The 144,179-nt window shown below is 41.8% G+C and overlaps 1 protein-coding gene across 5 annotated transcripts; it reads left to right on the top strand.

The window, feature by feature from the left end:
- Nucleotides 1–30,710: 30,710 nt before the first annotated feature.
- Nucleotides 30,711–141,315, top strand: LOC142381881 (spermatid perinuclear RNA-binding protein-like). Of its 5 annotated transcripts, none has more exons than XM_075467177.1 (18): nt 30,711–30,937; nt 77,888–78,002; nt 81,998–82,227; nt 84,455–84,620; nt 96,937–97,081; nt 105,665–105,780; nt 109,258–109,353; nt 109,440–109,551; nt 113,869–113,966; nt 117,112–117,202; nt 117,403–117,471; nt 125,555–125,763; nt 127,887–128,033; nt 129,635–129,769; nt 131,482–131,622; nt 131,840–131,963; nt 133,352–133,402; nt 138,334–141,315. In XM_075467177.1, the coding sequence occupies exons 2-18, from the start codon at nt 78,000–78,002 to the stop codon at nt 138,420–138,422; spliced, it is 2,022 nt and encodes a 673-aa protein (XP_075323292.1). In that variant the 5' UTR covers nt 30,711–30,937; nt 77,888–77,999; the 3' UTR covers nt 138,423–141,315. The 5 variants fall into 5 exon arrangements, with proteins under 5 accessions (XP_075323292.1, XP_075323289.1, XP_075323293.1 ...); XM_075467174.1 differs by having other exon boundaries at nt 129,632–129,769; XM_075467178.1 differs by lacking the exon at nt 138,334–141,315 and adding an exon at nt 133,494–134,423.
- Nucleotides 141,316–144,179: the final 2,864 nt, after the last annotated feature.

The following is a 144,179-nucleotide window of genomic DNA, read 5'->3' as shown; positions in this document are numbered from 1 at the left end:
CCAGTCAAACTTCAGACGACTGCAGCGGGGGAGGTGGCACGAAAAGCACATTAAGCACTAAGTGCTCCCGTCGACAAAGAAAAGAACAAGGAATAAAATAACGTGATGGACAGCAAGGTGGCCGGGGGCACAGTGGACCTCGGAAACTGATTTGTGAACTTATATTAGCTGCAGCCTTAAATATACACATGAACACGGTGTTTTAGAGGCACAAAGTCATTAAAAATCAGGTTTACTTCCCACCATCGTTCATGTAAATGGAAGCTATAAGCATCGATTAAACACACAGCATCTAACAGAGCTTTATTCATGGAGTTCAGTCCTTATTAAAAGTGCAACATTCCCAAAAATCAAAGTCTTACCAAGTATGTTTGTCTAATTTCTAGTCAAAATATCTCATTACACTTAATATAAGACACAACTGCCTAACAAGTTCTATTTCAGCCAGATATAGGGACTTGTTTGAAGACAATACATCTGGAATATCTTGTTAAATGAAAAAGTCTTGAAAACAAATTGTTTTGAGTCACATATCATATGAAACAAGCATTTGAAGAGGTTTTTAAGCTAATTTCAAGATCACTTTTATCTCAAAAGTCCTAAATATCACATCTTACTTCAAGAAATCTTGACAAGCCGATTTTCACTAGTTCCATTGGCAGATTTTTTTGCTTATTTCAAGCAAAAACGTCTCGTATTTGTTGTTTTTCTTACTTATTTTTGGAGGGGCATTTTTTCCAGTGTGTGGCTCCATTTTGGAGAGAGATTCTTGGGGTCCTGGGTTCCTGTTTTTAAAAGGAAAATGTTTTTAAACTTCAATGTTATGTACCTATGTGATCTGGATGGACTTGAATCCACGAAGCGGGACAAATACCTTTTGAGAGTGTTGTTAGTGGGATGTAAAAAAGCTCCGACCAGAAAGTGGCTTAAGAAAGAAAAACTAACAATAAATGAGTGGATTGATGTCATGTATAACATATAATGTATGTCATGGAGAGAATTACATTGAAATTAAGAAACCAAACTGATATTTTTGAAGAGAACTGGTCAAAATGGCTCAGCTACGTGTCAACTGTAAGACCTGATTTCATATAGATCCATATAGATCTGGCTCAAAACCTCTATTAAGATTTTATCTAAATTTTTTTTCCCTATTTTCGAGCAGCATCCTTATATTTCTATGTATGATGTGCTTATGTTGATTCAGCCGTTTTACTTAGTGCACAATCCTCCCTTCGTCATGTTATGTTATGTTTTTGTGCCCAACTGGCACATATGTGTATGTTACCAAGTAAAAATGAATAAAAAGTACATAAAAAAAATAAAAAAAGTGCAACATCTTCTCCCATTAAGGTAGAAATATCAAATCAAATCAAATTTATTTGTATAGCACATTTCATGTACAAACAATTCAAAGCGCTTCACATAAAATAAAAGCATTGCAGCAGGGAGTGTAAAAAGCATTAAAAATACATAAAATAATATAAAGGGAAACAAATAAAATAATTTAAATGAATTTAAAAACAAGCAACAGCCAAGATAAGTTAAAATAGTGAAACTTTCATTCATAAATGGAGTAAACAATCATTCAGTTACGTGACGTATTGATAGTTCATCTTAATGATCAGAAACTGAATAAATCCAGCTGTAACCGCAATGAATCCCATTTCTGTGAGCTGCTCAGAGGATTCACCGCCAAACCGAAAACGCTCCCACAACCAGGATGAATCTGAAACTTCCTTTGATCCATTCTGAAGCCATTTTATATCCAGGATATATACCCTGAAATACAACTGCTGGAGCAACCGATCCACGAGTCAAACACCGAGCTGCAGTCAGGATGCATTTTATAATCCGGTTTTACCATTTTCGGTTCGGAAGTAACTCGAATTACTCTAAAATGACACCGAAGTGCTCACAGATATTTAGATGCAACACTTTTATCTTCAGCTGCACACAGAAAAATGTTTGAAAACGACTCTGAATGCTTTCTTTCTCCTCAGGTGAAGGACTCCCGTTTGGGGGGTTTGTGTTGGACCAGATTAGCATATTCAAAGATCTCCATTCACGCATTAAAGAACCAGGTGAGGAGTCAGACCCGTGACCGCGGGCTTAAATTTCAAGCATGAGAAACAGAGGAACAGATAGATTTTGAGGGGGTTAATAACTGCTGGAGAGTTGCACGTAAAGTTTCTTTGAAGGAAAGTCATTGAGGCATGTATTTCTCAGTAAAAGACTTTACATCAGTGAAATTCTGCAGTTTTCTTGGGCTCACTGTTGGAATAACCTTTATTCCTTTAGCTGTTAATCTCAGATAAGGAGTTCACACATTAAAAAAAAAACATCTGAAAGAGAAGAAAGCAGGAAAAATGTTATTTTATGCGCTGAAAAGCTCTTTTTTGAGCTGCAGTTTATCATCCTGCTCCACCAGCTGAGCACATAACCACCGACTATACTCTGTTTTATCAAAGATTAGTGGAAGTGAACCAACCTAAACCGTCTCTAAAACTAAAACTTGGTTTAGGTATTCACTAGGGCTGGGCAACGATTAAAATGTTTAATCTAATTAATCTCATGATTTCCCTGATTAATCGCGATTAATCGCATTTGTACACAAAGTCCAAAAATGAATCCAAAAGTAGTGTATAGCTTTTATCATTTAGTTTTATTTTAAATGTGCTGCCATATGAATGAAAGTGCCATAACATTTGTTGTGCAAACACACTTTTAACATCAGCATCTTTCTGTAGTTTTTATGTAGAAGCCTCGCTCCACTGTCTGTTTCCTTGAATGACTTGCTGCTATCAGTTGTGTGTTTTGCCTTTAAGTGATATTAGCTGAGTAAAAGTTCCGTACCCTTCTCCATGTTTGGTGGATCCGCCGATTACTTTCTTTTCCGGTTCCACAGCAGACAGCAACAGACTTTTACAAAATAAAAGCCTGTGAGTAACAGACTTTAACAAAATAAAAGCCTGTGAGCGACAGACTTTTACAAAATAAAAGCCTGTGAGTAACAGACTTTAACAAAATAAAAGCCTGTGAGCGACAGACTTTTACAAAATAAAAGCCTGTGAGCAACAGACTTTAACAAAATAAAAGCCTGTGAGCAACAGACCGTTACAATAATAAAATAAATAATAAGACCTGCGTTAATGCGCGATTAAAATATTTACTTAAATAATTAATAAGTTAATGCGATAATAACCAGTTAACTCGCCCAGCCCTAGTATTCAATGCTCACATAAAGTATAACCTCATTTTACCATTTACCAAACATTTGTAGAAAGAACCCCAAATAAACATTGATTCCGATTATTTTGCTCCAAGAAAATGTAAAAAAAATTGTTTTCCTCAGTGCGGAAGTTAAAGGGTTAACAGATCTTAAGGGATTCCATAAGAACAAGGTAAGAAGAAAGCCTTAAGTACTGGCAGTGAAGTCTTCAGGGACATCTGACCCCATCATTTACAGAAAAACAGACAGATTGAATCTCCAAGGTGAGTTCTATCAGATGCTGAACACTGTTCAAACCAAATGTTCATCGGGATCTCACCAGCTGCTCATTTGAACTGGTTCGTTCACTTCGGACTGTTACTCACATTCCTTTCTGCTTTGCTTATGCTCTTTACGGCTCAAAGGAAGCCTTTCAGTGTCTTTTTTTTTGTGTCTTTAAATTGATTTCTGCAGCTTGTGTGTGGATTTTTCTCCTTTCTGTCGGCCCCGTTGCATACGTTCCCCCGAAGCTTTAACGAACAGCTGAGGCCTCGCTGTGAATAATGACACAGAAATGTCAGCGTAGGGCCACTGGCCTCCTTTTTGTTGTCGCACGCACTGAAATATTGATGATTCTCCCCTTTTTTGCTGTTTGGCTCTCAAATAGTTGCCTTTGACTGATGAAGGCTGGATCGTTTTCCCTGCCAGGCAACCAGGACTGTTTACCATTAACAAACCCCGCAGTTCAGGATGTGTTTTACAGGAAAGGATGGGCAACCACCCTGCAAAGTGAACACTTTGTCTTTTCTTCCATCTTTCCACAATCTGTGCTCCGTTTGCTGCTTTGTTTTCACCTCCCAGCGGCCGCTGCTGATCTCATCCCCTCTCCCTCATCGCTTTGTTTGCTGAAACAATCTCTATGGCTGTGATTTATTACCGCTCCGTGGTAATTCCCAGGTGATGCTACCTGTCTTAACAACCGCCCAAAATAGAAGACTCATCAGATGGAAGTGGACTACAGAGGATAGGTGAATTTTCCACGTCTGCAGTATGTTCCACCGCCGGGCAAAAATTGCTGAGATGATCTTATGATTTTCTTTATGAAAGTAAATGAGGGTTTACGTCTCTTCACGAGGACATGATTCCTGTTTTACCAAAAGATTAGGCCTGGGCAACGATTAAAATGTTTAATCTAATTAATCACATGATTTCCCTGATTAATCACGATTAATCGCATTTGGACGCAAAATCCAAAAATGAATCCAAAAGTAGTGTATAGCTTTTAGCATTTAGCTTTATTTTAAATGTGCTGCCATATGAATGAAAGTGCCATAACATTTGTTGTGCAAACACACTTTTGACATGGGCATTTTTATGTAGTTTTTATGTAGAAACGTACCAATGTAGCATTAGCATGCATTAGCGATTAGCATGCGTCCAACGCTTACCTATTTGCAGCCGCGAGTGGTCATCAGAGCGTCTGCATGTGAAGGGTAAAACTTATCTGCGCCATCCGGCCCTCCTCCTTTGTCCCTAATATGATTTCGTAGCTTCTTAAACAAAAGATTTGAGAATATCATCTGCTCTGATGAGTCGTATTTTCCATCTGCTGCTTGTAGGAGAGGGTTCTTTATAGGACACCATTTTGAGTCATACTGACATACATGACCGTTTCAGCTGAAGGATTCGTTGATTAATGTACATGGTTAGGTTTAGCTGTTCATAATGACAGGGTGAAGGATATAAAAGCTGTTCATGGTTACAAACTACACAGTTTAATACTAGGGCTGGGCAACGATTAAAATGTTTAATCTAATTAATCGCATAATTTCCCTGATTAATCACGATTAATCACATTTGTACACAAAATCCAAAAATGAATCCAAAAGTAGTGTATAGCTTTTAGCATTTAGTTTTATTTTAAATGTGCTGCCATATGAATGAAAGTGCCATAACATTTGTTGTGCAAACACACTTTTAACATCAGCATCTTTCTGTAGTTTTTATGTAGAAGCCTCGCTCCACTGTCTGTTTCCTTGAATGACTTGCTGCTATCAGTTGTGTGTTTTGCCTTTAAGTGATATTTTAGACTGGAACTACTACGCTGAGAAGACAATTCAACTTGGCTGTAAATGCAGGAGTTTTTTTAAAATTTATTTTGAAATACGTGCTTTTATGTTGAAACAAGTAAAACAGGAAGTAGCGCCGGTTAGCTCCGTGAGCTTCACACAGAGACCGAGGAGCACCTGTAGCGGTGATGTTACCTGCTAGTTTATCTTTATTTTATTACTCCATGCTTCGTGGTGTTTGCTGTAACTGTGTGAATGTGATGCATTCAACAGACTTTTACAATAATAAAACCTGCATTAATGCGCGAAAAAATATTTATCGGCGAAAAATCATCACTTTAACGAGTTAACGCGCCCGGCCTTACAAAAAATGCATCTCCATCCATGTATTTTTATATGATTAGAGCAGAATGGTTGAGGTACGGTTGAGAAAAAGGATGGAAAAGATGGACCCTGGACAGGTCACACAGAGACAAACAAATTAATTAATGTAGACTCCATTAATTAATTAAAGGCATGGTTGGTAATCCCATTCAGATACACATTTTGTAATATTGGGTGAAACGGTCCGTCTATCCTGAGAGTAATCTATACAGGATGTATTTAGAAAAAGGGTCGAAAATAATTTCTATTTCCTATATTTGCTCTCCCTTCGTATCACTGCCTGCTGTGTAGACCGTGCAGACCGAAGTGCAGACCGAGCAGCAAACACCGTAACAGGCGTGGCTGTCGGCAGGCGGCAGCAGGCAGTGATATGAAGGGAGAGAAAATAGGGCCAAGCGATTGTGAGGTCTGACTTTTTCCTGGATGAACGATTCTGTGATGCAAATGTATTACTCTGTTGAACGCATATTGTTTTGAGAAGTAAAACGCTTTATTTTTTAAACCCCAGCCAACTAGCCGGGACTACTTTCATCAACACCAAAACGAGGCTGGAACTCGGCTCACAGGACGCAGCAGGGGGTAAGAAAATGTTCATAAATGATGTTGCTAATATGGGATGTCATACAGCTTCATGTCAAAAGAGGCGAACTATCCCTTTAAGCCTAAACATTAGCGGCTGGGAGCAAATTAGGAAAGCAAGTCAAGTTTTGGAAAAACAGAGGAAGCAGAAAAGTGAAAGACTGTGCAGGACGGAAATCTCTCACTCGAAATGATGACATCATCATGTCGTTGTGATGTCACAACAGGAGCGGAAACATCACCACCTCAAACATAACTTCACAAGGTGAAGAACTGACGAGCTAAACAAATGTGGCCTTTCTTCATGTTTCATGTGCGTAGTTTACTATTTGTCACGAGATGACGTCGCTACGACTCTTCTGACCTTCCATCGATCATTGGTGAAAACACATCATGCGTGTTGGCCCATCAGACAAGTCTGCTCGGTTACCAGGGCGACAGGTCTCACCTCGGGATGGTGTTTCATTCAGAGAAGAGCAAACACGTCATGCCCCCGGTCAGAGGACTCAGGCTGGCATGATCCCATCTCAAGATGCTCTCTGGTCTCTGTTCAAGGTTTAAACAAACATCGTTTCCATGAGCACTGGAAAAAATGCCCCTCCAAAAATAAGTAAAAAAACAGAAAATACAAGACATTTTTGCTTGAAATAAGCAAAAAAATCTGCCAATGGAACTAGTGAAAATCGACTTGTCAAGATTTCTTGAAATAAAATGTGATATTTAGGACTTTTGAGATAAAAGTGATCTTGAAATTAGCTTAAAAACCTCTTCAAATGAAAAAAAAGCTTGTTTCATATGATATGTGACTCAAAACAAGATGTTTTCAAGACTTTTTCACTTAACAAGATATTCCAGATGTATTGTATTAAAACAAGTCCCTATATCTGGCTGAAATGGTACTTGTTAGGCAATTGTGTCTTGTTGCCGTGCTGATTGCACTGCAACCTGAAATATTGCACAACATTGTCTTTTTTTTATTTTTCCTTATGTTATAGTTAGTATAGGTCTCAGATTAGCATAGGCTATTATGTGTATTATGTGTACAGCTCTTGTAAATAGCGTTAAAATGTATATTGCATATTGTAGTATCCACATTGCCTATCTATTTCTACTGTCTTGTAAATATTTTTGATAGAGTAGTCATTGGTAAAACCCCAAAAAACTAACAAGATTACTAATCTTTAATTATCTTATCTTATCTTATTTTATTTATCTTTACTAATTTTCAGCCTCTTTTCACCTTCATGATGTTCTGGCTGATGAAACAATAACAGGAAGCCCTCAAAGGCTGATCTCCCCGCAGGCAGAGCTGCAGTCTCTTCTGCTGTCCGTCACTTGGCCGACATCTCAGTGAACATGTCAATCCCGTCTCAGTTTCACAGCAGATGGATGAGTGGCAGCGCCGTGCACATATCGGCTCAGATGGACCGAAGCCAGCGGCAGAGAGACTGGAGGCGAGGGCTGTGCTGCTGTTCTCTGATCCTCCAGAGCGTTCTGGAAAGCTTTTAAATATAAATATGTGAATTATTGATGATGCTTTAATGATGTATGAGAGCACAAAATGCATTGAAAATGCATCGATGAGATGAACAGGTAGTTTTTTTCTACAGCTGATGCACCAAAGAGCTGCAGTCTGTGTGTGTGTGAGTTATTGAGCTTTGTGTTTTTATACGTGTTCCTGCGCACGTCTGAGGCTGTTTGCTCTTGTTTCAGTGGGCAGCTTTCAGCAGAAGCTGCTCAGTTCGACACACAGATTGATGTAAAACAGACTCAAAAGGGTTTCATGGGAAATATTCTGCTGTTTGTTAGATTACCACCAGAATGTGAGTGAACAATGATCAAACCTCAAAAGGCTGTTTTGCTGTTTTGTCTCATTTTGCTCTTATACAGTTTACTTTACACCATATTTTATCGCATAGATGTCAAACTCAGACCCCAAATTTGGCCCACGAGACAATACCAAATGTCTACTGGAGCAGACAGCGCGTTCAACGCTAACACTACAATTCCCAGAATGCTGTGCGGGTGTGTTGGCGTGTCAATCAGGACCCACAAGCGCCCCCCCCTCTGCTGACCTATTAGCGACCTCGTGCTACCAGCCGCATCGGGACACCCCTCCCAAAGATGGCCAACAGGTGGAAAACAGGATATCTGCTCACAAATAATAATGATTATTATTAGGGCTGGGCGAATTAACTTGTTATTATCGCGTTAACTCGTTGATTATTTAACGTCAATAAATATTTTATTGTGCATTAATGCATTTTTTGGGGCTTTTGTCCCTTTGATGGATAGGAAAGTTCAGAGAGACAGGAAGCAGGGGGCAGAGAGAGGGGGAACGACATGCAGCACAGGGCTGTCCTATGCGGGACTCGAACCGGGGCCAGCTGCAGCAAGGACTATAGCCTCTGTACATGGGGCGCCTGCTCAACCCACTACGCCACGGACCACCCCTGTTTTATTACTTATTTTATTATTGTAAAAGTCTGTTGCTCACAGGCTTTTATTTTGTAAAAGTCTGTTGCTGTCTGCTGCGGAACCGGAAAAGAAACTAATTGGCGGGTCCACCAAACATGGAGAAGGGTACGGAACTTTTACTCGGCCATTTTCATTTTAAAGTTCTTCCAGACGGCGGAGTCGACAGAACCAAAGTCATCTGTAAACTCTGCCAAGTTGAATTGTCTTCTCAGCGTAGTAGTTCCAGTCTAAAATATCACTTAAAGGCAAAACACACAACTGATAGCAGCAAGTCATTCAAGGAAACAGACAGTGGAGCGAGGCTTCTACATAAAAACTACAGAAAGATGCTGATGTTAAAAGTGTGTTTGCACAACAAATGTTATGGCACTTTCATTCATATGGCAGCACATTTAAAATAAAACTAAATGCTAAAGGGTATACACTACTTTTGAATTCATTTTTGGATTTTGCGTACAAATGCGATTAATCGTGATTAATCAGGGAAATCGTGTGATTATTTAGATTGAAAATGTTAATTTTCAGCACTAGTTATAAGATTTGCAAATCTGTTTTGGGGTTGACGTTAACGCATCCTGTCAGTTAGCAGGACTGTTGTCTTGCTTCAGATCCATCATGGTCCACACCAGCATAGAAGGACAAAGCAGTGTATCTGTTTCATTATACTCCTCCATGTGCACGTCCTGTGAGTGCATTCCTCTGCCTGTGCGAGTGCTCGAGTGTGTCGCAGCAAAGGGAGCCTGCAGTGTCTTCTGACCTTGGATACCCGTCAAATTGCTAGAAACAAGCATCAGCTCATCAAATATTTACAGCTCGATCTAATTCAGGACTTGATGTCGTCTTTCTTCCTGTGGCCCCAGGCTGCTGGCTGCCGGGGGAAGAGCAGGAAACGCATCTGATCTCAAGTCAAAGAGTCTCTGCAAACATAGAAAAAAAGCGCAGTTTGCAACCTGTCTCTTTATGTGAGGCGACAGAAACTTTGCAGGATTAATGTTTCATGAGTAGGATAAATGCTCGCTGATAACAAAGCTTTGAGGAAGATTACTCTAAGAAAACATGTTTCCTAGGGCCAAATATCAAAGAAAAATGATGAGAAGTCCTGTGTAAGGTGTGAATATTCATGTTATATTTGTTCATTCATTCGATCAGTTTACTATGTCAAAGGCTTCTTTATCCTCTTATGAATATAAACTCGTTTCCAAAGAAGAGAAAAACCACCTCGAGTGAATGTCAGCCCTTTGAGAGGAAATATCATGAAAACATGGCTGTTCAGGGAACTTTACAGCGTCTGATCCTTCCTGCTGCTTTAAAGCTGCGAGTTCACGCTCCGTCTCCGGATGATTAAGTGTAAAAAACAACATGTGGCTCCATGAAGCGTGTTATCCTTCAGCTGACAGAAACCACAATCCCCACGCTCCACGTCATGACATTGAATGTGCCCCCGATGCCGCTCCCGTTTGGATTTAAAGCCGTTTCTCATCAGAGTTTGGGAGACGGGAAGATGGAGATGAAAGCAGCTTCACATGCTGGCAGCCTCCACAGACAGAAATAGTGTGAAGGTGACATCAACGTGCGCAAAGTCTCATACCCCAAAATAAACGAGGGGAAAATGTGTGAGATTCATCGCTGACGAGTCGAGATTCCTGTGAACTGAAGGCTCGTTTACAGAAAAGGAAACAGAAGTTTTTAGCATGTCTTTTCTGATGATCATCATTTGGTCACAAGAATGTATTAACTGTATTAACAACAGATTTCGGTGCAATCTGTTGGTTTCCTTAGCTGGGAAATTGTTTTTGAATCGGCTCTATATGAATGAATTGGATTATTTTATAAATAATTATGATTACAAAGAATTGAATTCCAATTGGCTTGAATTGGACTTTATTATTTAAGTGCCTTGAGATGACATTTGTTGTATTTGGCGCTATATAAAAAAAATGAATTGAATTGAATTGAATTGAACTCATAGATTGTCAGCATGTTACTCAGAATGTTTTTTTTTTTAAAAACATTTAGACTCATAAATTACTGTTGTATTCCTCTCATTCACGTCTTATGATCCAGGTGTGTGTGGGTTTCAGAGGTGGGTAGTAACGAGTTACATTTACTTGAGTAAGTTTTTGAACAAATTATACTTCTAGGAGTAGTTTTAAATACTTTTTACTTTTACTTGAGTAGATGTGTGCAGCAGAAGCTGTCCTCTTACTCCGCTACATTAGGCTACAATGAGCTGGTTACTTTTCTTCTTACCTCTTTGGTATTCTACGCCTCATTATTTTTATCCCCCCGCGTACGCCTCATTTTAATGTTTTATTCTGACAGAGAGAGAGACTTCCGCCAAAGGCTCTACCACCTGACTGTGTTCCACCAATCAGACGCAGCCGTGCAGTCTGGTCACGTGACCATACTCAATCTCAGCGGCGGGACGGGTTAGCTTTAGCATTAGCAGTCGTAGCAAACAAACAAGGAAAACAGATGAAAAATGTCAGAACCAACGGTGGGAAATGAAGACGCAGACGAGGCCTCATACTGAAAGCATGTTTACCTTACAAAGAGTGAGAAACAGCAGCTACATTATGTGTCTTCTGTGGCAACCAAAACAAACGCACATTTCAGCAGAAACTCAACATCTAACTTGAGGAAACATGTAGCGCTAAGTTTCCTAAACTCGTTTTTTTCCCCCATGGATAGATGAATGTTTGTTTTTTAGGTTACATATGGGTTACATATGTTTTAAACATTTCCTAAGTCTCTTTTATTTTTTATTGAAGTTCTTGAATTTACCTGGATTATATTATTTTGTAATTAATTAATTCATACATTTTAATTTATTTTATCAACTGGATGAACTCTAATTTGCCTAAAGATGATTATTTAGTATTTTTGTCTGTCTGATTGAATGCTTGTGTTAACAAATAAATCAGACGTTACTCAACAGTTACTCAGTACTTGAGTAGTTTTTTCACCGAACACTTTTTTACTCTTACTCAAGTAATTATTTGGATGACTACTTTTTACTTTTACTTGAGTCATATTATTCTGAAGTAACAGTACTTCTTATATTGCTGTGTCCCGAATGTTTCTGGGACACCAGCTACAGCTAGCTGTGTGCTATAACACGTGCATGCGCTCAGTCGGCATAAATGTGGACTTTCACACAAACTCTGCAGATCCAACAGCTTCTCACAGAGTTGTGTAGAAGTGATGTTATGACCCAGGGTGAGAACATGCTGCATGTGATGTTTCCCCTCACTGTCCGAGGCTGTTGCTGCCATGTTGTGGTGTCTTCGGGTGCTTTTCTGGATTAGTCTCTCAGGTTGGCTGCTAATTAACACTTTAAATTGGCTCCTGTCAATGCTATGCTGAGACTGCTCATGTGGGAACGGTTATATGCGGATCCAAGGGACGCACAGAGCCGAAGTGGGAAAAAATAAAAGGATTTATTTAGTCTAAAAATATAACAGAAAGAGACTCTACGAAAAGGGTAGAGCTCAGGCTGAGTTTTGCCGCAGAGGCGTGGGAAGAGCGGAGCCCAGGCAGTATTCACGAGGCAGCATGCTGAGGAAGAAGAGAATGCTATTTAATATTCACCAAATGGTGCTCGAGAATAAACGCGTTAAGGCCTCGGTATGTTTCTCCGTCGCTATCCGTCAATCCGACTCCGTGGTCACGCAGAGGCTATTAAACCTTTCGAAGTTCTCCCTCGGGATTTCGGATACGCAAGGCAGTTCACCTCCCGATCAGTAGGCGTCGCTACGTTAAGCGACCCAATCTCGCGACGTCTATGGTGAAAGTCGTTGATTGATTGTTCACCTTCCGGCTCCGTTCCGCTCCTCACAGTGAACGATGGAGACCGAGAGAGAAAGACTGTTGTTGGAGTTGGAGCTTGTTGATTTTGAAATGCAAATAATTTTTTACCAAATGTTGACCGGCACACAGTAAACTCTTTCAAAAATGGCGGTGTTATCGCTGCCCATCTTTGGCCGCAGGCTGAAAACCATCTCTTCAGGAAACACCACCCTGATCCGCCCTCTTAGGACATCACCTGTTTCGTCCCAGCTCCTTACGCACTTATTTGTTTCCTAAATTGTCTTCCCATTTGTCTAGATACCTGACTTATCGCACTTACTCTAGCACTACTTATGCTCTTAGCTGTTTGGTTTTGGAAGGAAATGCACTTATGATTTCTTGTGACCTGAAGTTCTTTTGCCTACCGATGTGGAACACACTTATTGTAAGTCGCTTTGGATAAAAGCGTCTGCAGAATGACCGTAATGTAATGTAATGTAATGTAATGTAATGTTCTGAGAGGAAGGAGCTAAACCTGGAAAGTGATTCCAAGTGATGTTGTTAGCCGACCAATCACAACTTGCGGTCTCCGCGATAGTTAGGAATTTTGGCCGACGCACTCAAGCGACGGAGAGCGTCTCCGGGAGGGTTTCCGTCGCTCTCTGTAGACGACCATAAATCAGGCTTTACTCAGCGAACTTCTACCATAGGTAGGTGAATAATCCAGCATCGGCGCGCGGACCAGAAACTCCTTAAAGCTTCTAGCATGGTTGCCGCGGCGAGTGTGAGTGGTGTTGATGATGTCACGATTTCGTGCCAGCTATATATGGTGGCGCGAGTCGATGCGCCAGTAGTTGCAATTTTCTCCGTCACAGAGGTGGCGCTGCTACGTGAAGGTTACCTCTACTCTACAACCACGAAAGTGGAGAAGAAAACAATGAAGAGCAGGAACACTGTCATCAATGATGCTGCTGCAGTATCTGGGAGATGAAATGTTTCGTGTGTTTCTGTGTTTCACGAAGTTCGTGAGCCAAGACAATTCAGTCAATAGAGGTGAAGGTCTGAAGCCCCCGGCATCACCACTTTGAGTCTCTGCCCTCTTCTTTGCCTTCACGTATCTGTCCCGTAGCTTCTTCCACACATTCTTACAGAACTCTCCCTCTTTCCCCAAAGTTCTGCCCATCTCTGTGCACCAGTTTTGGGAGTTTACGTGCTCCCTGTGCTGTTTCACTGCAGTGTCGTACAGCTGCTGTACAAACGCACCTCCTGACTGAGCCGGTCTCACATCGGTCCATCCGGTTTGTTGTTCTCGTGCACCAGTCGTTCTCAAGTTACAAAAATCGACTGGTGCACGGCAACGCGCTGCGACGTCTTTTAAAGGCAAGCGCCAGGCCTGAAACGCCATTTTGACATCACGGGTTGGCTGCGTCTCCGCTGATGGACCGGCATCCTGTCGTCCAATCACAGCTGGACGTGTTTACTTCTGCCTTAGAGCATGACTGCTGTAAAATAATTGATGAATCCTGTTTAATTTCCCTTCGTCATATCATTATGTTGCATGCAATCTCAACAGGAAGGAGTTTGGAACTTCCTTGAGTTTCCTAGTTTGTAGCTTGGTAAAGTCTCCCTAAAAGGCAGATTACACACCAATACCACTTTTTTTTCAAACCGATACGATACCGATACTCGGATCTGAGTACTTGCTGATACCGAGTACCGATGGACACTGGACAGTACCAATGAATTGGAAGACAGGTTTCAGTCTCACTAGCCTAACCACACTGTTCCTGATTAGTTCGACATCTCCCCGAGCCGCCAATCTAAAAAAAACACAACAAAAGGGACAAGCTGCCCTCTGATCGCGGTCTTCATGCAATAAATTAGTATTTGAACCATTTTGCTCCAATTCATGCAATAACTTTAACGAGTACGGGTATATTAGAATAGAATCGTCCCGATACACTGGAAAAAATGCCCCTCCAAAAATAAGTAAGAAAAATAACGAATACGAGACGTTTCTGCTTGAAATAAGCAAAAAAATCTGCCAATGGAACTAGTGAAAATCGGCTTGTCAAGATTTCTTGAAATAAGATGTGATATTTAGGACTTTTGAGATAAAAGTGATCTTGAAATTAGCTTAAAAACCTCTTCAAATGTCAAAAAAAGCGTGTTTCATATGAAATCCGACTCAAAACAATTTGTTTTCAAGGCTTTTTCATTTAACAAGATATTCCAGATGTATTGTCTTCAAAGTCCCTATATCTGGCTGAAATAGTACTTGTTAGGCAGTTGTGTCTTATATTAAGTGTAATGAGATATTTTGACTAGAAATGAGACAAATATACTTGGTAAGACTTTGATTTTTTTCCAGTGTACCCGATACCCGATACCAGTATCGGAATCGGTGCATCTCTAGTTTGCAGTCTTTTCCTCAAAGTCAGAAACTATTACACTCAGCATTATCACCTGCGTGTTCTTTTAAGTTGAGGACAAACCCTGTTTTTATCTGGGTGTTCGGGCTTTTTTTATGCAGCCACTCTCAGCGCTTTAGGTTCAGAACTTTCCAAAATTCTGTCCTTATTCGTCTATCCTGATTAAAACGTTTAATGAGGATTATGCTGAATTTGGGGTCTTGATGCAAACAGAAGCTCGATTCATTTGAATCAACCCAAAAAGTTAAGCTTGCAGCTGGGATTGGCTCCAACGCCCCCACGACCCTGAATTGGTTAGAAACTGGCATAGAAACTGGACGGAGGGACGAGAAAGCACAGAAAAATTCAGTCAGCAGCATTTAATACTGAACTGATCAACCTAGAGACACTTCATCTTCATGGGGAAGATAACAGCCTTTTATCTGTGAATCACTGATGGTTTCATTGAACCTTTTCTAACAATTCTTCACTAAATCTGATGGAACACAACAAAGCAGCAGCCAGCAGCAGGACGTCGTGGCGTTGTGGTCGATTGGTTTTGCTGTGTTCTTTGTTGACTTTTAATCTTTCTTCATTCTGCTGCACAGCTTTCATCAAGATCTTTGTAATCATCTTACGTTCATATTTCCAGTTAGTTTTGCTTCCTTTTGTACTTTGTAAGAGTTTCCCCTCGTGATTCTGTTTGGTTCCACTTCCTCTCCTTGTTAGCCTTTTCCATTGATCTTTTCCTTGACAATAAAAATTCTACAAAAAGTGCTTCAGATACAGAGGTTTTCACACAAAGAATGGGCCATAAACACATCATATCAGAGATAATTCAGAATATGACTGACTGACTAAAAAAGCTTAAAAAAAAAAAAGTGTACAAGCATCACAGCTAGCACGACTGGATGAAAATAATCGCTGAACAAACTTCTGCACTGGTGGATCTTTGCTTGCAGCTCCTCCAATAAGCCTCCTCAATCCTTTCACTTCTCGGTGTGTTTTAGGACTTGAGACATTCTTCAAAATATTCAGCTGCGAACGATTTCTGGGTCAAAAGCAGGAAGACGGAGGAAATAAGACACGAGGAGGCTGAAATTAGGGAATTGTCATGATCATGGGGTTTTGCGCCATGTTTTTAGTTCTTAGTTTTGTGTTTTATCATGTTTTAGTTTCTCATGCCTTGGTGTTTAGTCTTTAGTTTTCTAGCTCATGTTTAGTTTTAGTTTTGCCATTTGCTTTTCCCTCACTCCCCATGTTCAGCTCATTAGTTTCACTCACGTCACCTGCACTCGTTCTCATCAGCTGCACTCATTCACTCATCAATCCCCACAGTACACCACGCCAAGCTAAGTTAAGTTAAGTTAAGTTAAGTTAAGCTAAATTAAGATAAGCCAAGTTTTTCCCAGTCATGTTCTTTGTTTTTGTCTCAGTCATGTTTTGTTTTCATAGTTCTAGTCTTGTCATCCGGCTCAGCCGCGTTTTGCTTTAACTTTGTTTCTGATTAATAAATCAAGTCTTGTTTTTTTAAGTCTGCATTCGTGTCTTTGCGCCTCGCAACCGACGCATCAGAACAGAAATGAGATGTAAATGCTGCGTCGTGTCACCGGAGGTTGGCGGTAAAAGCTGCATGAGTTGTGGTTGCAATTCAGTGCAAGAAGTAGTTGTTCCAAACACTTTAATCTCTGGGAATATCTGGGATATTATGTCACATCTTAGAAGACTGTAAACAGCTGCAGTTCAAGTTCAATCTAATAAAAAATAAAGTTTTTTCTTATTCTTACTTTTCTTATTTTTTCTTTATCTTCTAAATGTGGGTCAAAAGTTACAACGAAAACCTGGTTTGTTCCCACACATGGACCCAGAGTGGAGGATACCTGTTAATATGTAAAAGTTCTCGATCTATTTAAACATAAAAGGTGTTTCATTATTATCAGACTGCTTTCAAACTTTTTAGCAAATAAATAAATAAATAAATCCAAATCCTTGGGAGAAGTCTGAAAGAAGTAAATTAAAATGACAAATTGACTGAAATGAACGCATGAAGCTGTGAGCCAGAGTTGCTTTCGCACTGACTTCCCAGCCGTCACCTGAAGACTACGTCCACTTAGCAACGCGGAATTTTAAAATACACCGCCAACTGATTATGCAACAGCAAAAAGATTAGACCAATGAGGTGATTACAGAAAAGGTAAAAATAGAAGCGAAAACTTGACTTTTATTTGAAAATAAAACAAGAATAACCTAAACTCCAAACCAAGACCATACGGCGAGTATAAGCTCATCTGGGATTTCGATTATAAACGTCTCAAAGCAAGTCGTCCACCAATAACAGAGATTTGCTCCAAAACAAACCAAAGTAGTCTACTTTTTTAGTGCTCCGTTTGTGCTGGTTTCGTCTCTGAGTTACGTTTTACTTTCAGGTGATCACATGACTTCACTATATTGATCAGGGGGCGATGAATTTCATCTGCTGCAGGTTGTAGTCATTCTGTTTTGTTCCAGTAAGTTCTTTTCGCCAATTCAGTCAGTGGGAAGTTGTCGGATATGTTGCTAACGCAAGAAAGAACACAAGGTAAGTTGGTTGGACTACTTTGGTCTGTTTTCTTTAATATTAGGGCTGGGCGAGTTAACTCGTTATTATCGCGTTAACTTATCGCGCATTAACAAGAAATCTTGACAAGCCAATTTTCACTAGTTCCATTGGCAGATTTATTTGCTTATTTCAAGCAAAAACGTCTTGTATTTGTTGTTTTTTTACTTATCTCTGGAGGGGCATTTTTTCCAGTGTATTATTTATTTTATTATTTAAAAAGTCTGTTGCTCACAGGCTTTTATTTTGTAAAAGTCTGTTGCTGTCTGCTGCGGAACCGGAAAGAAAGTAATCGGCGGATCCACCAAACATGGAGAAGGGTACGGAACTTTTACTCGGCCATTTTCATTTTAAAGTTCTTCCAGACGGCGGAGTCGACAGAACCAAAGTCATCTGTAAACACTGCCAAGTTGAATTGTCTTCTCAGCGTAGTAGTTCCAGTCTAAAATATCACTTAAAGGCAAAACACACAACTGATAGCAGCAAGTCATTCAAGGAAACAGACAGTGGAGCGAGGCTTCTACATAAAAACTACAGAAAGATGCTGATGTTAAAAGTGTGTTTGCACAACAAATGTTATGGCACTTTCATTCATATGGCAGCACATTTAAAATAAAGCTAAATGCTAAAAGCTATACACTACTTTTGGATTCATTTTTGGATTTTGCGTACAAATGCGATTAATCGTGATTAATCAGGGAAATCATGTGATTAATTAGATTAAACATTTTAATCGTTGCCCAGCCCTAATTAAAATCTCAGAAACCAAACGAGCACTAACAACGGAGCACTAACCGATCAATCTGTTTGCTTGAATTTTTCACGTGGGTGGGGTGTCAGCTTCACTCATTTCACTCATTTTTATGCCATTCTGAAGCTCTCATAATGCTTGAAACTGTTTAAACATAAAGATAATCTCCTGTTTTTTGTCTCTTTTGTATCATTTCAGACTGACAAGTGGAAAAAAGCTGAACATTAATTATCTTCTTTAAATCAGCACATGATTGTTCTATATAATTTTACAGCAGACATGTTGCTTATAATAATAGACACCGGAACACAGATGGGGGCCCTCCTGACCAGCATGTGTCCACATCTCTTCAACACATTCAGGCGAACGCTGATTTATTGCACGGCTGTTTCTCTTCTTTTTTTTTCCTGCCCTGATCCCTTGATTGTAATTCAGCGGTGGAGGTGACGAGCAGATGGAGGCGATGGGCAGATCTGCAGCGAGGAGAAGCAGAGGAGGAGGTGATTAACGGCCAAGGTGAAGGTGACTCCTACAGAAAAAAAGGGAGTGTGTGCATTTGTGCGTCAGTAAAGGGAACGTGTGAAAGAGAAAGGCGGAGGAGGGAGGGGAGGTGTCTGTGTGTGCAGGACGAGGATGCAAAGGGTGCAGAAGGGTTCAGAGATCAGAAAAAAAGCAAAATTATTCACTCAAAACGTATTAGTTCTGTCTTCATTCGATCCCCTGGTCTGAACTGAATGTAGAGTTAAACATTTCTGGAGCAATTTACCCAAAAATCTTAATTTTAGTTAAATAAACTGTTGACAAATTAGCTCAATTAAATTAAATTAAATAAGGAAATAAAAAAATAAAATAAAAACTGGCAGTGCATGGAATCAATATTTTCAATTAAATTTGACTTAACAGGCGTTCATTCGTGTTTCATTCATTTTAGTACTGCAACACATTCCAAACGGACGGTGACTCTTTTCCCATTTTGTAATGTTTCCTTCTCCCAAAACTTAAAGGGATAGTTCACCTCTTTTGACATGAAGCTGTATGACATCCCATATTAGTAATATCATTTATGAACATCTTCTTACCCCCTGCTGCGTCCTGTGAGCAGAGTTCCAGCCTCGTTTTGGTGTTGATGAAGGTAGTCCGGCTAGTTGGCTGGGGTTTAAAAAATAAAGCGTTTTGCTTCTCAAAACAATATGCGTTCAAAAGAGTAATACATTTGCATCACAAAATGGTTCTCCAGGAAAAAGTCAGACCTCACAATCGCTTGGCCCTATTTTCTCTCCCTTCATATCACTGCCTGCTGTGTAGACCATGCAGACCGAAGAGCAGACCGAGCAGTAAACACCGTAACAGGCGCGGCTGTCGGCAGGCGGCAGCATTAAAGAGTTTAGAGCTTTAGCGAAATCAGCTTCAGGCCGGCTGATTTCGGCTCGGGCAGGAGCGAAATGCATTGTGGGTAAACGCTCTGCATACTATCTGATCGATGAATATGCCGTATGCAGAATGGAAGTATGTAGTATGTAGTATGTAGTATGTAGTATGCAGTTTGTAGTATGCGGTTTCGAACACAACCATAGTTGTCCTTGCCTTGCTTGTTCGAATACTACGCCACAATTCTTTGCCTCCTTGCGAGTGATTCTTTGTTTGTAAATTACATAAACTAGTCTCAGGATTTCATAGCCATTTTTGATAGCCTCCTTTAGGAGTGATTTTTTTTGTTATAGGTAACGTTTCAAAGATTTTGTAGAGCCTCCAGTTTTTAGGAGTGCATTTAGTTTTGTTTTGTTTCTAGTACAAAGTTGTTTTTCCTCCTTAGGAAGGGATTTTTGGTTTTATAGTTAATTTCCCTCCTCTTAGCAGAGTGAGTTTCTGTTGTTTTTTCCTCTTTTATATATGTATATATATAGAATAACATTTTCATAGCTTCTTATTTTATCACTTCGTATTGGAGGTTGGATATATATAAATAAAATCTGCCTAATTGGATACTCTGCATCTGAGTCCTCTTTCAAGTCCAGGTCTGACGGTCCTGTAAGGTGTGATATTTTGATATACTTTTTAAGAGATACCTGTGTTTTGTGTTCCACCAGTTAAGTTCTGAAGGGGTCCACTGGGGGGAAATATTATAAGTTGAAGCTGATTAAAAAACTTATGTCCTCCAGGGGACAATAAAGTTTATCGTATCGTATCGTACAAAGACAACAGTATTCATAGCTGCCTGACATAAAAAAATATGAACAACATTTTCTTTGATTAATTCAAGTGTGCCTTTTGATTTTGTACTAAAATGAAGCATTAATGAATAAAGCTAAGCACAAACAGATTTTTCCCACAGTTCAGTGCTTCTTATCCTGAAAGAGGTGTGAATCCATCAGTTGGGCTTCTCCTGTAGCTCATGAGACCAACTCATTTGGCGTCCACAGGAATAATCGTCGGTCAGAGGTGGGAAACAGTGATTAACAAGCCATGCAAATGAGTAAACAAGCTGTTTCCACATGCAAATAAAGATAAATCATTGTTTTTCTGGACTGTAGAGTGGTAACACAGGGCAGCGATGAAGAAATTACATTTTGCATCCCTACTCTGATCGTCAAAAGAAGTTCATTTGCATTTGAATCAGGACTATAAATCCATTAACTTTGCCTTTTGTTTGTATTCCATTTGGAAAATCAGTTCTTCTCCTTCAAAGCGTGCGTTACATGCTGTAAAGACCCGTGACTGTACTCACTAATGACACCTGCTGATTCACTCCATTAGCCACAAATTGCTTTGAGTTGTACAAAAAACAGCTAAAGTGGCAAGAAAAGGTCAGAGAACCACCTGGAATCATCTGGTGTTCTGCATCAACTGGTTCTAAATGTGACGTGAGCTTCATCAAAGTCTGAAGTGACGATACTACCGACAAGTTGGATTTTGAAAGCCAAAAACTCCCAAAAGAATCCTTTGTTAGCCCGATTTTTTCATTGGAAGCCCAAGAACAAGCTTGAGAAATCTTAAGTTAAACAAAGTATTTATTAGTGGTCACCAGAGGTTGGTAGAGCAACTAGAATACCAAAGAGGTAAGAAGAAAAGTAACCAACTCATTGTAGCCTAATGTAGCGGAGTAAGAGGACAGTTTCTGCTGCACAAATCTACTCAAGTAAAAGTAAAAAGTATAGAGATTTAAAACTACTGCTAGAAGTATAATTTTTTCAAAAACTTACTCAAGTGAATGTAACTCGTTACTACCCACCTCTGCTGGTAAGGTATAGCAGCGCTGGACTCCCTCTCAGGGCCTCCATCAGACGAGCCCTGATATCCAGAAACATTTCATATTCATGTTCACCTTTATCTCACAGAGGTTGGACTTACACTCGACCAAGTATAATTGGACAGTTATTAGTGACATAACCAGTTATTTACTCCCTCTACGTCATCTTAAAGTCTTGGACATACATTGCATTTGTATGAGCAGAGTGGAAAAGGTACAAACTAGGAACACAGATTATTTGCGTAAAATACAGAATATGAATACATCATGTCTCAGAGCAAAGCCAATTATAACACCTTTTTAATGCAAGAGCAGCATGCGACACAAGATAGGGAGCTAAAAATGGCAAAGATTGGAGGGGGAGAAGCTAAAAAAGTGACAACAGAAGGGACGTTGCAGATCTCAGCAGAGCTCCAAAGGGTGAGGGGGCAACAAAAAGGGCTTCATCTCCAGAATGCTGTGGGGGATGGGCCGCCCCGACCCTGGTCTCAGGACTGCACTTTAACGGGCAGGGTACAAGGGTATAAAAGGTCTTATATAAAAAAATTAGGGCTGGGACTTTAGCGCGTTAATTTCGATTAATTAACTACACACATATTAGCGCATTAAAAAAAATAACGCATTTTAATCGCACACTATAATTTTTATTTATTTTTTTTTTAAATACAGACGGATGGAAGCGTCGACAAGAGCGTGGTTGTGTGCTTATTATGCAACAAGGAATTCGCGTATCACCGCAGCGTATTAAGCCTCAAATATCACCTCAACGCTAAACATGTAGCAGCTAGCGTGGAAGCTAACGGGGGCCCAACGCAGCTTAACATCCAAGATTCTATATACTGTGTTTTCATGCATGCTACATTCATATTTCAAATAGGGATATGTTCTGTGTTTGTTGAAATATTGTTGAAAATGTTAATTTTCTAAAGGATAAAGTATATGCGATTAAAATGCGATTAATTTCGATTAATTAATTTCAAAGCCTGTAGTTAACGCGATTAAAAATTTTAATTGAGTCACAGCCCTAAAAAAAATATAAGTTTTTTCTGTTGAACGCATATTGTTTTGAGAAGAAAAACTCTTTATTTTTTAAACCCCAGCCAACTAGCCGGACTACCTTCATCAACACCAAAACGAGGCTGGAACTCTGCTCACAGGACGCAGCAGGGGGTAAGAAGATGTTCATAAATGATATTGCTGATATGGGATGTCATACAGCTTCATGTCAAAAGAGGCGAACTATCCCTTTAAAGCCAACCTGGGACGGTTACAGTCAGGGTTAAATCAAACTCCAACCACGTTATCCGGGTGTGTTCATCCAGTTTTTAGACCTGAGCTGTTGCACCATTTAGACTTTTCATCCTCATTTTTAAGGCGCTTTTTATGAATTCCACCTTTACAGCTCAATCAGAACACCTTATTTCCCGGCCGTGTTTTCATCATTGCAGGTAGCTACTGATTATTTCGTTGATTTGTTTATTTGGAGGAATATTCGTGGGATAACGCAGCTTTTTTAAGATGGATACATGCAGTATTTTGGCACCCTTACGTCGAACCTTAATAAACTGACTCCACTGTCGGCAGCATTTAAGAAACGAGTTGACTTTCATGCACAGATTAGTTAAATCCTGCTGAACCTTTGAGGTGGGGAACCTTTAAGAGTTTAGAGAAACTTGTTAAAGGTCTGTGATTTGCATTTAACATTAAGAAAGAAGACAAAACCCTAATGCCGCACGTGATTAATAACCACCACAAAATACCCCGTGAATATCTGATCAATGAGGCAACGCTGTATAATTTGAGGCCTGGACTGGAGCTCAAAACTGATTAAATTCTTCAATTAAAGCACCGTGGACCTGAACATGTGAGAACTCCCACCAGAGCTGCCAGCCAGAGTGTGTTTCACTCCAGCTCCAGAATGAACCATCACCCAGTGTTTCTCTGATGTTTTCACTCGTTGATGAAGAGATAAGCTCCACAGACTGTTTGTGTCAAACAAGAGAGACGCCTGTGGGCCGAGTGAAAGTCATCACAAACATTTCCACATCATACACCTCCAGGTTTACACTCAGTGGGGTTACATGGCACTAAATGGATCGGATTATTGGCTAAATTACAATCAGACTGAGTTATTAAGTGCATGTAGACACCTTAATCTGACTAAGAATTGGATCGGATCGGATTCAGACCCCGAGATAACTGGGTTGAAAGTCACTCTAAACCTGCTTGTAGACGCTGAAGCACGTGGTGAATCAGACTTTGCGTTCTGCGCATGCTCCAGATGTTTTCCCGGGGTCGTGACCCGGAAGTCAAAGGAGACGATATTCCTGTTGTTGTCGCCGTCAGAAAGAAACAAACAACGCGATGGAGAACGCTCCGTTGGGCATCGAGTTTGTGCAACAAGCAGCTCATCACAGACCAAATGTAGAGGGACGTAGCTTCATCTGGCTCTGCGTTCTCCATCTTTCTCCAATGCCTGAGTTTGTTGTTGTTGTTGTTGGTGAAGAGGTCAACAGGAAGTGGCTCTATTAGCAACAGCTGGAATGGGTACAGCGCCACCTATCATAGCATAACCCAACTGTTATGCTCCAAAAAACAAAAGACTTGACATGGCATGAAAAAAAAGCACTTATCTTGTGGCGTGGCGTGGTGAAAAACAGAAAAAGGATGAGTGCATCTGGGGAAAATGAATGCAGGTGACGTGAATGAAGCTAATGAACTGAACATGGGAAGTGAGGGAAAGACAATGGCAGAACTAAAACAAAACATGAACTCAAAAACCAAGACATGACACAACCTAAAACATGATAAAACATAAAACTAAAAACACGTGGACGTGACTTGATGGAATTAATCTCACCATGTAGATCCACTGAGTGTTTAAATGGGGACGCCACTGCACCAGGGCCAACGCACCAGGGCCACCCCACCAGGGCCACCCCACCAGGGCCACCCCACCAGGGCCACCGCACCAGGGCCAACGCTAGGGATGGGAATTGATAAGATTTTTACGATTTCAATTCCATTTTCGATTCTGCTTAGCGATTCAGCTCTTTGTCGGTTCCCATTTGGGAACAAACCGGTCGATTAGCATCAACTTTGTTTAGTTTAGAAGTAACACGAGTCATGACCTCACAAACCCAACAACGGTGAGGTCCACATTGGTCTATCATGGCCTGGGTCATTTAACTCTTCCCTGCTCTGGTGAAAGGAGAAGCTGGAGGTAGACGGGAACTGGGGGTAGTACCACCAGCCTCTGGCTCTGAGCCAGTCAGGCTCTGTCTCTCATGATGTCATCTAAATGTAATGCCTGAGAAGGCATTCATTTAACCTTAACCGTTACTAACAGCAGGTTTTACAATGAGGCAAATGGCGCTAACATGATAGGCAGTGTGTGTTAGTTAGTTACCTGCAGTGTTAGCCGAGGACATGCTAACGTTGCTAACGTTGCTGGGTTCAGATTCACCAACGTTAGTCCGGAGCAGATCGAAAACGCAACATTCATTCATAGTTATTGCATGTTGGTAGTATTTCCTCCCTTTGGTGAAATATTCACTTTGCAAGTTGCCCTGTTGTCGTTTTTTTTAGGGATGTGTAACCAAACTTTCGAGCGTTTGTACTTGGGCGCCATGTTTACTGTTGACTGCTGGCTGCGCTGGACTCGCCACGCAACGTTGCGTGGTGACGTCATTCGCGCTCACTGGAATCGATAAGGGAATCGTTTGCAAAATCGCCAAACGATTCCAAGGAATTGAAACACTGGGAACCGGTTCTCGATTCCCATCCCTAGCCAACGTACTAGGGCCACACCACCAGGGCCACAGGGCCACACCACCAGGGCCACAGGGCCACACCACCAGGTCCACAGGGCCACACCAACAGGTCCACAGGGCCACACCACCAGGGCCACAGGGCCACACCACCAGGGCCACACCACCAGGGCCACAAGGCCACCCCACCAGGGCCACAGGGCCACCCCACCAGGGGCCAGTATTAAACTCCCATAAAGCTCCCAGAATGTGATGAGTGTGAAACCCACTCAGACTCGTGTGTTGGTATGAAAACAGGCTGCAGAGTCCACCTGCTGCTAAGTGACGCAGACAGCGCTCACACACACACACACACACACACACACACACACACACGCACGCTCACATGCACACTCCCACTGTAACTCTGCTGATGCAGCAGGACAGCAGCCAGTGTGTCTCTCCATCCAAACACAGTTACTTGAGCAGCAGCGGAGTGGTGCAACATGACAGATCAGCTCCGTCCTGCTCTCCACTTTCAGGGCTGAGGCGGTGCGCGGCGTTATAGATAGATGTGGGGGGCCTGACGTCTGTGGCGTTAAGCACATGCCAGATGGAGGGTGTCAGCTTTATGTGTGTGTTTGTGTTTGTGTTTGTGTGAAAGAGAAGAAGCGGGAGATGAGTTTTAACGAGAGAGAGGACAGTAAAAGGAGAACAGTGTGTCAGAGAGTGAGAGATGATGACGATAACAGCCACACGTCATCTTCATCTTCATCTTCATCAGCGCATCTCAGTCAGAAACTGCGTGTGATTATTCACCAGGATGTTTCAAGAGCAAGAAAAGCCAAGTGAAAATGGAAATTGCTGCAATTATTGTAATTTACAGTAACGACTGGTGGGGAAGTAAATTGAATAAAGTGCTGTTAGGCTCGTTTTGCTGGAGCGAGTTGAATGTGGAGCTCCTCTGGTGGCATTAATCTGCCGGCAGTGGTGACTCACCGGCCGGATCACTGAGAGTGTTACCTGAATTGTTTTGCCTTCTGCTCTGGAGGATCTTCTGTGCTTTTACACCTGAGAGGAGCTTTAAAAACAGAGATGTCTCACTCTGCTGCTGATTCGTGGAACCAAAAGATTTAAGATTATTCTTTTTAAAAAAATAAGTGAAATAAGACACTCAGACTATAAGAAAAATAAAAGAACAGCCGTTAAACTAATCATTTGTGATTCTTTTACATCTTTTAGAACTTTACGGTTCTTTTGTGCATCTTTTTCAATCCTTTTTTGTGGGGCTGGGCGACACGGGGGAACAACACGCAGCACAGGGCTGTCCTATGCGGGGCCAGCTGCAGCGAGGACTATAGCCTCTTGGACATGGGGCATGTGAATAGTTAAGAATAATTAAAGGTAGGGTAGGAGATCCTGGATTGTGAGTCTAGCAAAGCTGCATTTTGAAAATACACAGGTAAAAAGTCCCAACCCCTTTCTTCACTTTCCCCCCGAAGGCACGCCTCTAGAGTACATGAACGCGCACGAGCACAAAGGTGCACGAGCGCTGTTCTGACAGCAAGCATCGATCGTTGCCGTATTTAGTATTTAGTTTATGCTAACTATACGTTTAATAATGCTTGGTGCTAGCCAAGCTGGCTCTAGTTTAGCTTCCTGCCAAGCTTCTGGACGTATAATTCGTTCACGGAGCAGGGTACGCACACAGGGGGAAGGAGGGGGAAGGAGGAGCAGATTGCAGTTTGATAGAGGGCATCAGAATCCAATCATTGTTAACGGTCCGTTCACTATGATTGGATAGTGTTTTTCCTGGACTGTACGTTCTAGAGGCCACTAAAACTTTTCATATTTGTGTCAAAACTTTTAATTAATTGGTTGCAATGGGGGTGTGAAGAGTATTTCAAGCAATATGTAAAAAAATGTTCCAGAAAAAGATCCCCTACCCCACCTTTAAGTTATTCATCGTTCTATTGGAGTGATTTCCTCCTAAGATGGAGGATCCATCTGTTGTTTACAGATAAATGTTTATTTCCGTTTCCTGTTGAGACTTTGCAAAATTTTGCTGGAAAAAAATGTAAATAAAGTTGGTAAAAAGAAAGCTCGTCTGAGAGGGTTCAGGCTGTGTTGGAGAACAAAGGAGCTCAGAGCAGATGTTCACTTTAAAGTTGCTTAAAACTGAACAAACTCTGTTTATTTCCTTGTCTTACTCACTGTACAGTAAAGATTTTACCCTAAAAACACACACAATATTGTAAAACAGAATCAATTACAGGTGCTGAGTTAAAAAACTTTGGGATCCTATTTTTTTTAGTATTATTATTGTTTTAAATTATATAGCGGTTGTATGTCTTTTAGTTTATTCTTGTATTTTATTCTTTTAATTTGTTGTTTTTATTTTTCTGTACAGCACTTTGGTCACCTGAGCTTGTTGTAAAGTGCTTCATAAATAAAATAAAATTGGATTGTATTGGATTCGTGGTGTTGCAGAAGGTCATTGATGCCAACACAAACTGCATTGTGCAGAAAAACTCGACTGACCCAACATACTGTGTGCAAATTAACATTTACTTTCTTTTTCTATGAGTTTCACAAAGCACTTCCACTCTGAAAGAACCGTAACACCCCAGATCTGTAACACCGAGACAAAAAAACGAACGCTTTACTTCAGCTTCTGAATCCGGACTCAGTCACTTGGAAGAAAATGAGTTTTTGATGAATACTGTAAAGTTAACTTTTACATGCTGACATTTTGAAAAATGTCCTTCTCTGAACCTAATCATAAGCTGGAGGTACGAAAGCACAATTTCCAACGCTGTGAGAATCCCTACATCAGAGGTTTTAATCTGCAGAGGGGAATCACTGCAGAGCTTTTAGAAAAAAAACACCTCAAGGCTGCAGGAAGGAAAATATTTTTCCAATTGTTCACGATGTTGTGGTACAAACCATTCTCTGAACATCTTAGTGACACAATGACTCACAGAGTGATTGTGGGCTACCCTTAAATCCCCCTTTAAACGCTTTAAGGGCTGAAAAATGTCACTTTATAACCAGCAGAACAGATCGTTGGACCAGCTGTTCTGCAGAAAATGGTATTGATTGTATCCAGCTCGTTGTAATGGCGCTGTTGTTTTCCAAATACGAGAACAAATGCATATTTAAACAGCTGAACCGTGCACACAGTGTACACAGTTGTGGATGGTCATCAATCCTGGGACCAGTAGCGACAGTTTAACTGGCATTCCTCGTGTAGTTGGGTTAACGTTATAATTTCTGGCCCTATTTTTAGCCCAATGTCAGAGAGTTCACTGAGAGACCAACTGCAGGAAACTCATGTGTCCCTGAGCCATCGTGTGTTGTGCTGTGGGCTGCACGTAAAGACAATCATACAGAAAAGTCTGCATATCCACCAGATCATGTGTTTAAAGGCAGAAAAATCACTGCTTCCTCCCTTCTAAATGGAGCATTTTTTTAATGAAATGTATGAAAAAAGAGATTTCATTAAGCCCGAATGGGAATTACTAAAGTTTCACATCAGTTTCCAATTATTTTTTTGGTTTGTTTTATAGGCCAAGTTATTCTTTAAAGAAAAAAATATCTCCCACAGGATACTTTGTCTGCCAAGTTTTTTTTTTAGACAAGCTAACATCATTCACAGATCGAAGGATGGCTGGAGCTCTCATCGTGATGTTGGCATGAAATGTCATAAATAAGGTGAAGAAATGGGTCTTAAAGCAGTCACAAATGGAGCTGGTTGTCGTCTAAGTGAATACCAAACTATTGCTGCTGGTATAACAAGCTAAACTGTGCAAACTTTTTTGTTTTGGAAACCGAAGGACAGCTTGAAGACTGGAAAAATGGATTCGATCATGTTTGGTCTTGTGAAAATCAAGCTGTCTTGCAAGATAAACTAAATCCCACAAACTGAAACACGAAGTTGATCCGATGGAGACAAAGGACAAAACTCTCAGAATAATTGTGCACATACTTCACTATTTTCCAGGGCTGGGCGATTAATGCAGTTTTTCTTTTTTTGGGGGGGGGGGCTTTTGTGCCTTTAATGGATAGGAAAGTTCAGAGAGACAGGAAGCAGGTGGCAGAGAGAGGGGGAACGACACGCAGCACAGGGCCGTCCGATGCGGGACTCTAACCGGGGCCAGCTGCAGCGAGGACTATAGCCTCTGTACATGGGACGCGTGCTGTACCCACTACGCCACGGACCACCCCTGTTTTATTATTTATTTTATTTTGTAAAAGTCTGTTGCTCACAGGCTTTTATTTTGTAAAAGTCTATCGCTCACAGGCTTTTATTTTGTAAAAGTCTGCTGCTGTCTGCTGTGGAACCGGTAAAGAAAGTAATCGGCGGATCCACCAAACATGGAGAAGGGTACGGAACTTTTACTCGGCCATTTTCATTTTAAAGTTCTTCCAGACGGCGGAGTCGACAGAACCAAAGTCATCTGTAAACACTGCCAAGTTGAATTGTCTTCTCAGCGTAGTAGTTCCAGTCTAAAATATCACTTAAAGGCAAAACACACAACTGATAGCAGCAAGTCATTCAAGGAAACAGACAGTGGAGCGAGGCTTCTACATAAAAACTACAGAAAGATGCTGATGTTAAAAGTGTGTTTGCACAACAAATGTTATGGCACTTTCATTCATATGGCAGCACATTTAAAATAAAACTAAATGCTGAAAGCTATACACTACTTTTGGATGCATTTTTGGATTTTGTGTACAAACGCGATTAATCATGGAAATCATGCCATTAATTAGATTAAACATTTTAATCGTTGCCCAGCCCTAATTTTTTGTGCTTTTATTGTGTCACTTTGAGTCTTTTAACTGAGTTACAACTCTAAAAACAAATATTAAGTCGCTACAGATGATCCGACCCGGGTGGATATTCAGTAACTCGCTGATGCTAAAAATGTTCATTTTAACACAAGTTGAAACTTTAGAGGGGCATTTTTGCATTCTTGACTCTGGAAGTGGTCAGTTTAGTTGAGTTACACTACTTTTGAATTCATTTTTGGATTTTGCTTACAAATGCAATTAATCGTGATTAATCAGGGAAATCATTTGATTAATTAGATTAAAATGTTTGATCGTTGCCCAGCCCTCGTATTTTCTGACATTTTGAACACCGAGCATCAATAATTAAAGAACTGTACTGATCCATTTGTTGGCAGAAGGCTGGTAAAATAAAATAAAAACATTCCCATGTAGAGAGAAAGAAAATTTGTGGAGCTAAGCTGCAACTTTTGGAAAACTTCCTTTTTTTTGCCGTTGGGGGAATAGTCTCAACTATCTGTGCTCGAATTTTACAGACGAGTGGAGACGCCTGTCATTCGACGATCTTTGTTTTTGCAGTAGCCGCCAGTGTACGCATGCGCGGCCGCATCCTCCGCTACCCCCCGCGCTGAGCGCTGACTGCAGGCTGGCCGGAGACAGTCGCTGCTTGCGCCGCCGCTGTTACCGCCTCCGCCGCCGGCTTCCACTCCACGTTGCGAGCTGTTTTGTCCGGATACAAACCGACACCAGAGAGGGACTTATAACCACTGTGACAGGACGCGGCAAAAACAAAGTGTTTTTTTCCGCAGACTTCGGGCGCCCTGACCGGCTGAAGCTTTCTCCTCCTCCCCGGTTCTCCTCCAGCGGGCACTCGTGGAGGTAAGTGTCCGTTATTTGGTGACAGTTTGCGGGATGAGCCTGCAGCCGCTGTCCGGCACAGCTCGGTTAACTTCAGCCTGCCTTTCTTCAGCTCATCTTGAGGACCGTGTCCTGTGTTAAATGTGCACTTCTTCTGAAAGTCTTTACTCGTTGGTCAGAGCTGTTCATCCAGGTAACTGTGTAAAAAAATGAAGTTTTTATTGTGCTGATTTCCGGCTGCACCTGTCCGCAGTAATTCAGGAGGACCCCCCCCACACCCCCACACCCCCACCCTGCTCCACCCTGCTCCACCTGCTCCCTGATTGATCATCCCCCATCACCTTGTAGGTTTCCTAATCGATACTTAACAGACTCAGCCTTCCAGCCTTTAAGTTAATTGCACTGACTTCAGGTGTTACAGGGGATTTAAAATATTTTGGGGAAGTTAGTTAGTAAATGTACCTTTAATACTTCTTTAGTGACTCTTCAGATTTAAACTGAACCTGCTTTCTAATGGAAATCGTGTCATTTATACTCATCTGTGTGTACTCTAAACCAGCAGTTTGATGCAGTCCTCATTTCTTTGTTTTGTTTCCGAATTATTCAGGTTTTTCTGAAGGTCAATCAAAGTTTTTCTTTTGTTGTTTTCAGAGGAATGTGTCTGTTATCTGCGAATCATTCAGGCAGAAAAAAAGGCTCCTAACTCAAGGGATGAACCAGTGCTGTGTGGACACGCGGGCTGGGCAATGATTAAAATGTTTAATCTAATTAATCACATGATTTCCATGATTAATCCCGATTAATCGCATTTGTACGCAAAATCCAAAAATGAATCCAAAAGTAGTGTATAGCTTTTAGCATGTAGCTTTATTTTAAATGTGCTGCCATATGAATGAAAGTGCCATAACATTTGTTGTGCAAACACACTTTTAACATCAGCATCTTTCTGTAGTTTTTATGTAGAAGCCTCGCTCCACTGTCTGTTTCCTTGAATGACTTGCTGCTATCAGTTGTGTGTTTTGCCTTTAAGTGATATTTTAGACTGGAACTACTACGCTGAGAAGACAATTCAACTTGGCAGTGTTTACAGATGACTTTGGTTCTGTCGACTCCGCCGTCTGGAAGAACTTTAAAATGAAAATGGCCGAGTAAAAGTTCTGTACCCTTCTCCATGTTTGGTGGATCCGCCCATTACTTTCTTTTCCGGTTCCGCAGCAGACAGCAACAGACTTTTACAAAATAAAAGCCTGTGAGCAACAGACTTTTACAATAATAAAATAAATTAAAAACCTGCGTTAATGCACGATAAAATATTTATCGGCGTTAAATAATTAATGCGTTAACGCGATAATAATGTGTTAACTCGCCCAGCGCTAGTCGACACATAACAGACAACTTAGCAAAGAAGCAGTTTCAAATAGTATCTGTCACAGAGACACATCATTTGTTCCCATTTCTTTAGCTGCATGTGTGAAAAACAGCAAAGATAACACAGTGTGACAGACAGAAAACAGGATTTCTGCAGCAACAAGGTGATTCCCAAAGAGCTGTTAGCTGAAAACTTGGCATATCTCAGCATGGTGTGCAGTGTGTCCTTAAAACATTTGAGGAAACTGGACAAGTGGAGGACAGAAGAAGAAGTGTCAGGCCTAAAGAACTATCTACAGCAGATGAACAGGATCTGAAAGTGATGTCCTTAAGAAAGAGGAAAACATCCAGCAAAGACCTGACACAGGAGCTGAGAGATGCATCTGGAGCTTCAGCTGATCCATCTGCTGTTGGCCCAAGCCTCATCAGAAATGGGCTCCATGGAAGGGTGGCTGTCAGGAAGCCGTTCTTAAGGAAGGGAAACAGGGAGAAAAGGCTGAGCTGTGCCAAAGGACACAAGAAGTGGGCTGAAAATCATAATAATTAAGAATAATTAAGTTATTCATCGTTCTACTACAGTCATCTCCTCCTAAGATGGAGGATCCATCTGTTGTTTACAGATAAATGTTTATTTCCGTTTCCTGTTGAGACTTTGCAAAGTTTTGCTGGAAAATAATGTAAATAAAGTTTGTAAAAAGCAGCAAATTCTCACTACAGACGACACGGAACCAAAGCTGAAAACCTATCAAATCGGCAGCTTGTTTCATCGGATTTAAACGTGACACATCAGTCACATGACCACGGTTTGTTCTTCCATATTTAAAGGACTTATAGCCTTTATGTGTACAGAAGTGGAGATATATTTGATTGATTTGTTTTGATGCTGTCGGGACATTTCACGTCTGATTAAAATCGGCTCTTCCCCAAAAAAAGGTGCAGGTTTGAGGCTCCTTACGGGCGAATTAAAAGAGATAAAGGATGGCGGCGTCGCCTTAAACCATCCTGTAACGAGCAAAAACAGAACTAGGACTTCAGCCTCCTAATTTGGTTAAAGGAGCGCCGCAGTGAGATGTCCTAAAAGCCCGTCGTGTCCTCCCTGGGAATACTTTTGACGTGTTTCTGACAGTCGGATCTGCGCAGCTGCTGGCGGCTGAAATAATACTCGGGGACCAGATGAAGTCGGAACGACAGCGAGGGTAAACAAGCTGAAACAAGCCTTCGAGTCCTCGCATCTCTTCACTCTCAATAAAAAATTGTCCTTCGTTTTCCAGCCTTTTGTTGCTGTAAGAAGTCGTCTGTCTTCTTTCTTCTGGGAGGTTTATTTTCCATTAGAAAACAGAGGTTTTTACACTGGTTTCAGGTCGTTTTTTTGCCATTATCCAAGAAGACTTTATGGCAAACGTTTTCCTTCCATAACTGATCAGAATAAGAATAATCACTTGTTTAATTTCTTTGAATTTATCTCTCATGGAGGAGCAAGTTAACTCGTTTAATTTGTGTTATCTTCCCTTTAAAATGCTGCTTCTCTGTGAAGATCAATACTGTTTATTTCAGCCCATTTCAATCTCTCAAACCAGTTAATAGAAAAGCGCCTGATGGATATTTTGAATTAAAATTTGCTCCATATTTGCTCTACTGTTGAATTTAAACGGCTACCTTCAGCAGGCGTCTTTAATTTGACTGAATAAATGAATTAAAAGCATCTTTTTGCTGCTAAATGCTCGGGTTTGAGCCTCTGAGTGAGTTTGAGCTGCAGGAGGCGACTCGGAGGCCTCAGATTTTCATCGATCATGTGACATCGCTGCTGTTTACACGGCCGTGCTATGGAAGTTTTTCTGTGCCATCAGAGTTTGAATACGAATTTCTAATATTGAATTTTTACAGCATCAAAATCAGACTTTGAATTTGAAAAACCATCAGTGTAAAAAAAAAAAAAAATCAATTTCTCCAAAAAAAAAATTCGGTGGAAAAAGAACCAGACTCAACATCTGTGTAAACAGGGAGAAGCAATCGATCCCTGTCTCAATTCATCCAACGGCAGCCAATCACGTTACCCTCCATTGGACAGATCAGCTCAATAGATATTAGTAATATCTATTACTCAATTTTACTAACACAAATGGCAAATAAAGTAAACTCACTCACCGAAGCACCGTCACCTGTTGGTGGGCATGGCTGATCTGTCCAATGGAGCGTAACTTGATTGGCTGCCGTTGGATGAATTGAGACAGGGATCGATTGCTTCTCCGTTTACCAGGATGTTGAGTCTGGTTCTTTTTCCACTGAATTTTTTTAAGTTGAATTTTTTTTTTTTTTAGATGTTGAATTTTTTTAAGTTGAAGTTTTTTTTCTTTTAGATATTGAATTTTTTTCCGTTGAAGTTTAAGTTTTTTTTTTAGATATTGAATTTTTTTAAGTTGAAGTTTTTTCCATTGAATTTTTTTTTTAAGATGTTGAATTTTTTTAAGTTATTTTTTTTTAGATGTTGAATTTTTATTTTTAGATGTTGAATTTTTTAAGTTGAATTTTTTTTTTAGATGTTGAATTTTTATTTTTAGATGTTGAATTTTTTAAGTTGAATTTTTTTTTTAGATGTTGAACTTCTTTCCACAGAATTTTTTATACTGATTTTTGTTTTTAGAAATTGACTTTTTTTTTTTTTTTTTTTTACACTTTTCAAATTCAAAGTCTGATTTTGATACTGTAACAATTAAATATTAGAAATTCGCATTCAAACTGATGGCACAGAAAAACTTCCATAGCGTGCCTGCTAAATGAGGATCAAATGAAAGTGAATCTGAGGGCGGTTCAGGCCGCAGAGGCTCTCCTGTTGGTGTGAAGCAGGGGGATCATCTTCAGGGGGTATTTCTGCTCGGGAACAACAGGAAGCTCTCTACCTGCTCTACCTCCCTGTATTTGCATTTCACAGATTTGCCCGAGCCTGATAAACAGCCGTCACACGCGTCACGGGTTCAGGTTTCAGCCTGGCCCAGAGCAGGTGCCTCCTGCCAGCCTCTGGAATGTAAATAGAAACTGTTACCCGAGCCTCGGGCGAGGCCGCGGCTCTAAGTGTTGACGAGGATGCAGCATCAGTCTTGTAAAAGAGGATCAAGTGCGTACGTGGCATTTTGATTTCAATTAGTTGTCCTGCGTGTGTGAAAGGAATACATTAACGCTTTCTCTGCAGTTGGACGCCAGCGTCTGCTCGGCTCCAATCCTCTCACTTCCTTTCCCTCGTTATTAAAAGGTTTGTTAACCCTAATTCCTGATGGGGGACATTTTTGTCCACTTGGGGTGTACTTTCTCCTCTAATTTCACACTGGAAATAGTGAGAGTCATCATATTTGGTCCAGTTGTGCATTTTTTACTATTTTTTTCGAATTTCAAACACACAATCATATAGCCTACAATGCAATTTTTCATTGTGTAGAAAAAAAACTCCTTAATTTCTGAAAAGGGACATATATGTCCCCTTTTAAAACGAGCTAAAAGCATCATTGATGAGACATATGATCCGAACTGAAGTGGAAGAAAAGATTTAAAAAAAAAAAAGTGGAAAAAAATATTAACATATGGATCATTTTAAAAGGGGACAAAAATCTCCCTTTTCAGAAATTAAGAATTTTTTTTTTTAAATCAGACATAGCAACAAAAAGAAAAATCCCTAAAAATCAATGTTGTTGCTGATCATTGACATATCCCAGACCATAATTATCTCTACTCAATAATTCCACTTTGCATTCCATATTTTGAAAATACCGGCACCTAAAGGTTTAAAATTTGGGCTAAAAAGTTCAAATTGGCATCTAAAGGGTTAATTTTTTTTTAAATAATTGAAAACTTGATAGTTATGATCAGAACTGAAGTGGAATAAAAGATTTGTGGAAAACAATATTAACATATGATGTTTTTAGGTCGTTTTAAAAGGGGACAAAAATGTCCCTTTTCAGAAATTAAGGATTTTTTTTTTTAAATCAGACAGCAAAAAAATTAAAAATCCCTAAAAATCAATGTTGTTGCTGATCATTGACATACTCCACCATAATTATCCCCGCTCAACAATTCCACTTTGCATTCTATATATTGAAAATATAGCAATTTTTGTGTGTTTTTTTTTTTTTTTTTTACAGAAATTGGCGTTTACATCATATAAACCAGTATTTAAAGGGTTAAATTTTTGAAAATAATTGAAAACTTGGTAGTTATGATCAGAACTGAAGTGGAATAAAAGATCTATGAAAAAAAAAAAAGTAGAAAAAAATATTAACATATGATGGTTTTAGGTAGTTTTAAAAGGGGACAAAAATGTCCCTTTTCAGAAATTAAGCTGTGTTTTAAATCAGGTATGAGGGTTAATCTCACTTAATCCTCGGCTGAATAAATTTTTTTCAAATTTTTGAACCTGACATGATCTGCCATACTTTTTATTTGTGTTTTTTTTATGTTCAATTTGACCCTAAGAAGCAATAATCAGAGTATCTGCTCTGCCGGAAACATCGCGAAAAAAAATTGTGGCCATTTTAGTGTATGTACCCTTCATTTTTTGACAGAAAATGTTGGAAAATTACAATTTTCCACAAATCCTCAGTGGGTTGTGGGTAAGCTGTCAATAAATGCATTCCAGATGCACAGAACACATGTGGAGACAACATCCAATTAAATTATAACTCTTAAAATACATTTCTACATGATTTTGGCTCAATTTAATGCAAAGAAATCAGGTGTTTTTTCCACTTTTTTTCCAATATTTTCATCTTTACTTCATTGGCAATCAATTATTCCCCCAAATTATGACATCAGTCAATATGCCATTCTGTTCACCAAACAGTATACCCATTCCATATAAAAGAGTGGAAAAATCCGACCAAAATCATTGGATCTGTGATGATTTCACTGCTGGGCCTAGTTCAATAGGCTCAGAACCTCAATAGCATTTTAGCCTATTCTCAAAATTCCCGATGACATACTGGATATTTTAGCATGGTTGTTAATGTCCATATTATTAAACATCATGGCCTTGGCAAATGAAATTCATTTTAATATAAACCTATTCTCCCAATGGAAATGTGTAAATATAAGATGCTCCGAAGCTTTGAGCATTTCAATGATTGATCGATCGTCTCAAGCTAATGGCTGCCAGATGTTTTCCAGGCATTTGAAGTGGAAAATCAACGCGTAAATGACATGTTTTATCATTTCATTCTGATGATGTGAATCAGACGTGTGGAGCTGCTGAGAGTTTCAGTGCAGAGGTGCTCTCAGCTTTTCTGTTGGAACCCAGAGTTCAGGGATTTAAGGTGACCTGAGAACTGCAAACAGGCGGATTTGCTCACCAACACCCTTCAGTCTTAATAATCTGCTGTTTTAGGAGTCAGCTGCTCTGCGATGCTGCTCTGATATCTGTTCTGAGCTGCTTTTCACCTTCTGTTTCTCAGCATGAAAGGCTTTGAAAAGGCTTTTAAGAGCTCATGTGTTCTCCATGGTAACCGGAGATGCTTTGTTGTTAAAGGCACTCATTCAGGGAACATATGAGCTGCAGACGGGACAACCCATCACCGTTTTTTAAAGGTTTTTCTGTGCTGATGAGGGAATGGAACTGACATTAAAGGGATAGTTCGCCTCTTTTGACATGAAGCTGTATGACATCCCATATCAGCAACATCATATATGAACATCTTCTTACCCCCTGCTGCGTCCTGTGAGCAGAGTTCCAGCCTCGTTTTGGCGTTGATGAAGGTAGTCCCGGCTAGTTGTCTGGGGTTTAAAAATAAAGCGTTTTGCTTCTCAAAACAATTTGCGTTCAACAGAGTAATACATTTGCATCACAAAATCGTTCATCCAGGAAAAAGTCAGACCTCACAATCGCTTAAATTTGTTAAGTGTTAAATTTGCAGGATTACCCACAATCCCATGCTAAATGCAAAGCCTTGAACGCCATCTTCACAGAGGCGCACCTTGTCAACAGGCAAGGCAGGCAACTGCTTGGAGCCCCGAGCCACTAGGGGGCCCCCGAAAGCTGAGGTGCATTCAATCAAAGATTGAAGTCTAGTTACTTTATAAACTGTCTAAAACAGTGGCGAACGTTCGTGGTGAACATGTTTTCTTTGAACAGTTAAATTTAAATGATTTAGTCAAAGATTGTCTAGTTAACATGCCATTCTATAATTCCATAATTGCATTGTTGACTTCGTCAAACTCGCGTCAAGTTCCACTGTAGGCTGATGTTCGCGGAAAACTAGCCCCTCAGAGTGTTTGCGATTGTTGGCAACGTTCGCCGGAAATTCAAGGCTAGTGGGAAAATAAAAACTGCTGTTCATGAAATCAATATCATGAACAGCTTTACTTGTCACAAAGAATCTTTAAATGAACACAATTATTATTGGATGGCCAGCTACACCCGGTAGATATATAGCAACAGGCGAATATCAAGTGCCAACGTGGACAACGTAGTCTTTTTTTAGTTATTCTTTACATGTATATTTTAAAAATAACAATGTTTTTCATGTTTGGAATAAAAAGAGGTTTTATTTCATACATTTTTTGTTGGAGTCAGATGATTTGGTGACGAACACTGGTCGGTAGGGCCCCCTAGGATTTTTTTACTTGGGGCCCCCACAGACTCTAGAATCGCCACTGCATCTTCAGATAGAGCTTCAGCAGCTGTAAATACTACGATTGATAATTCTGCTTTTGTTTTAGTTTCTGGAACCGAGGACATGTTTAATCTCAGAGTTTCTTCAGACAGACGGGCCTCTGCCAGCTTCCTACACGGCAAAGCTTACTGAGGAGCTCACTGTCTGCTTCTGTTTGAGGCCAAAGCATAAACTAATGATGGGAAAAATGGTCCCAGAATCGTACAGAAATCCGAAGGCGTGGTGTCAGAGGTTTACTAACTCTACATGTGGGCTCCTCGCAGGTTGATAAGTCTTCAGAGATCTGTTTTAATTCTGAACGGATGTGAATATCGGCGGACTTTCTGCAGTTACCTGATGAGAACCTGCCGCTCATCAGTGACTGAACGGATCAGATGGTATAAAGCTGTGAAACCGGTGTGGAGTTTCCTGTTTCTGCTCACATTTCCGCTCATCATTCGCCCTTATTCCACCAACCCGAACACCTCGGCTGGCTGTGCACGATATGTACCTCAGAGAAGGAATCCGATCTGAGCCCGCCGCCCGCCTCTCTGACTTTCGTCTTTATTTTAACGAGAATCCCCGACGGCGTCTCCTCTCCTGATCTCTGAGAACAGAAACCCTGCAGCTCTCCAGATGTTTGAATTTTAGCAGCTGCTGTTAACCAAATCCAAGAGCCATCAGCTTCCATTTTACGTTTTAATCTTTACTTATTCGTATCAAATGATTTTGGACAGTTAAAAATCTTCTGTAATGTTTATGAAAACAACGCTTTAGCCGGTTTATAAAACCCAATAAAACTGTCTTTCACATATCTTCACAACATAAGTATTATAAAGCCCAGATTTGACTTTTATTGGACAGCGTTTTTGCCCTTTAATCCGTCTCTTTAGCTGCTGCTGCTCAGTCTTTCCTCCCCAGCCTGCATCTTCGTGTTCTTTATCGCTGCTCAGCTGCAGCGTTCAGCATCGCTGCCCCAGCTGCTGGAAACGAGCTCATCGAGTGATCAGTAATCAGAAAGTTGGGACAAAACGAGCTGAAAGACGCGCTGCTGCTTGTGAAGCCGAGAGTCAATTTTACTCCAAAGTTTGGGTGACTTCTTTCAACCGTCTGGGTCCCTGGAGAGCGTCTGATTTGTGTGTTTATGAGCCGCTGCAGCACTATGAGAGCTTTGATCCGACATTACTGCGACGGTTTAAACCTGCGTCTGTCCTGTGTTTCTATTGTGTTTAGTTACGTTTCCCCTGTTTTGTTGTGTTTTTATTGTGTTTTGTTGTGTTTTCATTGTGTTTTGTTGTGTTTTCATTGTGTTTTGTTGCGTTTCCCCTGTTTTGTTGTGTTTTCATTGTGTTTAGTTGCGTTTCCCCTGTTTTGTTGTGTTTTCATTGTGTTTAGTTGCGTTTCCCCTGTTTTGTTGTGTTTTCATTGTGTTTAGTTGCGTTTCCCCTGTTTTGTTGTGTTTTCATTGTGTTTAGTTGCGTTTCCCCTGTTTAGTTGCGTTTCCCCTGTTTTGTTGTGTTTTCATTGTGTTTTGTTGTGTTTTTATTGTGTTTTGTTGTGTTTTCATTGTGTTTTGTTGTGTTTTCATTGTGTTTAGTTGCGTTTCCCCTGTTTTGTTGTGTTTTCATTGTGTTTAGTTGCGTTTCCCCTGTTTTGTTGTGTTTTCATTGTGTTTTGTTGCGTTTCCCCTGTTTTGTTGTGTTTTCATTGTGTTCAGTTGCGTTTCCCCTGTTTTGTTGTGTTTTCATTGTGTTTTGTTGCGTTTCCCCTGTTTTGTTGTGTTTTCATTGTGTTTAGTTGCGTTTCCCCTGTTTAGTTGTGTTTTCATTGTGTTTTGTTGTGTTTTCATTGTGTTTAGTTGCATTTCCCCTGTTTTGTTGTGTTTTCATTGTGTTTAGTTGCGTTTCCCCTGTTTAGTTGTGTTTTCATTGTGTTTTGTTGTGTTTTCATTGTGTTCAGTTGCGTTTCCCCTGTTTTGTTGTGTTTTCATTGTGTTTTGTTGCGTTTCCCCTGTTTTGTTGTGTTTTCATTGTGTTTAGTTGCGTTTCCCCTGTTTTGTTGTGTTTTCATTGTGTTTTGTTGCGTTTCCCCTGTTTTGTTGTGTTTTCATTGTGTTTAGTTGCGTTTCCCCTGTTTAGTTGTGTTTTCATTGTGTTTTGTTGTGTTTTCATTGTGTTCAGTTGCGTTTCCCCTGTTTTGTTGTGTTTTCATTGTGTTTTGTTGCGTTTCCCCTGTTTTGTTGTGTTTTCATTGTGTTTAGTTGCGTTTCCCCTGTTTTGTTGTGTTTTCATTGTGTTTTGTTGCGTTTCCCCTGTTTTGTTGTGTTTTCATTGTGTTTAGTTGCGTTTCCCCTGTTTAGTTGCGTTTCCCCTGTTTTGTTGTGTTTTCATTGTGTTTAGTTGCATTTCCCCTGTTTTGTTGTGTTTTCATTGTGTTTTGTTGCGTTTCCCCTGTTTTGTTGTGTTTTCATTGTGTTTTGTTGCGTTTCCCCTGTTTTGTTGTGTTTTCATTGTGTTTTGTTGCGTTTCCCCTGTTTTGTTGTGTTTTCATTGTGTTTTGTTGCGTTTCCCCTGTTTTGTTGTGTTTTCATTGTGTTTTGTTGCGTTTCCCCTGTTTTGTTGTGTTTTCATTGTGTTTAGTTGCGTTTCCCCTGTTTTGTTGTGTTTTCATTGTGTTTAGTTGCGTTTCCCCTGTTTTGCTGTGTTTTCATTGTGTTTAGTTGCATTTCCCCTGTGTTTTGTTGTGTTTTCATTGTGTTTTGTTGCGTTTCCCCTGTTTTGTTGTGTTTTCATTGTGTTCAGTTGCGTTTCCCCTGTTTTGTTGTGTTTTCATTGTGTTTTGTTGCGTTTCCCATGTTTTGTTGTGTTTTCATTGTGTTCAGTTGCGTTTCCCCTGTTTTGTTGTGTTTTCATTGTGTTCAGTTGCGTTTCCCCTGTGTTTTGTTGTGTTTTCATTGTGTTTTGTTGAGTTTCCCCAGTGTTTTGTTGTGTTGTCATTGTATTTTGTTGCGTTTCTATTGTGTTTTGTTGCGTTTTCATTGTGTTTTGTTGCGTTTCCCTGTTTTGTTGTGTTTTCATTGTGTTTTGTTGCGTTTCTATTGTGTTTTGTTGCGTTTCCATTGTGTTTTGTTGCATTTCCCCTGTGTTTTGTTGTGTTTTCATTGTGTTTAGTTGCGTTTCCCCAGTGTTTTGTTGCTTTTTCATTGTGTTTTGTTGTGTTTTCATTGTGTTTAGTTGCATTTCCCCTGTTTTGTTGCGTTATCATTGTGTTCAGTTGCGTTTCCCCTGTTTTGTTGTGTTTTCATTGTGTTTTGTTGTGTTTTCATTGTGTTTAGTTACGTTTCCCCTGTATTTTGTTGCGTTTTCATTGTGTTTTGTTGCGTTTCCCCTGTTTTGTTGTGTTTTCATTGTGTTTAGTTGCGTTTCCCCTGTGTTTTGTTGTGTTTTGTTGTTTCCCCTGTGTTTTGTTGTTGTCATTGTATTTTGTTGCGTTTCCCCAGTTTTTTGTTGTTTTCATTGTGTTTTGTTGCATTTCCCCTGTGTTTTGTTGCGTTTTCATTGTGTTTTGTTGCATTTCCCCAGTGTTTTGTTGCGTTTTCATTGTGTTTTGTTGCGTTTCCCCAGTGTTTTGTTGCGTTTTCATTGTGTTTTGTTGTGTTTTCATTGTGTTTTGTTGCATTTCCCCTATGTTTTGTTGCGTTTCCCGTGTTTTGTTGTGTTTTCATTGTATTTTGTTGCGTTTCTATTGTGTTTTGTTGCGTTTCCATTGTGTTTTGTTGCATTTCCCCTGTGTTTTGTTGCGTTTTCATTGTGTTTTGTTGCGTTTCCCCAGTGTTTTGTTGCGTTTTCATTGTGTTTCCCGTTTTGAGAGAGAACTACAGCTGTGCTGGTTATTGCAACACTGGAGAAGTTTGTGAACCTTATAACCATGTGCTTCTGTACTCTGAGCCCAGTTGCTCAGAGCTTCGGTCTCCAGCCCTGCGCCACACTGTTGGGCTTTAGGGGCTCTTGACATTTTTGTGGGCTGTTCAACATAATGAATTAATGCGCAGGGCTCACACGGATTTGCTGTTAAGGCTGCGGTGTTTTATCTGAAGGGCTGATGTCGTAGTGTTAGAAATAAGAGGTTATAGAAGAAAAACGAGATTTATTACAGATGGAGGAAGTGGTTAGTAATTATATTATATTTAATTCGTATAGCAGCAGTGATAATACAGCCACTATATTAATATCAGTTATATTAACATTAGTATTACGACTACAATAATAATATTTAACAGGTGCTGCATCTCAGGGGGAAAAGGAATAAATGAATGAATAAAAGCAGTAATTTTCAGGGGTGTTTGGTGCACATATCTAAGGCAAGGCCAGTTTATTTGTACAGCACAATTCAACAACAAGGTGATTCAAAGTGCTTTACAGATACATTAAAACAGTAGAAATAAAAAGCATGATTTAAAGTTTAAACAAAAGAAAGAAATAAGGAAAATGGATAAAATCAGGAGTTAAAATGTGATTAAGTTTTGAAATACTATAAATACTTTAAAATATTTTACTAATACTTTGTACATATATGTTTATTATTTTACATTTTATTACTTTATTTTATTATTATTATATTTTTTGTCTTTATTGCACCAAACAGACCAGGCCAAATTCCTCGTGATGTAAAAATTACTTGGCAATAAAATCTTTTCTGATTCTGATTCTGAAACTCAAGCTTCAGATTCAACTTCAAAATTCAACAACAAGGTGATTTACAGATACTTTAAAACAGTAAAAAATAAAAAGCATGATTTAAATTTTAAACAAAAAAGAAAGAAATAAGAACAATAGATAAAATCAGGAGTTAAAATGTGATTAAGTTCTGAAACTCAAGCTTCAGATTTGGAGCTTTATTCAAACGCAGCTGAAAATAGGTGTGTCTTCAGCCTGGACTTAAACACACTGAGTGTTTCAGCTGATCTGAGGCTTTCTGGGAGTTTGTTCCAGACATGTGGAGCATAGAAGCTGAATGCAGCTCCTCCATGTCTGGTTCTGACTCTGGGAACTGATAGAAGACCGGATCCAGATGACCTGAGGGGTCTGGAAGGTTCATTCTGGGTCATTCAGAGCTTTATAGAGCAGCATCAGAGCTTTAAAGTCTGTCCTCTGATGGACAGGCAGCCGGTGTAAAGACCTCAGAGCTGGACTGATGTGGTCCACTTCTTTGGTTCTGACTAAGCTGCAGTTTTCTAACTGATCCGTAAAGATGCTGTTACAGTAACCAAACCGACTGAAGATGGATGCTTGGAGTAGTTTTTCCAGGTCCTGCTGACACATCAGATCTTTTAACCCAGATATATTCCTAATATTCCACATATCTAAGCTGAATCCCATTTTAGACCCATTCCCGATGGAGTGACTTCTATGCAGCCTCCCGTTGTCTGTCAGCTCCTCTCAGTCTTTAGTCTTAAGTTCAAATCCAGACTGAAAACATCTATCTTTTCCCTGGCCTTCCACTAGCTGAAATGGAGTTTACCTTGGATCGCTACTTCTATTGTCACTGTTATTGTTATTTTATTGGTAATTTTATCTAAAAATGTAATTTTATCTGTGATGAAGTTATTCTTATTGCTATTTTATCGATAACTCTCTTAATATGTGATGCAGTGTCTATTGTGAAGCACTTTGGTCAGCTGAGGTTGTTTTAGTGTGTGATATAAATACATTTTGAATTGAATTCTCTTGTTTTTGGGGAGAATTTGCATTTCTTGTTGTAGAGAAAATATTCTTTTGACCGATTTGAGTCCAGAAATCGGCCATTCCTGATGTTACTTTAAGTTGAAATGTCACGAATAATTGTAATAACCTTATGTTGGCGCTACCAGGTTTGTAATTTAAACTGTCAGCAGTCGAGTTTTAAAATGTTAGCTATAAGAAAGTCATTCTTTCATTCAGGGTCTGCACCTTGAGTGAACTTTTCCCAATAATTTCTTACCTGCCGTCAGAATCTGCTTCACATTTAATGTCCTTCTGACACATTTCCTGTGAAAAAGGAGGATTTTAATGCTTTATTGAGGCCATAATTAAAGCACACCTTGTTAAAGTTATTCCCTGACGCTGCAGTCACGCTTCTCTTTAACACTTCAAAGGTTTTCTTTATAGATCTTAATATATGGAATATAATTTTCCACTGCCTTGGTCACACGGTGATATTTTGAAAGCTCTGTTTTTTTTTTGATGGTGCGACTGGTTGAGTTTGAAGCAGCGACGGATGAGCCAGTCGGCGGTGGAAGCGTCTAAGCTCCCTCTGACCCATTTCATCTGAGAATGGAGACGCGTTCGTCCTCACGTCTGGATCTCACGTTATCTACTGTGTTTCTAACTTGCTGTGCAGCAACTCTAACAACCAGGCATGACCTTTTATATAAATGATCCATTTTAATAAGCTTCCCAATCAGTTGTTTCTTCCACCAAACCAGGAATGAAGCAGCCAAACACCTGCTGAGTGTCTGCAGGCTGCAGACAACTTGCTGTAATCTCAGCCTCCGTCGTATATTCTGCTTTCTCTTTCCTTTTTGTGCTTTTGACTTTGAGGTATCTTTACGCGCCGCTCGGCTCGTGCGTGTTTGTGGCTTTCTTTTTTTTTTGTAAACATACATTTATTGGTTTTTAGTGTTAATATAACAACATCCAACAATTTAAACATTCAAAACATATGGCAGTAAAGAAAATAATATTTAAATGATTAAAAAAGATACAATTAACTGCAGTAATTAGAAAATGACTGTGCAATGAATATGAAAAAATGAAAATAATAAAAATAAATAAATAAAAAAAATAATTAATAAAATAATAAATAATAATGATAATATATTTTTTAAAAGCATTCAAAATGTAGATTACAGATTGCACTTCCAACAACAAATTAAATAATTTTCATTATCTCATTCTCCCTCCCTCAACAGTTCCAGAAATATCCTCCAAATATAAAAGTCAGAAGCCCTCTTTCTAACAATATAGGTCAGTTTCTCAAGAGCCAAACTTGTGGGGTAGAAGAGGGGCAACCAACATTCTTCCAGCATAATGCAATAAACAAAGGTCGACCACTTTTCTTTCCTTACAAGATAAAGGACAGTCATCTGGATAAATGCCTAAAATTAGGGCATAAAGGTAGATCTGAGAGACATACTCCAAAATGTTTGAGGCTTTCTGAAAGCCTGACGGAGAGCTTCGCCGACGCTCTCACGGGGACGGAAACCTTCCCGCTGGCCAGCATGAAAGGACAGTCCTCACTTCTTAAATTCATAAAGGACACAGGCTGAGCATGAGAAATACATTTCAGGGTCATATACTGATGTGTGGAGTGTAAACCTTTAATTCGTTTTCATGCTTCAGCATCACGGCACCTGCTTCCAGCACAGCAAGAAGACCTGCAGGAACTTTCCTTTTGCATTCGATTACTCATCTTTATGCTGGAAATGTCCCAGTTTCCCTTTATGTTGAACAGACAGTTTCAAAGTCAAAGTCAAATTTATTTGTATAGCACATTTCATGTACAAAACAGTTCAAAGTGCTTCACATAAAATAAAAGCATTGCAGCGGGGAGTGGAAGAAGCAGTTCAAAGATATCGTGCAGATTTCATGCATAGACACATGAGAACAGAAATGTCTTTAACCTGGATTTAAAAATGTCTACATTTGGTGAAAGTTTAATCTCCACTGGCAGTTTGTTCCACTTGTTTGCAGCATAACAGCTAAATGCTGCTTCTCCATGTTTAGTCTGGACTCTGGACTGGACCAGCTGACCTGAGTCCTTGGATCTAAGAGCTCTGCTGGCTTTATATTCTCTGAACAGATCACAGATGTAAACCATCAGCAGGCTTTTAAAATCTATTCTGTGACTGACTGGAAGCCAGAGTAAAGATTTTAAAAGAGCTTCAGTTTCTCACTATGAGGGTTTTTTCTGCTGTTTAACAAGTTATCGACATGTGAAAAACCTCCACGGTTTGGATGGAAATCTCTGTAACTAACACATGATAAAATACGATTTATAAGGTTCATTTAATTTACGTCTGACGGCGTTCAGTCCAGCCACGACTTTAGAGATGGGAGTTTGAACAGCTTTATTCGTAGATTTAAATCGGCTCGGTGTTGGTTCGGGACAACAGGTTGCAAATAAAAGATGGTTGCAGCTCCCACTGATTGTGATCAATAACACAGAGACATCCTCTGGTTTTCAGAGTCACTGTTTTGTTCGAGGTTTGAGCATGAACTCTGCTCGCTACAAACGCAGCATCTACGAACGTGTGAATTCAAAGCAAACGCATCGAGGACTGTTTGGATGGAGTTGTTTGAGTAACTGGAGGAAGAGTTTCAGCCCCAGTCGAATCATCAACGATGCAATGCAGCTTTTTATTGTTCACTGTGGGATAAATCAGTCCAACCAACTGATCTGGTGTAACGTGACACAAAGATGATGCAGGGGGGATACTGAACAAGCATGGGACACACGTTGGGGCTGCAGCGATACACTAAACTCACGATACGATGCATGATATTCAGCCTTCGATTCGATACACTCAAGTAGTTTTGGTGCCTAATCCTGAACAAGGCATCTTTGCATTAAGAAATAATCATAATTGTGTTTCCTAAACAAAGAATAAGTGAATAAAACATTTGCTAAGTAATCTTGGTTCCTGCTTCCTGTAACTGACTCTCCCCTGAAGCATCTAACATTCCCGCTGCCAGTTTGTTTGTTTTCTGAGGCCAAAAGATAGCTAAAATGTGTTGGATGGCCGGGTATTGACACCTTGGGAAGGAAAAGGGAATCAGTCAGTTTTAACATTTTATACCTGCGTTTATGTTTGATGGAGGTCAGGCCTGATGTTTGGAAATTTGCTAAAAATCAGTCATGAGATCAGACACGTCATTAGTTGGCTGAATTAATAGGTGCATTCCCCCCTGTAGGAACCTTCTGCAGTTCCTAGAACCTTTTCAGGAGCGGGGACGTTTTTTCCCTCATTCGCACATACAGGAACTCGGGACCACGGCCCTCAGTTCCTGGAACCATTTCAGCTCCTTCTCCTCAGCTGGGTCTGTTCTGGTTTCCATAGGAACACATCTGACGGAGGTGTTTGGTGGTTGGTAGCTCCGCCCCTTGTCATGTTGTCAGGCTGAAATGTTTCCTCACACAACACGGACACAGCCGGCGCGTGTTTAATTCAACTTGGCAGAGTTTACAGATGACTTTGGTTCTGTCGACTCCGCCGTCTGGAAGAACTTTAAAATGAAAATGGCCGAGTAAAAGTTCCGTACCCTTCTCCATGTTTGGTGGATCCGCCGATTACTTTCTTTTCCGGTTCCGCAGCAGACAGCAACAGACTTTTACAAAATAAAAGCCTGTGAGCAACAGACTTTTACAAAATAAAATAAATAATAAAACAGGGGTGGTCCGTGGCGTAGTGGGTTGAGCAGGCGCCCCATGTACAGAGGCTATAGTCCTCGCTGCAGCTGGCAGCGGTTCGAGTCCCGCATCGGACGGCCCTGTGCTGCATGTCGTTCCCCCTCTCTCTGCCCCCTGCTTCCTGTCTCTCTGAACTTTCCTATTATACAATAATAAAAGCCTGTGAGCAACAGACTTTTACAAAATAAAATAAATAATAAAACCTGTGCTAACGCGCGATAAAATATTTATCAGTGTAAAATAATTAGCGAGTTAACTTGCCCAGCCCTAATTAGATTATATTAATGTTCTGTGTTTTCACTAATTGTAACGTCTGACTTTTCAATAAAGTTCTCTTTAAAAAAAAAAAGTATACTCTGGGCTGAAAAATCGATACTTTATTGGGAAACAAAATATCGATTATATATTGATCAAATTGCTTTGAAGCAGCCACATGACCTCTAATGGTTTTGATTGCAGGTCTTAACGAACCTGAGTGCTATCACACATCTCCTGCCGCCACACTGAGGATTTATCTGGCTTTTATTTAATCTTGTCACAGCACCAGAACGCCGAATCAAACCTTAAATTCCAGGTGACGTCCGGAGAAAGTAAAGACTCTTGATGTACAGCGTGTCAACACTTAGGTCAGCCGGGCTACGAGCCAGGGGCCCGGAGGTAAAGCAGCGGGTCATTTTATTGGTTCTCCGCTGTAAAATGCTACGTGAGCTGTCAGTGTGGTGATGTGGAGCGCAGGCTGAGTGCTGTGCATCCACACCCGCCGTAATGAAAGCCATTAGAGGGCCGCGCTGCCGCTCCTGCAGCCTCGTCTGAGCTCAGTGGAGTTCAGCGTTGCATCATGACCCACAAAATCCGCCAGAGCCGGAGCTTTTATCTCCTCAGCTAACGACACAAAAGCTCAAGTTCCTTTGTTGTGTCTTTCATGGTGTTGTTACGGATTTGACACTGAAGGGGTCTTTTGCTCGGGGCTCGAGCTGTGGGGGCTGAAAGCAGCTTCAGAGAGCGCATGTGAAAGCTGTGCTTTGATGCAATTTCTCTAAGAAATCTCAGACCACACTGAGCACCTGACGTGACTTCTGAATCAGTCCCATTCAGAAGAGTTGGGGAAGTTTTCTGGAACTCAATAAAAACTCATTTTGTTTAAGCTTCACTGACTTTATGTTAATAATAGGGCTGGGCAACAATTAAAATCTTTAATCTAATTAATCACATGATTTCCCTGATTAATCGCATTTGTACGAAAATCCAAAAATGAATCCAAAAGTAGCGTATAGCTTTTAGCATTTAGCTTTATTTTAAATGTGCTGCCATATGAATGAAAGTGCCATAACATTTGTTGTGCAAACACACTTTTAACATCAGCATCTTTCTGTAGTTTTTATGTAGAAGCCTCGCTCCACTGTCTGTTTCCTTGAATGACTTGCTGCTATCAGTTGTGTGTTTTGCCTTTAAGTGATATTTTAGACTGGAACTACTACGCTGAGAAGACAATTCAACTTGGCTGTAAATGCTGGAGATCTTTTTAATTTTTAATTTGAAATACGTGCTTTTATGTTGAAACAAGTAAAACAGGAAGTAGCGCCGGTTAGCTCCGTGAGCTTCACACAGAGACCAAGGAGCACCTGTAGCGTGATGTTACCTGCTAGTTTATCTTTATTTTATTACTCCATGCTTCGTGGTGTTTGCTGTAACTGTGTGAATGTGATGCATTCAACAGACTTTTACAATAATAAAACCTGCGTTAATGCGCGATAAAATATTGATCGGCGTTAAATAATTAACGAGTTAACTCGCCCAGCCCGAGTTAATAAGTAAACCAATCAGGAATTTAATGCCGTAACGCACTCAGTAGAAGTTGTTCTGGAGTCTTTGTTTCCTTTAATGACACTTTTTAACGGTTTGGGAACTGAGGACGCTGATTGTTGCAGTTTTTGCCAAAAAAAAGTTTCCTTTTGTACTTTGTTTGATAAAGATTCGGGAAATATTAACAAATGAACAAAGCAGTAAACTTTAAAACCCTGAAACCTGGTGTGGGTGTTATTCTGGCATAATTCTTGGAGCTGGGGAAATTCAGCCAGTGAGGAACTAATGGAGATAAAGTTGTCCAGAATAACAGACTTATGTGAGAGAGACTTCCCTTTTGATAAAGCTAATTTACACAAACAGCCAAATGAAGGGACGTTTCCATAAAGGAGATTATTTACCCTGTGTGTGCCAACAGTCTGAACGGGGAGATAAGCTGGTGGTGATGGGCTGGGGGGGCGGAGCCTGAAGATGAAGAGGGGGGCTTCCGGGGTCCTAAACGGTCACATGGACCCAGTTAGATTGCAAACTGGAACGCTTGTGATGCAAACTCAGCCCAGATATCGACGTGCTGTAATGTTAATGAAATGGAATCGATGGAAGAAACGCCTCTCTGATCTAATGAGACATTTGTCCTTACAAATCTATATAAATCTATCGATTTAGATTGTATTTCAGCAGCGAGAAGAATTCCCAGTTAATTGTTTCGTGTAAAATTATGCTTTTTATGCTTTTTTCCCCCTGTTCATCATCTGTTAAAGGCTGAAACGTCCAGAAATAACCATTTTTCCCTCTATTGTCTGAGCTTAGAGGTTTCAGGGAGAAAACTCTCGAGGCTTAATGGCTGCCGTGTGTCCTTCACCTTGGTTTTACTTGAATTTTCAATCTTCCACAGCACAAATGCTTTAAAAATTCATTTTGAAATCGCATTAAATTTCTTAAATGACCAAATAAAAAAAGGAGCGTTGACCCCATTGGAGATATGAAAAGGTTAGTCGCAAAAAAGTTATGTTAAGAAAAGGGAATGTTACAGAAAAAGTGAGGTGAAAGCGCAGCGTGGGCTCCTGGCTCCTTCCTTTTAGTCTGAAAGTGGATTCCAGAGTGCAGTTCACAGCTTTATTTGATACTTCTGATGTAGCAGGAGGTCTGTGAGGCGAGGAGTCTGTCAGTGAGACAGCTTCTCCCGGGCTGTGCGTTGTATAAGGTGAATGGATGTAGGGACTTGGGCTGAATCCATGAAGGCTGCCTGGACTGGAGCCCAACACTACGCTGCTGCATGTTAAAATTAGCTGCTTTACACTGGGACTTTACGCAGGGGTCACATAAGGTGGAGGCATCCATCCAGGATGTCCTCATGTTAAAATTAAGCAGCCACTAATGGAGCTGAGATTTTTTTTGGACTTGCAGCTGAATCATTTCGCTGTGTCGCTGATGAAAGTTGACGTGGTTGCTGTACGTCATCTATAAACCAGAGGTGGGTAGTAACGAGTTACATTTATTTGAGTAAGTTTTTGAAAACATTATACTTCTAGGAGTAGTTTTAAATCTCTATACTTTTTACTTTTACTTGAGTAGATGTGTGCAGCAGAAACTGTCCTCTTACTCCGCTACATTAGGCTACAATGAGCTGGTTACTTTTCTTCTTACCTCTTTGGTATTCTACGCCTCATTATTTTTATTCCCCCGCGTACGCCTCATTTTAATGTTTTATTCTGACAGAGAGAGAGACTTCCGCCAAAGGCTCTACCACCTGACTGTGTTCCACCAATCAGACGCAGCCGTGCAGTCTGGTCACGTGACCGTACTCAATCTCAGCGGCGGGACGGGTTAGCTTTAGCATTAGCAGTCGTAGCAAACAAACAAAGAAACAGATGAAAAATGTCAGAACCAACGGTGGGAAATGAAGACGCAGACGAGGCCTCATACTGAAAGCATGTTTACCTTACAAAGAGTGAGAAACAGCAGCTACATTATGTGTCTTCTGTGTCAACCAAAACAAACGCACATTTCAGCAGAAACTCAACATCTAACTTGAGGAAACATGTAGCGGTAAGTTTCCTAAACTCGTTTTTCCCCCCATGGATAGGTGAATGTTTGTTTTTTAGGTTACATATGGGTTACATATGTTTTAAACATTTCCTAAGTCTCTTTTATTTTTTTTATTGAAGTACTTGAATTTACCTGGATTATTTTAATTTAAGCTATTTTGTAATTAATGAATTATTTTTAATTTATTTTATCAATTGGATGAACTCTAATTTGCCTACAGATGATTATTTAGTATTTTTGTCTGTCTGATTGAATGCTTGTGTTAACAAATAAATCAGACGTTACTCAACAGTTACTCAGTACTTGAGTAGTTTTTGCACCGAGCACTTTTTTACTCTTACTCAAGTAATTATTTGGATGACTACTTTTTACTTTTACTTTTACTTGAATACAATTTTTTGGCTACTCTACCCACCTCTGCACATTTTTAACATCTGTAGATGCAGCTCATGAAGGTGCTGCTGTCACTGGGAGCTGCTACAACAAGGATCCGACCTCATCTGGCCGATGGAACGATGCGTCTCCAACGGCGACAGCCTGAACGTCGCTGCTGTCTCATTACACACGAGGCAGCAGGTAAAGTAAAACGTAGTCATCCAAGACTACTTTTTACTTTTACTTGAGTCATATTAGTCTGAAGTAACAGTACTTTTACTTGAGTACAATTTTTGGCTGCTCTACCCACCTCTGCTCAAAACCTGCTGGACTCTAAATGTCAGGTTGTCAGCCTCAGGAATTATTTCCTAAAACATAAAAGCCTCCATCAGCTCGGAGGTTCGGAGGCTTTACGGGAGGAAGCAGTGAATTCTGCCCGGTTTCTGTCTCCCCAATCAGCTCTGAGCGGTCAGCCATGTGCAGTCACATGATGTCTCCATTACCTGCCTGAGAGGTGGAATCACCACCTGCCTCTCACACACACCTGCTGCTCGTACAAATTGCAGGCGACTCGCTTCATGTGTCCCCCCGTTCTGATTGGCCGAAGGCTGGACAAGGAGCTGAAATTGCACCCGGGAGCTGATTTGCTTCCACGCATACATAAAATTTTACCTGCTGCCTCGTGTGTAATGAGCCAGCAGCGACGTTCAGGCTGTCGCCGTTGGAGACGCATCGTTTCATCGGCCAGATGAGGTCGGATCCTTGTTGTAGCTCCCAGTGACAGCAGCACCTTCCTGAGCTGCATCTCATGGGTAGAGCAGCCAAAAATTGTACTCCAGTAAAAGTAAAAAGTAGTCATCCAAATAATTTCTTGAGTAAGAGTAAAAAAGTGCTCGGTGAAAAAACTACTCAAGTATTGAGTAACTGTTGAGTAACGTCTGATTTATTTGTTAACACAAGCATTCAATCAGACAGACAGAAATACTAAATAATCATCTTTAGGCAAATTAGAGTTCATCCAATTGATAAAATAAATTAAATAATTAATTACAAAATAGCTTAAATTAAAGTAATCCAGATAAATTCAAGTACTTCAATAAAAAATAAAAGAGATTTAGGAAATGTTTAAAACATGTAACCTAAAAAACAAACATTCACCTATCCACCTACCTATCCTGGAAATGTTTAATGATCGTTACAATGACAATAATTGATCTCGACTTTCAAACGAGAACAAACTTCATTCCTCATTGTTCAAGAAAAGCTTTCAATTCACTTGGATGGACCATGAAAAGGAGTTTTAGGAAACTTTCATCATCACTGGTTAAAGGGACATTCTGTACACTAAAAACTTACATATGTGTTCAGGAGGCTGTTTGGTTGATTACTTTCCATAAAATGGTGAGAAAAAGAAAGGTTGTTTGATGTTTACAAAGCTAGATTTAAAGGGATAAAAGATGCTTCAGCTTCTTCAGTAGAAATCTATCTTTTAATATTTAGTTGACATGTTAAAAGGGAGTTTAGAAACACATCAAATGTTAAGCTGCTGTCTCTGAAACTTTCCTGGTTTGGAGCTGAAAGCGCTTCACAAACACTGAGGATGATAAAGGAGATGGAACAGCCAGCAGTAAAGATGCAATGCAAGCTTCCCTCTGTGGTGGAGCACAGTAATGAAGCACTTCTGAGTAAAGCTGCCGCTCAAAGTTTCCTTTGAGTCCGTGCAGAAGCATTGGGTACAAATCTACTCTGACATCACCCTGACACTCCAAGTTTTCATCTTCTTCACTGAGAAGCCTCTGCAGCTCTGTGGGAGCCTTTGTCAGGATAGTTTGGTTTAAAGCATTCGGTTTAATGGTTCAGTATTTCCTGTCACTGCAGCGAGGCTGCAGCAAGGCTGTCCGACGGGTTTAAATATGCAAACAAAAGCTCAACTCTCACACTGCAGTGAGGCTGAGGAGGGAAAATCGGATTAAGGCATCTGAGAAAGAAACGCAGAAGGCTCTTTTTCCAACTAGTCGCTCATCTGCTCAACTTGGAAGATAATTTGAGATGTGTTGATGTTTTATTTCACATTTTCAGAGGAGAGAAAGCTGCAACTTTTCCATTAAAGTTTAAAGAAACAAGTCTGCTTTTGTTACAAAAAGAGCAATTCAGCATTACTTAAAAAGCTACCACAAGGCGCATTCGCACTGTAGGAACCTTCTGCAGTTCCTAGAACCTTTTCAGGAACGGGGACGTTTTTTCCCGCATTCGCACATACAGGAACTCGGGACCACGGCCCTCAGTTCCTGGAACCATTTCAGCTCCTTCTCCTCAGCTGGGTCTGTTCTGGTTTCCATAGCAACACATCTGACGGAGGTGTTTGGTGGTCGGTAGCTCCGCCCCTTGTCATGTTGTCAGGCTGAAATGTTTCCTCATACGACACGGACACAACCTATCAAGGTCCCGACTCGTGTGAATGCAAACTGAAACAGTTCCCCTGGGGAAGGACAGTTATCTGAACGAAATTCGAGGTGGACCGTTCTTAGAACTGCTCTGTCCGAATGCGGCTATAGAAACAGAAGAAGAGGTATAAAAGAAATCCACGAAGATGCAGATAACACGGGATCTTAAAGTGATGGTTCAGAGTAGATTCACCCTAGGGTCATTTGAACCGTGACATCCAGCCAAGTAGCCCACCCGAAGTTTTTCCGATATTGGCTGAACATCAGCTGAGTTACTGAGTTATCCCGAATAGCTTAGTACAAGGGTTAACGGACCCTGGCAGTATCTCCAAAATTACCACACTAAAATCACATGCCATGACACCAAACTTCTACAGTAGTACAAATATGGTCTGTACTCACCAAACGATGCATTTGGAAGTTTGAAAATAGTCCAGGAGTTTATTATTATCAACACAAGCCTAATAGCTTCTCTGCTGCTAAAGCTGCGTCTACGTCACTTCCTTGATCTGGGACGAGCCCGTTGTTGATAATAATAAACTCCTGGACTATGTACAAACTTCCAAATGCATCGTTTTGTGAGTACAGACCATATTTGTACTACTGTAGAAGTTTGGTGTCATGGCATGTGATTTTAGTGTGGTAATTTTGGAGATACTGCCAGCGCTTGTACTAAGCTATTCGGGATAACTCAGTAACTCAGCTGATGTTCAGCCAAGATCAGAAAAACTTCGGGTGGGCTACTTGGCTGGATGTCACGGTTCAAATGACCCTAGGGTGAATCTACTCCGAACCATCACTTTAAAATCAAAAACATGTTGAATTTCCCATAAAAGCCACGAGGGATGAGATGACTGTGGAGCAGGACAGCAGAGTAAAACTTTAATTTCATCGTTCAGAAGCTCCCGCAGTGCACATCAGAGGATCTCAGGGGATAAGACCATCTTAGAGTCCAGTGTTTGTCACGAAAGTTGAAATATTCTGCTGAAAGAGAAGCTCCAGACAGAATCATAACAAACTTTCTGTGAATCTGAGGCCACATTTCCATCTCCTCCTGATTATTCTGAGCTGAATCCATCAGTACTGTTTAATTTCAATCTGATAGTCTGTTTGGGGACTTAACCATCAAACTACCTGACTAATCTGCCTCCCTATAAAACTATTATTATCCTGATGCAGAGCAGCAACATCTCTGTCCTCAGACTGGAGTCCAGCCCCCCCCCCCTCCCTGCTTTTAGCGTCACACGGGGAAGAGAGTGTTGTGCTTACTCTGATGTTTTCAGGCTCTCTACGCAGGGCTGATCCATTAATGCATTAATCAAGGCCTAATCCTCTTGGAAAAATAAAACCGTAAAGCTGCAGTTTCATAACACCCACCCAAACCTCGGCCCTCCGCAGACCCCCGACTCGGTCCCGGCCACAGGTCAACCGGTCTGTGAGAGGCCGGGAGACGTGAGTCATCAACCAAACACTGGATGTTGACTTTCCTCTGGTTTTCCATTTGTCTTCTCCCACTGTGGTGTTTGTGCGATGTGAGACTGCAAAGATTAAACTATCATTTATTTATACGCTCTCCATCACTGCTTTGAGCGCACACCGCGCAGCTCACTCTTCTTAGTGAGCGATGTCAGCATCTACACTTAAGATTAAGGTGGAGAAATCACCTTAAAAGTCCCGCATTGACACCAGCTGATTGCCGTCTGGTTTCAGGACAAACAGGAAACAGCACGCCCGTCCAGATGCTGATTTAAGTGACTTTAAAATTTTAAAGGCCGAAGGCAAAAAGCAGGCCCGGGTCCTTAGACGGATTGTTCTTTTATACCTGTCTGCGCAGCCCGCTGCCACAGTAAATACATTCTCGATGCATTTGTAACTCCACTATAGTGCGCTTCAGATTGAATTATGATGCTCTTTACTCGCTGATGGTGGCCACTGAGGCTCAGATAAAAGATGTGGAGGGATTTGAAGAATGAAGCTCGGCGTTGTGTTAGAGAGACAGCGACTCTATCTGCTCCAGCTGTAAATACGTTGTTGTAACTTTTCTATTTCAAGATCAAAATAAAACCTTGAGAAATAAATGAACAAAAATAAATTGCTCAAGGTCACATCCTGCTTCTTTTTTTTTTTTTTTTAATAAAGAGAAAGCCATGTGAGAAGTGGCCATTATGACATCGCTTGTTTGTTAACGTCTGTTTTAAAGCCTCAAGTTCGGCATTCGCCTGCCACCATCTTGTTTTTTTTGGGGTCAAATCTGGACAGAATGTTTGAACTGGGGCTGTCACAGTAACCGTGACAACCACATGTTGGCCATTTTCTTTTTTCATGATTCAGCGTTCATCCACCGAATGTTGAACAAATGCAATAAAATAAAGTTCTCAGGCCAGACATCAACCAGTTGAGCTTGTTTGACTGTTGAGCAGAAAAGATTTTTAAGATTATTAAGATCAGATTTATTGGTCATGCATACACACGAAATCTGTCCTCCGCTTTTAACCCATCCAGGTTGGCACCTGTTGACACACTCATGCACAGGGTCACACACTCATGGAGACAGATGCCAACCTGGAGCGGTGGGCAGCCATTCGCAGCGCCCGGGGGGTTTGGGGGTACGGTGCCTTGCTTAAGGGCACCTCGACTGTGGACTGACACCCCTCCAGCTGTCAGTTCCACCAATCTTTTTGAGGGGCGAGAGTGGGAATCGAACCGCCAACTTTCCTAACCACTGAGCCACGGCCGCTCTTTGATGGTTGGTCCAGTTCCCTTTCCATGGCGCCCTCCCGGGGCCTCAGTGCGGGGCCTGCAGAAGTAATTTCCGTTCCCTGTGACTGGGTGAAGTCACAGTCTATAGCCTGATTTATGGTCGTCTCCGTCGACAGAGACCCTTCCGAGGACGCCTACTACATACTACATACTACATACTGCATACTACATACTACATACTACATACTTGCATACGACATACTGCTCGATCAGACAGTATGCAGAGCATTTACCCACATTGCATTTCGCTCCTGCTTGAGCCGAAATCAGCCGGCCTGAAGCTGATTTTGCTTAAGCTCTAAACTCTGTAAACATTAGCAACATTTGAAACATTTTCAGGTGAGAAAGTAGTCGTTTAGATCCCCAACGTGTTGAAAACCTGACAAAATACCGGCTAGTTACAATTTTGTTCCCACGAATTCGGCGCTACTAAAGCTAGCCGCAGTGAGCAACGCACTTCCGGTTATTTTCACAAAATAAAATACCCGTTCCCTTTTATCATAGGGAAAGCCATTACCATACAATTGGTGCTTTTGTTTTGAAAACAGGAAGTGAACCTACCCTCGTTGTAGCTAGCATGAAACTGCCGTTTTGACAGGAAATGACGATCGGCGACGTCACGTTACATTGCATCTTGGGTAGTTTGAGTATGAGTAGTAACCTCAAGATGCATACCCAACATTTCGGCGAATCTAGTATGCATCCGGGAACTTAAAAAAAGTTAAAGTTAGTAGGAGTAGTGGGAGTAGTAGGCGGTTTCGAACACAGCCGGAGACTCGCGGAGAGACCGCAAGGGTTGTGATTGGTCGGCTAACAACATCATTTCCTGAATCACTTTTCCGGTTTAGCTCCTTCCTCACAGAACAACAACACCGCCATTTTTGGAAGAGTTTACTGTGTGCCGGTCAACATTTGGTCAAAATTATTTGCATTTCGACGTCAACAAGCTCCAACTCCAACAACAGTCTTTCTTTCTCGGTCGCCATCGTTCACTGTGAGGAGTGGAACGGAGCCGGAAGGTGAACAACCAATCAAACACTTTCAACGATAGACGTCGCGAGATTGTGTCGTCTAACGTAGCGACGCCTACTGATCGGGAGGTGAACTGCCTTGCGTATCCAACATCCTGATGGAGAACTTCGAAAGGCTTAGTGACCATGGAGTCGGATTGATGGATAGCGACAGAGTAGCATACCGAGGCCTTTAGATAACTTCGACCTCAAAAAGTGGGGATACCCCCTTCCCTGTGAAAAGTCATGAAGTCTAAAGCCTTCCCCTTGTGTTTACCCAATTAGTGTTAGTTTTTAGACCCACAAAGCAACAAAAACAGGCTTCTACCTGCAGATGGAAAATATATAATCCTCTTGTTTTAGTGGCTGTAACGACATTTAGCAAAAACCTGCTGAAATGGGCTATTTGTTGTTGTTAATCACCCCGAGTCATGTGGGTAAGAAAACAGTAGAGAGTCTTTTCCAGAAGCTTCTCTTAATGAAAAAGAATGATCCTTTCTCAGGTTTGCATCATTAGAAATGATCATCATTTAGGTTCTGGGGTCCCGTTAAACTGTGAGGCACTTTTATTGCCATGTTCACACTATAAACAGAAAGATTAACAGGTCGAGAGAAAGGCTGATATTAGAGCATTTTTCTTGGGAGGCGCAGAATGACGCATCCTCCTGGTTGTTAAATCCCTTTAAAGCCAGCGTGTTAACAGCAGACATTTTGACTCGTCACAGCGGGGAAGGTGCCGGCTGAATTAATAACGGCTCAGTTCCATTAAGCGTCACAGTGAGCCTCCACGTCGAACCAAGTAGATCTCCTGAAGTGGAATGCAGCCATCAACAGTCCACCTGTGCTTTCCCCGCGGTGACACGTCCGCTGTGAGGAAGGTTCATTCAGCTCACGCACCTGTTCGCTCAGAGGGAAAAATAATTATTTTGAGTAGTTCCACTCAGATTGCAGACATTAACCCAGGGACGGTATCACGTAATGTCAGTTCTGTTTATCACAAGTTGCTAATGTGACACGCGGGGCTTTAAAACGTCTCCTCGGATCCATAAAGTTGCAAATTAGGAGAGCGAATTGAACCCTGCTTTGTTTTAAATCATGTTGATGTAATGAGAAAAAGGGGTGCGAGACTGTGGCTTGCCTGGATTTATGTGTTTAAACATCGGCTGCACCTGATGTTTGCAGCCGTTGGTCTCCAATTAGCACTTTTCCAGAAGCCCTGAGGTGACGCGTCCTTAAAATAAACGGATCATCGAGCCTCCGAGGTAGCGGCTCGTCAACAAAGACGTCGACAGAACTTCAGAAAAAACAACGAGGTGTGAAGAAACGTACTTATTTCTGAGGATTTTTCACACATTTCCTCCAGAAAAGGTGCTTTAAAGGGATAGTTCGCCTCTTTTGACATGAAGCTGTGTAACATCCCATATCAGCAACATCATTTCTGAACATTTTCTTACCCCCTGCTGCGTCCTGTGAGCAGAGTTCCAGCCTCGTTTTGGTGTTGACGAAGGTAGTCCGGCTAGTTGGCTGGGGTTTAAAAAATAAAGCGTTTTGCTTTTTCAAAACAATATGCGATCAAAAGAGTAATACATTTGCATCACAAAATCATTCTCCAGGAAAAAGTCAGACCTCACAATTACTTGGCACTATTTTCTCTCCCTTCGTTTTACTGCCTGGTGTGTAGACCGTGCAGACCGAAGTGCAGACCGAGCAGCAAACACCGTAACAGGCGCGGCTGTCGGCAGGTGGCAGCAGGCAGTGATACGAAGGGAGAGAAAATAGCGCCAAGCGATTGTGAGGTCTGACTTTTTCCTGGAGAACCATTTTGTGATGCAAATGTATTACTCTTTTGAATGCATATTGTTTTGAGAAGCAAAACGCTTTATTTTTTAAACCCCAGCCAACTAGCCGGACTACTTTCATCAACACCAAAACTCAGCTGGAACTCGGCTCACAGGGCGCAGCAGGGGGTAAGAAGATGTTCAGAAATGATGTTGCTAATATGGGATGTCATACAGCTTCATGTCAAAAGAGGCGAACCATCCCTTTAAGCCTGCCTCGCGCTTCTCACAAGCATCGGACTGTAAAACTAGAGCATGCTGGGAGCCGACCGGTGTTATTTCAGAGGTAAACACGGCCTTCCTGCCTGAGACTGAGCGTGCCTGTGTGTTCGTGTTGCTGCACTCCGCCAGCTGTGGCTCACTTATATAACGTTTGCAGTTGTGTTTTTTTTATTGCCTCTGCAGCAGAGCGGGACTTCTGCAGGATTCGTGGTGAAATATGTTCTCTGCTGCTGTACAGCGACGGGTCACAGTGTTCAGGGTTACAGTACCTGGAATGAAACGCGTTATAATCCTCTCGATGTTCTGGTGCGACGCCCACACAGACCTGCCGACTGGCCAGAAGAAAGCTGCAGAGAAGTGCGCCCGACGCAGAGGTCATCGGGCCAAAGCTCGCACAGTTGTTGGAATTAATATTCAAGATGTTGTTCTTGTGTCAGACCTGCCTCTACAATCCATAACCCCCCCCCCAGAATACCTGGGCTGGCACTGGAAACCTGAGGCTGATGTTGGAAGTTGAAGGAAATCGTGTTGCAACGTTGTTTTTTATCATAATTTTCACTTTTCAGATCAGTGGAATCCATTTTTTTTTACCACATTATTTTTATTTTCAGTTTTTAACACTTTTACATACCTTTACATTTGTGTATCTTCATTCAACTTCCATACAAAAAGTCGCTGCATTTGTTTAAAGACAAAGTAAAAGTAAAACACTCAAAACAAGGATGCTCCTCCTGTTAACCATGGTGATAATCTATATACAAACAAGTATTATTAATAAATGCAAAATAAGACACAAATTTAGAGAAAACATACAAATCTTACAAGGTCAGGAATCTGCATTGCCCACAAAGATTAGTCATCCACTTCTTCATCGATTAAATCCAAGTCCTTAATGTAGCTGATGGAAGGGCTCCACATGTCTTCAAATAATTGCCGTTTAGCCTTTAATATGTAAGTTATTCTCTCTAATGGAAGGTTTGCTAACATCTGTCTTATTCATTGAGTAGTACTCGGTCTACAGATCTTTTTCCACAATAATGCAATACATTTCTTGGCATAAAGCAAGCCGAGGTCTATAAATGCCCGCGCATTCCTACTATAATTATGTTTCTCTGGGTATATGCTCAACAAAAAAAGTTTAGGGTCCAATACGATTTGTTTTGAAATAATCTTCTCGACTAATAGCTCTTACCTCTTCCCAGAATGTTTTAATCTTTCTGCATTTCCAAATGCAGCGAAATAGAGTTCCTCTGGATTCCATACATTTTGTGCATACATCTGGTACATTACTATTACATCTATTTAAATCTATTGGAGTTACATATGTCCGCATTAACCATTTGTACTGTATAAGTTTAAGATGTGAATTTATTGACTTAGTGTGAGCTTTAGCACAGGCTGTTTCCCAAGGAATCCATTTTAACGTTTCTATCCATAGACCGTTAGAAAAGTCTTTGAATTCTAATCATAAATTGGTCGGTTTGAGTTATACAAGTTGAGCACAATCGTTTCTGGGCTTCATTTCATGCTCTGTGACGCTGAAACATAGCAAATTATTGGTTTTACTAACCTGAAGGTACCAAAGTTAAGTTCCAATGTTGGTTCCAGGTTTGTTTAGGATGAAAATAAGGAGCAGTTTGTCCTCTTTCATCCCTTAATGCAGAACTTTATCACTTAGATAAGATGAAGGCTGGGCAGTGATGTAAAGTGGCAGGCTTATAAAATCACCTGTGTCTGTTTGGGCTCTTATGCACCAAAGTGATGTGAAGAACCAGCAGCAACCGGAGGCCCTGCTGGGTCTCATCGTGTTGTCCTTGTGTCTGGACAAACGTACCATCATCATCATCAACCTTATTTATATAGCCTTTTAACACAGCCTTGGCTGAAACAAAGTGCTGTACAAAACAAAATAAATCAAGGCATAAAACACAAGACGACAATGATGGCTGCCGGTCAGGAGGTGACGGCAGGAAGTCGTAGAGCGGAGCGATATCGTGCCGTATTATCAGCTGGTTTAGAAATGAAGCCGACGGCTGTAAAGAGATTCTGTGACATGTTAACTGCGCTGTCTGTTGTTGTTGCCACGTCCCTTCTTGTGGACTCATTAATAATGCTGAGCAGCCAAACAGATCGAGCTCCCTCACTCAGTGGGGTCACATGGCACTAAAAGGATCGGATTATTGGCTAAATTACAATAAGAATGAGCTGAGCAAAGGGTAATTCTCCTTGGATATATGGCGGTGAATGAATGGGATCAGAGGCACAAAGCGTGTCATACCCCGGTATGATAGGTGGCGCTGTACCCATTCCAGCTGTTGCTAATAGAGCCACTTCCTGTTGACCTCTTCACCACCAACAACAACAACAACAAACTCAGGCATTGGAGAAAGATGGAGAACGCAGAGCCAGATGAAGCTACGTCCCTCTACATTTGCTCTGTGATGAGCTGCTTGTTGCACAAACTCGATGCCCAACGGAGCGTTCTCCATCGCTTTGTTTGTTTCTTTCTGACGGCGACAACAACAGGAATATCGTCTCCTTTGACTTCCGGGTCACGACCCCGGGAAAACATCTGGAGCATGCGCAGAACGCAAAGTATGATTCACCACGTGCTTCAGCGTCTACAAGCAGGTTTAGAGTGACTTTCAACCCAGTTATCTCGGGGTCTGAATCCGATCCGATCCAATTTCTTGTCAGATTAAGGTGTCTACATGCACTTAATAACTCAGTCTGATTGTAATTTAGCCAATAATCCGGTCCTTTCATTGGCATATAACCTCACTGACTGACAGACCGGGTCGGGTCAGCGTTTTGAATCGGCCTCGGAAAACGCGTCGACGTCGTGTACACAACAAAATACAAGAGGAGCAAGGAGCTAACTTTAATCTGAGGACAGAATAAAGAGCTGAAGTTCCGACTAGAGGCAGTTTGAATGTCCATAGATGACTTTGCTATAATCCAAAAGTGCGGGTGCACTCTGGCTCTGGCTCGGTGGACACCTCAGTGGTGTGTCCTCAGTTAGCAAAGGAAATGCAGCAGCTCTGTGTGTGAGCCTCCAGCTTCACGAAGCAGCTCAGCTGTCAACGGGAAGTTTAAAGGAGACGTTTAATTTCCTTCTCCCAGGAACTGGAATTTCCTGAGATGGTAATGAAATTTCTGTGACGTGTTCAGTGAAAACACCACAAAGGGACGGCGGCACAGCAGCTCCTCTTTCAGGCATTTATGCACAGCGAGATTCAAGTGGATCATTTAGAGAGGTGGAGGGATCCACTTGACCCCACTGTGCGCCTGTCCTGGTTCTTTTGAGATCTGTAGTACTAAATAACCCTTTGAGAAAATGATAAGGGTATGAGAGACCAAACAAAAGTGAAACAGCAGTTTTGCTCTCAGATACTCAGGCCGTGGACTGCTGGTGGGCTTCTTGATCCCTCTTTACGGCGCAGTGTTCTCTTTAAATGTTCCTTTTAGGCCGTGTCGCCCAGCTTTAGGTCCGATGTTTGTTTGATTAGAGGTCAGCTTTCCTTTTAGGGTTATGAATCATTAAAAAAAAACACCCGTGTGTCATTCATTTTTGGCTCATTTACTTCTTAAGTTCACTACATGATTAATGAGGAGATTTGATGTTTATAGCAAAGCAAAAAGCAAGAGCTCAAGAGTGGAAACTTCCCACTTCCGAGGTGCAATGAAGGCATCATCTGAGGTTTAAAATGGGCAGAGATGATGAGAAAATTAGCTTTTTGAAATTAATTAATTAGTTTTTGACTTTGTAGTGACGTAAAACAGCCAAATAATGTGGTCTGAAGCACATAAATGATTATTTTCTATCATTTTCACATGTCCCCTTTAAATGCAAGCTTTTTTAATTCAACAAGATACCAGTATAAATGTTTTCTATAGCTGTTTTAGCTCTTTTTCCTATATGTGTGTCCCAAAACAAAATGCCACAGTTGTGTTGTTTACTTTTAGTTTGTAGTGACTTCAGACAAATATATGCACAGAAATAAGCCATTTTTTCCCCTTTTAAATCCAAGTTTTCCATCCAACAAGATACCGGCGTATCAACTCTTTCACTAATGTATCCACTAAGTAATCATGTGGCTCTTGAGAGTAGAGTATATTTAGGGTTTTTGGTTGTTGTCGTTAACCTAATCCACAGAGGGCCTCTGGCACTTTGTTAAATGTCTGTTAAAGTATTTAATGGCAACAGTAGGATCAGAATAACACAGAGCCATCATCCGCACAAAGTCCCATTATTTTATACTCGTCTGTGACAGACTGCTGAGTGAAACTAAGACGTTTCATTTCATTAAATCCTAACGGTTTAATGCTGAACAGGCAGGTCACCTGAGCGCCTCACTCAGGTTGTAGCCTGTGTTCAGGTTTCAGTTAAAGGAAAACCTGGTGTGTATACATGTGTCACAGCAGAGTGATGCAGTCATCCTCCTCTGCTGCATCAACAACTCACTCATCTACGGAAGTCCACAGCGGACGTGGTACGTATAAACTTTTTTCTGATGGTTTTCTCGAGATAAGGAGATAATTATGTCGTTAGATAACGAGTTTATTTACCGATGGTTTTCAAAGCCACTTTTTCTCCCCAGTCCGCCCCTGTTTATATGTGTTTATATGTATTTCTGGCAAAGGTTTGCCCATTTTTACCCCCTTTCATTGAAAACTGAATAAAGTAGCCGGAGACGGCCGGCTCCACTGCAGCTCAATTAATCTCGTAATCACGGGAAAACGGAGGAAAATTATGTCTTTCACTGGAAAACGGATGGAATAAAATGTATGTATCTATGGCAAATTACCCACTCCCGACTCGGGGAGGTAGTGACGAAAAATAACAATACAGGACTCTTTAAATCCTTTAACGGGGATCAATTGAAGGGCAAGTCTGGTGCCAGCAGCTGCGGTAATTCCAGCTCCAATAGCGTATCTTAAAGTTGCTGCGAGGCGAGCTACCGTCTGTCCCAGCCCCGGCCTCTCGCTGTCCCAGCCCCTGCCTCTCGCTGTCCCAGCCCCGGCCTCTCGCTGTCCCAGCCCCGGCCTCTCGCTGTCCCAGCCCCGGCCTCTCGCTGTCCCAGCCCCGGCCTCTCGCTGTCCCAGCCCCTGCCTCTCGCTGTCCCAGCCCCTGCCTCTTGGCTCCCCCTCGATGCTCTTAGCTGAGTGTCCCGCGGGGTCCGAAGCGTTTACTTTGAAAAAATGAGAGTGTTCAAAGCAGGGCGTGGCGCCGTGTTAAGGGCAGAGGACCACTGGCGCCGCACTTTATAGATTTTTGGCGATTGAAAAAAAATAAAAATATATATATAGCCTATATCTCGATATTGCAAAATTACTCATCGTCAAAACAACATTCCCGATAATTTCGCAAACGATACATATCGCCCACCCCTAATCTATGGCCATTTAGGGCTTCCGTACTCAGTTCATGTTTCTACTCCTCATGTGAAGCCATGTGTCAGTACGCAGTCAAATTCAGTCATTCCTCCTCTAAACTTCCTTAGAATGGAAACCGCCTGTTATGCTGTGAGTTTTAAGTCGATATAATCCAGTTAGGTTTTTGTTTTCGTCGCTCTTTTCAGGGCAGAACTCCCACGTGCCGAAAACAGTTCCCAGCACTTGGATCGTTATGAATGTGTCTGCATTCGCTTCTGTTGTCAGATGAAATGTTACAACAGCTTTGTATGAGAGAACAAGGCTCTTTTTTTTTCTTGCCTTTTTATCTTCTCACCCCTTCCCGCCTGGTGCAAACTCACAGGATTGCACAGGACATTATTTTTGAAGTCTTGTCTGAACATAAAAGCCTGCTCATAAAAGCCTCCCTGCGGTGAAAACGACCCAAATAAACAGAGCCTCAAAATAAAAGCGTCCCCAGGTTCATCTAACGTCTCTTCGGAGTGGAAGAGAGGGGGGGCGGGCAGGGCTGGAGGAGGCATTAGGGCCAGGATACCTGAGCACGGGATGGGTTTTACTCACAGACTGCAGCCATTTGGTGGATGGAGCTGTCCAGAGAGCATTACGGCAGCCTAAGTGGCTGCTTTTTTTAGCACGGCTGCAGTGTGACCTGTGAGTCTGGCTGCGTGGCGTTCCCACTGGGAATGGAAACGGCGACATTTTCAATAAAGAACAGCAACAAAGACTGTCATAGTGTGTTTTTAAGGCTTAAATTTACATTCAGTTTTTGGATTTCATTCAGGCTTTAGAAAATGTCCTGAGCTGTGAAGCTGACTGTCTGAATGCATCATTCATACTTCAGTAAACTTTGTGTTCCCATGACGATGCCGGCTTCTTTTACAGTCTGTGGCTGTGTTTGAAACCGCATACTTCCCCTACTACTCCTAACTTTTTGAGTTGGTATGTGATAAATATGCAAAAAATATTATTTGTGATGCACAAACACTCCGATTTACTCTGTCTTAACTCAAAATGATGATGCTGCAATAAATTTAGATTCGAACCAGGCAAAAAACAGGATTTAAATGAGAAATATTAACCAGAAGTTTGAAGAAAACTTTTCTGAGTGGAGAGAAAAGAAATACTTAAGATTCAGTGAAGACTGGATAAGTTTGAGAATAGATTGAAACAGCATCAGGATTGCTCCAAAGCATCCACACAGTCAAATCTGCTTTTAAGGTGGAGTTGCTGCCATTACAACCTCCGTTAGACCAGCTGTTGATCAGGAATTAAAATAATTGATTAAATGAAAACAGTTAAAAAGATGGTGGTAAGATCTCTGCCACCTTTCATGTGGGTGACTCGGGTTCATGAAAGGTACTACCTCCAGTCGGGGTCCTTTTTGGTTCTGCCAAAAGCATCAACATAAACATGTCGGTGATGTTTGAGAGAAAAGTTGCAGAAATGTAGGCTGTGTTCGAAACCGCATACTTCTCCTACTAACTTTTTGAGTTAGTATGCGAGTTTTAGTAAGCGAGAAGTTCCCGGATGCATACTAGATTCACCAAAATGTTGGGCATGCATCATGAGATTACTACTCATACTCAAACTACCCAAGATGCAACGTAACGTGACGGCGCCGATCGTCATTTCCTGTCAAAACGGCAGTTTCAAGCTAGCTACAACGAGGGTAGGTTCACTTCTCACTGCGGCTAGCTTTAGTAGCGCCGAATTCGTGGGAACAAAATTGTAAACAGCCGGTATTTTGTCAGGTTTTCAACACGTTGGGGATCTAAACGACTACTTTCTCACCTGAAAATGTTTCAAATGTTGCTAAAGTTTACAGAGTTTAGAGCTTAAGTGAAATCAGCTTCAGGCCGGCTGATTTCGGCTCGGGTAGGAGCGAAATGCATTATGGGTAAACGGTCTGCATACTGTCTGATCGATCAGTATGCAGTATGTAGTATGCAGTATGTAGTATGCGGTTTCGAACACAGCCTGTCTCTGAGCTTTCAGCTTCCACACGGCGGCTTCACCGCTTCCTCCCGCCTCTCCTGCAGGTATCTGCTTGCCACAACCCACAGAATGTGAAACATTTAAAATGTTGTTGTTCACGTTTTAGAAAGTGGATCATGTCTTTAAATGTTGCTTGAGATCATCTTCATCATGTGCTGTGTTTCAGGGGGCTCTCCTGAGAGCCACATGTTAAAGGCTGAATATGCAGCACTTTGAACCTTTATAGAAATAACAGTAAAGAGCTGTTTTTTCCCCCCATGTAGAACAGTGTGATGGTGTTCTAACCAGAGAGTCTTTGGTCTTTCTCCCACTGTGCGGGTTTTTATCTGAGCTCCATCATTCAGTGCTGTAGCAGCAAGTCTGAGCATTCTCCTGAGTGCACGTGAATCCCTGACTTCCAGGAAGGAGCGGGCAAACTTTAAAGATTTTCCTTCAAAGAAGAACGACTACTTTGGCTAAAAGCTCTCCAGCAGAGAGAGAATTAATACCAGCTTCTTCAGAGGCTCCAAAATCAGGTTTGGGCTGAGTTTGTTTTGTGCCAAGGTTCTGCAGAGTGACACGTTTAATGGCTTTTTGCTGTTTACATTCACAGTACGGAGGTGGGATAGGAATGCTGATAAAAGGTTAGCTGCGGATAGACAAATCAAAGAGCTCTTCTGGCAGTTCATTCCTTAGTTTGGTTGCAGACTAACATTACACGCTGCTATTAACATAGCTGACATTTTCTTGATGTTAACATAGAGGTTTTGTAATGTGCGCTGATGTTGTCTCTACAGATCTCTTGTGGTGGAACAGTTTGGGTGCTAAAAAAGACCCCATGAAAAAGTTCCTGTGATACGAAAGCAGCATCAGAACGATTCGATAAATGAGGAACTTTCAAACAAAAAATACCAGGGTTGTGTTTTTTGTGGAGTTTAACACCTGCTGGTGACTTCAGATGCCCAAATATATGCTCCCAGGACCAGGAAGAAGGGAGTTTTGTCACCTTTAAATTAGGTTATTTGCATCTTTACCATGAGCCTTGTTTTCCTCTCATTGCTTAATCGTTGGAATTTCGTCTTTAACGTGAGTTTAACAATGTTAATTGTTGTTAGGAAAGTCAAAAGAAGCACTGAATCTCGCAGGGTCTTGTTCTTTTTTATCACATAATGTGAGGACTAAGCTAATAAACAGGTCTCATGGGGAATGTATGTGTTTTAATTCCATCCTTCCATTCTGTGGAGACCTTTTGTCAGATTGAAAGGGAGACTGATTTGGTTTAAAAAAAAAAAACCTCCTTTCTCATTAGGTGTCTCTGGTTTATTTTTTCCTCTTTAAATCAGCGTTGTCTTTTCGTCCCATGCTGAGTTCACCATCTGCCACTCCTGCAGCACCGTCAACGTCCTCAAAAAGTCATTGCTGTATCCTTAATTATCGGGCGTAAATCACCTCCCCCTCTTCAGGGGAATGAAAGGTTATAGGAAATGAGACCTCATGGGGAATTTATTAAAACCTGTACATGCAGCCGTTGATGGTATTGTACATCCTCTCCTCCTTCAGGCGTGTGCTAATTAGTTTTTCTCTGAAGCTACATGGCTGTAAGTACACAGCGGGTGTTATTATGTGGGTCTTAATTTGCTTCGTTTCTCCTGGTCTGTCATCGGTCTCGTGTTTCAACATGGCAGCTGAAACACGCGGTGGATTCAGGATGCAAATAATTACACTGACTGTAGCGACCAGGCTGTCTTTGGGTTTTTAGATTCCTTTTTCCAACGAGTCTCTAAAACCATGAACCATTTGAAATGTAAATGTACTTTGTTTATACTGCCCTTTACAGACAATCCTTACGGTGTACCAAAGTGCTTTACAGCAGGTAATAAATAAAGAGAAGAATAAGTAAAAACAAATAAAAACAACAAAAGAACAGTGAAGGCAATAAAATATAATACAATCGATTAAGATAAAATAAGATAAAAGTGCCATCATACTACTGGGTATTAAAAGCAATCCTAAATAAGTAGGTTTTTAGCCTAGATTTCAAGAAATGACTTGTTTGACTTGTGTTTGACTTGTGTCTGACTTGTTTGACTTGTGTTTGACTTGTGTCTGACTTGTTTGACTTGTGTTTGACTTGTTTGACTTGTTTGATTTGTGTTTGACTTGTTTGCCTTGTGTTTGACTTGTGTCTGACTTGTGTTTGACTTGTGTTTGACTTGTGTTTGACTTGTGTTTGACTTGTTTGACTTGTGTTTGACTTGTTTGCCTTGTGTTTGACTTGTGTCTGACTTGTGTTTGACTTGTGCTTGCCTTGTGTTTGACTTGTCTAACTTGTGTTTGACTTGTGCTTGCCTTGTGTCTGACTTGTGTTTGACATGTTTGACTTGTGTTTGACTTGTGTCTGACTTGTGTTTGACTTGTGCTTGCCTTGTGTTTGACTTGTCTAACTTGTGTTTGACTTGTGCTTGCCTTGTGTCTGACTTGTGTTTGACATGTTTGACTTGTGTTTGACTTGTGTCTGACTTGTGTTTGACTTGCGTTTGCCTTGTGTTTGACTTGTGTTTGACTTGTTTGACTTGTGTTTGACTTGTTTGCCTTGTGTTTGACTTGTGTTTGACTTGTTTGACTTGTGTTTGACTTGTGCTTGCCTTGTGTTTGACTTGTGTTTGACTTGTTTGACTTGTGTTTGCCTTGTGTTTGACTTGTTTGACTTGTGCCTTGTATTTGACTTGTTTGACTTGTGTTTGCCTTGTGTTTGACTTGTTTGACTTGTGTCTGACTTGTGTTTGACTTGTTTGACTTGTGTCTGACTTGTGTTTGACTTGTTTGACTTGTGTCTGACTTGTGTTTGACTTGTTTGACTTGTGCCTGACTTGTGTTTGACTGGTGTTTGACTTGTGCCTTGTATTTGACTTGTTTGACTTGTGTCTGACTTGTCTCTGACTTGTTTGCCTTGTGTTTGACTTGTGTCTGACTTGTGTTTGACTTGTGTCAGACTTGTGTTTGACTTGTTTGACTTGTCTGACTTGTGTTTGACTTGTTTGACTTGGGTTTGACTTGTGTCTGACTTGTGTTTGACTTGTTTGACTTGTCTGACTTGTGTTTGACTTGTGCCTGACTTGTGTTTGACTGGTGTTTGACTTGTGCCTTGTATTTGACTTGTTTGACTTGTGTCTGACTTGTCTCTGACTTGTTTGACTTGTGTTTGACTTGTGTCTGACTTGTCTCTGACTTGTTTGCCTTGTGTTTGACTTGTTTGACTTGTGTTTGACTTGTGTCTGACTTGTGTTTGACTTGTGTCTGACTTGTGTTTGACTTGTTTGACTTGTCTGACTTGGGTTTGACTTGTGCCTGACTTGTGTTTGACTGGTGTTTGACTTGTGCCTTGTATTTGACTTGTTTGACTTGTGTCTGACTTGTCTCTGACTTGTTTGCCTTGTGTTTGACTTGTGTCTGACTTGTGTTTGACTTGTGTCAGACTTGTGTTTGACTTGTTTGACTTGTTTGACTTGGGTTTGACTTGTGTCTGACTTGTGTTTGACTTGTTTGACTTGTGTTTGACTTGTGCCTGACTTGTGTTTGACTGGTGTTTGACTTGTGCCTTGTATTTGACTTGTTTGACTTGTGTCTGACTTGTCTCTGACTTGTTTGACTTGTGTTTGACTTGTGTCTGACTTGTCTCTGACTTGTTTGCCTTTTGTTTGACTTGTGTCTGACTTGTGTTTGACTTGTGTCTGACTTGTGTTTGACTTGTGTCTGACTTGTGTTTGACTTGTTTGACTTGTGTCTGACTTGTGTTTGACTTGTTTGACTTGTCTGACTTGTGTTTGACTTGTTTGACTTGGGTTTGACTTGTGTCTGACTTGGGTTTGACTTGTTTGACTTGGGTTTGACTTGTGTCTGACTTGTGTTTGACTTGTTTGACTTGTGTCTGACTTGTGTTTGACTTGTTTGACTTGGGTTTGACTTGTTTGACTTGTCTGACTTGGGTTTGACTTGACTTGTGTTTGACTTGTGCCTTCAAGCAGGACAGGCTGTGTTTTCCAAAGCATGTACAAATAGAAATAAATCCACATATGAGGTCACTGGGTGTAAAAGGTTTGGTAGAAATCATGATTTAGATTAAAACAAGTACTTAATTTGGGGGAGAGCTTCTGATAGACTTTCTCGTTAATTTGATGGACGGATTAATAAAATGTTCTGTCAGGATTTATTATCCTTCATTTTGATCCACAGTTTTATTTCCACCATCGAGGCTTTGATGTTGGTTTGGCCCTCGGATTAATCCATATCCCATGTTTCCTTATTCATCCGTCCGTCTCCAGGCGGAAGTTGAATCTTCCGAGTTCTCAGTTGTTACTGAATGGAAATTTAAGACTTGTAGACGACAAGTTAATGAATGAATGAGCAAATAGGAGCCCTGGTAATAAATAACTGATGATGTGCACTGAACACCGACTGCACAGAGAGGTCAGCGACGGGGTTCCTACATGTGAATTATATCACGTTAGTCTTTCCCCTTCAGGGGGTGGCAACAATAAACATGTGGATGACGCTCTGGGACGTTAGCATTTTTAAAAAAAATTAAGCAATCAAACCTCTGCTTTAAACATTTGATGTTTTTGTCTGATTGTCGGGAACATTTTATCCATTCTGAGTATTTGGGTGTCGAACCAGAGCCTCAGTCAGTCTGGATCTCAGGAACAATCTAGGTTCAAAAATACTTAAAAATTGATATATCAGGGGTAAGTGAAGAATCAGGAGACAAAGATTAGGCAAAAAGGATCTTCCAAAGGCAAGGCAATTTTATTTGTAGAGCACAATTCGTACACAAGGCAATTCAAAGTGCTTTACAGCTACATGAAATCACAAGAAGGCAATAAAATCATTCCAAAAAACCCCATAAAAATAATTATTGATTAATGAATAATTTAAAAGTGAAGAGTGCAGATAAAACTCTTTCAGGTGTCATATGCACAGCTAAATAGAACTGTTTTCAGCCTGGATATAAACACTGTCAGAGTTGAGGCCTGTCTCACATCTTCTGGAAGGCTGTTCCAGATGTTAGGAGCATCAAACTGAAACACAAACTCACCTCGTTTAGTCCTGACTCTGGGCACCAGCAGGAGACCCCTCCCTGAGGTTCTCAGAGCCCGAGTTGGTTCATGTGGCTCTAACATGTCAGAGATGTACATTGGTGCTGGACCATGAAGAGACTTGAGCTGTCTCTCTAAGTTTGGTTTAGACACTATTCCTTTGATTCTGGCAATGTTTTTTAAATGGTAAAAAGCTGCTGATGTTACTGATTTAATGTGGCTGTTAAAGTTCAGGTCTGAGTCTAATATTACCCCGAGATTTCTAACTTGATAATTAGGTTTTAAAGAGAGAGTCTCAAGGTGACTGATAACACTTTCTCTTTGTTTCTGTGGGCCACAGACAATGATGTCAGTTTTGTCTGAGTTTAGCTGGAGAAAATTGTTTTGCATCCACACACTGATCTGTTCGATGCAGCGACACAACGTATCTACAGGCCCGTGTTCTCCTGCCGTCAGTGACACGTAGATCTGAGTGTCATCTGCATAGTTGTGGTAGGACACATTATAGCTGCGTATTAGCTGGCCTAGTGGAAGCATGTACAGATTGAACAATAGGGGTCCCAGGATTGACCCCTGGGGAACCCTACAGGTCACAGACACAGTTACCAATTTCAACAAAATATTTCCTGTCCTCCAAAACCACCACCTGTACCTTTACGGTCTCCACCACCTGTACCTTTACGGTCACCACCACCTGTACCTTTACGGTCACCACCACCTGTACCTTTATGGTCTCCACCACCTGTACCTTCATGGTCACCATCTGTACACCACCCGTATCTCTATATCTTATCCTCTGAAGGCCATCCCTGAGAGCGCACACTCACCATCTTTAACCCTCAGGAGGTACATTTGACACCTGTTTTAGGGTGACACCTTTGTCGCGTTTCCCCACTTTTGGTAATCACTGACCAACGCCACAGTTTACACATTCCATTAATCTGCTCCTCCTCTTTTTACCAAACCTCCATTTTGTTTCTCCCATCTCAGTAATCTGTCATTGGGGGTCAGTTGGGTCTCGTTTTCATACCAGAGACGTGTGACCCAGGTTGGAGTCGAGCTGCAGCAGAAATGTGGGGCAGAGAGGTGATTCATCCTGTGGCAGGAGAGGCAGCTCTGTCTTCTCTCAGTGTGAGAAGGCGGCTCGTTAGCATTCAAGCGTTGCCTTCCCGGGTCTCTCGCACAAAGCAACGGCCTCCATTATTGAGCAGTTGAGAAGCTTTGAAGTTGTGCTGTTTGTGGACTTTTCGCTCTAAAGCTTAGAAGGAGCCGGGACACGGCGGTAAAAAGGCAAAAAGCCCATCTTGTTATTGTGTCCTATTGATCTACATTTCACAGAGCCGCACTCTGAGTGGATGTTTAAAGACTTCTATGTGAGTGGAAGCACAGCTGCAGCCTGCTCTGCTTCGTTACTGAGAACAAGGTCAAGGTGACGGGGATCTAATCGACGCTCGGCTCGACTCACCTGTTCCCCCCCGGGATGCTCTGCAGCAGCACCGCGCGGCTACACCACACGCTCCCGCTCGCTTTTCATTAGCATTTGACCGCGTGGGCAGAAACCGCAGCTTCATCTAATGCATTTAATGGTGGGAAAATATTCAGAGTAATTTAATTAATGTGAGTTGGTGGTCAGGTTACATTAAAACAATTTCACAGCAGCAGGAGCGAAGTGCTCTGGGAAACAAAAAACGGCGCTTTGCTAATGGGCGGTTTGTTTTCTTCTTGAAATCCACCACATTAAACGTAACAAAGCATGAGATCCATCACAATCATGATGGAATAATATGATTTAGGAATGATGTGACCCATGCTTACAAATCCAGTTAAACACTGGAAAATGTGTGGAGTTACAGTACTGTGCAGAAGTCTTGAAGAAGAGCATCCTTTATTTCTTCATATATTGCCAGGAAAACGGGAAATATTTGAAGTGATTATTATTGAAATGTGCAGTATTTAAGGTACATTATTTATTCTCCAACACAGCCTGAACCCTCTCAGACGAGCTTTCTGTCCTTTCTTTAAAGAGTCTTCAGGAATAGTTCTCCAGGATTCTTGAAGGACATCCCAAAGCTCTTCTTTGGATGTCGGCTTTTTTGGGAAACGGTTGAAGAGCCGATTTAATCAGACATGAAATGTCCCGAAAGCATCAAAACAAATCAATATGCAGCGGTGCAAAAATACATCTCCACTTCTGTACACATAAAAGCTTTAAGTCGTTTAAATATCGAAGAACAAACCGTCGTCATGTGACTGATGTTCTACGTTTAGATCCGATGAAACAAGCTGCTGATCAATTAATCAGGCAGTTGCCAAAAGGTTTTCAGCTTTGGTTCCGTGTCATCTATAGTGAGAATTTGCTGCTTTTTACAAACTTTATTTACATTATTTTCCAGCAAAACTTTGCAAAGTCTCAACAGGAAACGGAAATAAACATTTATCAAATGTTTTAAGGACACACTGCACACCATGCTGAGATATGCCAAGTTTTCAGCTAACAGCTCTTTGGGAATCACCTTGTTGCTGCAGAAATCCTGTTTTCTGTCTGTCAGACTGTGTTATCTTTGCTGTTTTTCAGAGATGCAACTAAAGAAATGGGAACAAATGATGCGTCTCTGTGACACAGATACTATTTCAAACGGCTTATTTGCTAAGTTGACTGTTATGTGTGGACACAACACTGGTTCATCCCTTGAGTTAGGAGCCTTTTTTCTGCCTGAATGATTTATAGGTTAACAAAGAAAAAACACATTCCTCTGAAAGCTCTGACGAGGCAGAGCAACACATTAAATAAAAATAGCATGAAGTTACAGGATGTGTCACTTTTTGTTATTTTTTTTATTTCATTAAAAAAACATTAAATTCACTTTTTGGCCCCTGTTGGTTATTTCATGGCACACCAGATATATACACACACAGTCAGAAAACAGCAGTAATTAGCCTGAAGGTGCAGTTCCAACTCAATTCCAACAAAATTGAAGTTACTAAAACAGAACAACCTTCCTTTGCTTGAGATGCTGAAAAATTGTAACATTTTCTGCTTTATAATTGATTTGAGGATCCTCTGCAGGCTTATTCAGAGATGAAAAAATACTCTGCTTTGAATGATAATCAACGTACGGCTGGAAATTTCCAGTTGAGAAGTTTCAGCTCCTCTAATAAAACACCACGAAAGTTCGTGGAAATCCCTATCTGATGTCCACATTGCTCATTTACACTCATTTTCACGAATAATGAGGAAGGAGCTGTGATTATTTAGGCTGTGGACGTATATCTGAGATGTTGTTTTTGGACCGGGAAGTTGGCAACGTGTCCTTTGGGTCCTCTGGGTCGTGGAGGGCAGGAATCTCTGTGGATTGGGCTTTCTTCCTACAAACGTCAGCAGGTCACACAGAGATCAGGGCTGTGTTCGAAACCGCATACTACATACTGCATACTGCATACTGCATACTCATCGATCAGACAGTGTGCAGAGCGTTTACCCACAATGCATTTCGCTCCTGCCTGAGCCAAAATCAGCCGGCCTGAAGCTGATTTCCCTTAAGCTCTAAACTCTGTAAACTTTAGCAACATTTGAAACATTTTCAGGTGAGAAAGTAGTCGTTTAGATCCCCAACGTGTTGAAAACCTGACAAAATACCGGCTATTTACAATTTAGTTCCCACGAATTCGGCGCTACTAAAGCTAGCCGCAGTGAGCAACGCACTTCCGGTTATTTTCACGAAATAAAATACCCGTTGCCTTTTATCATAGGGAAAGCCATTATGATACAATTGGTGCTTTTGTTTTGAAAACAGGAAGTGAACCTACCCTCGTTGTAGCTAGCTTGAAACTGCCGTTTTGACAGGAAATGACGATCGGTGACGTCACGTTACGTTGCATCTTGGGTAGTTTGAGTATGAGTAGTAACCTCATGATGCATACCCAACATTTAGGAGAATCTAGTATGCATCCGGGAACTTCTCGCTTACTCAAACTCGCATACTAACTCAAAAAGTAAGTAGGAGAAGTATGCGGTTTCGAACACAGCCTATGTCCTTCTCGAGCTGATGCATCTCTGCCACTAAAGCAGAGCAAATCGCTTCCGGGTTGGGATCCCTGGTGGAAACCTGATGACAAACAAGTGCCCTCGGGGTCAGAATCAGTGATGGCCGACAGCGGGGTGTCAGCACAGAGCTGCAGTTCTGTTGTTTCTCCTCTTTCGTGTTAACTTTGGTCGTGCAGGTGTGCAGAAACGCCGACACATTTGTGATGAGCATTTGGGGAAAGATGAAGCACAATGGCTGTAAACCTGACATCTGGGATTATGATCATAACGCAGCTCCACGTTTTGAAGCATTTAGCTGATGTTTATTCAGAGCGGCTTAGAGTAAGCTTTAAATCCCGGATCACCCACATCACCGGCAACGAATTGTACAAATGCGAAGATTAAAAGCGACGTCACCAAGGCAACAAAAGCACGAAACCTGTGTCATCTGAATGTTTGTGGGAAACAGGTGAAGGTGATGTTTGTTCCTCAGTCGCTTGTTTTCTTTCCTCCACAGAGAGAGTGACGAGGCCGACGGCTGGCAGGGACTTTGACTGCATGAAGAGGCCGAGCGACGGGACTCTGGCCCTCACCTAGACCCTCCCACAACCCCCCCACACTGCCTGGACATGGTGAGCCTCCTGTGCACGTCTGCTTGATGCAACTTCTGAAACAGACATTTGAAGACATTATGCGCTCATTTTTAAACAAACATCAGTCGGGCTCAGGCCTCTCACACGACCTCCACCTTTCATTATTGTTTGTTTAGCCACTAAATGAGAGTCCTTACTGTTGGAGCCACATGATAAATCGTACGGCCCGTCATGTTGTCTCATCTATACTGTAAAAGAGCTAAATTATCTTACTGCACTGTAGTCATGATATTAGGATTGTGATTTATCTAAATACCAAATCTGACTATATTGTCTTCATTTTATTGAATTTTTAAAGAAAATAAGTATTACAGCTCATTCTGCCGCTTTTTTTCTGCATTTGAAACTATTTTCTGAGATTATAGGTAAATTTCTTTGACATTCTTTGGTCAAACTTCCACAGAAAACGGTACAACGGCTCCCTTTTCAACCATGAATTTACACCTCTTTTCTAAATGCTGTGTTTGGTTTCCTCCAAACGTGCTGCAGCGCATTATGAGCAAACATCTCCACTTTGGTCTGCTCTGTCCAAAGGACATTGTTCCAGAAGTCTTGTGGTTTGTTCAGATGCAGCTTTGCAAACCTAAGCTGTGCTGCCATGTTCTTTTTAGAGAGAAGAGGCTTTCTCCTGCAGCCCATCCACACAAGCCACACCTGTTCAGTCTGTTTCTAACTGTGCTGTCATGAACTTTAACCTTTAACATGCTGACTGAGGCCTGCAGAGTCTGAGATGTAGCTCTTGGGTTTCTGACCTTGGGGTGACCTTTAACCTTTAACATGCTAACTGAGGCCTGTGGAGTCTGAGATGTAGCTCTTGGGTTTTTGACCTTGGGGTGACCTTGCTGGGACGTCCACTCCTGGGAAGATTGACAGCTGTCCTGAATGTTTTCCACTTGTGAATAATCTTTCTCTCTGTAGAATGATGGACTTCAGATAGTTTGGAAATGGCCTTATAACCCTTCCCAGGTTGATGGGCAGCAACAGCTGCTTCTCTGAGATCATAGCTGATGTTTTTCCTCCTTGGCATTTTGCTCACACACACCTGAATGCTCCAAAACTTCTGCTTTTATAGAGCTGCTCACACTGACTGATGATCAATTGATTGAGTGCATTGATCAGCAGCACCCTCTCAGTTCCTATGGAAGCAGACACAGTTTTAAGACCTCGTAAGATCAAATTCTTTCTTACGTTTTTTACATATCAAACCTTGGACTTGAAAGAGGGTGAACTTTCTTTTTCATTCGACTGTGGAGCAAACATGTAAACTGTCAGTGCAGATGCTGAGTGTTGCTGAGAGCCCAGAACCTGGGGACATAAATATCTTTCAAGGCAGCAGAGACATCTTCCAGAGATGCATTTTATTGAGGCTTACTCTTGAGGCCTTTGATGGGCAGCAACAGCTGCTTCTCTAAGATCATTGCTGATGTCTTTCCTCCTTGGCATTTTGCCAACACACACCTGAATGCTCCAAAACTTCTGCTTTTATCGAGGTTCTCACACTTTTTATTACTCAAATGCATTTGATTTTTAAGAGCTGGTAAGTGAGTCTCTTTTGGCTTCAAGGCTGCTTCACACCTTTAAGAAGCTGTAAACCAGACTGTGTGTCACATTTCATCCTGCTGAGGGATTCGTGCAGACAAAACAAAATGTCACAGGAATTATTCCTGATATGTGTGTCAGATTAAAGCAAATGGCGCCCGTGGCCAAACTGTGCGATGTGATTAATTAAAGTGGCGAACGTCATTATCTCCTAATTGCAGCGAGCTCCCTGCTGGGCTCGCAGGTAACAAACAAAGAAGTGAGTCGGGCTGGCATGCAGAATCCTGTCAAAGTCTTAATCTCTCATTTATATCTCGTTAATGTTCCGTGTGCACGTTTGTGGGTTACGGCTGTCCACACTGCCCACACTCGCCGTTACACGGCTTCCGAATGCGCCCGGCAGTTCAGTGAGAGATTAGCTCGCTCGTGATGAATGACCCTCACAACTCCAGCGCAGGCCCCCGAGATCTGTGGGCATGAATTATTAAAGCGCCGTCATAAATAACTCAGCGTAATGAGGAGCGCCTACAGGCTGCGGCGGGGAGAGAGCGGGGAGCGGGGGGGAGGAAAGAGGTTGGGAGTTGAAAAGGAAGGGATGATGGAGATGGGCGGCAGCTTGACCTTGGACTGAAAGCTCGCCGTGGCGCCCAGCAGGCAGACGGACGCCGGCCCGGTTTGCTCTCCCACACAGAGGAAGCCTCTTAACGGTGACGGTATCTGGGTCGCTTCAGGTGGCGTTGCCATGACGCAGATGGTGACGCAACACGCGGCTCGTGTTACGGCGAGTGAAAAACGACACCCAGGCGCTGAAACGAAACCGATTCAGTTCAAAGAAATCCGTTTGCTTTGGATTCCGTCTGCGTCCTCCAGGCCGGGTTTTCTGCGTTAATTAGCCCGACGCGAGCGGCGCTTTGATGATGCCGTTTGATGATGGACGATAATGATGACAAAACCCTCTTTGAACCATAAAGCCAGCTTTTCTGATTGCCTGCTTTAAATGACCTTTAAATCTCGGCACCCATCGCGGCTCTGTGGCACACGTGTTAATAGAAAGCAGCTGAACGTGAAATCCTCTGAAAACCGGATAATCAACCATGTCCAGAAGAATGTCACTCGAGCTACAGGACGCGTTCTGTGCACGCCAAACTGAAGCCTTCATAATACGAGCATAAATCACCATAATGGGCCGTGTTACTATTACTGATATGTGTCGTTTTTAACTTGTTCGTGAGCTGATTGAGTCTCCGTGAAGACCAGCAGAGCTTAAAGAGGCTGCCTGCATCCTGTCGGTGATTTAAAAGCTTCCCGGGGCTCTTATGATCACATTATCAGCTGGGTATATTGATACCTTCACATAAAGTCCATCACTTCAACTCTAAAGGCCCAAATCACAGGCTGTTTCCTCCCTAACATGCTGTGATTTTACTCTGAAGCTATTTTTCATCTTGTGATGATTCAGAGTTTTATAACTTGGAAGCTGCGTCCCACAGTTTCAGTAAAGCAGTTAAGTCTTTATAATAGGGCTGGGCGAGTTAACTCGTTATTATTGCGTTAACTCGTTTATTATTTAACGCCGATAAATATTTTGTCGTGCATTAACACATGTTTTATTTATTTATTTAAATTTTAACAATTAAAAAAACATTTGGGGGGGCTTTTGTGCCTTTAAAGTGATAGTTCGGAGTAGATTCACCCTAGGGTCATTTGAACCGTGACATCCAGCCAAGTAGCCCACCCGCAGTTTTTTCGATCTTGGCTGAACATCAGCCGAGTTACTGAGTTATCCCGAATAGCTTCGTACAAGCGCTAATGTAACCTGGCAGTATCTCCAAACTTACCACACTAAAATCACATGCCATGACACCAAACTTCTACAGTAGTACAAATGTGGTCTGTACTCACAAAACGATGCATTTGGAAGTTTGTACAAAGTCCAGGAGTTTATTATTATCAACACAAGCCTAACAGCTTCTCTGCAGCTAAAGCTGCGTTGACGTCACTTCCTTGATCTGGGAGCTTCAAAGTAAGATGAGGGTTGATCTACTACTGTAGACAACAAAGCAAGGCTGCTCAATTTCTCCATTGATAAAATAAATTCACAACTCTACAACATAAAAATTCATAAAACATCATGTAGAATATAGCATATACTTTGTTGAATGCTATACACTACTTTTGAATTCATTTTTGGATTTTGCGTACAAATGCGATTAATCGTGATCAATCAGGGAAATCATGTGATTAATTAGATTAAACATTTCAATCGTTGCCCAGCCATAATTTGAAAATAAGAATGTTTTCTTTGATTCTTCTTTAGTCGAACAAGAATCGAATAGTCTTTATTATCATGGGAAGATGTTGCTGTTCAGTGAGTAAAAAAAAAAAAGTGAGTAAAACACCAAAGAATTGACTTGTTTTTCTTTCTCCGCCCTCAGAGGTCGTTCCGGTCGTTCGCAAACGACGACCGTCACGTCATGGCCAAACACGCCAGCATCTATCCGGCCCCAGAGGAGCTGGAGGCAATTCAGACGCTGGTGTCCACCGTGGAGGGAGCCCTCAAGAAGGTCTCTGATTGGATGGACGGCCTCAAAAACTCCTATGGGAAGGTTTCCACCAATACCAAGACTGAGGGCGACACGGCGGAGGAAGATGCTGCTGAGACGAAGTGAGTGCTCCGACATCTGGTGGGGTTTTAAATTTAAATGACTGGACATCGATGCTTTGATAAAAATGGAATAATTTATTACAGTTCAGCTTTACTGCTGGTTCCATCTGATTTTGTACCTTCAGCCGGTTCCTGTTCTGCTGTGTTTCTTCCTGGAAGGGGAGGTGTGTGACGATTGAATGATTAAACACACACAACAGACATAGAGCCTCAACACTTGACTGATCGCCTGAACATGCACACAGATGTTCATCAGACAGATAAACAGTGTGGAGCAAATAAAACTCCACCAGGACAGAAGAAGAAAATCACATTTTTCTTGTGTTTCTTTGTGTTTCTGTTGTGTATCGTCTGCATAACTGTGATAATTGATGTTAAAGTTCTGCAATATCTGACCCAAAGGGAGCATATACAAGTTAAACAGAAGAGGTCCAAGAATTGACCCCTGGGGGACTCCACAAGTCATGGCCACTCGCTCAGATTCATAGCTGCCAATTGTAACAGAAAGTCCAGCCCAGTTTTCCAGCCTGTGCAACAGGATTCTGTGATCTACAGAACAAACTGAACAGAAAAACTAGTCTGAAGGATCTTCCATCAAAGTAAATAATGTTAAAGTTTTTTTTTTCAGTCCAAATTACTAAAGATTTCTGTCAAAGGAGACATTTTGAGTAGATGTTGCATTTCCAAAGAGCTTTGATGATGCACATTTTGTCTTCTGATGGCTTTGTTTAGGCCATTTGGGCTCTTTTAGTGTCCCTGAGAGTTGTTCTTGCTTCCAGTACAGTGGAGGGAAACTGAATGTTCTCAGAGCCTAAACAATTATGAACAAAAAACTACAAAACTAAAAAAGGAGGGGAGATGACAGGTAAAGGACCAGGGGAGATGACAGGTAAAGGACCGGGGGAGATGGCAGGTAAAGGATCGGGGGAGATGGCAGGTAAAGGACCAGAGGAGATGGCAGGTAAAGGACCAGGGGAGATGGCAGGTAAAGGACCAGAGGAGATGACAGGTAAAGGACCAGGGGAGATGGCAGGTAAAGGACCAGGGGAGATGACAGGTAAAGGACCAGGGGAGATGACAGGTAAAGGACCAGTGGAGATGGCAGGTAAAGGACCAGAGGAGATGGCAGGTAAAGGACCAGGGGAGATGGCAGGTAAAGGACCAGAGGAGATGGCAGGTAAAGGACCAGGGAGATGGCAGGTAAAGGACCAGGGGAGATGGCAGGTAAAGGACCAGGGGAGATGGCAGGTAAAGGACCAAAGGAGATGGCAGGTAAAGGACCAGAGGAGATGGCAGGTAAAGGACCAGAGATGGCAGGTAAAGGACCAGGGAGATGGCAGGTAAAGGACCAGGGGAGATGACAGGTAAAGGACCAGGGGAGATGACAGGTAAAGGACCAGAGGAGATGGCAGGTAAAGGACCAGAGATGGCAGGTAAAGGACCAGGGGAGATGACAGGTAAAGGACCAGGGGAGATGGCAGGTAAAGGACCAGGGAGATGGCAGGTAAAGGACCAGGGGAGATGGCAGGTAAAGGACCAGGGGAGATGGCAGGTAAAGGACCAGAGGAGATGGCAGGTAAAGGACCAGAGGAGATGGCAGGTAAAGGACCAGAGATGGCAGGTAAAGGACCAGGGAGATGGCAGGTAAAGGACCAGGGGAGATGACAGGTAAAGGACCAGGGGAGATGACAGGTAAAGGACCAGAGGAGATGGCAGGTAAAGGACCAGAGATGGCAGGTAAAGGACCAGAGGAGATGGCAGGTAAAGGACCAGGGGAGATGAAAGGTAAAGGACCAGGGCAGATGGCAGGTAAAGGACCAGAGGAGATGGCAGGTAAAGGACCAGGGGAGATGGCAGGTAAAGGACCAGGGGAGATGGCAGGTAAAGGACCAGGGAGATGGCAGGTAAAGGACCAGAGGGGATGGCAGCCATTACCTCTGCTGTAGATGCACAGCTGAATTTTTCTCATTCTGAGCTCATTTTCAGGAGGATTTTTCCATTTTCAGGGCCTGTTCATGTGGTTTCTGCTCAGATGTGTTTAAAACAGGAACAGGACAGCAGAAAGGATTTTTATTTTTTAACTGGTAAATGTTTATAATCAATAGTTGCACGTGTAGAAATGCATTCAGCTGTTCAAACCCTCTGACAGCAGAGTGTGTTATCAGCTGTAAGCCCTCTGCAGGGCTCTGAGATTATCTGACGCTGGCTGTCCTCCATCTGCCCTCAGATCTGACGGAACATCGACGCTGTGCGGGGTGACGCGTGTCGGCCTGGTGGCCAAAGGCCTGCTGATCAAAGGCGACATGGACCTGGAGCTGGTGCTGATGTGCAGAGAGAAGCCCACCAAACTGCTGCTGTACACCATCAGCGCCAACCTGCCCCTGCAGATCCAGGTACCGTCAGACGCCTCTGTACTCTGTGGTTTCAGCCGCCTGCATCCAAACAGAGACACGAGGGCTGCGGAGGCCGCTGTGGGTCTTTAAAGCGGCGCTTCAGTGGGAAACTGCTGCAGCCCGAGGATCTTTGTGTGGGGTAAAAGTGTGTCTGGTGACTTTGGAGAAGAGACGATGATGTTAAAACTCAGGAATACAGGAACTCACTGACTTATGCGTTTATTTACTCATTTCCAGATGTTGTGTTTGCGTAATGAGTGTCCTAATTTCATACCACCTTATGAATCAAATCAAATCAGATTTATTTGTAGCACATTTCATGTACAAAACAATTCAAAGTGCTTCACATGAAATAAAATCATTGCAGCAGGGAGTGTAAGAAGCATTAAAAATACATAAAAGAATATAAAGAGAGACAAATAAAATAATTTAAATGAATTTAAAAACAGATAAGTTCAAAGATATCGTGCAGATTTCATGCATAGACACATGAGAAAATAAATGTTTTAACCTGGATTTAAAAATGTCTCCATTTGGTGAAAGTTTAATCTCCACTGGCAGTTTGTTCCACTTGTTTGCAGCATAACAGCTAAATGCTGCTTCTCCATGTTTAGTCTGGACTCTGGACTGGACCAGCTGACCTGAGTCCTTGGACCTCAGAGCTCTGCTGGGTTTATATTCTCTGAACAGATCACAGATTGTAAACCATCAGCAGGCTTTTAAAATCTATTCTGTGACTGACTGGAAGCCAGAGTAAAGATTTTAAAGCTGCTGTGATGTGTTCAGATCTCTTAGTCCGGGTTAAAACTCCAGCAGCAGCGTTCTGGATGAGCTGCAGATGTTTAATGCTCTTTTTGGGAAGTCCAGTTAAAAGAGCATTACAGTGATGGAGTCTGCTGGAGATGAATGCATGGATGAGTTTCTCCTGGTCTGTTTGGGAGAGGAAACCTTTAATTCTGCTGATGTTTCTGAGATGGTAAAAAGCTGCCTTGGTGACAGCTTTGATGTGGCTGCTGAAAGTCAGATCTGAGTCTATCAACACTCCGAGGTTACCAACTCGGTCAGTGATTGTAAGGGCCCGAGTCTCAAGATATTTACCAACGCTGACCCTCTTCTCTTTGCTACCAAATATTGAAGTGTTCATAATTACCAGGGCGCTTCTTTACATCTGTGAAATGGTCCAAAAAGAGATTTAACTGACACAGAAAAGCCAGAAGTGTAAATGCCTTTCAGATAAATGCATCACTCCTCAATCGCTGAACATTGGTGATAGTGTCATGAACACCGAAGTTGGACCTTCCTGGTTGAATTTAGACTGAAAATCAATCCCATAATCTTCATGCAACGCAGCGTTGTATGCACACGAGTAAAAACCTCCCTTCTCACGTAAAACTTGTGAGTTCCTCTCAAATTTTACAACGTAAGGAGATGATTCCAGGGCTGCAGGATATTAGGAACATGTGCAAACATCAGTGTGTTAACGAGGAATGCCTTCCTCTTCTGCACATCCTGGTTAGTTGTAGAGCAAGCACAAAAGTGGAATGCGGCCTCATTAATGCACCCGTGCTGGTCCCAATGTTGGAACTTGATCAGAATTTGGAGGCTTTAGTTCAGGAAACTGAATCATTGAATCATTTTGAAAGAGAAAAATATTATTTGTGATGCACAAACACTCCGATTTACTCTTAACTCAAAATGATGATGATGATGCTGCAGTAAATTTAGATTCGCACCAGGCAACAAACAGGATTTAAATGAGAAATATTAACTAGAAGTTTGAAGGAAACTTTTCTGAATGGAGAAAAAAAGACTTAGAGAATAGAACTTTGAGAATAAATTGAAACAGCATCAGGATTGCTCCAAAGCATCCACACAGTCAAATCTGCTTTTAAGGTGGAGCTGCTGCCATTACAACCTCCGTTAGACCAGCTGTTGATCAGGAATTAAAATAATTGATTAAATGAAAACAGTTAAAAAGATGGTGGTAAGATCTCTGCCACCTTTCGTGTGGGTGACTCGGGTTCATGAAAGGTATTACCACCAGTCGGGGTCCTTTTTGGTCCGCTTTGGGTAAAAGCTTCTTCCAAAAGCATCAACATAAACATGTCGGTGATGTTTGAGAGAAAAGTTGCAGATATGTAGGCTGTGTTCGAAACCGCATACTTCTCCTACTACTCATACTAACTTTTTGAGTTTGAGTAAGCGAGAAGTTCCCGGATGCATACTAGATTCTCCGAAATGTTGGGTATGCATCATGAGGTTACTACTCATACTCAAACTACCCAAGATGCAACGTAACTTGACGTCGCCGATCGTCATTTCCTGTCAAAACGGCAGTTTCAAGCTAGCTACAACGAGGGTAGGTTCACTTCCTGTTTTCAAAACAAAAGCCCCAATTGTATCGTAATGGCTTTCCCTATGATAAAAGGCAACGGGTATTTTATTTTGTGAAAATAACCGGAAGTGCGTTGCTCACTGCGGCTAGCTTTAGTAGCGCCGAATTCGTGGGAACTAAATTGTAAATAGCCGGTATTTAGTCAGGTTTTCAACACGTTGGGGATCTAAACGACTACTTTCTCGCCTGAAAATGTTTCAAATGTTGCTAAAGTTTACAGAGTTTAGAGCTTAAGCGAAATCAGCTTCAGGCCGGCTGATTTCGGCTCGGGCAGGAGCCAAATGCATTGTGGGTAAACGCTCTGCATACTGTCTGATCGATCAGTATGCAGTATGCAGTATGTAGTATGCGGTTTGGAACACAGCCGTAGTTTTCCAACTCTCTGAAACCATCAGCTGCTGGGACAGAAGACATTCTTCTGTGAGGGCGAAGATGTTATTTTCTTTTCTCTAAGACCAAATGAAAGGGTTATTTTCAACCAGTGGAAGATACAGATTTATTTATCTCTGCCTTTGTTTCCTGGAGATGAAAGCCCAAACCTTCTCACCCCTGACTCCCTTCTTTCTTTACCCCAACTGGGTTCGATGCATCCCAAACTGCCGTCTGAGCCGTTCCATCTGGACTCGGGAGATGAACAAATAATTTCATTAGTGGATCACAATCCCACGCGCCTGCGGTGTTTCCCCACCGTCCTTCCCAACAAACGCTCCCGTTCACGGGGCCTAAATGGGCTTCCTGTGCCCTCCTCTCAGTTAATTACTTGCCACAGCTGCAGTGCGTGCTTCATCATCAAGGAGGAAACCATCTAAAGCTCTCATTTCCTGGGCCAAGCTGAAGAGATTGACTGGCGGAGGGTTGATGGATGGGGTTATTTCTTACAGGGAAAGCACTTGAAAACGCGCCGCACAAGGTAACGCACGTCTGGAGGGGAAACAAATAGTTCGGCATGCTGGGAATCGTCTGGCAGGAGCAACGGGGGTGTAAAGTGTGGATGAAATGAAGAGGAGAGCTGTCAGAAATGTTGGTTTTCCTTGAGCTTTGTTTTGCTGTTTCTTCTGCCTGCATGTGTTTAAAAGACATGACATCTTACTGATAGTGGCACAAGGAAACAGGCCGATAGAAAAGGCAGATTAGCAGATAAATTAATAAGATTGTAAATCTCAATGAGTCAGATCACACACAGCAGATGTTCATCCTGCTGGTGGAAAATAGAAAGAAGATGTTTTCTCAGTGTTCTCGCTCAGTGTGGGTCTGACTGCAGTCCCAGAGGTTAGCTTTAGATGCTTTCTACGCTAAACTACACATGAACTCTGCAGTTTAGATGCTTTCAACACTAAAACTACACATGAACTCTGCAGTTTAGATGCTTTCAACACTAAAACCACACATGAACTCTGCAGTTTAGATGCTTTCAACACTAAAACTACACATGAACTCTGCAGTTTAGATGCTTTCAACACTAAAACTACACATGAACTCTGCAGTTTAGATGCTTTCTACGCTAAACTACACATGAACTCTGCAGTTTAGATGCTTTCAACACTAAAACTACACATGAACTCTGCAGTTTAGATGCTTTCTACGCTAAACTACACATGAACTCTGCAGTTTAGATGCTTTCAACACTAAAACTACACATGAACTCTGCAGTTTAGATGCTTTCAACACTAAAACTACACATGAACTCTGCAGTTTAGATGCTTTCAACACTAAAACTACACATGAACTCTGCAGTTTAAATGCTTTCAACACTAAAACTACACATGAACTCTGCAGTTTAAATGCTTTCAACACTAAAACTACACATGAACTCTGCAGTTTAAATGCTTTCAACACTAAAACTACACATGAACTCTGCAGTTTAGATGCTTTCAACACTAAAACTACACATGAACTCTGCAGTTTAGATGCTTTCAACACTAAAACTACACATGAACTCTGCAGTTTAGATGCTTTCAACACTAAAACTACACATGAACTCTGCAGTTTAGATGCTTTCAACACTAAAACTACACATGAACTCTGCAGTTTAGATGCTTTCAACACTAAAACTACACATGAACTCTGCAGTTTAGATGCTTTCAACGCTAAAACTACACATGAACTCTGCAGTTTAGATGCTTTCAACGCTAAAACTACACATGAACTCTGCAGTTTAGATGCTTTCAACACTAAAACTACACATGAACTCTGCAGTTTAGATGCTTTCAACACTAAAACTACACATGAACTCTGCAGTTTAGATGCTTTCAACACTAAAACTACACATGAACTCTGCAGTTTAGATGCTTTCAACACTAAAACTACACATGAACTCTGCAGTTTAGATGCTTTCAACACTAAAACTACACATGAACTCTGCAGTTTAAATGCTTTCAACACTAAAACTACACATGAACTCTGCAGTTTAGATGCTTTCAACACTAAAACTACACATGAACTCTGCAGTTTAGATGCTTTCTACGCTAAAACTACACATGAACTCTGCAGTTTAGATGCTTTCAACACTAAAACTACACATGAACTCTGCAGTTTAGATGCTTTCAACACTAAAACTACACATGAACTCTGCAGTTTAGATGCTTTCTACGCTAAAACTACACATGAACTCTGCAGTTTAGATGCTTTCAACACTAAAACTACACATGAACTCTGCAGTTTAGATGCTTTCAACACTAAAACTACACATGAACTCTGCAGTTTAGATGCTTTCAACACTAAAACTACACATGAACTCTGCAGTTTAAATGCTTTCAACACTAAAACTACACATGAACTCTGCAGTTTAGATGCTTTCAACACTAAAACTACACATGAACTCTGCAGTTTAGATGCTTTCAACACTAAAACTACACATGAACTCTGCAGTTTAGATGCTTTCTACGCTAAAACTACACATGAACTCTGCAGTTTAGATGCTTTCAACACTAAAACTACACATGAACTCTGCAGTTTAGATGCTTTCAACACTAAAACTACACATGAACTCTGCAGTTTAGATGCTTTCAACACTAAAACTACACATGAACTCTGCAGTTTAGATGCTTTCAACACTAAAACTACACATGAACTCTGCAGTTTAGATGCTTTCAACACTAAAACTACACATGAACTCTGCAGTTTAGATGCTTTCAACACTAAAACTACACATGAACTCTGCAGTTTAGATGCTTTCAACACTAAAACTACACATGAACTCTGCAGTTTAGATGCTTTCAACACTAAAACTACACATGAACTCTGCAGTTTAGATGCTTTCAACACTAAAACTACACATGAACTCTGCAGTTTAGATGCTTTCAACACTAAAACTACACATGAACTCTGCAGTTTAGATGCTTTCAACACTAAAACTACACATGAACTCTGCAGTTTAGATGCTTTCAACACTAAAACTACACATGAACTCTGCAGTTTAAATGCTTTCAACACTAAAACTACACATGAACTCTGCAGTTTAAATGCTTTCAACACTAAAACTACACATGAACTCTGCAGTTTAAATGCTTTCAACACTAAAACTACACATGAACTCTGCAGTTTAAATGCTTTCAACACTAAAACTACACATGAACTCTGCAGTTTAGATGCTTTCAACACTAAAACTACACATGAACTCTGCAGTTTAAATGCTTTCAACACTAAAACTACACATGAACTCTGCAGTTTAGATGCTTTCAACACTAAAACTACACATGAACTCTGCAGTTTAAATGCTTTCAACACTAAAACTACACATGAACTCTGCAGTTTAAATGCTTTCAACACTAAAACTACACATGAACTCTGCAGTTTAAATGCTTTCAACACTAAAACTACACATGAACTCTGCAGTTTAGATGCTTTCAACACTAAAACTACACATGAACTCTGCAGTTTAGATGCTTTCAACACTAAAACTACACATGAACTCTGCAGTTTAGATGCTTTCAACACTAAAACTAAACATGAACTCTGCAGTTTAGATGCTTTCAACACTAAAACTACACATGAACTCTGCAGTTTAAATGCTTTCAACACTAAAACTACACATGAACTCTGCAGTTTAGATGCTTTCAACACTAAAACTACACATGAACTCTGCAGTTTAGATGCTTTCAACACTAAAACTAAACATGAACTCTGCAGTTTAGATGCTTTCAACACTAAAACTACACATGAACTCTGCAGTTTAAATGCTTTCAACACTAAAACTACACATGAACTCTGCAGTTTAAATGCTTTCAACACTAAAACTACACATGAACTCTGCAGTTTAAATGCTTTCAACACTAAAACTACACATGAACTCTGCAGTTTAAATGCTTTCAACACTAAAACTACACATGAACTCTGCAGTTTAAATGCTTTCAACACTAAAACTACACATGAACTCTGCAGTTTAAATGCTTTCAACACTAAAACTACACATGAACTCTGCAGTTTAGATGCTTTCAACACTAAAACTACACATGAACTCTGCAGTTTAGATGCTTTCAACTCTAAAACTACACATGAACTCTGCAGTTTAAATGCTTTCAACACTAAAACTACACATGAACTCTGCAGTTTAGATGCTTTCAACACTAAAACTACACATGAACTCTGCAGTTTAGATGCTTTCAACTCTAAAACTACACATGAACTCTGCAGTTTAGATGCTTTCAACACTAAAACTACACATGAACTCTGCAGTTTAGATGCTTTCAACACTAAAACTACACATGAACTCTGCAGTTTAGATGCTTTCTACGCTAAACTACACATGAACTCTGCAGTTTAGATGCTTTCAACACTAAAACTACACATGAACTCTGCAGTTTAAATGCTTTCAACACTAAAACTACACATGAACTCTGCAGTTTAGATGCTTTCAACACTAAAACTACACATGAACTCTGCAGTTTAAATGCTTTCAACACTAAAACTACACATGAACTCTGCAGTTTAGATGCTTTCAACACTAAAACTACACATGAACTCTGCAGTTTAGATGCTTTCTACGCTAAACTACACATGAACTCTGCAGTTTAGATGCTTTCAACACTAAAACTACACATGAACTCTGCAGTTTAAATGCTTTCTACGCTAAACTACACATGAACTCTGCAGTTTAGATGCTTTCAACACTAAAACTACACATGAACTCTGCAGTTTAGATGCTTTCAACACTAAAACTACACATGAACTCTGCAGTTTAGATGCTTTCAACACTAAAACTACACATGAACTCTGCAGTTTAGATGCTTTCAACACTAAAACTACACATGAACTCTGCAGTTTAGATGCTTTCAACACTAAAACTACACATGAACTCTGCAGTTTAGATGCTTTCAACACTAAAACTACACATGAACTCTGCAGTTTAGATGCTTTCTACGCTAAACTACACATGAACTCTGCAGTTTAGATGCTTTCAACACTAAAACTACACATGAACTCTGCAGTTTAGATGCTTTCAACACTAAAACTACACATGAACTCTGCAGTTTAGATGCTTTCAACACTAAAACTACACATGAACTCTGCATTTTAAATGCTTTCAACACTAAAACTACACATGAACTCTGCAGTTTAGATGCTTTCTACGCTAAACTACACATGAACTCTGCAGTTTAGATGCTTTCAACACTAAAACTACACATGAACTCTGCAGTTTAGATGCTTTCAACACTAAAACTACACATGAACTCTGCAGTTTAGATGCTTTCAACACTAAAACTACACATGAACTCTGCAGTTTAGATGCTTTCAACACTAAAACTACACATGAACTCTGCAGTTTAGATGCTTTCAACACTAAAACTACACATGAACTCTGCATTTTAAATGCTTTCAACACTAAAACTACACATGAACTCTGCAGTTTAGAAGCTTTCAACACTAAAACTACACATGAACTCTGCAGTTTAGATGCTTTCAACACTAAAACTACACATGAACTCTGCAGTTTAGATGCTTTCAACACTAAAACTACACATGAACTCTGCAGTTTAGATGCTTTCAACACTAAAACTACACATGAACTCTGCAGTTTAGATGCTTTCAACACTAAAACTACACATGAACTCTGCAGTTTAGATGCTTTCAACACTAAAACTACACATGAACTCTGCAGTTTAGATGCTTTCAACACTAAAACTACACATGAACTCTGCAGTTTAGATGCTTTCAACACTAAAACTACACATGAACTCTGCAGTTTAGATGCTTTCTACGCTAAACTACACATGAACTCTGCAGTTTAGATGCTTTCAACACTAAAACTACACATGAACTCTGCAGTTTAGATGCTTTCAACACTAAAACTACACATGAACTCTGCAGTTTAGATGCTTTCAACACTAAAACTACACATGAACTCTGCAGTTTAGATGCTTTCTACGCTAAACTACACATGAACTCTGCAGTTTAGATGCTTTCAACACTAAAACTACACATGAACTCTGCAGTTTAGATGCTTTCAACACTAAAACTACACATGAACTCTGCAGTTTAGATGCTTTCAACACTAAAACTACACATGAACTCTGCAGTTTAGATGCTTTCAACACTAAAACTACACATGAACTCTGCATTTTAAATGCTTTCAACACTAAAACTACACATGAACTCTGCAGTTTAGATGCTTTCAACACTAAAACTACACATGAACTCTGCAGTTTAGAAGCTTTCAACACTAAAACTACACATGAACTCTGCAGTTTAGATGCTTTCAACACTAAAACTACACATGAACTCTGCAGTTTAGATGCTTTCAACACTAAAACTACACATGAACTCTGCAGTTTAGATGCTTTCAACACTAAAACTACACATGAACTCTGCAGTTTAGATGCTTTCAACACTAAAACTACACATGAACTCTGCAGTTTAGATGCTTTCAACACTAAAACTACACATGAACTCTGCAGTTTAGATGCTTTCAACACTAAAACTACACATGAACTCTGCAGTTTAGATGCTTTCAACACTAAAACTACACATGAACTCTGCAGTTTAGATGCTTTCTACGCTAAACTACACATGAACTCTGCAGTTTAGATGCTTTCAACACTAAAACTACACATGAACTCTGCAGTTTAGATGCTTTCAACACTAAAACTACACATGAACTCTGCAGTTTAGATGCTTTCAACACTAAAACTACACATGAACTCTGCAGTTTAAATGCTTTCAACACTAAAACTACACATGAACTCTGCAGTTTAGATGCTTTCTACGCTAAACTACACATGAACTCTGCAGTTTAGATGCTTTCAACACTAAAACTACACATGAACTCTGCAGTTTAGATGCTTTCAACACTAAAACTACACATGAACTCTGCAGTTTAGATGCTTTCAACACTAAAACTACACATGAACTCTGCAGTTTAGATGCTTTCTACGCTAAACTACACATGAACTCTGCAGTTTAGATGCTTTCAACACTAAAACTACACATGAACTCTGCAGTTTAGATGCTTTCAACACTAAAACTACACATGAACTCTGCAGTTTAGATGCTTTCAACACTAAAACTACACATGAACTCTGCAGTTTAGATGCTTTCAACACTAAAACTACACATGAACTCTGCAGTTTAGATGCTTTCAACACTAAAACTACACATGAACTCTGCAGTTTAGATGCTTTCTACGCTAAACTACACATGAACTCTGCAGTTTAGATGCTTTCAACACTAAAACTACACATGAACTCTGCAGTTTAGATGCTTTCAACACTAAAACTACACATGAACTCTGCAGTTTAGATGCTTTCAACACTAAAACTACACATGAACTCTGCAGTTTAGATGCTTTCAACACTAAAACTACACATGAACTCTGCAGTTTAGATGCTTTCAACACTAAAACTACACATGAACTCTGCAGTTTAAATGCTTTCAACACTAAAACTACACATGAACTCTGCAGTTTAAATGCTTTCAACACTAAAACTACACATGAACTCTGCAGTTTAAATGCTTTCAACACTAAAACTACACATGAACTCTGCAGTTTAAATGCTTTCAACACTAAAACTACACATGAACTCTGCAGTTTAGATGCTTTCAACACTAAAACTACACATGAACTCTGCAGTTTAAATGCTTTCAACACTAAAACTACACATGAACTCTGCAGTTTAGATGCTTTCTACGCTAAACTACACATGAACTCTGCAGTTTAGATGCTTTCAACACTAAAACTACACATGAACTCTGCAGTTTAAATGCTTTCAACACTAAAACTACACATGAACTCTGCAGTTTAGATGCTTTCAACACTAAAACTACACATGAACTCTGCAGTTTAGATGCTTTCAACACTAAAACTACACATGAACTCTGCAGTTTAGATGCTTTCAACACTAAAACTACACATGAACTCTGCAGTTTAGATGCTTTCAACACTAAAACTACACATGAACTCTGCAGTTTAGATGCTTTCAACACTAAAACTACACATGAACTCTGCAGTTTAAATGCTTTCAACACTAAAACTACACATGAACTCTGCAGTTTAGATGCTTTCAACACTAAAACTACACATGAACTCTGCAGTTTAGATGCTTTCAACACTAAAACTACACATGAACTCTGCAGTTTAGATGCTTTCAACACTAAAACTACACATGAACTCTGCAGTTTAGATGCTTTCAACACTAAAACTACACATGAACTCTGCAGTTTAGATGCTTTCAACACTAAAACTACACATGAACTCTGCAGTTTAGATGCTTTCAACACTAAAACTACACATGAACTCTGCAGTTTAGATGCTTTCAACACTAAAACTACACATGAACTCTGCAGTTTAGATGCTTTCAACACTAAAACTACACATGAACTCTGCATTTTAAATGCTTTCAACACTAAAACTACACATGAACGCTGCAGTTTAGAAGCTTTCAACACTAAAACTACACATGAACTCTGCAGTTTAGATGCTTTCAACACTAAAACTACACATGAACTCTGCAGTTTAGATGCTTTCAACACTAAAACTACACATGAACTCTGCAGTTTAGATGCTTTCAACACTAAAACTACACATGAACTCTGCAGTTTAGATGCTTTCTACGCTAAACTACACATGAACTCTGCAGTTTAGATGCTTTCAACACTAAAACTACACATGAACTCTGCAGTTTAGATGCTTTCAACACTAAAACTACACATGAACTCTGCAGTTTAGATGCTTTCAACACTAAAACTACACATGAACTCTGCAGTTTAGATGCTTTCAACACTAAAACTACACATGAACTCTGCAGTTTAGATGCTTTCTACGCTAAACTACACATGAACTCTGCAGTTTAGATGCTTTCAACACTAAAACTACACATGAACTCTGCAGTTTAGATGCTTTCAACACTAAAACTACACATGAACTCTGCAGTTTAGATGCTTTCAACACTAAAACTACACATGAACTCTGCAGTTTAGATGCTTTCAACACTAAAACTACACGCACCTCCTGACTGAGCCTGATCTCACGTTGGTCCATCCGGTTTGCAGTTACAAAACTTGACTGGTGCACGACAACGCGCTGCGTCGTCTATTCAAGGCAAAGCGCCAGGCCTGAAACGTCATTTTGACGTCACGGGCAGCCAGCCCCGTGAGCCACTCGTCAACTGTAAATCCAGCTTAACAAGGCTGGAACTCGCCTCACAGGACGCAGCAGGGGGTAAGAAAATATTCATAAATGATGTTGCTAATATGGGATGTCTTACAGCTTCATGTCAAAAGAGGCAAACTGTCCCTTTAAGGTGCATTATGGTAAAGCTGGGCTGTTATTATCAGCGTTGAGGTGCTTTTCTGAACGATGTGTTTGTTTGCTCGTAGCTCTGTAATTCACACAGTAAAAGAACTGAATTTCCTCTGTGATCCGGCACTGAAGCAGTTTTTTCCGACAGCAGGACTCAGTGTTGTATCTTTATCTGTTTTGCTTTGCAGACGATGACCGACGACAAATACGAAGTGCGGTCGTGCGCGCCCGACGCAGCCATCCAGGTGTGCAGCACCAAAGACCCCCAGCTCACGCTGAAGATCACCCTCTCCTCCTTAGCCATGAGGGAGGAGCGCAGCGCCACAGAAGAAGGTACAGGCTCCTCCCCCTCCTCCTGCTTTGGAGGACGCTTCTATGGTTTTTATTTTTGTTGTTTGACCTTTATGTAACAGCATAAAGAAGAACGAGGGCGGTAACATACTGACAGACTGGGAAAATTTGGGTGAATGATACATCAAGTGGGCTGAAAGCTGAGAGGTGAACAGGGGAAAAAGGAGCAGGGATGATATGGATCTGGGTCAAGTGTAACGGAAACAGCAGACGGAGGGGGAAGGATGATTTCCACAGGGGATGTTTGGTTAGGATTGAGGAGAAAGTAGATCTCTGTGTCATCCTGCAGCTCTGATAAGCTTCACTGGAGCCGATTCATGTCAGGGATGGTGTTCCTTTCCGAGTTTAAGATGCACAACATATATTTCTTCTAAATGTTCAGCTCGTTTGCAGGCTGTGTTTTCTCCCTCTAATGGGACTGAAATTAAAAATGAATGACGTGTGATCGGGACTGAAAAGCCACAGAAAAAAAAATGCAGTTGAGTCCTCAGAAAAGGTAGAAAAATGGAAGAAAAAAGGATCATTTTCCCCTCAGGTTCAACATCCTGTCAGCACCAACAGGGACGGTGAGTTGTGTGTTTGCTACGCAAAGTGAGCGACTGCTCCTCCAACTCTCTTTGAACAAGAGCAGAAGTGACCGTGGTGGATATAAAGCAACATAAAGAGCAAGGGAAGCTGCTCTGAGCTGGGTTTTGACAGCATAATCCAGATTGGATGTGATCACAGCTTTATAAAGTTATAAATCTTATATCTGCTGAATCTGGAAACTTATAAAAAATTCAGGGCCTGATTTTACTGTAAGAAGCTCGGTGGAAGGTGTCAGTTCTGAGTCAGTTCGGTGATGTACAAAGTAATCCTGCAGGAATTTAAATTTTCTTTTTATTTTATTTATTTATTTAAAACAGGGACAATGCACAAAAGCATTAATTACTGAGAGAAGAGATGCCTTGTGCCAGGTTGTGGCAACATTTGCTAATTTCCACCTGAATGGTGCAATAAGTCGGAGGAAGAAGCCGTCCTGGGGATATTCAGGTGCTGCTTTATAAAAAGTGCCTCCGATGCGTGATGCTTCTCACGTCTGCTTTTAAGAGAAGCTGAATTATTATTATTACCTCCGCCAAGGAGGTTATGTGATCGCCCGAGTTTGTCTGTTGCTTTGTCTGGATGTTCGTCTGTTCGTGCTGCAATCTTGCGACCTGCCACAAGGTGGCGCGACCTCAAGGTGCCAAAGCCAAACAGAGCTAAAGCCAGACAGAATGCATAGTGCGCAGATTTGCTGTAATTAGCACAACAAAAAATTGCAACGGCAAGCCAGTGTGCATAACTGCATAAAGCGTAATAATAACGGCGAACACTGCTTCCCGACAAAACATTATAATAATAATAATATAAATAATAATTAATAACGGCGAACACTGCTGTTCAATAATGAATAGGGAGAAGGGAATGCCTCTTCTGCTGACAGCGCCAAAGAACAAGTAGCCCACATCAGGAACGTATGTCCGTACATGGCTCGCTATCCACAGATAGGTGGGCGGAGTTCTGCACTCTCTGAGTGCATTTCTAGTTATTATTATTGTTGTAATTTTTTTGTGATGGAGCCATAATGAGCAGGAGTCTAATCTGACCACAGCTCATTCCCTCCGAGAGCAGTCGGCCTGAAAAGATGAGCGATCCGTCTCCCTTTAGGGAGATTTTATCTTCAAGCTAGCAGACGTTGAACACGAGAAACTTCTAACATCGGCTCAGACGGCTCAGAGAAAAGTACGATGGTAAAAAGAAGCAGAACCTGGACGCCGAACAAAGCCGAACACCGTCAGAGATACAACAGCTGCTATTGTTCCGTTTATTTTATTCAACTTTACTGCGGAGAAAACAACAATGCTAACATGCAAAGATGTTTTATTTGATTAAATTTAGAAAAAATAAAAAAAAACATTTTATTCTGAAAACATTGGATTTCTAGTCGTTTCTGCTTTTTGTCACAGTTGAGAAATGAAAAAATGCAGAAACATCAATGATAACCAAACCAGCTGAATCATGATTTTATTCATTTAATCTGCTGTAAGTTTCCAGCTGCAAACCTAAAGCTTAAAAACTTTTATCCCACTGTGTGATTGTTTCACACAAAATAAGTTTTCCCCCAGAATTTTTCACTCTAAAGTAGGGCTGGGCAACGATTAAAATTAATCTAATTAATCGCATGATTTCCCTGATTAATCACGATTAATCGCATTTATACGCAAAATCCAAAAATGAATCCAAAAGTAGTGTATAGCTTTTAGCATTTAGCTTTATTTTAAATGTGCTGCCATATGAATGAAAGTGCCATAACATTTGTTGTGCAAACACACTTTTAACATCAGCATCTTTCTGTAGTTTTTATGTAGAAGCCTCGCTCCACTGTCTGTTTCCTTCAATGACTTGCTGCTATCAGTTGTGTGTTTTGCCTTTAAGTGATATTTTAGACTGGAACTACTACGCTGAGAAGACAATTCAACTTGGCAGTGTTTACAGATGACTTTGGTTCTGTCGACTCCGCCGTCTGGAAGAACTTTAAAATGAAAATGGCCGAGTAAAAGTTCCGTACCCTTCTCCATGTTTGGTGGATCCGCCGATAACTTTCTTTACCTGTTCCACAGCAGACAGCAGCAGACTTTTACAAAATAAAAGCCTGTGAGCAACAGACTTTTACAAAATAAAAGCCTGTGAGCAGCAGAATTTTACAAAATAAAAGCCTGTAAGCAACAGACTTTTACAAAAATAAAAGCCTGTAAGCAGCAGAATTTTACAAAATAAAAGCCTGTAAGCAACAGACTTTTACTAAATAAAATAAATAATAAAACCAGCGTAAATGCTCGATAAAAATATTTATCGGCGTTAAATAATTAACGAGTTAACTCGCCCAGCCCTACTCTAAAGTAAAAAAAAATAAAATAACCTGAATAAAAGTAATTTAACATGAGAAGCAGGAAACTGTTGGTGAATCTGACTTTAAGGGAATGCAGAAAGAAAAATGAAGGTAACTGGTGATGCTGCTCGGTTCGTGTTCTCACTCGGAGCTGTTAGACTCTAACAGTTAGACTCAGTGGAGGCTGATGTGCAGCAGCCTCCTCGTTAAATGTCGGTGCCTCTCGTCGGCTGATGAGCTGCACGGTGACACGCCGCGCCTCCTCTGCTGTCTGACTCCACGTCTGCTCGTCTCAGACGTGCGGTTTTATCTGGAGGCTTTCATTCTATCTCCACTTTGATATTTCGTGTCGGCCTCCGTCACTTAATGATGTTTCGTGGGAGTGGAAATTGCAATCTGGACGAGCTGTGATATCTTTTTTATTGCCTTCCCTGACTCTGCTGGCTTCATTCTCAGACAGCTGCTCAGAGGGATCCGGGGATGATGAGCGTCGACTCAAAGTTTGAAGTCAGAATTTATCAGCTCTTCATGACGAGTCCTGATGAGTCGATTCGAGTAAAACAAGTTTATTTTTTATTCTGGCTCCACGACGACGGCTGCTTTTCCAAACATCTGGGACACATCTGGGTGTATTTCTTATAACAGAGAGTCGGGACAATAGACTAAATCCTTACTGAGCTTTTCCATATCTGCAGTTACTCGTTTCATTTCAGAATCAGAATCAGAAAAGATTTTATTGCCAAGTAATTTTCACATTTCAAGGAATTTGTTCTGGTCCGTTTGGTGCAATTAAAAATAAACAAAAACAAACTATATATATATATATATAAATTTATATAATAAAATAAAAATTTACTAAATAAGCTCTTAACGAGTGACAATAATGGATAAAATTCCCCTGTTTAAGTTTTTAAGAGTTAAGCTGGTCACAAACTACACGATTTTCTCAAGCGACTCAAAAATGTAGAAAGAAATCAGGAGCAATCTCTGGATCTTCAGTCCTCAGATGTGAGGAGCTGATCTCCTTCTGTTGAAAAGATGCTGTCAGAACCCAACTCTGTGCCGCCTCATGGGAGCGTTTTTTAATAATTCAGGACTGTTTTTGCTCTTCTGTCGGCCATAACTGTGTGGCCGGCCCCCTCTGGCTCCTGGTTTTATGGTCTCCCTCCTGTAGCCGGCCTCTGCTCACTCACTGTTGGTTTTGTTGCCGTAGTTCCGCAGGTCGGCTCGCTGTGTGGATTTCAACTCCTCTGCGGCGCCGCTGACGAGGCGCCCCCCCAGCCCAGCGGCAGGAAACCCCGGGTACAAGGGGCTTCCCCAACCTACCAACCAGCCTCTCAAACCAACCCACTCACTGTCTGCCTCAGACATGCTCCTCTCCCCCCCCCTTTCCTCTGTTGACTGGACTTCTCTCTGGGTCACCATGAAATTCTGGTCCATGTCTGCTCCCCGAGCACACAGACTAAAAAAAGGACAAAACAACTACATTACCCAGCAGCCCCCGTCCAGATCTGTGCCTCTGTGCTGTAATTACTGGGGCTGGACGATTCGGTTTGGCTCAGATTGACATCCCATAATTTCATGATGGAAAAAAATGGTGTTCACTGAATTAATCTGATGTCACTAATTAAATCTCCCCAAAGCTGATGATGTCAAGGAGTATTTAGTGGGGGTTTGTCCTCATCTGTATGTGGGCTTGACCTGCGAGTGATGCTGCCTTCATGGCCCGCCTCGGGGAAATCAGAGAAAACAGTTTCGACCCGAGTCAGTCAGAGTTCTGCTGCTGCTGCTGTAGAGTTTAAATGGCAGAGAATCGTCTTTAAGCCAAACCGAACCCAACATTTCCATAACTTTTACATTTTAAAGTCACATTACCAGCAAAACCAATGATTTCAGCTTTAAAGATGTTTTTTTCAGCTTTAAATGTTAAAATCTGTGAGCTTTGTTCTTTATTTGCACATTTCTGATCAATTTATTACCGGTTTCAAGGATAACTCTTATTCTTTAATTCTTTCCCCGCGTACATGATGCACCTGGCTGATGGCGCCTGGAACAAAACACAGTTTGATGAAAGGAACATTTAAAGCTTTCACTCTGTTGGTCAGACAAACTGACGGGAAAACAGGAAGTCAAATGAAAACTCACCTCTGATGGCTGCAAAATATTAAAGAGGCTAAAAGATCTGAAACTTTATTTAAAATCATCTTTGTATGTGGAAACATCGTTCAGTCACAGAATATTTTTACAATTTTATTAAAAAACTGCAATAAACTGACATTTTTTGTTGTTAGAAACCTTCTAATTTAACATTATTAACATAATTTAACAGTTTAATCCAGCTGTAACTCAATTTAATCCTGTTGAATCCAACTGTAACAGAATAATCCAGTTCATTCCAGTTCAGTTCAGGTCTTTTTGAGGAAATGGATCTATCTGAATCAACACATTTGCTGATATAATAATCTTTAAAAATATGTGGTTTCTTTTTCAAATAAAATGTAACTCGAACATAACACTTTATAACACTTTATAACTGATTTTTCCAATAAAATAACACTTTATAACTGATTTTTCCAATAAAATAACACTTTATAACTGATTTGACTTTAAAGGTGAAATCGGTTCATTAAAAGCCAGCAGTAATCATTCGTATCACATGCCGGAGACGTTCTCTCACAGAACATTATGTGGAGTTCGTGTTATTTCATCCTCATGCTGCAGCTTCGGTGATGCTGAGCCCGGCACCACGACCCACCTGCCCACCTTCCTGTGACCGATCCTGGGTCGCACAGTAAAATTCCTCTGGTGGCGTCCTGTTGGGTTCCACCTCAGTTTGCTCGTTCCTTTGTTTGGAAAGTCTCCACCTAAAGAGCCGCTGTCAGAGGTGCATTTCTGACCATATTACCCAGCATTCCCCGGGGCAGACCATGAGGCTCCTCAGTCCGTGGTCATGGAGGAGCAGCCGACCCGACCCGAGTCGGCTCCTCCGTTTGTCCTCCACCTCTTCCATCCCGTTCAGCTTTCACTGCGATCTCTCCAGCGACAGACTGCTGAACCAGACGCACGCTGCTCGCCGCCCGCCGGCTCCTCTTACCGCCGACCTGTCCAACGCATTTAAATACTTCAGACGTCTGTTAGTTCCTCTGTTGGTACTCTGTCAGCTGATTTCATCTCTGAGCTCTTTGAACCATAATGACTCTGATTCCTCTGCATCAATCAGGATCTAATAATTGCAACTTGGACAGGCAGCGTTTTCCGATCTTAAAGGGATAGTTCGCCTCTTTTGACATGAAGCTGTATGACATCCCATATCAGCAACATCATTTATGAACATCTTTTTACCCCCTGCTGCGTCCTGTGAGCAGAGTTCCAGCCTCGTTTTGGTGTTGATGAAGGTAGTCCGGCTAGTTGGCTGGGGTTTAAAAAATAAAGCGTTTTGCTTCTCAAAACAATATGCGTTCAAAAGAGTAATACATTTGCATCACAAAATCATTCTCCAGGAAAAAGTCAGACCTCACAATCGCTTGGTGCTATTTTCTCTCCCTTCGTATCACTGCCTGCTGCCGCCTGCTGACAGCCGCACCTGTTACAGTGTTTGCTGCTCGGAACACTGGAAAAAATGCCCCTCCAAAAATAAGTAAGAAAAACAACAAATACGAGACGTTTTTGCTTGAAATAAGCAAAAAAATCTGCCAATGTAACTAGTGAAAATCAGCTTGTCAAGATTTCTTGAAATAAGATGTGATATTTAGGACTTTTGAGTTAAAAGTGATCTTGAAATTAGCTTAAAAACCTCTTCAAATGTCAAAAAAAGCTTGTTTCATATGATATGTGACTCAAAACAATTTGTGTTCAAAGATTTTTCATTTAACAAGATATTCCAGATGTATTGTCTTCAAACAAGTCCCTATATCTTGCTGAAATAGTACTTGTTAGGCAGTTGTGTCTCATATTAAGTGTAATGAGATATTTTGACTAGAAATTAGACAAATATACTTGGTAAGATTTAGATTTTTTCCAGTGAACTCGGCTCACAGGACGCAGCAGGGGGTAAGAAAATGTTCAGAAATTATATTGCTAATATTGGATGTCATACAGCTTCATGTCAAAAGAGGCGAACTATCCCTTTAAATTTCCTCAACGAGCCTTCACCTCAGAGCTCCGCGGTGTGGTCTGCAGTCTGTTGCCCCCCCTTTTTGTCCGTCTGCTTGTCCACAGTGGGCTCCCCTCCTTTAGCTGCTCCCGAGAACAAACAGCCTTCACTTTCTTTCCAGGGTGGCGTTCTCACTCTCAGATGTTTATGTTGTCGTGGTGATCTGCTGTCGCTCTTCTTCTGCTGTCGTTCTGCCATGGCTCGGGGGGCCTCCGGCCATGGCAGGAGCGCTCCCCACAGGAACCCGGTGTGGAGAGACTGTCTCAGTCATAAACATAAACATCTGACCGGCCCACGCAAGAGTGAAAATACTAGCATGGCGCCCCAGAACGCTGCGGAGCAGGACTGCTTTTTCACAGCGAGTGTTCGTGTCTCCTGCCCGTCACCACACTCGGCCAACATTTCTGAATCTATCCCAACGGTTTTACACACCAAAAGTGTCATTTTTGATCTGTAATCTGGCTTCGGGTCCTGAGTTGTTGCCATGGGCACTGTTCGAAACCGCATACTTCTCCTACTACTCCTACTACTCCTACTAACTTTTTGAGTTAGTATGCGAGTTTGAGTAAGCGAGAAGTTCCCGGATGCATACTAGATTCTCCGAAATGTTGGGTATGCATCATGAGGTTACTACTCATACTCAAACTACCCAAGATGCAACGTAACTTAACGTCGCTAATCGTCATTTCCTGTCAAAACGGCAGTTTCAAGCTAGCTACAACGAGGGTAGGTTCACTTCCTGTTTTCAAAACAAAAGCACCAATTGTATCGTAATGGCTTTCCCTGTGATAAAAGGCAACGGGTATTTTATTTTGTGAAAATAACCGGAAGTGCGTTGCTCACTGCGGCTAGCTTTAGTAGCGCCGAATTCGTGGGACCAAAATTGTAACTAGCCGGTATTTTGTCAGATTTTCAACACGTTGGGGATCTAAACGACTACTTTCTCACCTGAAAATGTTTCAAATGTTGCTAAAGTTTACAGAGTTTAGAGCTTAAGTGAAATCATCTTCAAGCCGGCTGATTTCGGCTCGGGCAGGAGTGAAATGCATTGTGGGTAAACGCTCTGCATACTGTCTGATCGATGAGTATGCAGTATGGAAGTATGTAGTATGTAGTATGCGGTTTCAAACACAGCCATGCTCTCATTTTCGTCCTGCGCAGTCGGCGATAACTCACTAATCGGGCGCGTTCCATCACCTTCAGCCACTGAGCTGCATCTGGAGTGAGGCTCCGGCCGGGCAGCAAGACGCATGCACTCACATCTACTCCAGCTCCTCCTGTCAGTCTCATGAAATGAAAGATCCTGCCTTGTGCATGAGAATCCCTCTTTTTCCCAGAAAATCTCCCACAAACTTTCAAATTTCCCCCTCCTTCCTGGCTCATTCGGTCAGATCAGTGGGTTTGCCTAACAATTAGCCGTCCAACCCTGCTGCCCGTGTGTCTGTGTGTGAGCTGGAGGTCGGCGTGCTCACGCTCAGTCTGTCCCGTCTCATCCCTCCAGAGAAGGGCGGCGATGAGGAGAGGCAGGAGGACGAGGACGGGGGGGAGGAAGGTGTCCTGGACAGGCAGAAGTGCCAGGCTGCGCTGGCGGCACTCCGACACGCCAAATGGTTCCAGGTGAGGGTCGCCGTCCTTTAACTCCAGGCAGCCGGTCTGAAATATGTCTCTGAACATTACCTTTCTGAGCTTTCATGTGCAGCAGCCAACATGGTTTGAAGGAAAGGTGACGGCACCTCGGCTCCGTGTTTATCAGCATAATAACGACACGGCTTTAATGAACCATGAACTCACTACTCTGCTAATACCAGCACTGTGCAGCTCCACCGCCTCGGCCTTCAGGTCCCGACTGGTCTTTGATTCTCTTGATGTCACAAATATATAGATTTTTTTTTAAAAGGCAGAACATGAACAAGAGACTCAGTAAATGCCAGAGATGGGACCACACTGGAAAAGATGCTTGTTTCATATGAAATTCGACTCAAAACAATTTGTTTTCAAGACTTTTTCACTTAACAAGATATTCCAGATGTATTGTCTTCAAACAAGTCCCTATATCTGGCTGAAATAGTACTTGTTAGGCAGTTGTGTCTTATATTAAGTGTAATGAGATATTTTGACTAGAAATGAGACAAATATACTTGTTAAGACTTTGATTTTATTCCAGTGCAAGTCTCAAGTTTTAGCTTTAAAGGCGCTGCTAGCTTTAGTAGCGTCGAATTCGTCGGAACAAAATTGTAAATAGCCGGTATTTTGTCAGATTTTTTCTCTGAAAAACTGCAACAATCAGTGTCCTCATAGTTTATATTTTCTGAATATCAAATCAAATTTATTTGTATACCACATTTCATCTAAAAAACAATTCAAAGTGCTTCACATGAAATAAAAGTATTGCAGCAGGGAGTGTAAGAAGCATTAAAAATACATAAAAGAATATAAAGAGAAACAAATAAAATCATTTAAATGAATGCAGTGACAGCTGTGAGCCCAACACAGTGCAGCTCAGTATAATCAGCATTCTGTGTTCCTCGACACTCTCAGAGTGAAATGTGAAGAAACGCGAGGCTGCAGTGATGCGACCTCAGAGGTCAGGAAGGGGGTCTTCACACAATCAGGTTACACGTCGGCTGCTGCCTGAACTGAGACAGATGAAAGTCAAGGTCGGGTGTGGCGGTGAGAAGCTTCCCTCGGGGAAAAGGAGCTAAATGCCAAGTAGGATCAGAGTGAGGGGGTAGTGTGACCTGAAGGTGAAGCAGGGTTCTGTTTCATCCCCATCACACGGGGAGGGGGGGGCTGATAGGCCTGAGGACCTCCACTCATTTATAATAACTGTAGATACAGTCAGCAACATTTATTTAACTGTTTCACCTGAATTAAGTTCTTCTTTTTATTCTAAATTGAGCAAATTAAAGCATCTCATCTTCTCCTGGATGTGAAGTAGCTCTTGTTCTGTCAGTTTATGGTGACAGCGGAGGACTTTATCCATCTTTAATATTCAGTCTGAATGAAACATTGTGAATGAACTGTCTCTAACGGAGGAGAATGAAATTAAATCAAATCAAGTTTATTTGTAGCACATTTCATGTACAAACAATTCAAAGTGCTTCACATGAAATAAAAGCATTGCAGCAGGGAGTGGAAGAAGCATTAAAAATACATAAAAGAATATAAAGAGAAACAAATAAAATAATAATAATACATTTTATTTGTAACGCACTTTTCATTTACAACAAAATCTCAAAGTGCTACAGTGGGATAAAAGACAAATATTAAGATCAAAAGCAGGGACAGTAAAATGCAAATAAAATACACAAATAAAAGTAGTGAGTCCTTTAAATGCAAAAAGAAATAAAAACAGGACAGAGCATTTAAAGGGAGGTCATTAAAAACATTGGGTAAAAAGAAAGGTTTTCAGGCCTGTTTTAAAGTGTTTCAATAAATAAAATAATTAAAATGAATTTAAAAACAAGCAACAGTCCAGATAAGTTCAAAGATAGCGTGCAGATTTCATGCATAGACACATGAGAACAGAAATATTTTTAACCTGGAGTTAAAAATGTCTCCATTTGGTGAAAGTTTAATCTCCACTGGCAGTTTGTTCCACTTGTTTGCAGCATAACAGCTAAATGCTGCTTCTCCATGTTTAGTCTGGACTCTGGACTGGACCAGCTGACCTGAGTCCTTGGATCTAAGAGCTCTGATGGGTTTATATTCTCTGATGTACTTTGGCCCTAAACCGTGCTGGGATTTGTAAACCAGAGCGAGGTTAGAGGGAGAAGCGCTGATCCGTCGTAGTAAAGGGAGCTGAGCTGAAGCCGTCGTTCACCCGCTGCTTCTTTTTACGGAAAAGGAGCCAGCTGAGGACATCTGGTCAGGACGCTTCCCACGGGAGGCGTTTTTCAGATCCAGATGTGATCCGTCTCCCGTTGCCATGTCAACGACGGGGAGATCGGTGCTTACACTGACACGAAACCAAGCCGATAGCAGCTGAATGTGGCGAGCCGGTGAACACTGTGACCACAGAGTGTTCAGATCCACAGAAATTAGTTTCATAATGAAGCATCATCGAGGCTTTATGATACTGTTGGACGTCCCAATAACAGCCGGGACAGATCTGTAGAGCAAACTCATGATTCGGTTTCTTTTTGGTGCATTCATTTTATCTTTGATTTGATTAGAGACGTTTTAGGGCTGGGCAACGATTAAAATTTTGAATCTAATTAATCACATGATTTCCCTGATTAATCACGATTAATCGCATTTGTACGCAAAATCCCAAAATGAATTCAAAAGTAGTGTATAGCTTTTAGCATTTAGTTTTATTTTAAATGTACTAGTTCCGTACCCTTCTCCATGTTTGGTGGATCCGCCGATTACTTTCTTTTCCGGTTCCGCAGCAGACAGCAGCGGACTTTTACAAAATAAAAGCCTGTGAGTAACAGACTTTTACAAAATAAAAGCTTGTAAGCAACAGACTTTTACAAAATGCATTGCATTTGGTGCATTCTGGTACATCTTTGATTTGATTGGATAAGTTTATTCGATAGAGACAGCCAACATTAGCCAAAAAAGGATTAAGTACATAATTTAAAAACTTAAAATTAATTAAATCATTACAGCACACAGTTAGATCCAAAAAAAAAAGACGAGCCACTCTTTCTGTCCCTCTGAATGCAACAAGTTCATAAAACCCAACAAACAGAGCTTTGATAAAGTGTGTAAAGGAGTACGTAGATAAACACGAGCTGAGAGGTCACATATTCACGGCCCTCAGAAGAAGAATTTACAGCTTAAACGTGTAAGGATGGGTGTTGTTGGGGAGATTAGAATAAAAGAAGCTTATGCATAAAAATAAAGTGAGTGAATTCAATTTGAGAAGAAGATTGTGTTGCAGCGTGATGCTTATTCCACCCTGAATCTGATCCAGTTCATGTTGCCAAGATGGAAGTTTCCCTCCGTGGCGTTGGCAGCATATTGAAACTTAAGGGGTCGTGAAGATGCCTCCGGTCCCACAGCTCAGAGGTGTGGAGGCGTCAGCAAACACTCACTCTGTGGCCTCGTTGAAATGCTCACCGTGTCGTCCGTCTGTCCCTCCAGGCCCGGGTCGCAGACCTCAAGTCCTGCGTCATCGTTCTGAGGATCCTCAGGGACGCGTGCAACCGCCTGCCTGTGTGGCAGCCGCTGAAAGGATGGGTAAGTGCCCGCCTCAGCATCCCAGCGTCACAGCCGCGCAGTTAACGCTCTGATTACCTGGTGTCTCATCTGCTCGCCCTGTGCAGCCTCTGGAGCTCATCTGTGAGAAGGCCATAGCCACCTGTAACCGGCCCCTGGGCCCCGGCGAAGCCCTGCGCCGGGTCATGGAGTGCATCGCCTCGGGGATCCTCCTACCAGGTCAGATCAGCTGTTCACTGCAACTTTTGGGCTATTTTTAGGGCCCGAGCAGTGAAACTGCAAAGACCCTATTGTATCTGTAAGGTTTCTTCTTCTTTCTTTCTTATTCTTTGCAAAAGGTAGTCAAAAACTCTTGAAATTTTGCGAGCACAGAATCTAAACTTTATATTTTTGGGAGTCGCTCATTGACTCTTTAGCGCCCCCTACCATACTTAAAAATGGTCCCCGCATTGGGCTTAGTTTCGCGTGGGACGACAAAATTCGGTACACTCATTTATCATGCCCAGACGCACAAAAAAGTCTCTTGCTGACATGGTCCCACGTCTACAGGAAGGCGGCCATTTGGGATGGAATGTGAGTTTTGGTGCCATTTTATGCCGATTCCACGCCTTGCATTTGATCGAACTCGTCCTACAGATTTAATAATAAAGACTTCAAACTTGTTCAGGTTACTCTTTAGACATGGGGGGGAAAATTCATTGGGCAACTTTTTCAAAACTTAAAGGGCGTGGGCGTGGCGACGCCTCAAAGTTTGATGACTCGCCATTACTCGCCACAACAAATTAAGTCGCTTATAACTCCCACATACATTATCCAATCTGTCCCAAACTCCATACGGTGAATGCTGGACCCAGCCTGAACGCGTACATATTATCATAACGACATCCACCTATAGCGCCACCTGCTGGTGGTCGGAAACGTCTTTTTTTTTTTTTCCACACCTCGCATTTGATCGAACTCCTCCTACAGATTTAATGCCACAAGCTTCAAACTTGGCCAGGTTGCTCTTAAGACATGGGTGGAAAAAAATCAGTGACCAACTTTTTCAAACTCTGAACAATGTGGGCGTGGCCAGGCGATACAAATCGTGTGATGGCGTTTGTGATTTGAAAGACTTATCATCATCGCAAGGTCATGAAACTTGGCACACACGTCCACCCTGACGACCTCGTACCTATGTGAAGGGTATTGTGTGTGGGCGGAGCAAAATGGCTCAGTGGCGCCCCCTAGAAATGTTCAAAAACCCCTCCGCATTGGGGTTATGCTGTGCTCGTACATACGCAGAGGGCATCGTGCGTGTGGGCAGAGCTGCGGCTCCAGCGTCCAGCGCATGCCCAACGTACGCACATCCCAACGTGCGCACATCTCGGTCACGCTCACAGCTGCTTGCAGCTTTCTAGTTATTCTTGTATTTGTTTCTCCTGCTGAAGAGCGACAGTCTGCAGATCAGTCAGGGCTTCTTTAATATTTATGATCCTCGCGGGAACCGTCGGTATAAAATCGGATGCATGCAAAAAGTGGAATTCAGAAGCAGCACATACAAATATGGAATTTATTCAGAGAGCTGCTCAGAGGGATGATGCATGTCTCAGCATGGTGTGCAGTGTGTCCTTATCTGAGGAAACTGGACAAGTGGAGGACAAAAGTAGAAGAAAAACTATCTATGAACAGCATCTGAAAGAGATGTCCTTAAGAAAGAGGAAAGAATCCAGCAAAGACCTGACACAGAACTATTCCCGAAGACACAAATCTCGTCTAAGAGGGTTCAGGCTGTGCTGAGGAATCGACCAAATATTGACTTTAAAGCTCTTTAGAATTGCACAAACCATTTCCTGTTTGCCTGGAAGTACAGAAAGACATCAGGAGGGTGAAGTGCTGCGTGTTTAAAATAAACCGGCTGGGCCTTCGGTTATCAGGGTATTGTGTGAAACGGTGGCCTAGTTAGACGGAGCGAGGGCAGACGGCCTCTGGGCGTCCTGCTGGGAACGCTGTGGGGATACGTGGCTGCCGCTTTGGGCCATCGAAAAATGGAAGTATTCCCTCAGAGAAAGAGCCTCAAGCACGTGGAGTAGACTGAAAAGATTTCCTCTTGAGTCAGGAGGAAACGAGGCACTTTTCTGTTCTACCGGAACACAAACCATATTCTGATGGTTTGCAACGAGGGCTGGGCAACGATTAAAATGTTTAATCTAATTAATCACATGATTTCCCTGATTAATCACGATTAATCACATTTGTACGCAAAATCCAAAAAGGAATCCAAAAGTAGTGTATAGCTTTTAGCATTTAGCTTTATTTTAAATGTGCTGCCATATGAATGAAAGTGCCATAACATTTGTTGTGCAAACACACTTTTAACATCAGCATCTTTCTGTAGTTTTTATGTAGAAGCCTCGCTCCACTGTCTGTTTCCTTGAATGACTTGCTGCTATCAGTTGTGTGTTTTGCCTTTAAGTGATATTTTAGACTGGAACTACTACGCTGAGAAGACAATTCAACTTGGCAGTGTTTACAGATGACTTTGGTTCTGTCGACTCCGCCGTCTGGAAGAACTTTAAAATGAAAATGGCCGAGTAAAAGTTCCGTACCCTTCTCCATGTTTGGTGGATCCGCCGATTACTTTCTTTTCCTGTTCCGCAGCAGACAGCAACAGACTTTTACAAAATAAAAGCCTGTGAGCAACAAACTTTTACAAAATAAAAGCCTGTGAGCAACAGACTTTGACAATAATAAAATAAATAATAAAACCTGCACTAATGCGCAATTAAATATTTATCGGCGTTAAATAATTAGTGAGTTAACGCTATAATAACGAGTTAACTTGCCCAGCCCTATTTGTAACATACTTATGTTTAACCAATATAACAGTTTCATAGTTGTATGTGACTGACTTAATTATGAGCCACTATTGGTTGAATCGTAGCGACTGAATCCAGTCATCAAACAGGCTGCTGAGAGCAGTGAAATTAAATTCCACTTTGACATCATGAGCCCTCATCTCTGATCCGTTATTTAAAAAGATGAGCCAACGTTCAGGATCCGGAGCTGAGGCGCTTTTCCCAGCGTGCGTCCTGAATGATGAGACTGAAGTGGAGAAGCTTTCTCTAAACACAGGTCCAAAGCTCATAATACGCTCGACTTTAATTAGCATGTTGATGATGGACGCATCGTGTATTTCTGCGTTTAACGGCATTTTGCGGCCTTGTGGAGGTTAAGTTTACATTTCAAACCATCAGTTTGTGAGGACTTTACAACTCCCACCATTTGGAAAAGTTCCAGCATGTCCTCCTGTGTGCAGCCTCGGGGTTAAAATATTCAAGATTTCAAACTTTTTAGACTTAAATAGGTCAAAACTTCAGCCGAACTTCAGCCCAGTTTGTTGTTTGATCAGATGTGTTTAAGCTGAAACTGAAAAAAAATAATAATATATATACATATAAAACAACCGGATCAGATACATGCACATCCTCATGATCAACCAATGAGCACTGAAGGGGCCGGTTTGGGTGCAGAGTGGGCTTAAAGCCAATCAGTTTCCCAGGTTTGGATCGGCTCCCAGAGTCCTTCTACGTGTATCTAGTTTAAGACGTACACCTGAGTACTGCCAGAGGTTTGTTTTGTAGATAAATGGCTTAAAAATGTAACTCCTGTTGCACCACATCGCTCAGCGTTGGTCGCTCCTATAATTCATTTAATAACACACTAAAAAGCTGCTCCAAAACTCTAAAACAGCTTTATTTCCCCCGACCTGCCGACTGAATGTTACGTGCTTCATTTAGTCTTTGAACATTAACCCAAAAACCAAAAAGTTAATTTTCCCTGCGTCTCTGCGGCCTTGTTTACTCCTCGTATCCATGGAAACGGCAACAAGCATGCACATTTTTGGGTTATAAATTCAGATTTCTATTCATTTTACCGTCAGAAAACAGAACAGAAAACGCTACTTTCTTTGTTTTTTACTCCGAACAGACCTGAGGACAGAGCGGGAGGAGCCTCAGAGTCTGAACATTTCGTCTCCTCGCTGCACAGACGATGCCTAATGTTCAGCCGCGTCACGGGATGTTAACTTCTTCATGGAAGTTCGGCTTGCTTTGCTTAACTCACCGAGTCGAAACAATAAGCCTAAATACAGCCCCGCTTTAAAACAACTGCAGACTGAAAGTGGCCAACATGTAGAAATCAGCTTTTTATTCAGGGGCAGATTCTCCCCCCTCACAGGTCGCACTGATTGAGCCACAGAGAGTGTTTTTCTTTCAGGAAAATGTTTCCTCTTTAGCTTTAATAAAAGTGTTTCTTCCACCAAAGCTGCTTTTGTCGTCTTATCCTTCATCTGGAAAACCTTCAGCCGCTCCTTTGATCAGCGAGGAGCGGCGTGATTGGATTTTTAATGTCTGACGGAGGTTTTCCTTCAGCGCTGAATCACTGACGGGTTTCTGCTTCAGAAACAGGATATCAGGCATCGCTGGGTTCTGTTTCTGCTTCTGAAATAAAGATGTGGGGTCACAGAGTCTGAAACGCACCGTTTTTTCTTCACAGGAGGTCCAGGAGTTCACGACCCCTGTGAGAGGGAAAACGCGGACGTCCTGTCGGAGCTCGGCGCCCAGCAGGCGGACGCCATCACCCACAGCGCACAGGTCTGTCCAGCTGCTCCGCTGCCGTCACCGATTTCAAGTCAGAGCTGGAAAGATAAACCTTAACCACCTTAGCCGTCCTCCCACGATGTTCCAGAGCTTCTCAGATGTTAAAGTTTCATGCCTGTCCATCTATGTTTCTGCCCCAGTCTGCCCCAGACACACGGGCCTTCTCAAGCCTCCGTTGCACAGGTGCAGAGGCGGCATGGAGGGTGGAAGCCGTTCCGCCTCTGTGCCGTTATGTGAGGCAGTAACCGGGGGAAAATATCCCACCTCGTGTGCTTTCACACGTTGAGCTGTGAACTCGTCACTCGGCTGATTCAGTCACGCAGGGCTGAGCCGCCTCCTTCTGGCACGTCCAAATTACTTTTTTTCTCGCCCTGAAGGCCCAACGCACGTGTTAAAATGAGAAAACATGGTCTGGATTTCTGTCTTCATCGCTGGCATCAGCACTGCTTTTATTCGCTGTGCTCAGTTGATCTGGGAGGTGTGTAAGTGTTCTAAGGGACGTTTCCATGTCAGCTTGGTTGCATCCCACAAAGCCGAATGGATAGGATAGGATAAAAATGTGTCATGTCATCCGTTGTGCACTGAAAGGATCGGATTATTGGCTAAATTACAATAAGAACGAGTTGTCTTTGTCTAATTTCCTCTGAAATGTGATGAATATCAGCAGGTTTCCTTGTGTATGTTGCTTTATTTTAATCTAACCTCAAAAGGACCTAAGCTAATACACTCAGTGGGTCTACATGGTGAGATTAATTAGATTACAGCTACAGTTGGGTAATTCTCCTTGGATATATGGCGGTGAATGAATGGGATCAGAGGCACAAAGCGTGTCATACCCCGGTATGATAGGTGGGGCTGTACCCATTCCAGCTGTTGCTAATAGAGCCACTTCCTGTTGACCTCTTCACCACCAACAACAACAACAAACTCAGGCATTGGAGAAAGATGGAGAACGCAGAGCCAGATGAAGCTACGCCCCTCTATGCCCAACGGAGCGTTCTCCATTCAATTCTTAGTCAGATTAAGGTGTCTACATGCACTTAATAACTCAGTCTGATTGTAATTTAGCCAATAATCCGATCCTTTCAGTGCCATGTGACCCCACTGAGTGTCTCTCTGCTCTAATAAAACCTGCTGGGAAGACACTTCTCTTCTCTTGGTTTGAGGGACGTTGGCTGAAGCTTTTGGGGGTAAATGGGAGGATATCCCATCCTTGTTGCCCCAAGGTGTTGAAGTCATTCAGCAGCCTCACATTTCACCAGTGGGGTGAAGGAAAGCTGCTTGGTTTTTATTAAACAGATCCTAACAGACACATCGGTGCTGCTCAGAGCCTCTTTTAAGTTCAGCAGAATATCTTTAAACAGACACTTTACTTTCAGAGTCTATCATTTTATGGACGTCAGCCCCACGGAGCACATAAAGCTCGCCTTCCTGTTTTCCTGCTATAAAAGCAGCCGCAGACGCTCACCGAACTGATTGTAGTCATTAGCCGCTCCGATGGGAGAAACTCCTCGGCGGTGTGTGACCTTGAAACATCCCACCAGGGTGCATTTCCACCCGGTCTGCTGCACCCAAATCTGCATTTTTCAAGGAAATATGACAGAAGAAACGCTTCCTCCTACTCCCCTGACTGAAGGAAGGAGATTTAAGGCGAGTCAGTGTAAATATGCGAGTCCACAGAAAGCTGAACTCTGACCTCAGACTGCGGAGGCCTGACAAACTGGCAGCCTAATTAGCCATCCGATGAGCGTGGGAACACGCTTCCCCATCATGTACCACCGTGGCTGCTGCTAATGGTCCCGCTGTCACCAACAACAAAGTCTGCCCCCGGGCCACATCCTCAAACTCATCTTTCACTCTTTGTTTTGCTGTGATGAAACGGAAGTCTGGGACTGTTCTTCTGTTTGTGCCCACAGTGTTTGTGTCTCTCCCTAATAACGCTTGGAAGTTTCTCCCAACAGAATTGGTTGGTTTACACCAGTGATACTCACTGCTGTTTTCACAAGAGCCGCATTGGCAGCAAAATCCAGGGAAGAGCCACTTTTACGCCAACATACTAAGTTCCCCTTTTGCAAATATGCATTTCTACATATAAAACATCCCAAAAAAAAGAAACAACACAGCCAATACATTTTCAATTAAGACCATATTTACCATAAAGGGATAGTTCGCCTCTTTTGACATGAAGCTGTATGACATCCCATATTAGCAACATCATTTATGAACATTTTCTTACCCCCCTGTGAGCCGAGTTTTGGTGTTGATGAAGGTAGTCCGGCTAGTTGGCTGGGGCTTAAAAAAATAAAGCGTTTTGATTCTCAAAACAATATGCGTTTAGAAAGTAATACATTTGCATCACAAAATCGTTCTCCAGGAAAAAGTCAGACCTCACAATCGCTTGGCGCTATTTTCTCTCCCTTCGCATCACTGCCTGCTGTGCAGACCGAAGTGCAGACTGAGCAGCAAACACCGTAACAGGCGCGGCAGGCGGCAGCACCCAGTGATACGAAGGGAGAGAAAATAGGGCCAAGCGATTGTGAGGTCGGACTAAATGATATTGTTAGTATGGGATGTCATACAGCTGCTTGTCAAAAGAGGCGAACTATCCCTTTAATACTGGGATGAGCAGAAGCTGGCGTGCATGTCCTCGACTTTCTTCATGTTGTATTTGTAGTTTGTTGTTGTAATCATAGTGAGACATTCAGGATGAGCATGGTTTTTGTGCAGGTTTTTGCCCTTTTTTAATTAGTGTGACGGTGGTTTAAGCGGGCTGCGTTGCCAGGTTTAACAGAGCCCCCTTTAGGAAACACCATTAAGCCCTAATTAATACTTAATAAAAATACTTAATACTGTGCAGTATTCGCTGTGTGTTATTTGAAAAAATTTATTGTTATTGTTAGCATATTGTTATAAGCTACTATGCGAGTGCGAGCCGCCAGTTAAAGGTTGAAGAGCCGCAGTGAGTATCTCTGGTTTAGAGTAACTGCGAGCTGCTCCCACAAGTTTCTCAGATAATTAAAGGGTATCGATCAGGGAATAATTGGCAGCTTTGCTGCCTGTTTATTTCTCTGCTCTGAGAGTTTTTTGCTGCTTTCCCATCTCAGTGATGCACCTTCCTCTGTCTGCTGTTTGTTTTCAGCATGCGTTACGTCTCCTAGCCTTTGGACAGCTTTACAAGGTCTTGAATATGGATCCTCTGCCTGCCAACAAGCCTTCTCCAAGGCTGTTAGGTCTGTGTTGTTTCATTTTTTCATCTGTGTGCATCCATGTGTGCATTTGGTTTCCTATTTTTATCTCCTGCCATTTTCTATTTTGTTTTTTTACTGCCTTCCTGTTACTCCTCTGCAGAAAAAGATATAAACAACAACATGTTCAGATGACGGTGTGTGTGACATTTTAAGTGATCGCTCTGTTTGTTTCTGCTCTGCAGGCGGTTGTCAGAAGAGGCTCCGGGAGGACGTGGGGTCGGATGACAGAGACTTTATCAAAAGGATGAAAGGTGACTTTTCCCATCAGCTCGCCGGTTTCAGCTCTTCCACTCGCCTCCAAACTGCAGGAGCCGACACATCTGACTGACTGATGCCTGGTTTTAGATACCGAGTTCAGAGAGGTGCTCACATAGACTCAAACAGGGATCTGATGTGCGGAATATTGATTCGACCTTGAGTTATTTGAATTATTCTCATTTCAGAATAATAATAATAATTCCTGAAAGTGCTCGAATCCAAAGATGCACAGTTTGATTCTTGTTCGTCTCTTCAAAGTATTCTGGTGAAATCTCCGGTTAGGAAATCTGAAGGAAAGTCTTAACGCTTGCATCGATCAGACAGTATGCAGAGCGTTTACCCACAATGCATTTCGCTCCTGCCCGAGCAGAAATCAGCCGGCCTGAAGCTGATTTCCCTTAAGCTCTAAACTCTGTAAACTTTAGCAACATTTGAAACATTTTCAGGCGAGAAAGTAGTCGTTTAGATCCCCAACGTGTTGAAAACCTGACAAAATACCGGCTATTTACAATTTTGTTCCCACGAATTCGGCGCTACTAAAGCTAGCCGCAGTGAGCAACGCACTTCAGGTTATTTTCACAAAATAAAATACCCGTTGCCTTTTATCATAGGGAAAGCCATTACGGTACAATTGGTGCTTTTGTTTTGAAAACAGGAAGTGAACCTACCCTCGTTGTAGCTAGCTTGAAACTACCGTTTTGACAGGAAATGACGATCGGCGACGTCCCGTTACGTTGCATCTTGGGTAGTTTGAGTATGAGTAGTAACCTCATGATGCATACCCAACATTTCGGAGAATCTAGAATGCATCCGGGAACTTCTCGCTTACTCAAACTCGCATACTAACTCAAAAAGTTAGTGTGAGTAGTAGGAGAAGTAGGCGGTTTCGAACACAGCCTTAGAAAGCAGTAGACGTTCCATTAGCGTTCTAAATCACATGGAAATAACAGCGTTTTGACATCACCTGGCTCTTATATATCAACCTCAATACCAGTGAAAAGGATAAAACTTTGTAAAAACCAGTGAGAATAGATGATAAAATATGACAAAATATAAGAATAAATAGATATACACGGGGTTAAGATTTGGAAGAACCAAGGCAGGCTTAAGGTGGGATAAATTATAATAAATAAGATTCAATTTAGCATTTCAAGAAGTACATTTCTATAACAGTGCATCTGTTTCCAGGAAATAAACAAAGAAATGAGCGATGGCTCGAGACTATTGCAAATGTCTGTATGATTCTGTGGCTGGCCGACAGCCGTGCACGAGTTAGAGAGATGTAAGCTGTAAACATTTGAGTCCAGTTAGGGAAGACTAACTGGAGCTCAGATCAGGAACCTGTTCCATGTATTTAGAATTGGGTACAAAATCAAATCGAAACGTGAAACTGAAAAGCTGAGCGGGTCAGACGGAGGCAGGCTGAAAAGACTCGGCGTCTCTTAACAGCAGATAAGTGGATATTGATTGAGGACTCTGCCGAGACAGAAAGCTCCGATTCTCCGTGTGTGAACACGTGTAAACGCCATCTGACTGTAAACAAGGTGCCTCTCAGAGGGCGCCAGCGGAGCGGACAGGGGTGAAGCGGCGAGCCTGAGCTTTTCTTAGAAACCTCCAGTGTGACGAGGATCCAGATAACCTGACGGCTCGGAAACGAACTGTGTTTGTCTGTGTTTAAAAGGACAGAAAATAAGTCGAACCTGCCTGAATGTGACCTATTGTGGGCCGAGTTAAACTCCTCTGCAGCCTCTGATATCCTCACAGAATCTCATTGGATGCAGTTTAGTGGCACCGGCTCATCCCCGTCATATCTCCACGTGGCATCTGTCGCCGTATCACCCGACGGCTCGACAAAGAAGTCGGTGTTCTCGGCCTTCGGTGAGATGTATCTGTGAAGCAGAAAATTGAGTCGCGTTATCAGATTTCCTCAGAGCTGCGAGGCGGCGTGGGAAAAAAACATCCAGAGTTGATCAGGAATCAGTCACCAGGTCATGTGACGCCTCACTCCATCACTTCAGATCCTGGAGGCATGCAGCTGGAAAACTGAAGATAGTCCCGCCAAACTTAAGCCAGAGGGGACCGTGTGCAGCCATTTTGGTTGAAATTACTCTTTACTGACACCTAGTGGTCAGGTTGGACATGGAAACCATCTGAAATGCGATCCAACGAGTTATTCAAAAAGAAAAGAACGGCACTAAAGCCTCACTTTGAATAGGTTTGATCAAGTGAAAGCCAGATCTTTGCCAGGTTTTCCTTCTCTGCCTGTTGTGTTAGTAGCTTTTCTTATTATTGAGCTGTTTCCGCTGCAATTGAAGTCTATGGCAGCTCCATGAACGCTGTGGTAAAAAGTTGTGAAATTTGGCACACGTAATCAGCCAAGTGCCAAAGTCAAGAATTTCCATGCCCCAAGTGTGTACTCTCTAGCGCCACCGACACGTCAAAGTTCAAAGTGCATTCAGCCTAATAACTTTGGACTCCATGGTTCAAATTTCACAAATAAGGCATCGTTGGAATCCTTGGATCATAACGAGTCCAATTTGCTTATACTTACATTTTCCGCCATTTTGAATTTGATCAAAAACCTTAAAAAAAGCATTTCAGGTCACATAGATTGTCCGATTTTCACGAGACTTGGCACATAGACTCTTCAGACCAAGCCGCACAAAAGTTATTGTGTGGAATTTTTAATTAGGCTTCCGTTTTTCCATAAAAGCCAATCAAATTCGAGGTTGACGCCGCCAAACCAGAAGTGAGGTCATATCTTGGTAACCATTTGATGTTATGACGTCAAACTTCTAACACAGACTCATGACCACTACGGTAAGAGGCACAAGACGTTGGGTGACGTTTGGCCTATACGTGGCGCTATATGTAGCAAAAATACATTTTTGCTCATATCTTTGGACCCCTTGGACCAAATTTAATAAATGAGATACCAATGGAATCCCTAGATAAAGACGAGGTCATCGCAACCCATGATGTCATCTGCGCCATTTTGGATTTTCCGCCATTTTGAATTTAATCAAAAACCTTCAAAATTAATTTCAGGCAACGCAGATTGTCCGATTTCCACGAGACTTGGCACATAGAATCTTCAGACCAAGCCGCAAAAAAGTTATCATGTGGATTTTTTCATTTTACTTCCGTTTAACCGTGGCAGCCAATCAAACTCTACACCCATGCGCAAACAGGACGTTAGGCCGTATCTCTGCGATGCATTGATGTATCGATGCCAAACGTGGTGCATGACGCCTTCCTGAGCAGCCCGAGCCTTGCCTATTGTGCCTAGCTTGCGCCTCCACAGCAGCGACACAACTCTTCCTTCCACTAGTCATTCATAGTTTTGGTGCTTTGTTCGTTCCATTAACGGCCTGAAGAATCCGTACATTCTTCCTTTTATACTGTCAGCATCAGTTTGTGTGGTTTACGTCCTTTTGAGAGCCGCCTTCTTCCCCGCGTTTGATGGATCTCCATCTTGGAATGATGAACTCTCATCTTTATCTTTAACTGTTTCTGAATTTCGCTCTGGAATCAGCTAAACATTTGCACATCCGCAGCTCACCTTTAACCAGTGGAGGCTGAGTACAGATCTCAGAGTTTAGGAAACTCTAAACCATTGAATAGAGTGAAAAACGCCTCTTTAGAAAACGATATATTCAGATATTTCCAAAGTAGAGCCTCCTCTGCTCACACTGATCAGTTCAAGCTTACTTAGGCAAGGCGAGTTTATTTGTGCGGCACAATTCAACATCAAGGGGATTCAAAGTGCTTTACAGAGACATTAAAACAGTAGAAATAAAAAGCATGATTTAAGTTTTAAACAAAAAAGAAAGAAATAAGAAGAATAGATAAAATCAGGAGTTAAAATGTGCTTAAGTTTTGAAACTCAAGCTTCAGATTTGGACTTAGTCAAATTCATTTTGACACTTTGATGATAATTTCAATTCATTTCTCAGTTAAAGTCGAATCAAATTTATTTGTAGCACATTTCATGCACAAAACAGTTCAAAGTGCTTCACATAAAATAAAAGCATTGCAGCAGGGAGTGTAAGAAGCATTAAAAATGCATAAAAGAATATAACGAGAAACAAATTAAATAATTTAAATCAATTTAAAAACAAGCAACAGTCCAGATAAATTAAAAGATATCGTGCAGATTTCATGCATAGACACATGAGAACAGAAATGTTTTTAACCTGGATTTAAAAATGTCTCCATTTGGTGAAATTGGAGTGCCCAATGTTTGCTGGTTGTCCCGGTTAATAATAAACTTTGGGCTGAATAAAAGAAGACATTTATATGTTACTTAAATTCCCTCCAACATTTCATAGACGAGTACTCAAATGAGAAAATAATCACAAGATTGACTGACAGTAAAAGCAACTGTTTGCTGCAGCTGTGATTCCTCCTCCTCCTCCTCCTCCTCCTCCTCCTCCTCTTCTTCTTTCTCCTCCTCCTCCCTTCAGTCCGTCGGTGTCAGTAATTAAATCGGTACTCACTGGGACGATCGACCCGGCGACTCTCCTCTGCTTCCAGTTCAAAGGAGGTGACGGGAGGCAGAGATGGAGAGGGATTAATACTGCAGGCCGCGGCCATGCAATTATCCCACCTCCTCTCCCTCACACACTCACACAGAATGCATTAACACCTCCCCCTCTTCCTCTCAGCACCTGCCCGTCATCTTCTTGCACAGTGACTGAAACCATCCCCACACTGAAGCATCCTTCAGTCCTGAGTGCATCACGACCGCTCAAACTGACCGTGGAAGCTGATCGATGCCTCTGTGAACGGAAAACCATCGACTGTCCAGAGCTTTAATTAGAAATTAGTTCTATTTTCGTCACTGATGAAAAATTCCTCAGATGACTTCTTTATGGTGTCAGAAACTGAACCAGATTAATGATGGAAAAAGTCTCAATTCTGCAGGTATTAATCCCCTTAAAGGGATAGTTCGCCTCTTTTAACATGAAGCTGTATGACATCCCATATCAGCAACATCATTTATGAACATCTTCTTACCCCCTGCTGCGTCCTGTGAGCAGAGTTCCAGCCTCGTTTTGGCGTTGACGAAGATAGTCCGGCTAGTTGGCTGGGGTTTAAAAAATAAAGCGTCTTGCTTCTCAAAACAATATGCGTTCAACAGAGTAATACATTTGCATCACAAAATTGTTCTCCAGGAAAAAGTCAGACCTCACAATCGCTTGGCCCTATTTTCTCTCCCTTCGTATCACTGCCTGCTGCCGCCTGCCGACAGCCGCGCCTGTTACGCTGTTTGCTGCTCGGAAGCAGGGGACTGCTCGGTCTGCACAGCAGGCAGTGATACGAAGTGTTTTGATCATATTAGCCTGCGTGTCCTCAGTCAGTGGGGTCACATGGCACTGAAAGGATCGGATAATTGGCTAAATTACAATAAGAATGAGCTGAGCGAGGGTAATTCTCCTTGGATATATGGCGGTGAATGAATGGAATCAGAGGCACAAAGCGTGTCATACCCCGGTATGATAGGTGGCGCTGTACCCATTCCAGCTGTTGCTAATAGAGCCACTTCCTGTTGACCTCTTCACCACCAACAACAACAACAAACTCAGGCATTGGAGAAAGATGGAGAACGCAGAGCCAGATGAAGCTACGTCCCTCTACATTTGCTCTGTGATGAGCTGCTTGTTGCACAAACTCGATGCCCAACGGAGCATTCTCCATCGCGTTGTTTGTTTCTTTCTGACGGCGACAACAACAGGAATATCGTCTCCTTTGACTTCCGGGTCACGACCCCGGGAAAACATCTGGAGCATGCGCAGAACGCAAAGTCTGATTCACCACGTGCTTCAGCGTCTACAAGCAGGTTTAATTTGACTTTCAACCCAATTATCTCGGGGTCTGAATCCGATCCGGTCCAATTCTTAGTCAGATTAAGGTGTCTACATGCACTTAAAGACTCGGTCTGATTGTAATTTAGCCAATAATCCGATCCTTTCAGTGCCATGTGACCCCACTGAGTGTTGTTGTCGGCCCATCTTGTTCATGTGTTGTTTTCTGAGAAAATGAATCCACCAGCCCGAGTGTTGATGGCCTCCGCGGTGCAGAGGCTCCACCTGCCATCTGTTAGTCTGCAGAAAAATCTCTGCTCTGCACAACCTGAGAACATGTCAGCAGAGCGATTATTGATTTTCCTTCTGCACATAAAGGAAACGTAGAGAAAGAATTTCAAAGGAAACAAATGTAAGTCTTTCTCAGTCTCACAGAGGATGTTGTGTCTGATGTTTTTCATCAGTGTAGAAGGACATGAAAGTAAGATTTATTCTGCTCCAAAGACACGTTTTGTTTAACATTTACAATGAAATGATCAACAAAAGGCTAAAGTAACATGCCCAGAATGTGCTTAAAGTCTAATACTTCCCATCATGACAGTGTTTCCTCTGACAGAAGAGAACAACGCGCTGCTGTAAATGTGAACCAGCTGAGTCTTATCGGCTTCAAACAGATTTACACTTTTCAGCCATCTGCCTGATCATTTCCCTGTAATTCCTGTTTTTTAACAGCAGGCAGCTTTCATCAGAATAAAGCTTTCAGAAGTCGCTGTGCATAACTGTCATAAAGTACATAAAGCATGTTTCCCTTTAGGAGCCGATACCTCAGTGTTGTTTTCACTCTTTGTTTCCAACGTAGAGTCCTGTGTACATAATCTAAGGTACTTTGGTTGCGTGTCATCTACAGTGAGAATTTGCTGCTTTTTACTAACTTTATTTACATTATTTTCCAGTAAAACTTTGCAAAGTCTCAACGGGAAACGGAAATAAACATTTATCTGCTTTTTTTTTTTCTCTAAACAACAGATGGATCCTCCATCTTAGGAGGAGATCACTCCAGTAGAACGATGAATAACTTAATTATTCTGTCTTACAATATTGCGTGTGTTTTTAGGGTAAAATCTTTACTGTAAATACAGTAACTAACACAAGAAAACAGAGTTTGTTCAGTTCTGAGCAGCTTTAAAGTGAATATCTGCTGTAGATAGTTCTTTAGGCCTGACACTTCTTCTTCTTTTGCATGTCCGCCACCACCTACTTTACAGCTTTTAGGATTTATTGCTGTAATTTGACCAAATGCTGGGCCCACATTTCAACAGCCTGTCATAGTATAATAAGTCTTTTTTTAAAATGTTATATATACTTGCATGAAAAGTAGGATATGTTCAGTTATTCTCAGATTTGCTGCTTTCGAAGGTGTTCTGAGTAAATGCTGCGATTATAGTGATTTATTTCCACTAAAAAATGGGATTTTCTTAAAGTTATTCTTATCTTTTTTTTTTATTAAGAAACATTTCTCATAAAATTTACAACACCTTAACATCAAATAATCAAATACAATTTGAATATTAACTTTTTTTCATATTGAGGACTTGTTCTTTAATCTTTACATGTCAGAATATTTATAAACCACCTTTTACATATTGTTATATGATTACATTAAATATTTCAACTGTTTTCTATCATTGTTATGACTTCTCACATAAAATCAAAGACATTTAAAAAAAAAAATGCTAGCAACATCTCTAAATATTCTACAATATTACATTACCTGTGAACCATTCAGGCATTAAAAAGGCTCCTAACTCAAGGGATGAACCAGTGTTGTGTTCACATAGAACAGACAACTGAGCAAAGAAGCCGTTTTAAATTGGATCTTTAGGCACTTTGTTCCCAGCAGCCTGTCACAGAGACACATCATTTGTTCCCATTTCTTTAGCTGCATCTGTGAAAAACAGCAAAGATGAAAGTGTTCAGATCCTGTTCATCTGCTGGAGATAGTTCTTTAGGCCTGACACTTCTTCTTCTGTCCTCCACTCGTCCAGTTTCCTCAAATGTTTTAAGGACACACTGCACACCATGCTGAGATATGCCAAGTTTTCAGCTAACAGCTCTTTGGGAATCACCTTGTTGCTGCAGAAATCCTGTTTTCTGTCTGTCAGACTGTGTTATCTTTGCTGTTTTTCATAGATGCAGCTAAAGAAAAGAGTAATATTTCTTATAAAGGGGGTCTACATCCAGCTCACGTTCTGCCTCTTTCCTACTTTAGTCCTGGACTGGAGGATGACGGATCCGAACCATCCCATGAATGCTCTAATGCGTCTGAACCAGATCCACCCGGGTCTTCAGTACCGCCTGCTGTCCCAGTCCGGCCCCGTCCACGCTCCAGTCTTCACCATGTCCGTGGAGATCCAGGGAACCACCTATCAGGCCACTGGGAACTCCAAGAGAACAGCAAAGCTCCAAGTCGCCCTCAAGGTAAGTGCAGCGTTTAACGAAACAGACCAAAGTTACTGAAACATGAAAAGTGTTGGAGGAGCAAACACGAAGACATATTTGTTTTTAAGCTTCGATCTGTAGCTAAACGTTGAGGACTGTGCACTGAAGAGAGAATCGAAGCTTTGTTCCTTCAGTCTAGACTGAATTGTTTTGTCCCTGACAGCTGAGGTGAAAACGCTTCATTTCAGAAATATGTTTGCTTATTATTCCGGTCGTAATGCGGTTCCTGTCGATAAACCCGACAGCCCTCAGACTGTCAGACAACGCAGACTCAAACTGTGCTTTTTTAGAGAGATTTTAATGATGCTTTTGTTGAGTCTGCTGCACCGACCTTCCTGTAAGTGAACAGCAGCCTTTGTTGGCGTCCTTTCACTGCAGGTTGTCGCCATTCTGTTAAAAACCACCAACATTACACTTGAGTTATGAAACCCAACTAAACATCATAGTAACACTGCAACACCTAGATATCTGCTTATCCCTTTAAAGCAATACTATGTAACATTTCTACCTTAAAATAACAGCTTGAAAAAAATTGTGCGGCTAGAATGAGTTTTAATATTACGTTTGGCCTGTCTCCTATGCCCTGCGGGGGTCTGAGTTGCAAAAACTGCGCTATGTTTGCTGGACCGGCCCGGGAGCTGAGCGGAAGTACTTCGACTTGCTTTCTGGCACACCTACCTCGAAAACAAATAGACCCCTCTCACGCTCCCAGGTACATTTGATTACTCTTACCTTCTCGGTCGACATAGCTTGCACCTTCTGACTCCTCGCCGGTTCGTCAACAAACGTGAAAGTGAAAGGGTGTTGTATTTACGACAGTGTAACCGTACATTACCTCCAAGCCTGTAGGGGGAGCTCCAGAGTGGGCTTTTTGAGAAGTTACATTGTATTGCTTTAACTGATGAACTTTTAATTTGAGCTTTTCATGTCATTCTGTGGTTTCTTTTTGTTTTTGGTCCTCGTCTGTACTTAATATTAATCTGTTTTGAATAGATTTTTTCAGTTTTTCCTGTTTTGTTTTTTTTGTTCTTTTATTTCACTGTGTTGGTTTTTGCTGTTTTATGGTTGTTTGTTTGCTTGTTCACCACGTTCTGTGTAATATAAGGCGCTTTCATGCTTCCGTACAAAGCTTTTCGTGTATAATTTGAAAAAGCAATAACGATATCCATCCATCCATTATCATTAGCTTGTCTGGGGATCGGGTCGCGGGGGCAGCAGCTTGAGCAAAGAGACCCAGACGTCCCTGTCCCCGGCCACTTCCTCCAGCTCTTCTGGGGGGACCCCGAGGCGTTCCCAGGCCAGCCGAGAAACATAGTCTCTCCAACGTGTCCTGGGTCTTCCCCGGGGCCTCCTCCCAGTGGGACGGGCCCGGAACACCTCACCGGGGAGGCGTCCAGGAGGCATCCTAACCAGATGCCCGAGCCACCTCATCTGACTCCTCTCGATGCGGAGGAGCAGCGGTTCTACTCTGAGCCCCTCCCGGATGACCGAGCTTCTCACCCTATCTCTAAGGGAGAGCCCAGACACCCTGCGGAGGAAACTCATTTCGGCCGCTTGTATTCGCGATCTCGTTCTTTCGGTCACTACCCACAGCTCGTGACCATAGGTGAGGGTAGGAACATAGATTGACCGGTAAATCGAGAGCTTCGCCTTCTGGCTCAGCTCCTTCTTCACCACGACGGGCCGGTGCAGAGCCCGCATCACTGCAGACGCCGCACCGATCCGTCTGTCAATCTCCTGCTCCATTCGTCCCCCACTCGTGAACAAGACCCCGAGATACTTGAACTCCTCCACTTGGGGAAGGATCTCATTCCCGACCCGGAGAGAGCATTCCACCCTTTTCCGGCCAATAAAGATGTTTAAAAAAACAAAACACGAACATTAACGGAAACAAAGAAACCGCCAAACACACAATCGATGAGAGAACAGAAGCTGTTGTTGAACTTTAGCTCATCTGCTCTCACTCAGTAACACATTCACACGTGCAGTACGGCCGGTGTTGTGACGGATGTGAACGTGTGATGCGTTCAGTTAAAACAAAAAGAATCCCGTCTCAACCCGTCTGTTTAAACGATCACCGGTGAACTTCCCGTCCTCCTCAGGCGCTGCAGGCTCTGGGCTACGTACTCGGCGGTGATGGTGACCTGGACTCGCTGAGCGCAGACGAGAAGTCGGATGGCGAAGGCAAGAACGACCGGATGTCCACCAGCTCCAGCTCCACATCCATCACCTCCACGGAGGCGCAGGAGGTGAGAAACACACACAGCTGATGCACAGAAGGACATCTGATGATGACCACAACACCAGCTCAGTAAACACACCCTTGATGTTGATTAGTTTCATCTCGCCAGTAAAGCAACCAAACACCACATCTGCATCCAAACTGAAACCCGTCTCAAAGGTAGCTGGAAACTTGGGTGTCAGGATTGATGACCAGCTGACCTTTAAAGATCACGTTGCCTCCATCGCTCAATCGTGCCGCTTCGCATTGCTAATAGGGCTGGGCAACGATTAAAATGTTTAATCTAATTAATCACATGATTTCCCTGATTAATCACGATTAATCGCATTTGTACGCAGAATCCAAAAATGAATCCAAAAGTAGCGTATAGCTTTTAGCATTTAGTTTTATTTTAAATGTGCTGCCATATGAATGAAAGGGCCATAACATTTGTTGTGCAAACACACTTTTAACATCAGCATCTTTCTGTAGTTTTTATGTAGAAGCCTCGCTCCACTGTCTGTTTCCTTGAATGACTTGCTGCTATCAGTTGTGTGTTTTGCCTTTAAGTGATATTTTAGACTGGAACTACTACGCTGAGAAGACAATTCAACTTGGCAGTGTTTACAGATGACTTTGGTTCTGTCGACTCCGCCGTCTGGAAGAACTTTAACATGAAAATGGCCGAGTAAAAGTTCCGTACCCTTCTCCATGTTTGGTGGATCCGCCGATTACTTTCTTTTCCGGTTCCACAGCAGACAGCAACAGACTTTTACAAAATAAAAGCCTGTGAGCAACAGACTTTTACAAAATAAAAGCCTGTGAGCAACAGACTTTTACAATAATAAAATAAATAATAAAACAGGGGTGGTCCGTGGCGTAGTGGGTTGAGCAGGCGCCCCATGTACAGAGGCTATAGTCCTCGCTGCAGCTGGCCCCGGATCGAGTCCCGCATCGGACGGCCCTGTGCTGCGTGTTGTTCCCCCTCTCTCTGCTTCCTGTCTCTCTGAACTTTCCTATCCATTAAAGGCACAAAAGCCCTCAAAAAAATTTTTTTTGTTTTAATTTTAAAAAAAAAATGTATTCATGCGTTAAGGAGCGATGAAATATTTATCAACGTTAAATAATGAATGCGTTAACGCGATAATAACGAGTTAACTCTCCCAGCCCTAATTGCTAAACATAAGAAGGATCAGGCCGTACCGAACCCAACACGCCACCCAGCTCCTGGTGCAGGCTGCGGTCACCTGCTGCACCCAAACTGGAGGAAAGTGGCTGCTGCACACACGGTCTTCAGCTAACTCTGCTGGAACATCAGCCTCAGATAGAGTTTATCCTCTGAGGCAGGGATGGAGCCGGCTGTACTGAGGAGCATGCAGCAGGGGACTGATTCCTTTAAATGAACTTTAAAAATGGCAGGATTGTGTTTTTGGGGAGTTTTACATGCTGGTGACTTCAGACGCTTCAGACATTCTTGTAGTCGAACATCTTAGCTGCTCCGAACATCCACGACCACGAAGGGAATCAGAGGATTATCTCAGGTTAAGCTTTATACGTACATTTTCACAAACACAGCCCAGAGTCCAGATGAGGCCCGCCGCTGATTCTGTTCTTCCTGTCTGTCAGCAGTCCAGAGCTCCAGGCCCGATCCTGACGGCGGGCGGGAAAAACCCGGTGATGGAGCTGAATGAGAAGCGCCGCGGCCTCAAATACGAGCTGATCTCAGAGAGCGGAAGCAGCTACGACAAACGCTTCATCATCGAGGTACGAGATCTCACACACACACACACACACACACACACACTCTGACACCCGTCGGCTTCATAGATTTCCTGTCCTCCTCCTTTCACTGGCTCTTATTAGGAATTCATGAAGGAGGGGATGTGTTTCTCTGCTCTGCAGCTCGCTGCTTCCTGCATTTCAAAGCAAAAAACAGCTGAACACGAAAGCGATTCATCCAATAAAATCTGCAGTTTTAAGGCCAAACGTCCCCGACTGTGTTCTGTGATGGAAGCTGCATGTTTGCTTTGAGGTTTCTTTCTGTTCCATCCCAGCGTGATGATAACAGATTCGTCTGGAGGGTTAAAAAGAATGCGTTCATCTACAAACCGACACTTTCTGAGTTGTGAATGATGTTCGTGTCTTTAACACACTTCTGATATAAAGCAAACTAAATAGATGCAGAGGAGGAGTGTCAGTCCAAATCTTCAGTTATACGACCGCAAGTCATAAATATCTCTGTAACAAGTTAAATTCTGATATTTTTTATTCACATATTTTTTTTTCTACTCTGAACACCTTCCTCGGGTTGAATAGTGGACTCCACTCCACTGAAACGGCTCTGTTGGCTGTGACAGAACCCTTAAAGGGATAGTTCGCCTCTTTTGACATGAAGCTGCATGACATCCCATATTAGCAATATCATTTATGAACATTTTCTTACCCCCTGCTGCGTCCTGTGAGCCGAGTTCCAGCCTCGTTTTGGTGTTGATGAAGGTAGTCCGGCTAGTTGGCTGGGGCAACAAAAATAAAGCGTTTTTGCTTCTCAAAACAATATGCGTTCAAAAGAGTAATACATTTGCATCACAAAATCGTTCATCCAGAAAAAGTCAGACCTCACAATCGCTTGGCCCTATTTTCTCTCCCTTCGTATCACTGCCTGCTGTGCAGACCGAGCAGTCCCCTGCTTCACTGGAAAAAATCTAAATCTTACCAAGTATATTTGTCTCATTGAGTATCTCATTACATTTAATATAAGACACAATTGCCTAACAAGTACCACTTGTTTTAATACAATACATCTTGAATATCTTGTTAAGTGAAAAAGTCTTGAAAACATCTTGTTTTGAGTCACATTTCACATGAAACAAGCTTTTTTTTTTTTTTTTTTTTTTTTTTTTAAAGAGGTTTTTAAGCTAATTTCAAGATCACTTTTATCTCAAAAGTCCTAAATATCACATTTTATTTCAAGAAATCTTGACAAGCCGATTTTCACTATTTGTTGTTTATCTTATTTTTGGAGGGGCATTTTTTCCAGTGTTCCAAGCAGTAAACACCGTAACAGGCGCGGCTGTCGGCAGGCGGCAGCAGGCAGTGATATGAAGGGAGAGAAAATAGTGCCAAGCGATTGTGTGGTCTGACTTTTTCCTGGAGAACGATTTTGTGATGCAAATGTATTACTCTTTTGAACGCATATTGTTTTGAGAAGCAAAACGCTTTATTTTTTAAACCCCAGCCAACTAGCCGGACTACCTTCGTCAACACCAAAACTCAGCTGGAACTCTGCTCACAGGACGCAGCAGGGGGTAAGAAGATGTTCATAAATGATATTGCTAGTATGGGATGTCATACAGCTTCATGTCATAAGAGGCGAACTATCCCTTTAAAAGAAGCCGGGGCCACAGCTCAGTCCTCAGTACTTATCTTATCCATACTCTCCCGGTTTGAATCCTACTCCCTTTTATGTGCTGTGACAGGTGGAGGTGGACAAACAGGTTTTCCGGGGGACGGGTCCCAATAAGAAAGTAGCGAAGGCCAGCGCGGCGCTCGCCGCTCTGAACAGCCTGTTCTCCGGCTCCAAGTCCACGAGCATCAAGAAGAAGCGACCCAACCCTCCAGTGAGTGAACACCTGTTGGTCAGAATTGCTGCTTCCTGAGTGAAGATAATCTACATCATGTTGCCACTTCCTATGAATTCTATATTTAGGAAAATATCTCCTTCAGAATTTTGATTAAATGAGACTGAAACTGGCTGAAGAGCAGCCGTCTCCACCCTGAAATCAAACCGTGTTTACGCTGTTCTTATGGCCTGTGTGTGTCTGTGTGTTTGTGAAGCCAAAGCGACCCGTGGCCTCGGTGCTGACCATCCCGACTCTCGCTGCCAGACCTCCACGCGTCCCTGTGATCCCCAGACCTCCGTACATCAGCACCCCACCCACACATGGGTACATCCCCCCAGGTGAGTCACTGCCTGAGCACTCACAGAGCAGGAGGGCCTCAGTGTTGGAGTTCTCCCAGAATGGAGCGTTCCGACCTTATAATGGGAAGACACTCAGTGGGGTCACATGGCACTGAAAGGATCGGATTATTGGCTAAATTACAATAAGAATGAGCTGAGCGAGGGTAATTCTCCTTGGATATATGGCGGTGAATGAATCAAATCAGAGGCACAAAGCGTGTCATACCCCGGTATGATAGGTGGCGCTGTACCCATTCCAGCTGTTGCTAATAGAGCCACTTCCTGTTGACCTCTTCACCACCAACAACAACAACAAACTCAGGCATTGGAGAAAGATGGAGAACGCAGAGCAAGATGAAGCTATGTCCCTCTACATTTGGTCTGTGATGAGCTGCTTGTTGCACAAACTCGATGCCCAACGGAGCATTCTCCATCGCGTTGTTTGTTTCTTTCTGACGGCGACAACAACAGGAATATCGTCTCCTTTGACTTCCGGGTCACGACCCCGGGAAAACATCTGGAGCATGCGCAGAACGCAAAGTCTGATTCACCACGTGCTTCAGCGTCTACAAGCAGGTTTAGAGTGACTTTCAACCCAGTTATCTCGGCGTCTGAATTCGATTCGATTTCTTGTCAGATTAAGGTGTCTACATGCACTTAATAACTCAGTCTGATTGTAATTTAGCCAATAATCTGATCCTTTCAGTGCCATGTGACCCCACTGAGTGTAGAGGCAGATACATCTTAAAGATGCAGGTAGCACTACAAGCTTTTCGTATAAAAACCCTATGACCCTACATTTGGTTGAATTTGGCCCCATTTCTGAGAACCTGCACAAAAAAGTTGTTATAAAAGCTTTCTTTTTCCTGTGGCAGTATGGGAAATGCAGAACGCCTCTGTTATTGCTTTTCTGCTGCTATTCTTCAGCCCCATTTAAAGTCTTATTTTTCTAGTGAATGAATGGATGAATAAACCAAAGGGATCCCTCTCAGTCATGTGTGAGGACCCAGCAGAAGTGTGCTTCTCTGGTATCGCTCTTCTTTGGGCAGAGGGAGTGTCAGCTCAGGGCTGTGAGGTGTAAAAAAAGACATAAAACAGACATATTCATTCTGTCAGCAGAAGAAGAAGTTCACAGATAATCCACAGTTAAGTGAAGGTGTTAAGAACATGTCTGACACCTGGGTGCACACAGCTCAGCCTCCCGGCTGACGTCCAGTGGAAGGCAGCAAACCAACCCGCAGCTCGGGCTCCTCTCCTGGGAGGCGGCTGCTGTGTCTGGATGTGGAAAAGGTTTTAATCGGCTTAAATCAGCAGGTGCACCCATGTTTCCGTGTATTTCCTCAGCTGACTTATCGTTGTTTGTACGTTATCTTCTCTCCCCCTCGCAGGTTTCGGTGCTCCTTACGGCTACAGCCCCGCCGGCGCCCTCCCTGCTTACGGTAAACTCAGTTTTCCTTTATAACCCATCCATTCAGTCTTGTTTCTCACCTCATTCCAACATTTAAGTTTGTTTTCTTGGCTCTTCCTCAGGTTTTCCCTCCAGATTGTCCTCAGTAGTTGTCCCCGTCATCAGAGTCCCCACAACTTACCCCGTCACCCACCTCTACCCCTATTAGGACCGCCCCCCACCCTCCTCCTCCTCACAGGAGAACACTTGTTAAAGGAATATCCTCACTTTTAAGCATCAAACCACCGCTAACTTCACCTAAGCTGCAACCAGCTGGACCCATTATCAAAGCTCACTGATATTGTGCGAGTAAAGAGGAGCGATATGTGGTGCTAAGTTAGCTACAGAAACACAATGAGATTTTCAATTTGTGCACAAAAAACAGGTTAATGGATATTAAAACTCCTTAACATCTTCTTCAGGATAAAGCAACAAGGCCTACTGTGGTTGGTTGATAATATAAATAATATTCACTGTAAAGAAGCTGCTTTTCTATTTAGTTTCCTACACTGGACACTTGTTAGTTTGCATTTTGTTTCTCACCGTCATCAACTTAGGCCCAACACCTGTTTCTCAGAGGTAAGGTGTTCTTGTCCTTTTTTTTTTTAAGAATCAAGGAATGGTGGTCATCTGGATAACCATTAGTCACTGATATGTAAAACAGACGCAGAGCCCAGAGAAGAATAATTTGGGATTGGACCTCAGTGTCCACAGTAGAGAACGAGGAAAGCAACTTTTCCGTCTGAATTATAATAAAGAGGAAAAAAATAAAACAGGTGCCAAGAAGGTGGATTATTCCTTTAACAATCCCTCCCAGATGTTGTTTGCTATTTTTACTTTTGTAATGACGTTATTGTGTTGTTTCTGTGGTGGGCAAACTAAACAGGTTTACAATGAGCGGTTGCACTGAGAAGCCTTTTTCCTTTTTGTTTGAAACTGAATGTTTACATTTACGCTTTGGTTATATGAGCCACTTTGTGTCGAGTTAAAATCCTAAAGATCTTATTTTGATCCGTTTGTAGGTAATATTCTTTTTAAATAAATGAATATTTTTGTCAAAATACGGTTGTGGTTCATTATGTTTTCAGTCAAGTGTCAAATTTTTCATTTTACAGTAGAATTTATGGGGCACTAACTAATACCATTGGTTGTATTTTTAGATATTTTATTTTAGGTATTTTTTCATAGTGCTTTGGGTGTATTGTGCGTTTCATCGCTTTACTCGGCCCTTTCTCCACAAGTTGACGTGATTTTTAATGGTTTGGGCAAAATATTACAGCGCTGGAGAAAACTCAATTTGTGCATTTAAACCTTCCAAAAATGGAAATATATGACCCAAATATAAGTGAATTACAAAATGAATCCATTATTCCCATTACCTCTACTCCTTTTACACTAAGAATAGAAGTCTGTATCATCTCAGACCGTTGTTGAGGATCTCTGATGATAAATTGAGAAAAGTTCAGCCGTTCATGCAGCAGAGCAGCCAAGTTCTTCTGTAAGTGGAGATGTGTGAAGTACTTATGAGTTCAGCTATCAGAGCACTCTGTTTGGAGAATAAGGGAGGGATTCAAAATGGAGAGCCAAGCTAAAAGCTACCCAAAACAGGGCCACAGAAGATGAGACATTTCTAAGATGGTACATGTTAGTGCTTTTTCACGATTAGACCAGAAGAACGCAGCTGACAATTACATGGAGCAACACGGGTGATCTTTGATTGAGAAAATAGTAACAAGGTAAACAACATACAACATTAGTGACTTAGGCTGTGTTCGAAACCGCATACTTCTCATACTACTCCTACTACTCTTACTACTTCTACTAACTTTTTGAGGTAGTATGCGAATTTGAGTAAGCGAGAAGTTCCCGGATGCATACTAGATTCTCCGAAATGTTGGGTATGCATCATGAGGTTACTACTCATACTCAAACTACCCAAGATGCAACGTAACGTGATGTCGCCGATTGTCATTTCCTGTCAAAACGACAGTTTCAAGCTAGCTACAATGAGGGTAGGTTCACTTCCTGTTTTCAAAACAAAAGCACCAATTGTATCGTAATGGCTTTCCCTATGATAAAAGGCAACGGGTATTTTATTTTGTGAAAATAACCGGAAGTGCGTTGCTCACAGCGGCTAGCTTTAATAGCGCCGAATTCGTCGGAACAACATTGTAAATAGCCGGTGTTTTGTCAGATTTTCAACACGTTGGGGATCTAAACGACTACTTTCTCACCTGAAAATGTTTCAAATGTTGCTAAAGTTTACAAAGTTTAGAGCTTAAGCGAAATCAGCTTCAGGTCGGCTGATTTTGGCTCGGGTAGGAGCGAAATGCATTGTGGGTAAACGCTCTGCATACCGTCTGATCGATGAGTATGCAGTATGGAAGTATGTAGTATGCGGTTTCGAACACAGCCTTAGAAAATAGAGAGCTTAGCTAGCCTGTCAGGATCTCCTAACTGGCACTGTAACCTCCACCTACTGCAGGGAAGACACCGCCCACTCACAAACACCTCACACTTCTTTAAATAACCTCACCACTATTTTTCCCAAAACGTCAGTGTTTAACTTCACGAGTCACAGTACAAAACATCGAGCTTCTGCTGCTGCAGGCAGAGAAACTGTCATCTTGTTCAAATTAAATGGAACCTTTCAAACTTTATTTTTTTTTATCTGTAAGGGAAGTTTGAACAAGTTTGAACTAAATATGCCATTCTAAGAATATATTTGAAACTCACTTAGGGACTTACACAAATCATGAATAGCTATTGTGTCATTATTTTACACAATAGCAAGCTGAAATACAAATCTTTTTCGGTGTGTAGGAACAGAGCCTGTTAGCATCACGCTAGCATCACGTTAGCGTCACGTTAGCATCATGTTAGCGTCACGTTAGCATCATGTTAGCGTCACGTTCAGTGTTGCCAGATTGGGCGGTTGCCCGCCCAACAGGAGGGTTTCACGTGACGTCACAGTGCTGCATCGCGAACGCGCGAAATCCAGATGGATGTCAGGAAGTGAATTCTGCCCATAGAACTGCAAGCTAGATGCCCGTGTTTTGTGCTGTTTACGGCTGCTCCAACCATTCTACCCGTGAAAAGGACAAAAGTTTTTTTTGAATACCAAAGGTGGTCGTACACAAAGGTGAGAAATATAAAAAGCTAACAGAACAACGCCGTAAAAAATGGATTTTAAACTTACGTCTGCAGTCGGGAGAAGCAGAGTCTGTTTACTCGTGTCTGCAGCGACCACTTCGTCAGAGGTATGTTTGCTAACTGCTAACTTTGTTTTTGTGGCTGTGTTTATATAGCATTGGGGTGTTGTTAAATACTCATTTACTTAGTAATGATTATTAAGTTTCCGGTAGTCTAATATGGGCTTCATTGTGACTTTTTAGGCGTCCCTAGCGCTTGGGGTGACGTTGAGTCGGTAGACTGGGCTCCGACGGTCAAGCTCGGTTATGAAACCACTAAGCCGAAATCCAAGGCATCTCTTCAACGAGAGCAAAGAATGAAGCTCAAGGAGGACTTGAGCAACAAACACGGTCGGCATGTGCAGTGGCTATGTTGGATCTCCAACAGACAGCTGAGAGCCCGGGTATGAGCGCAGCTCTGATGCAGACAGCCGAGCATCCAGCTGACAACCCACAATCAGAGGGCATCAGTGGGAATGGAACATTAGATTATCCTTTGCTCTCATTGAAGAGATGCCTTGGATTTCGGCTTAGTGGTTTCATAACCGAGCTTGACCGTCGGAGCCCAGTCTACCGACTCAACGTCACCCCAAGCGCTAGGGACGCCTAAAAAGTCACAATGAAGCCCATATTAGACTACCGGAAACTTAATAATCATTACTAAGTAAATGAGTATTTAACAACACCCCAATGCTATATAAACACAGCCACAAAAACAAAGTTAGCAGTTAGCAAACATACCTCTGACGAAGTGGTCGCTGCAGACACGAGTAAACAGACTCTGCTCCTCCCGACTGCAGACGTAAGTTTGAAATCCATTTTTTACGGCGTTGTTCTGTTAGCTTTTTATATTTCTCACCTTTGTGTACGACCACCTTTGGTATTCAAAAAAAACTTTTGTCCTTTTCACGGGTAGAACGGTTGGAGCAGCCGTAAACAGCACAAAACACGGGCATCTTGCTTGCAGTTCTATGGGCAGAATTCACTTCCTGACAACCATCTGAAAACCGCACCCCCTTACGACCACGTGACTGAAACCAAGCTATTGGGCTACTTGGGATAGCCGTCGGCGGGTAAAAACGGTAAAAACAGGCCATTTGGCGTTTTTTTTCTGCCGTTTTATGCCCATAGAAATCAATACAATTTGTTGAAATTGGGCGGAATTTAGCGCCTCTTGGCGGTTTTTGAGCACCGTTTGGGCGGTATTTAGTCAGACACATCTGGCAACACTGGTCACGTTAGTATCATGCTAGCATCACGTTAGCACCATGTTAGCTCACCGTTCAAACTTGAAATTGAGAAAATAAACAAACGACAGCCCTGTGGTGTTTGTGAATTAGTGAGGTAATTTGTCCATTTTATGAATAAAGACGTGTTCCTGCGCTGACCAGAGCATTACAGGCTGTGTGATCTCCATAGAAACAGCAGCGTGAAAGCTCAGCAACAGAACAAATCGAACAGAAATCAGCTTCAACGGGAGACAACAACAACAACCACAGAGCTCTCTGCAACTGTCAGATATCCTCCAACAGCTTATTTAAACTCTGGTAAACATGATGTAGGTGAAAAAATGTCAAATGAAAGCTTAAAAAAAGTCTTTCACATGGAGCGAGGATGAGGAATCCATGTTTCCACCTTCATATCCTTAAAGTACGACAGCCACACTGATGGCTGATGATAATGATCATTAGTGTTGCTGTTAACCCTGGCTGCTCGTGTCTCCTGTCTGTAGGTGGCCTGTACATCGACAGTGCTTATTACCAGCCGCAGACCATAGCCACACCTATAATCATCCACCTGGGCCCTCAGGATCTGTTCTGACCCCGACAGTGTACCGAGACCGGACTCTGCGACAGACTCGACCTTCCGTTTAATCCCTCACCCCTTATTAAACTCTGTCAATTACTGCGGTGCCGCCGCCATCCCGGCTTTCTCTCTGCACACGATTCTCAGCAGCAATACTGAAAGCAATATCACAGGAGACAACACCCACGGGCAACGGGAGTCCAGGTCTGGTTTCAGTGAAAAAGGAGGCTGCAGTCGAGACTTTGCTTCACTCGGCTCGCTGGGAAAATGTCAATAAAACACAAAGCAATATTCTGTTTGCCTTCAGGGACCTCAGCGGGTTCCAAAACATCCTGAACGGAATCTCAAACAGGCCATCAGCACCTGCACACTCACAGCAATGTGACACACTGGATGTAAATACATTTAATATCTGTACAAATGGATGTGCGTGTTTTGAATATATATACACATGTTAATAGATTTGAATATTTATTACCCAGCAGAAGGTGAAGAACCATATTTATAATGTATCTCTGAATGTAAATACAATACTGACTGAAGCAGCTTTGTATTCAAAGCAGTCCAACAATAAATATATATATATATATATAAAGATATTAAGTTCCCCACATTTGACAGATTGTCTATAACACTGTATTGGTATGACAAGGGCATATGATTTGACAGCCGTCTTCATGTTTGTGTTTAAATCAGTGCTTCCCAAAGCTGGATGAGTAACATCTACAACTATTCAAATACAACTGGAAAAAAACCCATTTTTTAAATGATTTAAATGGTTAAAACCAACTAACATCTTCATTAGTAGAAGTGCTGTGACAGTAACTGCAAATCGCTGTATTCATAGGTCGAAAGCAGGAGATGCAAAGAAACCACAGCCACAATGTTCAGCTCCTCTTTTTGTTATAAATATAAATATATAAATAAAATTCACTATTCATTTACTGAGTTTTAAAAGATGAAAACAGTAAACAGAAGTACTAAGACTTGACATCAGACAACAGGCAACAAAGCTAGCTCTCCTCCGGGGCTTCAGTGCGGCGTTTGCTTTGGCATCCCATCGTTTCTCCGATCCACCACTGCAGGTCTATGTGACCAATGGCTGCCGCCCTCCTAGTTCTCACCATCCACCAGACAACCACATCCCTGAAACACTCCAAGGATTCAGCAGGCTAGATGTCAGGGTGCGCATGCAGTGCAGGCAATGCATGCAAGCCTCTAACAATGGGCCTGTGGTTGCAGACTGAGCTGAATAGCAGGCGGTCAAACAACATTTAACACCAGATGTGAATGTGTGGCGCCGCCACTGCCTCGTTATTACTTACAGACCGTAATATTTCAATCTGAATGGATTACTGGAGTTTGCCTACGTGGCCACAATAAGAACTAAAAAGCTACAAGCAGCCGTATGCAGGACCGAGATGTGCGTACGTTGGGGCATGCGCTGGACGTCGTAGTTGTGCAGCTCTGCCCACACGCACGATACCCTCTGCGTACGTACGAGCACATAATAACCCCAATGTTTTTGAACATTTCTAGGGGGTGCCACTGAGCCATTTTGCTGTAGCATTAAATCTGTAGGACAAGTTTGATCATATGCAAGGCGTGGAATCGGTCAAAAATGGCATGAAAATGCACTTTCCATCCAAAATTGCCACATTCCTGTGGACGTGGGATCATGGCGGCATGAGACTTTTTTGTGCGTCTGGGCATGATGAATGAGTGTACCGAATTTTGTCGTCCCAATGCGGGGACCATTTTTAAGCATCGTAGGGGGCGCTACAGAGTCAAAGAGCGACTCCCAAAAATATAAAGTTTAGATTCTTTCGTCGACTGGCAGGTGGTGCTCGCAAAATTTCATGAGTTTTCGAGCACCTTTTGCGAAGAATAAGAATAAGAAAGAGTACAGATACAATAGGGTCCTTGCAGTTTCACTGCTCGGTCCCTAATAACATGTTCGAAAGGGATTAAGGCCAAGATTATCCATTCTTTTTCATAAGCAACTTGCTCCGTCATTGTTCACATATTTTCCTGTTTACTACACTTGTTTCTGGAGGACTCCACTAGGGGGCGCTCTAGATGACTCAGGCTGGAACAATCAAGCCATCAGCACTTCGCCCGCTCAGTTTCTCCAGTCCTGATGCTCGTCTCTCGGCAGCTATCTTCACAAGCGTATTCGTCACTGCGCAGTGGCAAAGATACGAGTAATTACGCACTTTGTCTGTGATCTCGTCTTGAAAACGTTCCGCTATTTTTACCGTCTGCAGAACCCGTCCTACATCCGGTCACATTTGGCCCTAGACTCCGCCTACTTGGTTACATACATATCGCAGCTTGTCCCTGTTAAATAAATTCTAAACGTTTCTGTTCTGTTTCTAAACTGAAAAGTTGGGAATCACTGGTTTAAATGGTTGTCGATTGTTTCAGAAAATAAAGGTCTCATTTAGACTTCTAGTAACCTTTATCATGTTAATGGATTAAAGTATGTCGTTTTATTTTACTATCTGTGTATTTCTGTCAATGTCACCTGAAGTGGACCACAAGGCCTTCATATATAATGATCATTCTCGTTATTAATCGTAACATCAGACACCCTCTGAAGACTGAACCGGGTCTCGTGTTGGTTCGATCCTCCACAACAAACTGAGAACTGGGGATGTGGGGTGGTTATGGTAACCAGTAAGACCAACTAATGCTGTGTAGCTTCCAGATCCAAGAGAACAGATCTTCATTTTGAAGACAAAGCTGTGTTTTTTTGCCTGTGAAGCAGTGTTGTTTTCGTCAACGATGACGATGACGAAATCATTTCGTTGACGGCACTTTATTTCATGACGATAACGAGACGGTGACGAGATAAACATAGCTCTCTGATGACGAAAACATGACGAGACGTGTGTGAGTTTTCGTTGACGAGACGAGAATGGACGAAAATGTTAGTGGGCGATCTGTCAGACGTTTAAAATGCATGACATTTCTGCTTATTGTGTGTGTCAATTAAAACCTAAAAAGTATCTGCTGCGGCATCTTTAGGCTCGCCACAGGGATATTTTTTCGAAGGTAAGTAAGTTACAAATGCTGTTAACATAATCGATAAATTTCATAGTAAACTAGTACGTTTTCCACATACTCCTGGCGCAAATGGGCTGCTAACTTCAGGCTAAAGTTAGCTTTTGTTACGCTAACGTCAATTCATTATATGTGTGTTACTTTAGCAGCATGTTTAGCCATGTTTACATTCAGTGACGGTGTGGTTATCTCTCTGTGTGTACGTTCTGTCAGCACGTAACTTGATATGTTAAACAGGTCGAGTTACTGTTATACGTAGAGTCTGCTAGCTTTAGCCTAAAAGCCACAAGTGACGTTGTGCAGCCCTAACCAGGACCTGTGCGTTTAGTGCGCTTACAGTAAAGTTGGGACATACGCACAGTACAGAATGAAAAATCAGAAAGCTTTAGTACAGGGTCAGTTAATAAGCTATGTATTTTTGTTCTGCTTGTTTGATAGTTAAGACCATACTATTTTCTTAACACGGTAGACTATACTTATTTTTTCTTTTTTTTTTGACTAAAACTAGACTAAAACCCTTTTGAGTTTTTGTCGACTAAAACTGGACTAAAACTATCACATATAGAAGTGACTAAAATGTGACTAAAACTAATAAGCATTTTAGTCCAAAAGACTAAGACTAAATCTAAGATGGTTGTCAAAAACAACACTGCTGTGAAGTCACATTTATCTCCTGCGTAACGTCCTAATGTCACCAGCACACAGCAGTTAGCATGTCAGGGTGCAGCATTCAGAGCCATTTACTCTGTTTGATTAAGATTAAGATTAAGATTAAGATCCGATTTATTGGTCATGCATACACATGAAATTTGTCCTCCGCTTTTAACCCATCCAGGTTAAAAGCTAGAGTGTGGATTAGTGTAGAGAAGCAAGAAATGTGACAACAGTAGCCCAGCAGGGACAAACCAAACAGGCTATTGGGGGTATTTTTAGTTGGTTGTAATTTTCAATTTGTCCTGCTAGATGTCACTGTGTCCCACACACTGGACCCTCAATAGCCGCATTCCCACTGTAGGAACCTTCTGCAGTTCCTAGAACCTTTTCAGGAACCTTTTTTACCTCATTCACACAAACAGGAACTCGGGACCATGGCCCTCAGTTCCTGGAACCATTTCAGCTCCTTCTCCTCAGCTGGGTCTGTTCTGGTTTCCATAGGAACACATCTGACCGAGGTGTTTGGTGGTTGGTAGCTCCGCCCCTTGTCATGTTGTCAGGCTGAAATGTTTCCTCATACGACACGGACACAACCGGCGCGTGTTTAATAAGTTAAACTGACACGTCAGCCGCATTCGGACAGAGCGGTTCTAAGAAGGGTCCTCCTCGAATTTCGTTCTGATAACTGTCCTTCTCCAGGGGAACTGTTTCAGTTTGCATGCGTCGCATCAGTCCCTATCAAGGTCCGACTCATGTGGGAATGCAAACTGAAACAGTTCCCCCTGGGGAAGGGCGGTTATTAGAACGAAATTCAAGGAGTACCGTTCTTAGAACTGCTCTGTCCGAATGCGGCTACAGTTACCAATCAGTGGTTATAAGCCCTGTTTGCACCCTTCAGAAATGCTGACTGCTACATGCATTTATAAAGACAGGCAGGAAATGTGTAAACATCAGGAGCTGGAAAAGAAATTAGACGAATGAGAGACAAACTGTTGCATCTTCAGAGGTGACGTTTAAAGGAAACAGCTGGGACAGATGTGGAGAAGGACATAATGATGCGACTCTCTGGTCCACACATCCCATTCACTATTCAGATCACAGTTTAAAGCGAATGCTCACAGCGTGTGTCCTACAGTAAATACATCTCCATGTGTCTGCTGCACTGAGGATGGAACACACTTTGTTCCTGTTTGTTTGTCAAATCAAAAACAATCTGCTGTTAAAGTAAGTCATCCTGGGCTGTTTTAGCATAAAAGCATGACAGTTTATGTTTGTCTCAGCAACCTAATTTGTTAATAAGTTTTCATCCATTTTTACACGTCCGACCTGCAACACACTTTCCCAAAAAACAGTGAATCTTTTCCCACTTTGTAACGTTTCCTTCTCCCAACACTTAAAGACCTTCTGACACCAAGTGATGAAGAGTTCCAGCTGTAAGAGCATGTGAACTGTTTTTAATAGCAAGAATGATTGTTGGGTTTTTTTTTGTGTGTTTTTTTTATTTTTAACCTCATTATTAGCCTTCAGTAGCATCAGTCGCTACTTTATTTTTTATTTTTTGTCATTTATTTATTTATTTAAAACAGGGACAATGCACAAAAGCATTAATCGTGAGAGAAGAGATGCCTTGTGCCAGGTTGTAGCAACATTAGCTAATTTCCACCTGTAGTCCCTCTGGGCACGTAAAGTAAGAACAGATTAAGATTGTAAAATATGACAGATAAAAGTAATATGCAGACCATAATATTTTAAAAATAAACAAAATACACTGGCAAAAAAGAAAAAAGAGAAAGGAAAACAGGAAACAACAACATTTCAAGCCTAAAATTCTAAAATGGATGTATGTGTAAGTGTACGAGACAAACTTTGAGAGTTTTTTCTGACTGTAGTGAAACAAAAGTCAAAATAAGTGAAGGAATCACTTTTTTTCATGTGCTGACTTCCCCTTTGTTGACATGGCAACAGGAAATGTCAGCTACAATACAACAAGATGACGTGTGTTTAAATTAATATAATTTTCTTTTTACATTATTACTAAATGACCCAAATCGA

This window comes from Odontesthes bonariensis, chromosome 6 (genome assembly GCF_027942865.1).
Source record: "Odontesthes bonariensis isolate fOdoBon6 chromosome 6, fOdoBon6.hap1, whole genome shotgun sequence".
Classification (NCBI taxonomy): domain Eukaryota; kingdom Metazoa; phylum Chordata; class Actinopteri; order Atheriniformes; family Atherinopsidae; genus Odontesthes; species Odontesthes bonariensis.
Note: the sequence above shows the minus strand (reverse complement) of the source record. Positions and strands in the feature narration are given on the sequence as shown.

What these genes read in the sequence shown, in the direction of transcription:
- LOC142381881 (XM_075467174.1), top strand. An exon ending in GACACGCCAAATGGTTCCAG is followed by an intron (nt 105,781 to 109,257) that starts GTGAGGGTCGCC and finishes CTGTCCCTCCAG; the next exon opens with GCCCGGGTCGCAGACCTCAA. An exon ending in ACATGGGTACATCCCCCCAG is followed by an intron (nt 131,964 to 133,351) that starts GTGAGTCACTGC and finishes TCCCCCTCGCAG; the next exon opens with GTTTCGGTGCTCCTTACGGC.